General features: G+C 36.4%; 2 protein-coding genes and 3 pseudogenes across 2 annotated transcripts; 3 read left to right on the top strand and 2 right to left on the bottom strand.

Moving 5' to 3' along the window:
* The first annotated feature begins 72,902 nt into the window (after nt 1-72,902).
* LOC125777568 (uncharacterized) lies at nt 72,903-77,980 on the top strand (annotated as a pseudogene).
* A 5,301-nt stretch (nt 77,981-83,281) lies between these two features.
* On the bottom strand, nt 83,282-87,409 carry LOC125777353 (uncharacterized). The gene is made up of 2 exons (XM_049452109.1): nt 85,130-87,409; nt 83,282-85,072 (listed from the first exon to the last, which is right to left on the bottom strand). Exons 1-2 carry the CDS (start codon nt 85,307-85,309, stop codon nt 83,723-83,725), a joined length of 1,530 nt encoding a protein of 509 aa, XP_049308066.1. The 5' UTR covers nt 85,310-87,409; the 3' UTR covers nt 83,282-83,722.
* A 3,890-nt stretch (nt 87,410-91,299) lies between these two features.
* On the top strand, nt 91,300-93,132 carry LOC125777374 (uncharacterized; annotated as a pseudogene).
* A 7,737-nt stretch (nt 93,133-100,869) lies between these two features.
* Nucleotides 100,870-101,539, top strand: LOC125777385 (uncharacterized). The gene is made up of 2 exons (XM_049452150.1): nt 100,870-100,987; nt 101,052-101,539. The coding sequence occupies exons 1-2, from the start codon at nt 100,876-100,878 to the stop codon at nt 101,537-101,539; spliced, it is 600 nt and encodes a 199-aa protein (XP_049308107.1). The 5' UTR covers nt 100,870-100,875.
* Nucleotides 101,540-113,950: 12,411 nt separating this feature from the next.
* LOC125777922 (small nucleolar RNA U3) lies at nt 113,951-114,080 on the bottom strand (annotated as a pseudogene).
* Nucleotides 114,081-144,179: the final 30,099 nt, after the last annotated feature.

The raw sequence follows: 144,179 nt of genomic DNA, 5'->3' as shown, positions 1-144,179 counted from the left end.
AGATTGGTTTTTTGTTTCGGCCGTATAATGATGAATCCAAGTTTCGTCTACAGTTATCAATCGGCGCCAAAAACGGGTTTTATTGCCTCTAAACTGAGCCAACAGAGCGCTGGAAATGTTCATGCGCGCACGTTTGTGGTCTAGCGTAAGCAAACGCGGCACCCAACGCGCGGACAGCTTTCTCATGCCCAAATCTTGGTTTAATATGTGACAAACAGTTTCTTTTGACATCTTCATAATCTCAGCTATTTCCCTAACTTTAATCCGGCGGCCGTCTAGTACCAATTGATGAACTTTAGCGATGTTATCGTTAGTGGTTACAGTTTAAATTCAGCTGCCCAAAATTTTACGGTGGTAAACGATGGTGCAGAGTCACCATACACAGAGTCCAACTCATCTTTGATTTGTGAAGGCGTATTGCCTTTCAAAAATAAAAATTTAATTACAGCTCGATATTCAATTTTTTCCATTTTGGGGAAATCACCGAAATAGACTCACAAAAACGACTGTCAACAGATAATTGCGCAAGATAAATTTCTGAAATTTTGGCGAGTAGCTATTATAATATGCACAATTTGAAGTAGAAACTTTTTTTTCAGATGTGCCGCTAGCTTCACGTTGAGGTCGGTTATTTATCGGACAGCCCTAGTATTATAAAGTGATACGATGCAATGTAATTTGACGCTTTATGCTTTCATATTAAGTGAATTTGTGTATTATTAAAGTGTGAAATGAGGGTGAAGTTATAATATAAAGGGTATAATTGTATTAAATTGATTTAATTGTATTCCATTTAATATGAAATGGTGGTTATTTAAGTGATATGATGAAATGTCACTCGATTAGATGCATTTTAAATATTTTTTTGTTTCCGTGATTGGAAGAAATGTTGCTAAATTACGCTATATGGTTTGATATCATGTAAAGTTGCAATTTGAAGTGATGTGAGTTAAGGTTATATGAAGTTAAATAATATGACGTTTCATAAGACTAAATTAATGTGACGTTAAATTATGATGTTATTGTTATTGAAGTGGCGTGACTTCAAGCTTTTTTTTAGCTATCACTTTGATTTGATATCGGTTATTAATATTTTATTAGATACGACGGTGTGTTATGATATATGAATTATTGGTTATATCTGCATAGTTTCAATTCAAATGATATTATATTATATAAAATAAGTTTATCAGATAAGATGAAATAAGATTACAGAGTACAAGTACTGTACGAATTAATGATGAACGAAACAATTATACCTGATGGCTAAAATGCTGCAGCATCGGTGGACTTGGCCACAATGTATATTGACTCTTATCAAGCATTGGACAACAAGCAGCATCTGTTCAGTCGCAAAGTCCTTATGTTCACAGGTGAATCGCTCTTTTCAAGGTCCACTTTTCAAAAGTTATAGGTGTACTAACTGAACACTGTTCGATCGGGACTCATGCGAAAAGAAGAAACTACTTACCGAGTGCCACCTGCATCAGCTGCTTGCAAGAAGATGAGATAGAATCATTTCAACATTTCCACCTCGAATGACTAAATTTTGCCATAGTAAGACACAAAGAAAGTCTTGGATCTCATACTTTTAGAAAAGCAGGAAAAATAACGGAATTATAAATAAAGCATATTAGCATTTGTGAAATTTTCAGGTGTTTTGCCGATAGCTGATATCCAAATACAGGATTTTTCCGTCTGGCTTCACAAAGTCTGTACCTAACAGTCTAAGTGTGATCCCCTTGCCATCCTGGAGAATAAGAAAATTTTTGGGAGAAAATTTAAGTTATTTTTGAGATCATTTCGATAAATGACAAAAGAAGAAAAAAGATATGGAATGATTGTTTTTTCCCATTTAATCCAGTCATTCACTCTCAAACCAAAAGAAGTCGCCAAGTAATAAAGTCACAAAATATTTCTACTGCAAGCCGCATTCTTCCCAACTCACCGAAAGTTGATTCCTAACATTTCTTTCATACCATGTTTTTTTTTTGGGCTTGTCTCTGCGCAACTTTTCAATTTCAATTTTTTTCCTGGACATGGTAAAGCGAAGTAAAAAAAAATCACTCAGCGCTTGTATATTTTGAAGGGCACGCGACCTTATGCTTTTGGAAATATATCGGCAAAAGAGGAGGGAAGAAAAGGAATGAATGCTAGAGGTCGTTATATGTAAGCCTGGCCCGGCTGCTTTCTATGCTGTCAACATTTGCGGTATTTCTTTGTACCATTCAAAACCAACTAAAGCGGTTGAGTGCTATACGCTGGAGTTTCAATATAAGGATTGCAGAGGAGTTGTGAAATACAGCAAACGGGTTTTTCTACGCCTCGCGCGGTTTTCGCAAAAACTCACACAAAAGACCGGAACGTGAATTACAAATTCAGCACATTGTTCTTTGTTCATTTGTAAAATCGCAAAATAAATTAAGGACAATGATGAAGAACATCAGCGGCGATAAAAGGAGCATACAACAACAACCAAAATATTGGTACGGTACACGTGTCCCGTTGAGTGCCTGTAACGGCGCTGAATTGCAAAAAAATTGCCTGGAAAAAATTGAAATTAATTTCTCATACTTTTCATTATTTTTATACACCAACTCACTATTCAAAAAAAAATTATGATGAGTTAGCTGCAAACACCACGATGAATAGGGCACAATCAACTTTAGTGGAAATAAAAATGAAAAAAAATAAAAATAAGAAGAGATTGGAAAACGCTCGCCGCTTCATAGAGCTTAAGTAATAATCTGACAAGCTGAACTGGACAGTTGGACAACAGCAATTTGCGCGCCACACAACATGCTCCACCGCTCGTTTAATAATGAAAATGACAATCAAGAAAAGCGGTCAAAAGTATGCAGCAATCTTTGAAAGATTTTTGATAGTGTTGGGAGACAAGTGGGTTAGATTTTAATAACGAAAAGTTTTTCTTGGGCTAAGATGTTCGCAATTTTTAGAGAGTCTTATCGTAATTTTTTTATTCCTGCTTCGAACTTTTTAAGATTACAATTTTGAATAACACATCCACTGAAATTGACATTCGAAGCCTCATTGAAAAGGATGGTGTTCATAATTCGATGTAGAGTTCAAACTTTTAGACTGTCACATGCAACCGTTTGGCACATTTTATACCGAGATCTTAAATTGAAAATACAGCTTATGCAGAAACTGAAACCGTTTGACCATCCCAAGCGACAACGTTTTGCTTTACGGACTCTTGAAAAGTTCCAAGAAGATCCGACGTTTTCGAGCCAAATTTCATCCAGAGAAGAGTCTCATTTCTAATTTAATGGGTATGTACATAAACAACCAAAATTGGAACGAAAAGTAACCGAAAGAGATTGAAGAGCTGCCATTTCCTCAAGAAAAAACAACGATTTGGTCTGGTTTGTGGGCCGATGGAATTACACCGTTAGAATTGTCCTGTGGGGATATGTAAAGTTTAAAGTCCGCTCCGATGCACTCTTTGGAGCAAAACATCACGCGTGTCATTTGACAGTTACCATTCGAAATGCTCTAAAATTGGACTCAACAGATGGTCCAAATGAGACGTAGCCATGGCTAACATTTGAAGGAGATAATCTTAAAAAATTTAATGCCAAATAATGTTATTTCGAATGATAATAAGTATTCCAAATTAAATTTGAAGCTTCTATGTTTTTTCTTTAAAAAAGTAGGGAACCTAGAATTGGATAACCCTATATATATGTATAAAACCGTTGGTTATGAAATGTAATTTTAGTAAATTCCTTTCATTTGGAAAAAAATACTTTCCTTTTGCAAGTAAAAACATACAAATAATATTATACTTTGGATATTTAATCTAGGGCACTTACTTTACAAAGCTATAATATTAGGGAAAATTTTTTTGCGGCACACAATCACACTTAATATAAGGAACTAATAACCTCAAATAGCTTTGATATGCGTGGTTATGAACGTAATAAATTTCCATTTTAAGTAAATTATCATATAAATGTAAAAGATATTGATGGTTTTCTAGATTAGTGAAAGGGACTTAAAAATATTATGAACCAAATTTTACTGCTTTTTTGGGTTGCAGTGAAGAAAATGTAGACCTAAATAATTTCAAAAAAATATATATTTTTACGAGCATCCTTAGTCGAGTGTATGTACGTACACTATTTCTTTGCATTTCAGATATACATTGCTAAACATACTGCAAGGATTTTACCATTTTTGGAAAAAATAGCTATTGGTGAGTCATAATCTGATACGCAAACGATGAAAAATTCTACGTGTAACCTAGAGGTGCTGTCCAGCCTCTTAAAAGTAAATTATTCCGGAAAACATTGATTCCAGGTACGACCAGACTTACTTTTGAAATTTCGAAACAGAGTTTCTAGGATATCCTTGTAGGAGAGCTTAAAAACACCAATTAAGCACAGAAGCTTTATAAATATTATATTTGCTTTAATTTAAATAAAGCAGCGACAGACGTAGTTCTTCGTCTCGAGACAGCATAAAGTTTTCCCTAAATATGTGTATGAATTTATCAAAACACATATTTCTTCTGGTGTCTCTAGGGAACTAAGTTTAGAATATACTCAATTACATATACAGTTTTAACTACAGTAAGCCCTTAGGTGCTAACAACATTTCTAGTGTGTCTAGAGGTGTGCCAACCTCACGTTAATTTCCCACTTTTCTTTATATATGAGTGCATACACATTTACTTTTGTTAACATACTTTCTGGCACTCAAATGTATTTAGTAGTGCAATTCAACGGTAGACATCTTCGAGGATGTCAGTTCGCCGGAGTTGAGAAGCCTAAATGTAGGCCGGCCGTTAATCTGCTGGTATTGCTTCCGTACGCTGAAAGGTTTTTGTTGCGGCTGCGTTTTAAAAAATTTAAAGTTGGCACACCACTGAATGCAACATACTTCAAGGGCGGCTATATACAGGTGAGTGTGGCGTGTGGCGAAAGAAGGCTGGAAAATTGAAAAATACATGTATGTATATATAGTATAAAGGGTAGTGGGAGTGTAAAAGCCGTAGTTAGACACGGTGGCGAACACTCAACGCCTTTTATGGCATACTTTCGCGTGTCGAGCAAATATTAAAAGTGCCGTTAGCAAACATTTTTGCGCAAGTAAACAAATTGTTGTGGATTTTTTCGAAAAAAATGTTTTTGCAAATATAATAACAACAGCAAAAACCTATATTTTTGCTCTAATAAAGTAATATTTTATGCATGTGCCACTTTTTGAACACAACTAGCACCACTCGGAGAATATCTGATTTGTGGACGCGGGCAAGCGCATTGGACGCTATGTCCGGTTAGAAAAAATACAGCAACAGCAAAACCAGCAAACGCATTCTGTAATTTATGAGTACGCAACTCTGTGTGAGCGACCAGCAGTGAAAAGCACTTGAAGCGCATATGGGTGATGCACTTCTATTCTTCCATAGACGCCTGTTGGTAGACTAAAGTGTGTTTTCTATTTTTGTGGCTTTACTTTGTCACTATGTAGTACTTTGGGTTGAGTATTTGGTAGTGAGAAGAGGAATATATCTTTTCTTGGGTTTTCCTTAATTTCTTTTTACTAGGGACCGGCTACTTAAATTATGACATATGAGACTGCTGGGACAATAACAGAGTGTGAAAAAAATACTTAAATATAGTTGCGTATGCAAGTCTACTATTTGCTCTATACCAGTACCTCAATCTAGAACCTACTACTCAAAAGAAAACAACAGCAGCCAGTGAAAGCAATACTTATAGGTTTTCCACAACATGCACCCACTAGCAAGCAGTGCAATAAAAAGTAGAATTAAATGAAATTGCTGAAAATCGCATATGCCGAATTGAGGAAAATAAACATTCTCGAAATTTATGCATGTCCTTAAAACTATTGCGTTTCTTACAGGGCAGGGTTGACTTCACTTTTTACTATAGTGTTTTTTGTATCTAATTCCATATTTATATCCATGCATGTACTTGAATATTTATGTATTTCTCTTCGCAACAGATTGCGGATGGCAATGCAAAGACGGATGTCTTCAATCGCTGTGAGGCCGGCATGTATTTTGGCGATATAGCGAATAGCGGATATAAAAAAATTTATACCAAGCATTTACATAATTAAGATTTAAAAAAGTAATTGTATTAGATTTAACATTTTTTGCCATTTGATTACTATTTTTAGCCAGAGCTTTTACAGAGCCATCATCGTCACTATTCTAGAGCACTAATCGATAATTTACACCTTAAAATACTTAAAAATAAAATGTTAAATTTTTATCTCAAATAATTTGTTGATCAATTTTTTTTGTTTTGTTTTTCAATAATTTAAATCTTTCAAATTTGGCGTTTGCTTCAAAAATTTTTGAAAATTATTCCGTGAATATGTTATGTGTTTTTCACACAAAGTGATCAATTACAGCTTGAAATTTGTCACGACGCCATGAAGAGGTCGCGCTTATGTATATCGGTCGGCGTTCTTTTTGGCATCAACATACATTAGCAGCCCAAGTCACATGAACGAGTACTCCCAGGATGCGATGATATACGTGCGGTATTATGGGTTGCGGTCAATCAGAAAGCGATCGTCACGATGTCATAGCATGACTTTTCAACAGCTTTTCATTATCTTGAAGCAACGCATATACTCGTATGGTGCTGTTAGATGCTAGATGTACTCTGTTGAGTGGCAAAAGAGAGGTTTGCCGCACGCACACATTCTTCTTTGGATGGTGGAAGGTGGTTAAAACGGAGACCTTTTGTTGTTGTTGTTGTAGCGGCAGATTCTGCCGATTTGACAGTGTTTGGCCGAATACAAGTCCGGGACCCGTCCAGTTACGTACACCCGACTGTCGTGGGAACGACTGAACCTTTTGTCGTTATTGGCGGTAAATTCTCTTTTGGTTCCTGTAATTCGAGTCAAGTTTTTACGCCTTTCTTTTCACTACATTTTCGCAAATGTTGGAGCGGTTCGGCTACCTGAAACTTAGAGCTTATTGCATAGTTCATTTGTATGTTGGTATGATCCGCTTTTAATATTTTCAAAGAAAAACTATAAACTCCATAATCCATCAGAATGTTTTGAATACCCGCTAATAATATTTTCAAGACCAAATTAATAACGGGAGTTTCCTAATCTTTGGGAAAATATTAAAAACCCGTAATTTTTTTATTCCATATTTTGTCTGAAATTAATTAGTTACAATTCTTGTTTTCAACACAAAAAGCTTTCAAATTTGGTTTTAACAATAAGTAAAATTAAAAATTTTATTAAAACAAATTAAAATATTCCATTTTGATTATATTTCATCTACCACTTCAAACATCACACTTCACTTCTTTTCCTTGATACATTTCCTGCCATTATTAAAAATTATAAGAACGTTACACTCAAAACTTCAAACCGCTATGACGCCAAATAGCATATACGATATATACAATACCCTGAAGAAAGTTGTTACTTTTCTGCTATTTGCTATTGTGATCGTAATTCACAGGTTCGAACTGCTATCGTAAATCACAGGTTCGAACTGCGATCACAGTTTCGAACTGCGATCGCAATCACTGGTTCGAACTGCGATCACAGTTTCGAACTGCGATCGCAATCACTGGTTCGAACTGCGATCACAGTTTCGAACTGCGATCGCAATTCACTGGTTCGAACTGCGATCACAGTTTCGAACTGCGATCGGAATCGCAGTTCATAGAAGCGAACTACTATTTATACAGTGAAAAAATCACCGGTAGTGAAATATCACTCATCACTAGTATCCACGTACTTTTCTTTCGGAAACCCAAACAATAAATTATGGATATCCACTCTATCGGCGTTGCTCACCAGACGACAATGGCAGAACATTTAGCATTCAATTTAGAGGCGTGAGTATCGAAGTTGACAACACATGGATCGTACCATATTTGCCACTGTTGTCTAATTCACATTCAAAATTCATGTCAATGTTGAGTATTGCAGTTTGGTGTAATCGATAAAATACGTTTGTAAGTACGTCACCAAAGGAAGCAACATGGCGATTATTGGTCTTGAACGATACGGTTGATACGTGAACTGCAATAAAGCGCTTTGTAGGATATTTAGTTTTGCAATTCATGAACGTTTTCCGATTGTTGTGAATCTCGCAGTTAATTTGGAGAATGGCCAAAGAGTGTATTTCATCCCAGAGAATACAGTATAGCCAGTGGAAACAGCGCCAGCAACAAAATTAACATTGACGAGTGTTTTCTTAACTTCCGTCCGTGATGTGTTTGTGAGAACATTGCTCTATTCGAAAATACCTTGATATTGTACATGTAATGCATCGTCGAATAGTTACGCAGAAAGCAAGGCAAACCAGTAGATTGACATCCAGGTGTCTTATCAACTAATGCGTTAGGACGAATTTACACAATCCACCCCGAAAAACGAAGATTGTTTCTACCTTCGCTTACTATTGATTAATGTACGCGGTTCAACTTTATTTGAGTCATTGCTTACTGTGAATGGTATATGGAAATATGTGCAAGTTTTGAAGAAGTAAGCCAGCAATTATAAATGCTGGAACACGCTAATCACTGGAATGAAAATGAAGTTCGCATACTTTTCCATCTTCCCTTTATTAATTCACGAATGATGAACTCATCACAAATGTTCGAACATTAGCCAAATTATCATAACTACGATTCCTTAAGTGCACGCATAATGTTAGCTGCCAAAAATACCGATGTTGTTGACTTCAACTGGAAGATTCGAAGTCAAGTTCCGGGAGACTTGCGCTCATACAAATCGATCGATCGTCTTGACTATGAAGACGACGCCGTGAATTATCCAGTGGTATTCCTAAATTCTTTGGACAGGGTTGGTATGCCACCGCATCATTTGCGTCTCAAAGTAGGATCTGTCGTTATTATGTTTCCCAATCTTCATGCGCCGAAACTGTGTGATGGAACCCGACTGATTGTGACGCACCTATCGAGTACAAAGGGACAGAATGCTTGATCCTACGAATTCCTTTGAGTTCTAACGATTTGCCATTTCTCTTCAAACGTATTCCGTTTCCAGTGAAAATTGAATTTGAGATGACAGTCAACAGGACTTAAAGACAGTCGTATAGTGTGAGGCATAATTTTGGAAATGCTATGTTTTTCATATGGCCGTAGCGTGCTCACGAGTTGGAAAACCATCTTTTCTGCACACCGGAACAGAAACCGAAAAATGTTGTTTATAAAGCTGCGTTACATTGAAAAAAAAAATGAAATGATAAATTTAACTTTCTTTTCATTTCAAACTACATAATTTCACGCAGGACAACAGCTGCGGGGTCAGCTAGTGGTATAATAAAATATGTGAGTTCACTTACTGAAATTTAGAGAAAATCTCTTTCTAACACCAGTATATCCAAACATCATATCTATAATATAATGACGCAGAAGAAGTGAAGTCCATACGGGTTATAACAAATACCATGGAACCGACACTAAATGTGGTAATGAAATGATAAGTCTTGTTTTACAAGAAATATTGCAGCTATGGAATTAACTTAAGGCTATTCGGAAGAAAATTATACTTCGTGATTATATTAATGGTCTTCCGTTAAGCCTAAACGTTATATTAAAATAGTCACTGGTATTATCCCGTAGAAAATAGTCTGTTCAGAAAATATGTACACAATAATGAAAACGTTCAAGTCCAACGGCATTATTCTCACAGCTAGTTAGCCAAATGGTCAATCATTCAGAAATTAATTAATGAATTTCATTAAAAATCAGTAATAAATTACATTTAAATATTTAATTAAATTTAACACCTGCACAATGATTAAACAATTACGCACGCGAGCACGTAAATTCATTCTGCTATATCTACATATGGTGCATTTAAGAGTAAATATCACCTCAATATACTAGTATGTATAAGTTATGAAAATTTGTCGACATATGAGCAATAAATATCATAAAAGGCCCTATTTATATTTTTTAATGTAGTGCGCCAAAACTGTTAAATAAAAAATGACTAGTACAGAAACCATCACATTCAAGTATTTATAATCATATGCCACATCCATATCAAATATAGTACATACCCACGTAAAAAACAGTTTATATGAAAAAAAACAATTTAATTAAAATGTGCCAAAACGCAACATTTAGCATAAAAAACATATCGAGATTTAGCTATTTTTTTATTTAAAGATTATTATTATTTCAGGTTGCATTAAAGTACATAAGCTGATTTTTTAGTTAATCGGAAGCCATGGTTGGTTGAGATTAACTAATGAAATACCAGTGAGTGCTTCTTTAGAATACCCTCAAAAGACAAAGTAAAAGTTTGTTCATTTAAGACACTTAAAATCTGAAAAATTATCATACGGTGTCTGAACTCTTAACACTTTCCTAAAGGCGATGTAATAACCGAAGAAATACTTAATACATATACGTAATTTTTTTTTGCCTGACCAGACTTTTCCGAAATTTAGTTACTCTCCTGATACGATGTTCGACTATACTTCGCACGTAGTGGTATGAAGCTATAAATCTATGTTCTTATGAAGAAAATGTAATAAACATTACAAAATATTGGTCTATTTCAAATGGTTTTAAAATAGACCTATGTATGTTAAATTGTGAACAAGCAAAAGAAAAAAACACAGAAAAAATACCAAATCGACTTTTTTGTGTAAATAGTTTAACAAACTCTATACGAAAGAGCGTAAAGTTGAGTACAGTGAATCGCTTGTATCAGATCACATCAGATGTTAACGGTTGGAATTTGTTTGTGAGGCATCGGCAATGTCATTTAATGTTTGCTGCACGGCTGCCTATGGTTATGACCAAAAGTCCGTCTGTCCGATAGCTGGCGCGCTGTTGCGCTGTCTGGCTGATTAGTTGCTTGCCATAGAGCGGCGGCCATTTCGTGGTTCGCGGTTGCAGGTGAAAATAAAGAAAATATTGTATTACGACCACAATGAGTGGCTGCACACACTCACACATCCTCATACATATATGAATGCTGTGCACACACAGGAAGTAAATGAATATAATATATGTGTAAGTGTGTATTTAAACATATAATTATATATTGAAACAAAGTTGCACCTTTGCCAACAATCAGCGAGCAGTGGTGCAACCGCGCTCCGACAGCAAGCCACGTGTTCCACCACCGCAATTGCACGAACGCGAGCACTGTCGCACATCTGTGTGTCAGAGTCAATCTAATTATGCAAGAGAGGATGTATGTATGTGTGCGTGTGTGGACGTGGCAACCGAATATTCAAAAATCAATAAATCGGAATGAAATCCGCAAATAAATGCTATAAAATAGTGCACACGTCGACTAACGGTAAACCGTGCGAAAGCGCGCCTCACATCACATCAGGACTTTGACTCTGTCACAGCGAGTTGATGATGACTTAACGCGGATGAATGGCTGGTTGGTTGTATAAGCGCAACTAAGGTTGTTGCTGTTGTTATTGCTCGCTGTTCCGCTTCCTGATAGTCACTCCAGCCAGTCGGTTGTTGGGTGTTGATTCTTAATTTATTTGATCACTTTCGACTGGAAATTAACAACGTAATGCCATGCAGCAAAACTGTAAGCAGTGATGATGATGACATAAAACGATTCAACACACACGAGCATACTTATATATACTTAAATATAAATGTGTACGTTTGTTGCAGGTAAGTTGCAAGCTGCACGAGTAGGCTGAAATGTAACAAATTTGTGGGGCGTGTGCAGCATGGCTGATGGCTTTATTGTTGGCTTTCCGCACACTTCGCTGAAAATCAGGTGAGCTGCCGTAACGAGCACACTGTTGCCGACGTCCCCTATATTTTTTCGCTCTGGAGATATTAATGTAGTAATGACGTGATATGAGGTGGCCTGCGCTGGTGTTTTGAGAGCTTGAGTCTGCTAGGTGAAAGAATGAAAATCATCAAGACCCGGGGACTTGAGAGTTTAAATGAATTCGGTGAAAGGAAGCACAGTCTTCCCTCTCAGAGCTTCCCCCAGTAATGAAGTAAGATTTTGCGCAGAAGTGCCCTCTAGAGCCAGTTCTACGGGCTTTGTTGAAGAGACTTCTCCTCGAAGATTTCTCAGTTAGCTTTGATGTCCTTTTCATTTACTTATCTGAATATTTAAGGACAGGAGCTTTCAAACTAAGTGCAACTCACAGCAGTGAAAACTTCGACGAGCTCATCAATCGCTCCCGCAAATAGGATCAATTCCATCGTAAAGGTATTCGACCTTTGCCAGAAAGATGGGAAAATGTAGTGACTAGCGATGGATAATGTTACGAAAAATTCACTTAAAATTGCATTTTTTTAGTATGTGCCATTTTTCTTACATGATAAGTTCATATTCTGAAAATGGACAACATTCCTATATAGCACAATTTTAAATTCCACTTGATTCGTTCAATTTCCAGTACACAAACCAAGAAGCAATTAATATAACGGGATACAACTTTGCACGAATAATGTCTTCAGTGTATGTCACTTTATAACTAAAATTTTTTTAAATCCAATAAAAACTGTTAAAGCCCCTAGGAACCGAATATTTACAACCCGGTAGCTATGTTGATTTTTGATCGAAAATGTCGGTCAATGTGTGAATTATAAAACTGAAATTAAGGGATAATCATTTTCTGATAATGGTACGCCTGTTTGTCAAAAATTGGTTAAATCAGACCAATACTTCCGTTAGTCTCCATATACTAATTATAATATAAAGATTTTCGAACTACCAGATGACTTCATACTGGATATATCGACTAATATGTGAGTTGTCCCAATGAAAATAAGAGAGCGTGTTTTACTCATAGCAGTGCATCTTTGTGCTTAAAATAGAAAAATTTCAAGGGAAACTTGGGCAAGTCCCTATATAACTAATACCAAGTTTTTCGAACATCCGCCTGACTTTTTTCTATATGATTGGTTTTACACCTTTAAGTATTTCCCTGGCTTTGGTTCTTGGAAGTTGTACTTTTTAGTATATATTTTCCTCAGTCATCGATTCAGTGTCTTTTTAACTACTATCCGCACCTAGACCCCGCGATTTTGGAGAAATTTCCGTCCCCACCGCCACATCGTTAAGCGCAAAATGCCATTTACGCAATCGATTTACTAAATATTGACGCGGTGACCATAAATACACGAGTTTGAAACAGATTCACCGTGAAGGTTATTAACAAACAAAGTCCGAAAAAAATGTAAATGTCCCTGACAGCTTATAATACATATAAATATATATGTATATATCTCTTGTCATGCCATTATATATTTGTAGATATATAAAATGATGTGTAAACTTTTGCTGAATTTTTTTTATTTTCTTTACTTGTTGCTTTTTTAGAGAATTTCAATGAATCCTTCTAATTACAACCCTGTCCATAACATCACGTCTCTTGCGGAATAAGTCTTTGCTCACATTCCAATGTTATACTCGTATAAAATAAGATACTTCAATTTCATTCTGGTGAATTATTTTGCTTACTGCGTTGAATCAAGAGATTTGTAGTTTCAATAGGATCTACTTGTAAGAGAATTTAGACAAGCACCAAATAGAATCAGTTCTTAAGGCTTTAAAGATATCTAAAATCTGTTGAGCTTAAAAATATTTTCTTACTTCAAAAAGCTAAAAACATTAAAAATCTGCGACGAACAAAACTCCAACGATTTATATGTAGCTAAATAGTAATTACTAATGTTATTATGTAATGAATTATACTTGTCTTTAACATTAAGTTTCTGCATTCTTTTTGATGTAAATATAATTTGTATCTTTCTTCAGCAATTTTCTACCTCTGCATGCAAATATTGTAACTCAGTTGCACATAAAGTACTACTGTTCCATTAAGTATCATTCCGCATGTAAGTAACTAGATCAGCGTGATTCGCGCGAATTAAGAATAGTTTTTAATTACTCTTTAAAAATATATTTTCCTTCGATTCCTCGAAGGTTCCTTTTATTTAATTATTATTACACAAAATGTTATAACTAATTAAGTCTGAATTTCTATTCAAACTGAGGACAAGAGTTGTATGCGACTCACTCTTTTATAGCAGTGCAGTCAACTCGTGTCGTCTTCCTATTGGCTAATTCCGGTAGCGTGGCATCTTGGATAATGCCATGCTTTTTGTTGTTGGTCACGTGGTGGCTGTACCTTCTTGTAAGATAATGCCCCATGTGTCTGTATGTTGATCTTGTGGCTTGTTGTTGTTGGTCACGTGGTGGCTGTACTCTTGTAAGATGATGCCTCTCCATGTGTTTGTGTTTTGATCACGTTGCACATGCGTCATGTGGTATTGGCTTGTTGTTGTTGGTCACGTGGTGGCTGTACATTCTTGTAAGATGATGCCTCTCCATGTGTTTCTGTTTTGATCTTGCTATTGTTGTATATAACGGGTGATTTTTTTGAGGTTAGGATTTTCATGCATTAGTATTTGACAGATCACGTGGGATTTCAGACATGGTGTCAAAGAGAAAGATGCTCAGTATGCTTTGACATTTCATCATGAATAGACTTACTAACGAGCAACGCTTGCAAATCATTGAATTTTATTACCAAAATCAGTGTTCGGTTTTTTTTTTTTTTCGGACAAATTTTGTTCAGCGATGAGGCTCATTTCTGGTTGAATGGCTACGTAAATAAGCAAAATTGCCGCATTTGGGGTGAAGAGCAACCAGAAGCCGTTCAAGAACTGCCCATGCATCCCGAAAAATGCACTGTTTGGTGTGGTTTGTACGCTGGTGGAATCATTGGACCGTATTTTTTCAAAGATGCTGTTGGACGCAACGTTACGGTGAATGGCGATCGCTATCGTTCGATGCTAACAAACTTTTTGTTGCCAAAAATGGAAGAACTGAACTTGGTTGACATGTGGTTTCAACAAGATGGCGCTACATGCCACACAGCTCGCGATTCTATGGCCATTTTGAGGGAAAACTTCGGACAACAATTCATCTCAAGAAATGGACCCGTAAGTTGGCCACCAAGATCATGCGATTTAACGCCTTTAGACTATTTTTTGTGGGGCTACGTCAAGTCTAAAGTCTACAGAAATAAGCCAGCAACTATTCCAGCTTTGGAAGACAACATTTCCGAAGAAATTCGGGCTATTCCGGCCGAAATGCTCGAAAAAGTTGCCCAAAATTGGACTTTCCGAATGGACCACCTAAGACGCAGCCGCGGTCAACATTTAAATGAAATTATCTTCAAAAAGTAAATGTCATGAACCAATCTAACGTTTCAAATAAAGAACCGATGAGATTTTGCAAATTTTATGCGTTTTTTTTTAAAAAAAAGTTATCAAGCTCTTAAAAAATCACCCTTTACATACATATGTGTAGTGGTAGGTAATATGAGTCATACGTGTATGGCTGGGTGTTAACTCCCCCCTCCTCCGGTGAAAAGATCTCCTGATCTTTTTATACGCTAGTTGTGGCGTCCTTTTTGATGAGATGTTCCATACCTTGTTGTTTTAATATTTTTTCGTATTGTTTCTGCTGTCTTTCTTGTAGTTTGAGTGTTTTGCATTTCATAATTGCATAATATAACTTAAATCTAACATATAATAGCGACAAAATATTTTTACATTTATTAGAACATTTGGATATTTTATTGTCTAAAACTAATTTTCCATGTTTATATGATATAAGTAGGTGTTACATCGAATATCTCGCAATTTTCTTTTATAATTGGGTATTTATATACTACAATAAATGTGTCATTAATTCTACATACATGTATATCAGAATATTCCATAATGTTGATTACCGGAATTTCTGTATTTTCTGATTTAATTATATTTCAACATTAATATTTATTGATGGTGAATAAAAGTTTTTATTTTTTGCGAAATTAATTGTTAGAGCTAAGTCTTCTAATTTTTCGTGCATTTCCTGCAACATTGTGTGTTGGGTAATTATTTTATAGTGGAATGTTTCTAACAGTTTCTCAAAATGGGTGTTGATCAATCTTTGTTTGTTATTATTTTCTATAATGTCGCAAATATTTTTTATTTTCCACATTGGTCACCTGTAGCGCTGTTGCTTCCTTTAGGAGGATCATTATTACAATCGTACGATACATTTCTAATGTTGTCTTTGTGTATTATTTTATTTTTCGTTGTAAGCACCGTATTTTCTTTATTTTCTTTTACTATGTGTTTAATATATCTTTTGTTATATTTTTGTCTTCTACTACTTTTCTCATAAATTATTTGTCCTGGTTTAAAATCTTTTTGGCTTCTTTTTTTATTATGGTATTCTAACATACGTTCTTGGTTTTTTTCTATATTATTTTTCACTTTTTCGTTAATTTCCTTTTGATTAAAAAATAAGTCTACTGGTTTTTCCTTTATCACCGAATGAATAGTCCTGTTATATTCCTTGACTGCTGAGAATATTTCTTCTTCCGTAGTTGTAGTTCTGTCGTTAGCTAAAGTCCTCGCGATTTCTAATATCGTTGAATGTAACCTTTCTACTTGTGCGTTGGAAGTTGAATGATTATTTGCTGTCTTTTCGTGTTTAATTTGTAATTTATTTAATAATGCGGTTGTGCCTATGCCGACGAATATGCTTTCATTATCGGTCATGAGTTCGGTACAGTTCGGAAAAATTTGTGATAACACTTCTTCTATTATTTCATGAAAATGTAGTTTACTTCCTAATTTACGAAAATATGCGTATTTAGTAAATCTATCTATAGAAGAGAGATAACTTTTGCCATTTATATAAAATATGTCCATTTGTACTGATGTGCCCGGAGTATTTGGTACTGGGCTTTTTCCTAATAATTGTTTTACTGGATGTCTTTCGTACTTATTCTCTTTACAGTTAATGCAATTCTGTACTACGTTTTCTGTATCTTTCTTGAGTGTTGGCCAATAGCATGTTTCTAATATCTCTTTATAGTTATTGAGCGCGTTTCTATGTGCCCTTTTGTGCGTAAAGTCTAAAATGTTTTCTCTATCTATTTGTTCAGTGATGTCATGCAGTTTAGTTTGAGTGAATACTTTGAAATATGTAGAAAATATATTTGTTATCCTCTCTTTCAACTTATGCCATGTTTCCAAGTCTGTGTGAAGAGCTGTTACAATTTTTGGTTTCATTACTTGCTTCAGCGTTTCTATTAAGTATTCTTCGGTATTAAATTTTACTTGAAACCGTTCGTGTCGTGGGAATATAGTTGATGCAGTTTTTTCATTCGTTTCTGACGGTATTAATTCAACTTGAGTACGGAAGAAATTTAAGGGTTTTGCAATCATTTTAATGCATCTGAGTGCTGAAGACTCTGCGGAGTGGATTGATGTGTCTGACAGTGTATTTACTTGTCTAGATAGTGCGTCTGCGACCACGTTCTCGTGTCCAGGTTTGTATTTTAATTTAGCACCATATTCCTCTATTAGGTTTTTCCATCTTTTGAGTTTAGTGTTTGGATTTTTTTCTGATATCGAAAATATAAGTGACTGGTGATCTGTGTAAATTGTCAGGTCGGCTATTCCGTACAGGTAATTTCTTAGTTTCTGTAGTGCCCAAATTATGGCTAACATTTCCTTTTCATTTGTGGAATAGTTTTGTTCTGTGGTTGTCAATGTTCTTGATATAAAGGAAATTGGGTTTCTACCCTGACTCAGTACTGCTCCTATTGCGTGGTTACTGGCGTCTGTGGTTAGATCGAATCCCTTTTCAAAGTCCGGCTGATATAGCTCTACCTTTTCTTTTAGTTTTTCTTTTATTTCTTCAAGGGCCTTGAGTGCCTGTTCGTCTAATTTAATTTTCACATTTTTGCTTTTATTTTTTGATATACTACCGTTTTCTCCCTTTAAGTAAATCGTTAATGGCTTGCATATATGTGCGAAGTTCTTCACGAATTTCCTGTAGTAGGAAGCTAATCCTAAAAATGAGCGTAATTCTTTTAGTGTCTCCGGTGTTTTATACCTATCTATAGCATCTATTTTCCCTGGGTCTACTGTAATCCTTCCGTTATTTATTATGTGTCCCAGGAATTCGGTTTTAGTTTGAAAAAAATTTGACTTTTCCTCGGAGATCTTCATATTAGCGGTATGGAGCGTCTGTACAATTTTTGTGATATCCTTAATGTGTTGCTCTGGGTCAGCAGAGTAAATTAAGACATCATCGATATAGACATATGCGCATTTTCCAATGTATGGTCTCAGAATGTCATCTACACATCTTTGAAATGTGGCTGGAGCGTTCTTTAGGCCGAACGGTAGGCGAAGGAACTCATATTTTGCCCCATTGACTGAAAATGCAGTCTTTTCCCTATCTTCTGGTTTAATCATTATTTGGTGAAATCCAGACTCTAGATCTAATGTTGTAAAGTATCTTGCCTTACCTAAATTCTGCAATGTCATTGTTATATCCGGTATGGGATATCTATCTGGTATTGTCTGCTTGTTTAATTTTTGAAAGTCTATAACCATTCTTTTCTTTGGTTTTCCTTCCTCATCTATACCCTTTTTTGACACTGTCCATATTGGTGAATTATATGGGCTTTTACTTTCCCTAATTATTTCATTCTTTAAAAGTTTTTGTATTTCCTTTTCGACAAACTCCTGATCTGCATATGGATATGGGTATTGTCGCACCCAAACAGGTTCTTTGGATTCAGTCCTAATCTCTGCTTGTATTGTGGTGGTGAAAGGTAACAGTTCATTATTGTAATTATTCTGCATTAGTTCCTTGATTTCTTTCTCATATTTTTTATCTCCTATAGAGTAATTTATTTGCTCCCTACTTTCTTCAGTAGTTTTTTCAAATGTTACTGAGTATTCAAATAAATCTATTTTTGCTTTCATTTTTCTTAACGCGTCCTCTCCTAGTATTATATCAAACTCTTTTAGTTCTTCTGCTTCAAAAAAATCTAAGTCAAATCCTACTAGATTGATTTCTCTCTTGTGAGTAACTGTTGAACTCCCGTGTAATGTATTGAATTTAATAGGTTTGTCTAATTTAATTCTTTCTGCAAATGGATAATTTTTACTCACATAGCTACTAGTTGCACCTGAATCTATCAGTATATGCACGAATCTTCCATTAGGTGCAGTGCGTCTTAACGTCGGAAGACCGTGGTATCTTATTATAAAATGTTTCTGTCTATTATTATTTCTATAACTTACACTAGGTGCTTCATTGTAAAGTGACTCCTGGTCGTCTTCTTTTGTGTCTCCCACTTGGTTAAGGCGTTGTGTTTTCCTCTGCTGCGAGTTTGACGTGTCTTCTCTGTCGAACTTGAATTGGTTGCCGACTCTTTGGATGACTTGTCTAAACGCATTCTGTGTTTGCCTTGCTCCCTGATGAGTGTTCATTGGCGGTTGTGGATTGTATAGTTGTCGTCTAAATCTTGTTGAAGAGGGGTCTACCTCCATTGGTTCCGTTGTTTCTTGTTGCATTTGAGGTTGTTGGTGAGAAAAATTCTGTTGGAATTGCTGTTGTGTTTGTGGTGTTTGCCATTGTCGATGGCTTCGCTGTTGTACCCTCGGTACGCTTTCCAGTTTGTGATAATGCGAGTCATGCTGCATCGTTCTAGCTATCCCATGTGCTTCCAGCAGATTGGTGCATGATCTTGAGTATAATGCATTCTTTGTTGCTGAACTCATCAATCCTGCGATAAATGTTCTTACTGCTTTTAGTTGCACTTCTTTTGATAGAGCACTGATCACATATTCGTTTTTATGTGTCATCTCTATTTTGGACAAAACTACATTAAGTGCCTGATTTAGCTGGTCGTAGTATATGTGTAGAGGTTTCTCTGCTTGCCTGATTCTCATCATATCTTCCTCGAGGACATAGAGTGGACGTTGGTCGGCATAAGAATCATCCAAACGATCTATGATCTCCTCAAAATTTAGTTTGGTATTATTGTTGATGAGGATTTGTGCAGCTCGTCCCGTAACCTTTCCTCTAAGCAAGATTAGGGCTTCTGTATAGATATTCTGGCCGCGGAATATCTTCACATTGTTCATTAATGTCACTGCTAGCTTTCTCCAGTTCCTATATTCGTGATAATCTCCGCTAAAGTTCGTTAGGGCTGACTTAAAGAGCCCTAAGTCGACTTCCCTGGGATCTGTGTACGTACAGACTTCGTCCTGTGCTTCTTCCACTGGTGCAGCGGTTATTTGAGCTTCGGCGAATCTTCTCTGCAAGTCCATAACCATGGCTTGAAGTGCCTGGATTTCCGCTTGTGCCTGTGCCATTTTTAAAAAATTTTTATGTTGGACCACTTTCGATACACTTGAATTTTATTTTGAATTCGTCGTTATTGAAGTCGCGAAGGATTTTATCCACTGAATCCTTTTGTTGACCGGTCCCTGCTCGGGCGCCAATTAAGAATAGTTTTTAATTACTCTTTAAAAATATATTTTTCTTCGATTCCTCGAAGGTCCCTTTTATTTAATTATTATTACACAAAATGTTATAACTAATTAAGTCTGAATTTCTATTCAAACTGAGGACAAGAGTTGTATGCGACTCACTCTTTTATAGCAGTGCAGTCAACTCGTGTCGTCTTCCTATTGGCTAATTCCGGTAGCGTGGCATCTTGGATAATGCCATGCTTTTTGTTGTTGGTCACGTGGTGGCTGTACCTTCTTGTAAGATAATGCCCCATGTGTCTGTATGTTGATCTTGTGGCTTGTTGTTGTTGGTCACGTGGTGGCTGTACTCTTGTAAGATGATGCCTCTCCATGTGTTTGTGTTTTGATCACGTTGCACATGCGTCATGTGGTATTGGCTTGTTGTTGTTGGTCACGTGGTGGCTGTACATTCTTGTAAGATGATGCCTCTCCATGTGTTTCTGTTTTGATCTTGCTATTGTTGTATATACATACATATGTGTAGTGGTAGGTAATATGAGTCATACGTGTATGTCTGGGTGTTAACTCGCGCCTGCATAAAGCGGCAACAGTCATTAATTTGTGCTGTCAAAGAATAAATCCCCCCGACGTGTAGTTGCATATACACTCCGACAAGGCATTCGAAGCAAAAATATAGGAAGTGAAAGCAGAAAAAGATGTAAAAGCACAGGTAACCATTATATAACAGTTAATATATATTTTGCCATATTTATTCTTGCTGCTTTTTCACGCAGGCCAAAACGTGTTGTGTAACCGTCAAAAGTGGATAACCTCTGCCAGCTTTATCTTTGTATACTTTACCGCTACTTTCGCTTTAACTGTGCTCCTCACACACCCACCAATGGATATATGCATCACTTACATCCTCAAGCACAAAGTTGATTGGCGGCTATAATCGCTTGCATTACGTTTTTGCCGTGCAGCGACCAGTCGAGTGACGCGAACGTAAAGACCACTCTGTTGCAGACACTATTTGTCAATGATGATCCAGCGAGAGGACTGCTGCTGTTATATTGTGCTGCCGGTAGCAGCTCCTACCACAAGTTTTCCGTTTTCATTTTATTATTTTAACGAGTTATGATACACCTGAATATGATGGTGCCCATCAATGACGCTGTAGGATGTTTTGAATGTCCTGTTGGTTTAATAAATAACTAATTTAAGGTAAATGAGCTTATAGCTTTTCATTGCTTATAAAGGCATACTTCTGAAAGCTCAATTATTGAACATTAAGTAAAGGCAACGGAAGCTGTTGGTGAAGCTGATTACGTTAATGGGTACATAGCATTTTTATTATAAATAAATTTTAGCAAATATTCTTTCTAACCCTATTTTAATTCTATAGTCTTCTACTTATCTAGGCTTTTTATGTATACATATATGTATTAGAAAAAGCTGGAAAATGCAGATATATATTTGTATCTAAAAGCTTGACAATTTTTCAAAAAAAAAAAAAAAAATAATGATTTTGAACTTTCTATCATGTGAAATAACTGACGCGCTATTGTTAACTAGTAAAGAAGAAGAAATTATATTTGTAGTCGCCTATAATATTATGATTTGGTTTAAAATAACAAAACGATATATGAAAGCTCAATTAATAAAAGTTAGTTCGTCAATATATACAATATATTAACTTATGGTTGGTACCTCAGACACTTAATCACGGTAGCCAATTCCGTCTAGACTCGACTAGATTTAGTAAAATTTCGCCGTATAAAAATTACACTTTTTTATCTCGTCACAGAAGAGATTTGCAGCAAATCTACCCGAAATTTCTCTGCTCGGCTCTGACTTAGCGCCATCTGTTTGCCAGTAAGCAAATCTATTATTTTATCACAGCTGGTTTATACAAAGAGAAAAAATGTAAACAAACGAATGAATTAAAAACAATACAGCTGAATTCCCTTGTTAATCGACTTACTAAATCAAAATATATGTCCATTATTTCTAATAACTAGAAAATATTTAAAAGAAGATGACTTTTATAAGAAAATACGACAACAATGTTTCTTTTAAGACCGACAGGAAATTGCACATCGTTCCGGTGAATATATTCAAAATTACACGTAAATTTGAAGTACAAGGCAAACTTTTAACGCGTTTTTCTCAAAATGGTGTTTTCCAAGTCGGTAACTAACATCACACGAAAACGGCTCAATCGATTAATCTCAAATTTTAGCACGAACTTCCTAAATATATTTTTTAGTAATTAATGGAAAAATTTTAGTCACCAATAAAGATTTTTTTATAAACGAAATTTTGGTCAAAATTCGATTTAGCGGTCAACGAGACGACTTTCTTGACGTCTTCTTAATAAAATTTTTTAAAATCTCACAAATAGAGTTCCATGCTGAGATGAAAGCTTTTCAGCTTATTAGTTTAAAAACATATCATAGAAGTAAGAGATAGCCCATCTCAATATCATAAAAAAGTTAAAGTTTCAAGACTGGTACTGGACTGTAGCGTCTATCTAACTTATAATCAGAAACAGTTAAGGTGGAAATAATTAGATAATATAAAGCAACTTAATAAAATGAAAGTTTCAACATTTTTCTTTATTTTTTAACTCAAAAAATGTACAAAGAAGCTCAATGATTTGAGAGCTCAGAGGAACTTTACTTCGAGGTGAAAAGGGTTAAAAGCAATTTAAGTGAGAAGCAAACAAAATAGTTATGGAAAAAAAATATTCATATTGCCAGTTTTTGCAATTAGATTTAAAGCTTTAGAATTTTTAAATAATTAAATTAATTAAAGACTATTATTCACTTTGCATATGCGTATACTGAAATGCAAGTCGCCGGCAACACAAATACGTATATACATACATATTTATATGCGCATTTAAGGGAGGGGGTAAGGTCAAATCATACGAAAAAAGCCATGCTTTTGAGATTTTTATTTATGCAACCAATGATACATTGAAGTATGACATTCGAGAAATGTCTTATTAATTTTTTAGAAAGATTTTTTACAAAGAAATACGGCAATGACAGCAATTGTCCGGACGGGTCTCGAAAAAAAGCTGAAAAAAAAGTTGAATTGCTCATAACTCGTTGCTGGATCATCTGATACCGAAAAATGAAAGTTCATTCGTTAGATAATAGTTTTCACCAGGTAACGCAGTGAGAGTTTTTTTTGAAATTCCAATTTTTGAATTTTTTCGAAGACTTTGAAGTGAAAAACACAATTTTTTGGAGAAAAATCGGCTAATTTGTTATTGCGAAATCAAAATACCTTACTCCCCACTTAAGTTGCTTGGATCATAATACTCACAGTCATCGACTATCGCTCGTGCCGTAAAGACGTCTTTTGTTTTTTCGCTTACGCAGTGTTTTTCTTAATTTCATCGACTACCTAATTCCCTTTTCACCGCTCGGGAGTGCTCTATTCCTTTCATTATTCGTGTTTACATTGCTCACTAGCATTCCAACCTCAAAAACATAAACTTTTACACGTGTACGATGGCTCCAATGCCATCAAATATCAGGGAGAATCGCTTCTCTATACTTGACACGGGACCTAAAAGAAAAAAACGCAAACCTCCAATAACTGTTCAATTAGAAGATTTCCCATGTCTTCCGAAAATAAAGCAGACGACCAAAAATTTATTGTGATTGAAGCTACTGATCCGTCCAGACCTGTTGCATCTTACTCATGTTTCGCAATACATCATGCCATCAAGCAAATTAGCAGTGAAGTGCATAACATATCCACTCTTCGTGATGGAAAGCTGTTGCTTCTGGTAAAGAATAACAAAATATCCGACAAATTTCTAGGGGCGAAACAATTGGTAGGAGTGTGTCCCATATTAGCCACGCTACACGCATCACTCAACCAAGTGAAAGGTACCGTATACGCTCCTTTTCTCAACAATGTGGCAGAGGAGGAAATTATTCAAGAATTATCCCCCCAAGGAGTGGTCGAAGTTTATAAATTTAAAAAATATATCGATGGAAAATTATTACCATCTGGAGTGGTTTTGCTCACTTTTAATCTTTATAATTTACCCAATAAAATCGATATAGCCTGGTGCAAAGTATTTGTTTGCCAATATATACCCCTCCCTATGCGTTGCAAATCTTGTCAGATTCTTGGGCATACAAAGAATAAATGACAACGCTCTCATCTTTGTGAAAACTGTTCACTCCCTCCTCATTCTCCTTCCGACTGTGAACGCACGTTTTGCGCTAATTGTTTCCAAACACACCCCTCCTCTTCCAAGGAATGTCCAAAATTTGTACAAGCTAAAGAAATTTTAAAAATCAAAACTACGAACAAGTGCTCAATGCGGGAAGCTACAAAAATATACAAACAACAAGCAAACGTAACAAACTCTTCCAATAGCTCATATGCCGACATTGCATCCACTGCAAACGCGAGCAAAACCAGTAGAAACTATAGCACAGTCACAACAAACAATACAATCAACTCCACCAACACAACAATTTACGAAAACAACAATAATGCCAATAAAAAAAACTTAAATAAAACACAAACCAATATTGACAACTTAGACCTTTCCCACATATCCAGTACTCCTAGCAAACAAGCCAACATACCAGACTCCCCAAAAGTAGAATCTTTTACAGCAATAAAAACAAATAATAACATTGCATCAACTATCAACATAAACAAACAAAATAACTCTTCCAACTCTCCGGTTTTGGAAATCTCACATCCAATTACAGATCAAAACGAAATAGAAACAAACTATAATATAAATCCACCTCTTCAATCAAACTCACCATACTCTTTCTCTCAATCATATTATCAACCTCTTCCAACTCTCTCTCAAGTTCTCGCTACTCAAGAACAAAACACATCTGAAAACGAAATGCTAGATTAACGAAACATTTCATATACGACTATTCACATGAATACATATTCTCACGTTCTGCTTTGCTCTCATTTTTATCAATGCCATTAAAAATGATCCAATGGAACATGAATGGATATTGGAACAATTACCATGAGCTGCAATGCTTGGAACCCACTTTGGGGCTCTCTCAAATCAAATCCAAGGGGCTTAATAATTAAAAACTTTTTAACAAACCACCAATTATCATTACTTAATAATGGCGCTTCCACCCACTTGTCAACTCATTCAACGTTCAGCAATGTAGACCTCTCCTTTTCTTCTCCCGAACTGTCTCCGAGAATCGAGTGGAGTGTTTTTTCCAAACTTAAAGGTAGTGACCACTTCCCTATTTCAATCAATATTGCTACTGTCCTACATCCTACAAAATACACTTACCTCCCTCGATTTAAGACAGACTTAGCTAAGTGGGACAAAATTCAAGCAGAAATATTAAATAGTATGAAAGGCTCGCCTACAGGCAATATAAACCAAGAAACCTCTTTTATTACAAAAACTATACGCTCGGCAACTAACAAATCAATTCCCCAAAGTACAAGAAAAATTTCCATAGACTCCCCCATTTGGTGGAATAAAGAACTTCAAGACCTTCGCACCCAAAAAATTGAATGCTGGAAAACTCTAAGAAACTCCATAACGGATGCAAATATAATGAACTTCAAAAAATCGAATGCTTATTTCAAAAGGGCGGCCAAGGGAGCCAAGAAAAAGAATTTTGAAACTTTTACCTTACATATTTCTCCTTCATCAACCTCCAAAAAAATTTGGCATGACATCAAACTTCTAACCAGTATCCCACACCCCCATATAGCAGTTATTCAATCCGAGGGAACAGTTCTATGCGACTCCATAGTTATTGGAACAGCTTTTGCACAACATTGGTCTCAATTTTCAGTTGACGGCAACTTTTCTGAAGAATGCATCCAGGAAAAACATCGTTGGCTTTCCATGCACTACGCTCCTATAAATCTTTCCTTACCGGCAATTCACTTAGACAGTATGATAACATACTGTGAACTGGAATCCGCACTCGTACATGCCAAAGGCAAAACACCTGGCATCGATCGTATATCTTATCCGATGCTATCAAATCTACCTCTAATTGCCAAACAAAGATTACTATCCCTCTACAACAATATCTTTGCGAAAGGCTACTATCCTCATGCTTGGAAAACTGCCGCAGTCATTCCAATAATCAAACCACATAAGCCGTCCAACTTGGTTTCCTCTTATAGACCTATTTCTTTGCTTTCATGCCTCAGCAAAGCGTTTGAAAAAATTATTGCGAAGCGACTAATTTGGTTCATTACTAAAAATAATCGTATCAAACATAATCAAACTGCTTTTAGAAGCAGACAAAGTACAACCGACTCACTTTTGCAACTGCAACATTTTGTATCCGACTCGATTGCCACAAAAAACCACGCCACAATCTTGGCTACCGACTTCGAGAAAGCCTTTGATCGCGTTGGCGTTCACGCAGTACTGAGCCAACTTGCAGACTAGAAGGTTGGTTCAAAAGCTTTTATGATAATAAAAGCGTTTATGATCCACCGACAGTTCCGAGTTCGTGTTAATAATACTTTTTCCGAGGTAAACCCTCTTAACAACGGTATACCCCAAGGCTCCTCCCTATCCGTAGTACTATTCATTATAGCGTTTGATAAACTCACCGATATCTGCCTAAATATAAAAAATATTAAAATAACTATGTATGCCGATGATGCTTTTATTTACACTAATTTGAAAGATCCGCATGCAACTAATGATGTTTTCAATGAAGTACTTACGAAATTCAAAAAATGGGGCTCACTTTCCGGAGCATCTATCTCAACTTTTAAATCTAAATTATTACATATTTGTAAAAAAAGAGATGTTTATACCCAGATTTAATTTTTGACAATACTTTAATATCATGTGTAAATAACTTAAAAATATTAGGAATATATTTTGACAATAAGTTTACATTTAAGTATCACTGTATTAACCTTAGAAAATCGCTTTCCAGGAGACTAAACATAATTAAGTATTTATCTAGCAAACGGTCATTTATACATACAAATACACTTATTAATATTACAAGAGCCATAATACTCTCTAAAATTGACTATGGCCTACCGATTTACGGTTGGTGCTCGAACACAAACATTAAGCAGTTGGAGGCTCCATACCACGCCGCGATTCGTCGTAGCTTAAACGCATTTCCTATATCATCAACTAAATGTATCTTAGGAGAAAGTGGCTTACCGTCAATAAAGGAAAGAGTTTACGAAAAAACGATACAAATTCTTCCAAAAATACTTAATTCTCCAAACACTGGCATTCAGAAATGTATAACGCTTGCAGCAAAACACAAAAGGAATTTTCAACTTAAATCTACCCTCCGCCGATGTCTTCAGTTTGCAAAAACTTTAAACATTCATATCCCATCTTAATTTTATACAACCAACACTCAACCCGAATGGCTGATTAGTGATGTTTCAATAGATACATCTCTACATAATTTCAAAAAATCCACCACCAGTAACACAGTCAACAAAACTTCTTAGAACTAACCAACGTCTATAAGAATAAAAAGTTTAAAGAAATCTTCACAGATGCGTCCAAATTAACAAACACTGCCTACGCTGTTACCACAGCTTACGGGACCACTATTACTGGCGGAATTCTTCCATCATATTCGTCCGTATTTACCGCCGAGGCAATTGGAATATATATGGCATTAAAATATGCTATCTTACAAAAAGGCAAATTCCTTATTTGCTCCGACAGCTTTTCCTGCTTGAACGCCATACGCAACATACGAAATAATTCCATAGTAATATCTAAAATTAGAGATATTTGCATTAAACATAAACGAAACATAGCGCTTCTGTGGGTGCCAGGTCACGTTGGTATTCCTGGGAACGAATATGCGGACAACGCGGCAAGATTTTTCGAATCTGCCCCCACTTTTCTCAACGAGGTGCAAGACCAAAATGACCTCAGTAAAATGTTAAGCAGACACATACATATATGAAAAGAAAGTTGCTGACTGGAAGAAATTTAAACACAAATACGTAATTCTAAATAAACTACGCGAAAAGGTACGCTACCCCAACAACATCTCAAGACAGCAAGCAACAATTTTTACTCGATTAAGGATCGGACACACGCAAATCACTCACCAACATCTTCTTGGCGGCAATCCTATACCATCCTACCCTTTCTGCCCCAGCACATTATCCATGGAACATGGTGATTTTTTAAGAGCTTGATAACTTTTTAAAAAAAAAAACGCATAAAATTTGCAAAATCTCATCGGTTCTTTATTTGAAACGTTAGATTGGTTCATGACATTTACTTTTTGAAGATAATTTCATTTAAATGTTGACCGCGGCTGCGTCTTAGGTGGTCCATTCGGAAAGTCCAATTTTGGGCAACTTTTTCGAGCATTTCGGCCGGAATAGCCCGAATTTCTTCGGAAATGTTGTCTTCCAAAGCTGGAATAGTTGCTGGCTTATTTCTGTAGACTTTAGACTTGACGTAGCCCCACAAAAAATAGTCTAAAGGCGTTAAATCGCATGATCTTGGTGGCCAACTTACGGGTCCATTTCTTGAGATGAATTGTTGTCCGAAGTTTTCCCTCAAAATGGCCATAGAATCGCGAGCTGTGTGGCATGTAGCGCCATCTTGTTGAAACCACATGTCAACCAAGTTCAGTTCTTCCATTTTTGGCAACAAAAAGTTTGTTAGCATCGAACGATAGCGATCGCCATTCACCGTAACGTTGCGTCCAACAGCATCTTTGAAAAAATACGGTCCAATGATTCCACCAGCGTACAAACCACACCAAACAGTGCATTTTTCGGGATGCATGGGCAGTTCTTGAACGGCTTCTGGTTGCTCTTCACCCCAAATGCGGCAATTTTGCTTATTTACGTAGCCATTCAACCAGAAATGAGCCTCATCGCTGAACAAAATTTGTCGATAAAAAAGCGGATTTTCACATTTCGAACCGAACACTGATTTTGGTAATAAAATTCAATGATTTGCAAGCGTTGCTCGTTAGTAAGTCTATTCATGATGAAATGTCAAAGCATACTGAGCATCTTTCTCTTTGACACCATGTCTGAAATCCCACGTGATCTGTCAAATACTAATGCATGAAAATCCTAACCTCAAAAAAATCACCCGTTATATTCAATATCTGTCCAGCACTAGAGAGTATTAGGCAAAAACACTTTAATTCTAGTAAATACCAAACATTGTTAAATACTCCATCTTTCGCAAACATTGTTAATATATGCAATTTTCTAAAAGAATGTAATTTTTATAATAAAATATGAACTTTGTAACTTTATACAATTATATCGGAGGCGATGGCCACAGTAGCTTGTACTCCTTTCTTACTATTAGGTTTAATATTTTGTATATTTTTCCTAATAAAATAATAATAATAATAATAATACTCACCTGGCAAGTTCAATGACTAGACGCCTGTAGCTTCCTTCCGGCTTTGCTGCATGGTCTATCTCTCTCTTTCTACCAGCTTCCTTTTACTATATGCTTGGCGAACAATACGCTTAAAATTTTCTACACACACATATCGACTAAAGTTTTAATGTGTGGAAGTAAAAAAATAAATAAAAGGAGAAAAAATATTAAAAACAAAGCTGAGTAAAAAGCTAAATACAAAACCAATGCCATGTCAGGCATCAGCACATAAATAAAAACCAAACATGTACACATAGTATTTGTGAACTTCTCAGCGCGCATCAATTTCCTTATAATCACCCTTCTAGGAAAAAAGCTTTCTAATACTATATACATACATACATACACGTACAGAAGTTGTACAGAGTCAGTCACCTGAACGTTTATAGATTTTAAAGTAAGCAAATGGAAGTGTGGTAGAGACGGCTAAGCAGAAGTCTAAAATACTTCAGAGTAAGATTGGTAACAAAAGTATAATCTTAATAGCTTTCAGGTATATATGTTGGCAAAAAGATATACATACTATGTTTATTAGGGTGTCTGTTATTTCCCATGTTGATTGTTGTATTTTTTTGTTTTTTGGCAACGGCCGCCGAAGTTTCCTTTTTTGCCTTCGAAATAATGATAGAACATTAACACACTATTTATTTTCTACTAAAATCTTGTGCCAGATACATATATAACATAGCCCTTTTTGATATTCTACATTAAGCAAGTAAATGTAACACTTCGGTAAACGATATTGTTACAAAAAACTTTGTACGGAAAATTTCTTATTAAGATATAAGTTTTTAAAAGTTGTAGACTTATTTGCTTTGGAGATAAAAAAAATGATGGCAAAAGAACGAATAACCCCATATAAAAAATAGTAAAATGAATTACACAAGTCGCATATGCGTTTGAAAAACCAATAAAATTGTAGGTGAAGCTGATTCTACCACGCAGATCGGTCTGACTTTAAGTCGTTTCTCCTAGTATTATCTTCCTTATTTAAAGTCTCTATTGTTCGTGGAACTTAACATTTGGTATTTCTGCTGAAAGCTGTACACACTCAAATATTCAGAGTAGGGCTTGGGTTCGGGCTGAGTTTGTTCGAGAGGTTATTCTTTATCCGACGCTATTGTATTTTATAATAATGATATCACGTTACGGTTTAGTCCATAAATCGACCGAATATCATTACGATAACTAAGGCCTATTAGAGAAACCATCTTGTGGCTTTTTGAGCATCTTCTTTCATGTTTTTAAAGTAAATCGTCCTTATTTTCATACTTGCTCAATGTTTCTGGAACCCTCCTAGACTGGCATCATCCACTACATTAAATAAGTTTCCTATAAACTGCTATTTTGTCAAAAAGTATGAACACAATCAACACCGCTTATTAAAATAGCATGATTCATGAGTATAATCGAATGCTTCATCGTCAAATGGATACCTCTACAGAGTTCCTGAATCTGTTGGTTCTGTAACAAAAGCGTAAAGCAAAGTTTCTCGGTGAATTTAATTCACCTGAAATCAGTTCTGAAATATTGAAGACTCGTATTGATTTCTATCCGTTTTATTTGCCCAACTTATCGGTTCTAACCGCTTTTCCCGCAAGTTAACCCACAAGTGGATGCACTTTTCTCTAAAGATTGGATTCTTAGAATACTCTTCCCAAAATTAAACATAAAAGTTGATTTTCAAAGTAAACAGGTGTCCAGTGAGAATTTCATGACAATTTCATTGATTGAAAGCGAAGTTATTGCGTTTTAAGTGTCAGTATATTTGTATTATGGGTGCGAAAATGAGCTTCGAACAAAGAGCTGACATTAAATCTTGTTTTAAAATTGGTAAAACTTTTACTGAAACGTTTCAATTGATGAAACAAGTTTGAATGAAATCGTGATTAAATTCATCAAAAATCAGCCAAAATCGTCATCGAAATTTATAAAAATGGAATTGAACATCTGTAAAACATCGATTTATCACATTTTGACTGATGAGCAAAAATTGCTCAGAATCCAACATTCGAAGGACACCATTAAAGAGGTCAAAAAGCACAAAATCACATCGTCCTGATATGGCATCGTGCGACTTCTCCCTTTTCAGAAAAGGAAAGCGTTATGCAGACGTAGAGGTCATTTAAAAGGCTTGTACCGGCATACCGGCGGCCATACACAGCCAACGAAATAAAGCACTCGTTATGCAGCGTTTGAACGGTGCAAAAAGCTGTGTTGAAGCAGAAGAAGACTATTTTGAATAAAATAAATTGATTTTGTCGAAAAACCCATTTGTTCTTTTTTTTTTTAAGTCCTGTTTACTTTGGAACGCCCATAGCTGAGCAAGTATTTGTATAAGCCATTTGCGCAAACTTTATAACAACAACAAACTAGTTTTTATAGGTATTGGCATTATTCTCAATATTCTAGTTAGTATGAATTATAAAATGCATACGCAAGTATGTCCGTAAGCTAATCTTATATATTATAATCCTAAAATCCTACAAATAGCATTACTTCATCCATCCATATATTTCATACACATCTTACTCATTGTACCAGCTCAACACCAGGTGATGGTGTAAAGTACATATGCGTTAGAGAATATGCAATAGCGGTGCCGTCATCTGTGGGCGTCACATTACGTAAATATGTTACACGTACAACACTTAGCTTTTCATGTACGGAGCAATTACACGTTGCACGTTTACGAAGAAATGGAGAGATGAAAATGTGAAAACAAGTTTTCATAAATATTTACGACTCTATTAAGGCGCAAAAGACGGAGCAATATAAGAACCGCAGATTTAAGAAAACAAAACAAAACGATAGATTTAACAAAACACCATTGCGTGCAGCCCCGGTAACACCAACTGTACTCTAGTGTCGTGTGGCGCACTTCCGTTTGTAAAATTAAAAAGAGCATAGCAACTATGGAGAGTAGTTCGTGCAGATCCAGCACCGCACGCCAAAACACAGTGGCACAAAATGACTGACAGTTCTCCGGAACTATTGATGCCACTGGCGCAAGTGCAGCTTGCTAACTGATTGTGTTTTTTGTCCCTGGAGCTGAAGAAAGACTTTGACAAAAGTACTTAAAGTTTAGTAGACCTCTGAGGCATAATGATATTTTTTATCTATCTATTTATAAAACTGAGCATGCCAGATTTTTAGAACAAATAAATGTCTGCTACTCATATATTTTCTATTTTTTTACTTTTTTTAATTAAAAAAATAATGTGGGTTTTATATCTAAATTATTTATATAATCGTTTTGGAAACCTCAGAAAACTGGGTCTTCAAAATTACTTTTGAAATTTTGTCACTAAACAGCGGTTTTGTCAAAGCTTTCATATTTTTCCAATCCAAAAATTTCCGTGTTTTTATATATATCTCCCCTTTGACTGACCTGAAAAACAATGAAAGAGGGAAAGTTTTCGCATATGTTATAAGATAATAACATTAGGAAAAACTGTAGTTCCTCCAAACCTTTAAACTTTTTGACTTGGTGCGTTCTAAAAGTGTAGCAATTTGAGCATTAGTGCTCGCATTATATGGGACCAATGGGCCGAGTTAAACGCGTTTCTCACATCAAATGTGACGACCGCACAATATTCTTTTTTCCTTTCTTTTTTCTTTCATCCACCTGTCTCCTTCAATAGCCTTTTCTGCTATACCTGTAAATTTCTTGATTGTATCAAAATTTGAACGCTTTCTACGAAAGCCATATTGATTATCAGAGAAACCACCATCTCCTTCCAGATGATTTTCTAGATGGGTACATATTATCCGCTCCAGGATTTTGTCCATCGTATCGATCATACAGAGCGGCAAATACAAACAAAAAAAATTGCACTACCTCTTAAATTTGTATTTTTGCTGCCTCATTCTAGCGCATTAAAGTCACCTGCAATTATCTTAGGTGTAGTTGTCATCGCATCTTTTGCCAAGTCGTCAAGTATTTTTCATATTCGGCATGCGGTATACTTGGTTTGTCTTGCATCATCTTATCTCCACTAACCCATATTGCAACCTTTTTTGTGGTGTCGATAATCCACAGATTAAAGTAACGTCTATCTTATTTTCATATATGTTTTGCGTCAAGAGATCCTGCGCCACTTCGCAGTGGTTCAGGTTTATTTGTAGGATGTTCACGTTATAGGTTTTTTGAGTGCTGCTGTATAAATGGGGCATTTTCGGCTTCCTATTTGATGGCCTATGTTTGTTCTTCCACTGTGTTTACACGCCTTGCAGGAAGGATTGTTAGCACATTCTTTGGCGAAATGGCCCTCCTCTCCGCATTTAATACAGCACTTGCTCCTGTCTTCTGGGTTGCTGCATGCTTTCGCCACATGTCCATATTCGCCATTTTTTCAGTTGCGTTTTTTCCCGAAGTTTGCAAATTATCCAGTCGATTTTACTCTATGTGCTGACAGTAGGTGCTTTGCTTTCTGTGCATGAAGGCTTATGATTGCTTTTTGAGTGTCTGCATATGCTGGTCTGATGCTTTTAATACACTCTTCACTAAATGGACGAAGCTCTTCGATATCTGTAGTTTCTTGTGTTAGTGATCTTATTTGTGCCTGACCTCCTAGTATCTTCACTATCTCCTCTCTATATCCTTTAGTACTTCATGTCTGTACTTTATTTAGCTCTAACAGTATCTTTCCCTTAGCTGTCTTTTTAATTCTTGAGACATTTTTGCCAAGCACTTCCAGATTTTCATTCTGGTCGAAGGTTATGTGCGGTATTTTCCTTTTTCCTGTTTTTTTTTTTTGAACTTTACTTGGTATCTGATCCAAGTATCTTCCCTTGTCGAGTCCTTCTCTCCTCCCCCGCTATTTGTGCTTTCTCTTGCAGAGAAACCTTCACTGGCGACCTAGCCAAACGCGAAGCTCATTTAAACGGATCTACTTCTGAAATCGTACATTGACTGGTGACATCGCTAAATTTGTTGCTGCTATTGTTGTTGTTGTGTGTTTTTTCATTAATTGTCAATATGTATCAGTTTTACCAGCGCATCGTGTGCAGGGGGAAAAAGACAGGAACGGTAAACTCGGACGAACCGGCGCTCGCCCGGAGCTCCGCAGTCTACTAGTTCTACGCCCAATGTATACTCCCTGACCAGGGCCCGAAGGGGCTGGTTACTGATTCACATCGTGGCTGACACTTCGGCAGAGCTGACTCACATCACCCTCTCCACACCACCAGTGAAAACAGCTGGTGATGCTTCAAGGGACTTCCAGTGCGCTCCGGTATGGACCGGTCTTATTTATAGCCGCACCTAATATGGTGAGCAAGCGCTGACCAGGAAGCCGCTCACTTTAAGTTCGGATTTCGGATTGGTTATATTAGAGAGGCGGTAACTACTCGCCTCTGTCGCAGGAGTTTCATCGGCTTGGCTGGCTTTTATACCGCATCCTCCACTCCTGCCGCTCATCGTCGTGGATTGCTTATTCGTTGTAACTTATTTCGCAACTAACCTGCTACTACAGCCCGTCCGGCTATCCGTGACCTGCCGACCCCCTGGTAGCTTAGAGCTCAGCTGGGATGCCTGATCCCATAGGATCCAAGACCAACGGTTGAAGCATGTGTGTACTTGCGCGTGTGTAAATTGCACTCACTTGCTAGGTAACATTGTGTGTTCCAGAAAGCTCACTTCTTCTTCTCTTCATCACATTTACATAAAGGGCACGGGAAGTTGTTGTTGCGTAATATGCAGCGTTAAAAGCTGGATAATTAGTAATGTGACTGACAATGTTTCCGTTGGAGCACAGTGTAAGCATAAGGAGTATGTGAAGCCAGGTTAATTTTTAAATTTAGTTATACAAATGACTGCTAAATCAAATGTACCGATAAAGGGTGTTTTAACTTCTGTGCAGCCAAAGACAACGTTTCTCACTGTACACAATTTACTGAGGGCTTATCTTTTTGGCATTCTCACCCACTTTGTGAAAAAAGGGGAATTCGGATTCTAATCCCAACCACTATAAATATTGTTATGACCAAAAAAGTAGATTTTAATCAAAAAGGCGTTACCTATTAACTTCAAAAGATTTATTTTAGCTTCAATTAAACTTTTCCAATAGCTCTCAGCACTTTTCAAAGAGAAAATTTTTCGTAGAAAAACTTACTTTATGCCTTGAATATTGTCAACCCTTCTCACTTTCGGCTAAAAACATTCTTTGTAGATTTAGTTAGATCAATTTTGTTGAAATAAAGTTTAAAATCGGTAGGAATCCCACTATAGAAATACTTTCATATGATGGCTTTCGTAAAGCTTTTCACTTTGTGATGAACATTTGTACAAACACACACATTCGTTTTATATAGTTGTTGGTAAATACTTACCACACTGGTACCTACTTACAGCATCCCACCGAAACTTTAATGGTATCATCATTTCTTAAGAAAGAGTGCAAAAAGGTGAACGGATAATTATGCTTTAGTAGTCTATTTTCGTTAGCAGTATTACTCACACTCTCATACATTCACACATATATGTATGTGTAAGGTGGAGGTTAAAATTATGTATTTTTCACTTAACACTTGAACTAGTTATCACAACAATTCAATTCTGAGAAACATCACACCGAGTCACGGGAAAAGTTCATCTTTAATTTATTTATTGTTATAGTATTAAGTAGAGAGAATGAAATAGCATACAATTACGGTAATTAAAATGCACTTTTCTGCAAAGAACTCAATTAGTTTTGTGTTCGTTCCCATTAATTTTTATTTATTGACACAATAAATGGGAAAATTTGTATATCTATCATAACTATATGTATGACCTGATTAAAATTACACTTCTAGATTTAAATTAAGAGGCACTTCCAATGGCTTAAAAACTAAAAATTTAAAACTTGTCTCTGATGTAGGTGGGTGTGTAGAGTGCATGTCTAGTCCTTTAGGGGGCCCTGAGGAAGATCACCAGTACACAAAGTTTTATTTATTCGTGCTTTTACCTGCCTACTAGAGTTCTTTTGTCATTCCTTTTAAATTTTAATAGTCGGCATATGCGGTCGATATTCCATTTATGTCACACTTGCCAACAAGGTAGATATTGGATTCAGCGAGAGTCAGCTATATCTATAACATGTTTGTCGATTGAACATCTACATGTAGCCAGAGGCATATAAACCCCCTCTTTTTTGGGCTCCAGTTGCGGGTTGGTGCCTGCTATGCGTCGCAGTTAAAAGAAATATCAGTATGCCCTGAAACCCATTGTAGGTTTATCGTGAATAGCGATATTAGATCTACCAAGAGATTACAACATTCTTTCACTATCTCTGATTAAATCCTAAGAGATTTAGTAATTTCACAGCTACTTAGTTATCTGTATATATGGATATATTTCTTCGATTTATTTAATGAACAGTAAAAATTTCTATGAGAAAGGGTATCATTACATTTTGTTTATATTTGTTCATATCGAAATTATTTATAAAAGATATCTGGATAAATTAGCTCCACATAGAACGCACTTTATTGACTGTAATAATTGTTTATTTCCATCACTTCTAGTTCGCCCACTGTTATCACTGGAACTACTTTATTTCTACATAACCATATATGAGTATTGGCGGACGCTGTTTAGCGGTTTCCCTAATCTGCTTGAAGTATTTTTTATAAGCAAGTAACAACTTACACATATGTATGTAAAACCCCCATACAATGAACAGAAATGTTTCTACATAAGTGCTGCATTATGGGACTAATAAAAAACTTTAAATTTACGTTTTATTAACATAAGTACAAAGTCACTGAAGCACGGTTATACAAACACCACAGTATTATATGTAAACAAATGCAAATGCAGACTGTAGTTGAATAGCGAAAATTCAACAAATAAGAATAAAATAAAAAATAAAGCATACATAAGTGTACATAAGCGCTTCCAAATATAAAATATATATTTTATTAACATGAGTCCTTTACAAAGCATCTGTGTTCGATAAACAAACCCAATTGCAAATAGTTTCACAACTACACAAACAAATGTATATAATAAAATATCTTTCTATGTTATTTCATTTATCTGCCCTTCTTCCATTCCTTTTTGCAGACATATTTCACATTTAATTCGCATGCTGAACAACAAACGGAAGTCCGGAGCTGTATCCCAATCGTCGCGGCGAAGTGGTGAAAGGGTAAGTTCCAGCAACCACACACATATTCACATATGAACAAACGATATCTGTGAAAATTATATTTGCATTATATTATTATTTCGTACTCATACAGACACCTAAGTCGCCATTTAGTTAAGTATTGCGCTTCACCATTAAATGTTCCGTATACGCCACGGGTGTGCTGCCTTTCACCGCACAATAAGCTGTTAATGACTGGCAATGCTTCACTGTGTGGCGTAGCGCTGACACAACAAACAACAGTGTATGCTCACTGCTGGAGTCTTCGCATTAGAAAGTGCTTCAGTTACTTGCCGATCGTTGATCTGTTTGCGTGCTGTGACCTTTTTGCAGCATCCCTCAATGGCTTCTATCACTCGGCTGTGCCGCTGCTGCTGTGAGGCAATAATTTCATATTATTATTATTATTATGCGTAATTTAAGTGCTTTCCGCTGCCGTAATTATATCTTCCTAAGCGCGACGATGCGCTGCCAAGCGTGGTGGTGAATCTGGCATAGTCGATGAAGCAGATAAATAACGGAGCGATGAAATGAGTGAAATAAAAATAATGGAAGAAAATTCACCTACGTAGGCTGTGACATATTTTCTAGTACGAATCAAACAGAGGAGAGAATTTTATAGTTAAAAAATCAAAAAGCATAATTGAAAAAATTATGTTTGGTTAAAGACAATAGAATTTAAAAGTGAGTGACTAAGGCTAAAAAAGCACCGAAAATCCCCTATTCCCTTGAACAATTAAGCGGACGGTTTGGAGCAAAATAAGATTAACGTTTCAACGACTAACTTAGAGCATTTAAAGTATATTTTACAATTTTTGGTTTTAGACCAGATTTTCGATAGTATCGTCTCGAAAACCATAGTAAGATATCAACGGCTGACTTAGCGCCATGTCCCACCACCACTTGGATAAGTTATTGCTATATAACACAGTACAACAGCTAATCTGGGGGGTGAGAAATTCCAAGTCAGGGTGACGGTACTAGGTTAGTATAGTAAAACCCTCAAAGGGTTTGGCGTTCGTACTATGTGTCAATTTTTTTTATGACCTTTTAAATTTTTTCCTTATCTTGATGTTTTTTCGCTTAGTTGTAACATTTTGGCAAAAACGTAGTCAAACAGAACTCGCGAACCACTTGTCCGATTTTGATGAAACAAATTTAGAAAAGTTAAGAATTACAGTTTCTGGGTTTTTGGGTTGTCAAAAAAGTCTTGTGGTATTTTCGCTAGTTGGCGCTGAAAGCGCGTAGTTCTAGTTTTATTCGTCGCATCGGGACCTATCTCACCCCCAAACAATAATCCCAAAAATGTTCCACAGTGTAATGAGAATGGTTGCTTGTGAACAGGAAATGTCAAGCTTCGAGGTATAAATTCGTAAAAAATTAAAAGTCTTAATTTTCTTCTTTGGAGTAGCTTAAAATGTATTTATATGGGTTTCGTAAAAAATGTATCAATAAATTGCTCATACTAATCAATCAGAAAGCTTTATAAGTGTTAGTTGTTATTTGTCTTAAGAGAGCTTTGGTTTCCATTTCCTTTCCTAATCTCAAACACGAATGTAGTATAGAGTGATTAGTTTTAGGTTCCCACATCTATATACCTTTTACCCCGAAAAATCTGCTACAGTCTTCTTTAGCAGATGTCAATAAGTTCCAGGAGGTCGATGACGAAGACTTTTCTTGTTTTAACATCCTTTGCGATTAAGATTACCAGAAATAATACTATTGCTGGACAGCATTACTTATCAGCTTGCTAGACAGGGTTCCTTGGAGCTGCAGTATTTTGCACGCCAGGTTGGCAAACTTTTTTTTCTGATTGAAAGCTAGTTTCGCAAGCATAACCATTTAGCCTAGGTTTGGTGTCGAATTTGTCTTGCAGGTCAATGCTGGATAGGTAAAACATGGATTTAGATTTACTCCTAATCGCATGGCAGCTATACAAGGTGCGTTCCAAAGTAAACAGGACTTTTTGAATCTAGCGCCCCCTGGTGGCGCAATCTCTATGTGAACTGAAGCGTGACAATATGCAATTTTTATCGATTGTCCAGTGAGAATTTCATGACATTTCATAAATTGGAGGTGAAGTTATGGCGTTTTAAGTGTCAGTATGTTTGTGTTATCGGGGCGAAAATGAGCTTCAAACAAAGAGCCAACATTAATTTTTGTTTTAAAATTGGAAAAACTTTTAACTAAACGTTTCAATTGATGGAATAAGTTTATGGTGATGATTTCCCATTCCGAAGTAGAGTGCACTGGTGGTGTCAGCATTTTCAAAGTGGTCGTGAGGACATAAATGACGATCAACATGTGGGCCAATCAAAATCCGTGGTCACCGGAAATTCCATCAAAAGTGTGCGTGAACTCATCAAAAAACAGTCGAAATTATCATGGAAATTCATGAAAATAGAATTGAACATCTCCAAAACATCGATTTATCGCATTTTGACCGTTTGTTTGTTCCGCACAAATTAACTGACGACCAAAAATTGCTTAGAACCCAACATTCGATTCGACGCTTGTGACCGATTATTTCACCAAAAACTACATTTTAACCATTAAACACTTCCCCTATTCACCTGATATGGCACCGTGCGACTTCTTTCTTTTCGGAAAAATACAATACATGTTCCCATGAAAGGAAGAGGCCACTTAAAAGGCTTGCACCGGCATACTAGCGGCCATACAGGCCAACGAGCTAAAACACTCGTTTGACATATTTTTGGACCGTTATTAGAAATAAAAAGACAAAACCTTTACCATTTTTGGATTCGTCTCCAAGCAGCTCATAACGGCATAATAGAATCTGACGATTCAGATCTGCCACATAATTTTAAATCATCGGCTTACGATATTTATGAAAATTTCTTACGAATTGCAATACGATGTCACAAAAGCTATGAACTCTGATCAATTAAAGCCAATAAAAGCAATTGCACCTCCTCCACATCCGAGAGTAGGCAAATAGACAGTCAAAAGGCAGGTATCAAAAACTCAAAAAAGCGCAAAAATTGTATCACCTAAGATACAAAACCAAAGGTCGAGCAGGCGAAATAGTCCAACAGTTCGCATTAGCATTGACGATAACTTCAACTTGGGACGCTTTGATAGCAAGATATGAAAACGAAAGAATACTGGTTGATAAACAAGTAACGATACTAATGAACTTACCAAAAATTGTGTAAAATAGGGTATATACTTATATCTTGCGAGAGGTTTAAGAAAAGTTAAAAAACGAAATGTCAAAAGACTTTGCAAAAATTGTCTGTCACATGCGCATACATATACAAATTGCAAAAGCAAATTTAAATGCTTATAAGTATTGTCATAAAAGACACCATGCAATGCTTCATTATAGTACATATCCCCTCTCACAAAAAGCGCTCATACAAAAAAAACGCGCGTTTAATTGCAAAATCAAATCTCGAACCCCAAAATTGTAAAAATTGCCTAGAGACACCTTGTTGCTCAATGGCACAAAAATCGCAAACCCTATACATCGAAACACAAAGTGGGCCAGTTACAGAACTACAGGGTAGGCCATTTAAAGTTGACCCATTTGTTTCTAAAAAAAAAGAACAAAAGAAAACAATGTTTTTTGTTCATTTCAAAAATAATTTATTTTGGTCCAAGGGGATTTGTTTCAGCTAATATTTAAAAATTAGATCGCGTAAATGGGCACCTTTAGCTTTGACAGCTAAATGCACTCTTTTTTCGACATTTTCCATGACTTTGGCCAATGTTTCGGATGATATGGCGGCTGTTTCACGTCGAATGTTGGCTTTCAGTTGAGCTAAGGTCTTTGGCTTATTAGCGTATACCTTGGATTTCAAATAACCCCACAAATAAAAGTCTGGTGGCGTCAAATCTGGTGATCTCGGTGGCCAGTCAACATCACCATTTTTCGATATCAATCGCCCGGGGAAAAATGGTCGCAATAAATTGATTGTTGGTCGAGCTGTATGGCATGTAGCCCCGTCCTGTTGAAACCAGAAGTTATCCATGTCATTTTCGCGAATAATGGGTATCACAAAATCCGTTATCATGGCTCGATAACGCTCACCATTGACTGTTGTCGTGGCTCCAGCATCGTCTTCGAAAAATTACGGTCCGATGATCATCTTCGCGCAAACACCGCACCAAACTGTTACTTTTTGGTCGTAAAGAGGCTGTTCTTCAATTAATTGAGGATTTTCGGTGGCATAAAATCGACAATTTTGCTTGTTTACGCCTCCATTCAACGAGAAATGTGCCTCGTCTGACATGATGAGTTTTCGCCAAAAGTCAAGTTCGTTTTCAGCCATTTCGATGGCCCATTTGCCAAAATTAAGGCGTCGCGGATAATCAGCTGGGTTTAGTTTTTGTGCCATTTGAATTTTATATGGAAACATCTTCAAATCGTTATGAATTATGCGTCGGAGAGTGGTGCGAGAGATGTCTAATTCCTGAGAGCGGCGATAACTCGATGTCGATGGAGTCTCCTCAATACTGGCTCGTACAGCTTCGATATTTTCATCAGAACGTCTTGTGCGTTGTCTGGATGCATGACTGGCATTACTGAGATTACCGGTGTTCACAAATTTTGCGTATAAAGACTTAATTGTGTTCTTAACTGGAGCACTTTTCACTTTATTTTTTTTGCGAAACGCACGTTGAGTTAACACAATTGAAAAGTTATTTTGAATATAAAGCTGAACAATTTCAGCGCGTTCTTTTGGAGTGTACTGTTCCATGGTATAAATTGTCTTCGAATGACGCTTCTAACGCGGTATGACATTAGCCGATTTGTCAGCGCTGTTAAAAGTTACAGCGTTGCCAGATGGGTCAACTTTAAATGGCCTACCCTGTAGTTACCACCATACCAACTCAAGTTGAGTATAATACAAACAAATACCATTATTCACAATTAAGGAAATTTCAAAAGATAAAGAAACTTCTCCTTTATCAAACAAAACTCTAGAAGATTGGTATTGTGAAGACTTCTCTAAAGCCACAACTGCTCGATCAAATAATGGCCAGTGCATCGTACGACAACCATCGTTTCCAACACTCTATGAATTGACATCAAAAACAAAGTCAAATTCCCTTTGGCAACCTCATATAAAAACACAGATATATACAACTTTTCGACCCCGCAGGTTGGCTTTTGCCAACAATGATCCAAAAATCCTGCTTAACAAATATGAAGTTATGTGGCGCGCTACTAAATGTCAAATTAGTGCATATCGTCACCTGAAATGCAAAATAACGTAACAACATTTTCAGAAATTTACAGTGGCATGAATGAAAGACGGAATAAAATGGAACATGAGTGAAACAAAATATTAATATTGGTTAAGACTGGTTTATAAAGGGTGATTTTTTAAGAGCTTGATAACTTTTTTAAAAAAAAAACGCATAAAATTTGCAAAATCTCATCGGTTCTTTATTTGAAACGTTAGATTGGTTCATGACATTTACTTTTTGAAGATAATTTCATTTAAATGTTGACCGCGGCTGCGTCTTAGGTGGTCCATTCGGAAAGTCCAATTTTGGGCAACTTTTTCGAGCATTTCGGCCGGAATAGCCCGAATTTCTTCGGAAATGTTGTCTTCCAAAGCTGGAATAGTTGCTGGCTTATTTCTGTAGACTTTAGACTTGACGTAGCCCCACAAAAAATAGTCTAAAGGCGTTAAATCGCATGATCTTGGTGGCCAACTTACGGGTCCATTTCTTGAGATGAATTGTTGTCCGAAGTTTTCCCTCAAAATGGCCATAGAATCGCGAGCTGTGTGGCATGTAGCGCCATCTTGTTGAAACCACATGTCAACCAAGTTCAGTTCTTCCATTTTTGGCAACAAAAAGTTTGTTAGCATCGAACGATAGCGATCGCCATTCACCGTAACGTTGCGTCCAACAGCATCTTTGAAAAAATACGGTCCAATGATTCCACCAGCGTACAAACCACACCAAACAGTGCATTTTTCGGGATGCATGGGCAGTTCTTGAACGGCTTCTGGTTGCTCTTCACCCCAAATGCGGCAATTTTGCTTATTTACGTAGCCATTCAACCAGAAATGAGCCTCATCGCTGAACAAAATTTGTCCGAAAAAAAAAAAAAACCGAACACTGATTTTGGTAATAAAATTCAATGATTTGCAAGCGTTGCTCGTTAGTAAGTCTATTCATGATGAAATGTCAAAGCATACTGAGCATCTTTCTCTTTGACACCATGTCTGAAATCCCACGTGATCTGTCAAATACTAATGCATGAAAATCCTAACCTCAAAAAAATCACCCGTTATATGACCGCAGAACCAGAAAATGTTGAACATCTGTAATATTATGTATATAATTTGAAGTAGTGAAGCGTAATCAATAAGACACTCAATTTCGAATTTTTTGATGATACGTTATTTTGCATTTCAGGTGACGATATGCACTTAAACATAAAATATAACAAAATTGTCTCCAAAAGTCGAAAATTTTTATACAATATGGCCTCATAGATGTTTTAATTTTCAAAAATAAATAAAATCAAAAAGTTAAGGGATCACAATACTCCCAATGCGATACATTGATGCACCTATACTCAAGAAGCTATGGTTTTTTTATCGCATCTTTCCTAGCGCCCTTCATATGGTTGGGTTATGGGAATCAGCTGTGCAAAGCTTTAATTATGAAGAATTCTTTTTTTCATGAGGTGAGCCGTTCTCTATTCTCTCGCGCAAGATCCCTCTATTGTCACAGTCCTATCTCTAGGGCTAAGGAGTACCCATTCTGGCCATATCTGAGCCAGGCATGGAGCAACAATCCTTTATAAGACGAGAATAAATTAAATGCAAACAATTGTCGGCAACTTATAAACAATAAGTATGCCAAACCGATAAAATAAGAAATTCTAAAAAACCGCTTATAAAATTAATAAAATCAAACAACTTTTTTGCTATAATAATAATGGGTGATTTTTTAAGAGCTTGATAACTTTTTTTTTAAAAAAAACGCATAAAATTTGCAAAATCTCATCGGTTCTTTATTTGAAACGTTAGATTGGTTCATGACATTTACTTTTTGAAGATAATTTCATTTAAATGTTGACCGCGGCTGCGTCTTAGGTGGTCCATTCGGAAAGTCCAATTTTGGGCAACTTTTTCGAGCATTTCGGCCGGAATAGCCCGAATTTCTTCGGAAATGTTGTCTTCCAAAGCTGGAATAGTTGCTGGCTTATTTCTGTAGACTTTAGACTTGACGTAGCCCCACAAAAAATAGTCTAAAGGCGTTAAATCGCATGATCTTGGTGGCCAACTTACGGGTCCATTTCTTGAGATGAATTGTTGTCCGAAGTTTTCCCTCAAAATGGCCATAGAATCGCGAGCTGTGTGGCATATAGCGCCATCTTGTTGAAACCACATGTCAACCAAGTTCAGTTCTTCCATTTTTGGCAACAAAAAGTTTGTTAGCATCGAACGATAGCGATCGCCATTCACCGTAACGTTGCGTCCAACAGCATCTTTGAAAAAATACGGTCCAATGATTCCACCAGCGTACAAACCACACCAAACAGTGCATTTTTCGGGATGCATGGGCAGTTCTTGAACGGCTTCTGGTTGCTCTTCACCCCAAATGCGGCAATTTTGCTTATTTACGTAGCCATTCAACCAGAAATGAGCCTCATCGCTGAACAAAATTTGTCGATAAACACATTTCGAACCGAACACTGATTTTGGTAATAAAATTCAATGATTTGCAAGCGTTGCTCGTTAGTAAGTCTATTCATGATGAAATGTCAAAGCATACTGAGCATCTTTCTCTTTGACACCATGTCTGAAATCCCACGTGATCTGTCAAATACTAATGAAAATCCTAACCTCAAAAAAATCACCCGTTACAATAAGTCGTCAAAACACGCAAAAACAATTACTATCTCAAGCGCTAATAACTACACAAAATACAATTTTCTATTAAAATCAAAATCGCTTCTTACAGCTAATATTCTGCGCCCTCGGCTAATCCACCAACAGTAAGCCAAATTACACGTTTCATGTTAAATGTACAAAACTAGGCAAAATATTCGCCTAGGGGGCCCAGGATGTTTAAAAGAGTTAAGGATCCACCCCCTCTACTCGGCAAAACTGGCACATCCTAATAAAACATCTCAATTCACCATATCTGATGACACTACGAGTACAACCCAACTCACCACATCTGTACACCAACTCTCTCAACCGAAAGCATAGACAACAGGATAGCAGGCATAATTCGTTTTAAGCAATTCGACACAGCAATCGCTGATACACATCCGCTCATACGCTACGTCGCTAATTCATTTCGCTACGGTCAACACTGATCCTGTGCGCTACGGAAATACTTTGTTTCGTCAGCGGGCCCCAGCGTCACATCACCATAATTGTTGATACTTTTTCTGATCAACCCCTTCTACGTACAGCTTTGGATCAGCTGCGATCCTGATCTATTTATATATCACCTAGTTCAACAGTGATCCCGTACGTATTCATTTGACCATTTAATTAAGTCTTTCATTAAGTGTAAATAAAATTTGTGTCAAAAATAAATTATCACTTACCTATTTCATATTAGTTAAAAGGAACGCTTTTTCACTATTTAAGTTTAAGTGACTCATAGGACCTTATATACAGTGGTGTGCTTCCCACTTAGCTGGGCACCCAAGTGAACACTATCTTTCACATTCCTTTTACCCCGTTCTTCAAGTTCCAGTTCTGCTTGTTTCCAGTGCCTAACTAAATTATTGTCATCCGTGTTCATTATACAATTCTGCCCAACTTAGCAACTTCCTTGTAAAAATAGGGACACACATATACTTACATACTATATATACGCACATATCTCAACTTTCCTTGACTGCACTTCACCACATTCAAACTAATCAAACTTTGCTTTCATGTACGTATATATATAGTTATTTCTCTCCGGTAATTCGAATAAACTTCAATTACCATTCGAGTTGATAAGCATCAATGAATTTACCTTCCATAAGACTATATTTATCTTAATATTACATTAATATCTATTTTCTACATCAGTACAACGGGAACTCATCTCAGTCATTTCCAATGATTGGTTTGAGCAAAGAAAGAAATCATTTCCAAGTAAGCCAGACAACGACTGGCAGCTTAAATGCTATATACACAGACACAGTTGGTGTTGTTGTATTTGTTTCCTGACAACGGCTTCATAAAGGATATTAAATGGGTGTCTGCACTTTTCTGCAGGCGTACATACATTTTATATTCGAAAACTAATCACTAATTTTCCGACAATTTCTGAAAAAAAAAGAAAACTAACAGAAGTCGTAAAAAATAGGGGAATAAAGGATATGATACACGCATATGTGTGTTTATGTAAAGGACTTTATTCATGTTTTTTTCGAGCGGTTGACAATAATTGATTTATTACTATATTTTTGGTTTTGTACAGTGTTTACTTTTGTTTTACCATAAAACCATAAAACTCCTTTGTTAGAGGATTAATTAAATTTAATTCAGTATATAGTCCTATAGAAAATCTTAAACACTGAATGGATAAAAGTTGAGTCCAATTTTCGATGACTCGATTGAGCATTTCGACTGGTAACTGCTCCAAGTCGTTCATCGAAGCGGGCTTGTCTACATAGATTTTAGACTTTACATACCTCCATAGAAAAATATCTAACGATGTGATATCACACGATCTTGGTGGCCAGTCGACCGGCCCAAAACGTGAAAATCTCTCTTGCTGAAACTAAATATACCTATGATTCCATCAACCCACAAACCACACCAAAGCATTGGTTTTTTTAGATCAAATGGCAGCTATTGAATCTCTTCATGTTGCCCTTCGCCACAAATGCAGTAAATTTGCTGATTTACATACCCAGTGAGTCAGAAACGGCCTCATCGCTAAACAAAATTTGGCTCGAAAACATTGGATCTTCTAGGAACTTTTAAAGCGCGGAGCGATGTGGCTTAGGAAGGTCGAGGGGCTTTAGATGTATCTTGTACGCTTTCAATTTAAGATCTCGGCAACAAATGCTTCAAGTTGTTCCATACGTCAATCCGAGTTGCTGCGAACTGCACCGAATCCACAATATTAAACTAAAATAACATGACAGCTCGACACGACTCTCACATGATCTGTCAAAAAAAGCTTTTGAAAAAAGTAAGTAGTAAGGGGTATAAAAAGACAGTTTTCTTGGTTTTTGTAAAACACAGCTATATGATGAACTCGTCAGATCTGAACAATATGTTTGGAGGTTGTAGATGCCTTTAATAATAATCTGTGAAAAATACCGTTTCCTTCCATGGAGTTGAGTTGAAAATACAACAAGAAAAAACGTCAGCTACCGGTGCAACCGAAGCTAAATACCCTTCACAGGTGCACTTCTGTTAATTACTATGTGTTCAGTTTGTATGGAAGCTATATGCTATAGTAATTCGTTCTGAACAATTTTTTTGGAGATTATATTCTTACCTTAAACAGTAATCCATGCCAAATATCGTGAATATATCTTGTCAAATGTGAAAGTTTTCCATACAAGAACTTTATTCCGATCATTCAGTTTGTATGGCATATATATGCATGGCAATCGGGTTTCCTATTCAAATTAAAATACACACTATCCAAACAATATTGCTAAATAATTGCTTCCTACTTAAAAGATACACACAGGATATTTTTATTTTATTTATTTATTTTAATTTATTTAATCACCAGGCTACATACATATGTGTTATGCATACTTACACTTCTTCTTCTTCTTAATTGGCGTAGACACCGCTTATGCGATTATAGCCGAGTCAACAACAGCGCGCCAGTCGTTTCTTCTTTTCGCTACGTGGCGCCAATTGGATATTCCAAGCGAGGCCAGGTCCTTCTCCACTTGGTCCTTCCAACGGAGTGGAGGTCTTCCTCTTCCTCTGCTTCCCGCGGCGGGTACTGCGTCGAATACTTTCAGAGCTGGAGTGTTTTCGTCCATCCGGACAACATGACCTAGCCAGCGTAGCCGCTGTCTTTTGATTCGCTGAACTATGTCAATGTCGTCGTATATCTCGTACAGCTCATCGTTCCATCGAATGCGATATTCGCCGTGGCCAACGCGCAGAGGACCATAAATATTTCGCAGAACTTTTCTCTCGAAAACTCGCAACGTCGACTCATCTGTTGTTGACATCGTCCAGGCCTCTGCACCATATAGCAGGACGGGAATTATGAGTAACTTATAGAGTTTGGTTTTTGTTTGTCGAGAGAAGACTTTGCTTCTCAATTGCCTACTTAGTCCGAAGTAGCACCTGTTGGAAAGAGTTATCCTGCGTTGGATTTCTAGGCTGACATTGTTGGTGGTGTTAACGCTGGTTCCAAGATAGACGAAATTATCTACAACTTCAAAGTTATGACTGTCAACAGTGACGTGAGTGCCAAGTCGCGAGTGCGACGACTGTTTGTTTGATGACAGGAGATATTTCGTCTTGCCCTCGTTCACTGCCAGACCCATTTCTTTTGCTTCCTTGTCCAGTCTGGAGAAAGCAGAACTAACGGCGCGGGTGTTGAGGCCGATGTCATCGGCATACGCCAGCAGTTGTACACTCTTATAGAAGATGGTACCTTCTCTGTTGAGTTCTGCAGCTCGAACTATTTTCTCCAGAAGCAGGTTGAAAAAGTCGCACGATAGCGAATCACCTTGTCTGAAACCTCGTTTGGTATCGAACGGCTCGGAGAGGTCCTTCCCGATCCTGACGGAGCTTTTCGTGTTGCTCAACGTCAGTTTACTCAGCCGTATTAGTTTTGCGGGGATACCAAATTCAGACATCGCGGCATAAAGGCAGCTCCTTTTCGTGCTGTCGAAAGCAGCTTTGAAATCGACGAATAGGTGGTGAGTGTCGATTCTCCTTTCATGGGTCTTTTCCAAGATTTGGCGCATGGTGAATATCTGGTCGGTTGTTGATTTACCAGGTCTGAAGCCACACTGATAAGGTCCAATCAGTTTGTTGACGGTGGGCTTTAATCTTTCACACAATACGCTCGACAGAACCTTATATGCGATGTTGAGGAGGCTTATCCCACGGTAGTTGGCGCAGATTGTGGGTCTCCTTTTTTATGGATTGGGCAGAGCACACTTAGATTCCAATCGTTGGGCATGCTTTCGTCCGACCATATTTTACAAAGAAGTTGATGCATGCTCCTTATCAGTTCTTCGCCGCCGTGTTTGAATAGCTCGGCCGGCAATCCATCGGCCCCTGCCGCTTTGATGTTTTTCAGGCGGGCAATTGCTATTCGAACTTCTTCATGATCGTGCAATGGAACGTCTGCTCCATCATCATCGTTTAGGGAATCGGGTTCGCCTTCTCCCGGTGTTGTGCTATCACTGCCATTCAGCAGGTTGGAGAAGTGTTCCCTCCATAATTTAAGTATGCTTGGGGGGTTCTACAGGAGTATGCTCCGGTCTTGAAACCTTCTGTAAGCCGCCGCATATTTTCGTAGAATTTTCGAGCATTACCCCTGTCGGCCAGCTTATCGAGCTGTTCGTACTCACGCATTTCGGCTTCTTTCTTCTTCTGTCTGCAAATGCGTCTCGCTTCCCTCTTCAACTCTCGGTATCTATCCCATCCCGCACGTGTTGTGGTCGATCGTAACGTTGCGAGGTAGGCAGGCTGTTTTCTCTCCGCTGCGACACGGCACTCCTCGTCGTACCAGCTGTTCTTTTGCACTTTCCGAAAACCAATTGTTTCGGTTGCAGCTGTACGTAAAGAGTTTGAAATGCCGTCCCACAGTTCCCTTATACCGAGTTGTTGACGAGTGCTCTCAGAGAGCAGGAGTGCAAGCCAAGTAGAGAATCGTTCGGCTGTATGTTGTGATTGCAGCTTTTCGACGTCGAACCTTCCTTGTATTTGTTGACGTGCGTTTTTTGCTGCACAGAGGCGGGTGCGAATCTTAGCTGCAACAAGATAGTGGTCCGAGTCGATGTTAGGACCTCGGAGCGCACGCACATCTAAAACACTGGAGACGTGTCTTACGTCTGTCACAACATGATCGATCTGGTTGGTAGTTTTTCGATCCGGAGACAGCCAGGTAGCTTGATGGATCTTCTTATGCTGGAATCTAGTACTACAGAGAACCATATTTCGGGCCCCGGCGAAGTCGATCAGCCTCAACCCACGATTTTTACATCGTGACGGGGGCGTCTCACATAAGTGCGCTCCAAGCACTCATAAAAGGCATCTTTGGTCACATTGTCCTTCTCTTCCGTCGGGGCGTGGGCGCAAATCAGCGATATGTTGAAGAACCTCGCTTTGATGCGGATTGTGGCTAGACGTTCATTCACCGCAGTGAATGATAGTACTCGGCGACGGAGTCTCTCTCCCACCACGCATCCCACACCAAACCTGCGCTCCTTTATATGACCACTGTAGTAAATGTCACAAGGACCTACTCGTCTCTGTCCTTGTCCCGTCCATCGCATTTCTTGGACGGCGGTGATGTCAGCCTTTGTTTTCACGAGGACATCAACCAGCTGGGCAGTGGCACCTTCCCAGTTAAGGGACCGGACATTCCAGGTGCATGCCCTCACTTCGTAGTCCTTATTTCGTTTGCCATGGTCGTCATCAAAAGGGAGGTCTCTCATCCGAGGCTGGTTATGACTATTCACTGGGGGTGTTTTTTTACGTGGCGGGTCCCAAACCCAGCGCACAACCCTATGCAGGGGATGTTTCGCCTTCTCACGTTAGCTCGCCTTCAAACGGATGTTCTTAGGCTACCCAGAGGATACTTGGTCAAAGACCGGAAGTCGTGAGCTGCTTGAGTCACATGTAAATGAATCGTTTCTGGCCACTCCCAAGTGAATGGCAATCAGAGGACTTTCCTCACTTGCGTGAACTTCTACACATGACTCCATCCTCCATACTTAAACTTGCAATCGATAAAAGCGACGCTCCCCCAGGGAAGCGTGTTGGGGCTAATACTTTATTTGCTTTTTAACAGTTACCTCCCATTTGACACAAGTTATATGACAGCGACATTTTCGAATGTATAATTGCGTGTTCGTATACAGCGCGTGCACGAGTTGTTCGTTCAACGGAACTCTTCTACTGCGCAATATGCATGAATTATGTACCGGCAGCGCTGACCGCCCGTCTTAAACAATTTTTTTTGCTTAATCTAATTGCGATCAGTCAAATTTTTTCGCGGATTTCGTTACTTCAATATTTATTGCAAAATACTGAAAAAAAAAATTTATTTTTTTAGGGAGAAGTCATTAAAATGTTCATTTGTTAACTTAAAAGTTAATAAAATATGAAAAAATAAAAATATTTAAAATTCGTGCATATTTTCTGAAAGTACAAGTATTGAACTATAACTCCTGAAAATTTTATCAAAAAAATCACCAATAGTTTTTTAATTATTAATTTAAAAAAAAGTAGAAAAATTTTCAATTAAAAAAAAAGGTTGTTAAAATTAAAATTTAAAGAAACTGGGAGGGGGATTATTTGTTCATGGTGACTACTTTATGAAAAAATACTCACATTCAAATTCGATGACCAAGTGGAAAATGGGGGGTCCACTTGACGTGTTTTTACTCCAATATATGTAGTACTCATTATTTGAAGCAAAGCGAATCACTATTTTTAGAAATTATATTATAATCGCCACCACATTAACAACAACAAATTTGAAACAGAAACAACATATTATAAACTGCAACTGCTGGTTGAATACCCGAAAAATGTGTGCGTGTTAGTGTGCTGTGAGTTTGCCCTTTTGAATGCCCAGCATAGCCTATGTTTAGGCCTTAGCCTGTCACCTGCACCCCATCAATGCTGCAAGCACTACCATCCTGCCGCATCTAATACCAGTGAATGCGGGCTAATGGCGTAAAGGATTCGCGAATGAAATGTAACAATGCCAGCTGTCTTGGCGTATGAGCGACATTTCAGTGCATTTGCCAAAGTATGCGGCAGTCATCCTGCATTGATATACGCCAAAATTAGCGCAAAGTTAACACTCGGTAATTTGTCATTTTCGCACGTTTTTGACTGAGCAAATACAATGGGCAGACCGCAGCACAAAAGCGGCAGCCGGCAGCGACTACTGAAGAAAATAAGTTGCACAGACAAGGAGAGAGTAAGTGTGTATGTTTGATATACACACATATTGGGTTTCGAAGAGCACTATACATTAACTATTTGCATAAACTTACAGTTTTATGTATATTGTTAAGAACTGCTTGCTTCGTATTAGGAAAGCCAATTTGACAGCTGCATAATTATTTTACATCTAATCATTTAAGCAAGCAAATGTGTGTATATAACGGGGTTTTCAACAGGAACGCTACAGAAGTAAACCAGTAGGGACATAGAAAGATAAACGATCCAACAACGAGTCAAAATTCTTAAAATTAACTACCGAAATTCAGTGGCCTAAACTTCAAGAGTGCTACGTCCAATATATGGTCATCATAATTGTCCTGCGAGATCAATAATTTAACGTCCAGTGGAAAATTTTTAATTCACAGGCACAGTACAACATGTTCGCATGCCAGTGAGACAAAAAAGTGCACGGAGTCTTGAGAATATTTCTGCCGCTAGCGCGTCAATTTCGTCTCTCACACGTCGTTTTCAAGCGTTGGGGATATCTGCGACGTCGTTGTGACGAATTTGGCAAAAAGATCTCGGTCTACAGCCTTACAAGACCAAATCAACGCAAGAACTGAAGCCGATTGATCACCAGCAAGAACTTGAAAATGATCCGGATTTTCATCGAAAAATCATCTGCACGCGATGAAGCTCATTTTTGGCTGAATGGCTTCGTCAATAATCAAAATATGCGTTATTGGTCAGCTATCAATTCACACGTACTTCATGAGTCACCAATTCATCCCGAAAAATTACGGTTTGGTACGCTTTGTGGGCCAACGGCGTCAGTGAGCTGTACTTTTTCCATAATGATCAAGACCGGTGCGTTACTGTGACTGGGAATCGCTACCGCTCAATGATAACAGAAAATTTTTTGCCCGAATTGGATCAAATAGACTTGGACAATAGGTGGTTCCAAAAGGACGGCGCCATAAGCCACATAGCGAATGTCACAATCGACTTATTGAAAAATAAGTTTGGTGAACGTGTTATCTCACAAAATGCCCATTCAATTGGCCGCCTCGATCGTGCGATTTGGTCTCTGCCAACAAGCCAGCGACGATTGATGAACTTCGTACGAATATCGAAAGTGGAATTGCAGCAGTATCGCCCGATTTATGTATGTTGAAACTATAATTTCTACATACAACAGTTCGTATTGGCTTTATTACATAGATAGTGGAACCTGAGCTCAAATAAGTTTTTTCTAAAAAATATCTTTCAAGAGACCCATCAATGCTTTACCAACATTAAAATTGCCCATAATTCTTAACAAGTATAGCGAAATATATTTGTTTTATATATTGTATATAAAGTTTTTTCTGTCTGTTTTATATTCTTATGTTCCATAAAACAAAAACCTTAAACATGTTGGTTTTATATTTCTAAACTTAGTTGATACGTTACACTGTTTTAATTAATTTTTATTTACATAAATGAATACTACATTTTTGTAAACTAAGAAATTTGAGTTACTCAATACTTTTCTTTTTAATCTGATTTTTATATTTTCGACGACCAAAAATTGCGGCGAGTGGAATTGTGCTAAGAAAATTCAAACATATCTGAAAGAGAAAGAGGCAATCTTCCGGGTGACAGCGAAACCTTCAATGCTTGGAAACCGCGCTGGCAGCGCTGCATCGATTGCACTGTGGTCGGTCTTGTATGGAATCAGCGGCCAAAAATATTTTCACTGCCTATATAAAAGAAAAAATTTTGCCAAAGCTTTTTAAAATGTCCCCCTCCCGTTTCCCACTCCGCCACCCGATGGTAACGAATTTTAATTAATTTTATTAAATTGGTAAACGAAAAAGGGAATTTTTGAATATTATTTAACTAAATCAAAAATTGATTTTAATAAAATTGATTATTAAATTCTGCATGATAGTTTTCTTTGACTGGTGATGAAAGGATCTAAACCCAAAAGTAATCGGTTTAGCAAGTCCTGATTTGTAGCGACCCGTTAGTTCTTATGTGTATGATGAAGTCGATTCAATTGTCCTTATTGCTTGACTCAGCAGATTCTTATGAGAGCTCTCCAATTGGAACTGGTGCATATTGAATAACATCGGGAGAGTGAATTAAAATTTTACGGACTGACGAAGGAAGATAATACTAGGAATATTTTGAAGTTAATTCCTTTGCACGATCTAGAGCAAATCTAGTGCATTTAGGGTTTATTAAACTGATTCCTTTTGAAATTGAATTCGATGAGGACAGCAATAGCGGGTGGATGAAGGTCTGCAGGTTTTCCAAATTTGTTTGTGCTCTTCATCATTTCGCGATTTTATTATCAGTTAACGAAGCTTCTAATAAGTATGTACTGATGCTTGGTTAAATTTGCTACGGTGATAAGGGATATTATTTCATACATTTTTTAAACACCAAAATTCAAAAATATAATCTATATCTATATCTATATCTATATGTATATCTATATCTATATCTATATATATAAAATTAAGTGGCAAAACTTCCTGTTCGCATACTCCTCCTAGACCGCTTGCCCGATTTCAATGACATTTTCAGGGGTGATTGGGGTCTGTTTGGAGGGTGCACATAAGAAATTCAATGTGTGTATCATTGCACGTTTTGCAAAAAAAAAAAAAATTATGCATCCCGCCTATACAAATTCTCATGAAGTAATGTTTTGCCGCAAGATTGACAGTCCTGTCAAATGCCTTTTACTAATAAAATGGAACAACTGGCGGATGTTTACAATTAATAAAAAAAAAAACATTGACATCGCACGTTGATCGTTTTTGCCTGTCATTCGTTCTTTCTATGGATGACTGTCAAGCTAACAAGACATACAGAACGTAAGTGTTCCGAATACACTGAGTGTATAAAAAAAATGTTTCAACATTATGTGTATTTTTCTCAGATTTCAACGTGATTAACATTATGCGTACAACACAAAGCAAGTGAGTATTGTTATTGTTTCGTAAGTGTTTCCATGCGGTTTGCAAATACACTGTTTGTGGGTCTTATTGCATATACGTGTGTGGGTAAAATACATAGTTTAAGATGTAGTTTTAGGTTAATTTTTCCATTTTTATTTATGTACTTCAAATATGCATACTCTAGAAAATGCCTCGACTACGCCAACGTAATACGGTTGGCAGGCATACGAGTGATTCACGTCGAATGTCAATATCAAGAAGAAATCAAAGCGAAGAGCGACGCGCTCAAATAAATGCCCGAGGTAGAGCGGTGTACAGAGAGCGGCGTGCACAGATTAGAGCTGAATTCGCTGACAATCAACGGCCAAGTTACCGTTTATTTCACTGCAGACAATGTACCACAGAGCGCAGCACGACCACCGGGGACAACACTAACTACCTTTTTCGAGTTGTGTTCCGAAATACCACAATATTTCACTTGGAATCCATCATCGAAAACATTTCAACGACGAAAGCAAGGGGAGCGTGTTGACGGTTATCCAAATGTCCGTAAAACCGATGCCATAGGACGCATTTACACCATCCATCGGAACAACGCCGAATGTTTCTATTTGCGTCTGCTATTAGTCAACGTGCGCGGACCAAGATCATTTGATGATTTGAAAACTGTTGACGGTCAGTTGTGTGCGAGGTATCGTGAAGTATGTCAGCGATTGCATTTGTTAGAAGATGATATACATTGGGACACCGCACTTCATGACGCATCACTCACATCTCTTCCAAAACAAATACGCGTACTATTCGCCATAATAATATCTACATGCCTTCCGTCAAATCCGCAAGAACTGTGGAATAAGTACAAAGACTGCATGACCGAGGACTTATTAATTTTGGCGCATAATCGAGCATCGGACGCAGACTTGCTATATACATTACAAATGTATAATGATGCTTTGATATTGGTTGAAGATCTGTGCCTTACAATTGCGAATAAGGCATTAACGCAACTTGGCATAGCTGTGCCCAATCGTTCAGCGATTGATATGCTTGACCATGAGCTTCAACGTGAACAACAATACGATTGCAATGAATTGCGTGCTTTCATACAAGCTAACATTACCAAATTGAATATTCAGCAGAAAAATGCTTATGATAAGATTATACGGTTTATGCGGTTTACAATAACGCCGGTGGATTCTACTTTCTGGATGCGTCCGGTGGTACAGGGAAAACGTTTCTGATCTCTTTGATTCTTGCTACTATGCGGTCACAGCAGAAAATTGCGCTGGCAATTGCTTCGTCAGGCATCGCTGCTACTCTACATAATGGCGGCCGAACAGCACATTCTGCGTTGAAATTACCGTTGAACATCCAAGTCGTTGAAACACCAACGTGCAACATATCGAGGAATTCAGCAATGGTAAAAGTTTTGCGAGGAGCTGGAATAGTTCTATGGGATGAGTGCCCAATGGCTAACAAAAAGTAATTAGAAGCATTCAATAGAACAATGCAAGATTTACGCCAAAAGCAACAACTTTTATCCGGCGATTTTCGGCAAACTTTGCCAGTCATTCAACTCCTGCCGACGAAATAAACGCATGTTTAAAATCGTCAGTTTTGTGGAGACATGTTCAAAGGCTGACTCTTACCATCAACATGCGAGTCCAATTGCAAAATGATCGATCCGCAGCGGCGTTTTCGAAGCAGTTGTTGGACATTGGCGAAGGCAAAATACCAATCGATGATACCGGTTTGATCACATTGCCGAACAACTTTTGTAGACTTTTACAATCGAAAGAAGAATTGATTGAAAGTGTATTTCCGAATATTGTTCAACACTATCAACGCAACGATTATTTAAGTGAACGCGCAAATATTGGCACCGAAAAATGTACACGTCAACGAAATCAATTTTGCCATTCAAGAAAAACTGCCAGGAGAAGCTACAACATAAACATCGATTGATAGCGTTTTGAATCAAGATGAAGTAGTCAATTATCCAACTGAATTCTTAAATTCTTTGGATCCCCTCGGTCTGCTACGGTATTGTTTGGTCCTGAAAGTCGGTTCACCCATTATACTTCTACAAAATCTGAAGCCACCGACTTTGTGTAATGGCACAAGACTTTCAGTCAAAAAAATTGTGGCCAAATTTGATTGAAGCAAAAATACTAAATGGCAAGGCAGCAGGTGAAGTTGTACTCTTACCAAAACTTCCTGTTCGCATACTCCTCTTAGACCGCTTGCCCGATTTCAATGACATTTTCAGGGGTGATTGGGGTCTGTTTGGAGAGTGCACATAAGAAATTCAATGTGTGTATCATTGCACGTTTTGCAAAAAAAAAAAAAAATTATGCATCCCGCCTATACAAATTCTCATGAAGTAATGTTTTGCCGCAAGATTGACAGTCCTGTCAAATGCCTTTTACTAATAAAATGGAACAACTGGCGGATGTTTACAATTAATAAAAAAAAAAACATTGACATCGCACGTTGATCGTTTTTGCCTGTCATTCGTTCTTTCTATGGATGACTGTCAAGCTAACAAGACATACAGAACGTAAGTGTTCCGAATGCACTGAGTGTATAAAAAAAATGTTTCAACATTATGTGTATTTTTCTCAGATTTCAACGTGATTAACATTATGCGTACAACACAAAGCAAGTGAGTATTGTTATTGTTTCGTAAGTGTTTCCATGCGGTTTGCAAATACACTGTTTGTGGGTCTTATTGCATATACGTGTGTGGGTAAAATACATAGTTTAAGATGTAGTTTTAGGTTAATTTTTCCATTTTTATTTATGTACTTCAAATATGCATACTCTAGAAAATGCCTCGACTACGCCAACGTAATACGGTTGGCAGGCATACGAGTGATTCACGTCGAATGTCAATATCAAGAAGAAATCAAAGCGAAGAGCGACGCGCTCAAATAAATGCCCGAGGTAGAGCGGTGTACAGAGAGCGGCGTGCACAGATTAGAGCTGAATTCGCCGACAATCAACGGCCAAGTTACCGTTTATTTCACTGCAGACAATGTACCACAGAGCGCAGCACGACCACCGGGGACAACACTAACTACCTTTTTCGAGTTGTGTTCCGAAATACCACAATATTTCACTTGGAATCCATCATCGAAAACATTTCAACGACGAAAGCAAGGGGAGCGTGTTGACGGTTATCCAAATGTCCGTAAAAACCGATGCCATAGGACGCATTTACACCATCCATCGGAACAACGCCGAATGTTTCTATTTGCGTCTGCTATTAGTCAACGTGCGCGGACCAAGATCATTTGATGATTTGAAAACTGTTGACGGTCAGTTGTGTGCGAGGTATCGTGAAGCATGTCAGCGATTGCATTTGTTAGAAGATGATATACATTGGGACACCGCACTTCATGACGCATCACTCACATCTCTTCCAAAACAAATACGCGTACTATTCGCCATAATAATATCTACATGCCTTCCGTCAAATCCGCAAGAACTGTGGAATAAGTACAAAGACTGCATGACCGAGGACTTATTAATTTTGGCGCATAATCGAGCATCGGACGCAGACTTGCTATATACATTACAAATGTATAATGATGCTTTGATATTGGTTGAAGATCTGTGCCTTACAATTGCGAATAAGGCATTAACGCAACTTGGCATAGCTGTGCCCAATCGTTCAGCGATTGATATGCTTGACCATGAGCTTCAACGTGAACAACAATACGATTGCAATGAATTGCGTGCTTTCATACAAGCTAACATTACCAAATTGAATATTCAGCAGAAAAATGCTTATGATAAGATTATACGGTTTATGCGGTTTACAATAACGCCGGTGGATTCTACTTTCTGGATGCGTCCGGTGGTACAGGGAAAACGTTTCTGACCTCTTTGATTCTTGCTACTATGCGGTCACAGCAGAAAATTGCGCTGGCAATTGCTTCGTCAGGCATCGCTGCTACTCTACATAATGGCGGCCGAACAGCACATTCTGCGTTGAAATTACCGTTGAACATCCAAGTCGTTGAAACACCAACGTGCAACATATCGAGGAATTCAGCAATGGTAAAAGTTTTGCGAGGAGCTGGAATAGTTCTATGGGATGAGTGCCCAATGGCTAACAAAAAGTAATTAGAAGCATTCAATAGAACAATGCAAGATTTACGCCAAAAGCAACAACTTTTATCCGGCGATTTTCGGCAAACTTTGCCAGTCATTCAACTCCTGCCGACGAAATAAACGCATGTTTAAAATCGTCAGTTTTGTGGAGACATGTTCAAAGGCTGACTCTTACCATCAACATGCGAGTCCAATGATCGATCCGCAGCGGCGTTTTCGAAGCAGTTGTTGGACATTGGCGAAGGCAAAATACTAATCGATGATACCGGTTTGATCACATTGCCGAACAACTTTTGTAGACTTTTACAATCGAAAGAAGAATTGATTGAAAGTGTATTTCCGAATATTGTTCAACACTACACACAAAAAAGTAAAGTGTGAATTCTACACCTTTGGGAGCAATATTAACACCAATTTATGGTGTCATTCTCATTTGTAACACCAAAACAGTGCAACGTGAGAAAATGTGGAGTCATTTTACTAATTTGCTCGCTGATCTGCACTTTAAAGTGTAAGCTTTACACTATTTGGTAGTCAGCATTGCTGTTCATTACAAATGGCGTTACCATAAGTTAGAAAAAAATTGACTACAATACCAATCCACCACTTGCAATTTTATGTATGCCATAAATGCGAATTCCTTTTCTTGCAAAGTATCACAATTATATATATAAAAATTTATATCCTTCTTTTGTCGACTAATTTGGTTTTAACTTCAAAAATTATTGACAAATTGCTGATTACGTCTATACCCATCTCATACCAATGCGAAAATTCCCTAGAGTAAACTTATGGTTTATTAATTACCCAATCTGGCAATAAATTCTCGCGATGTTCAAAATCGCCCTTAACCGCTCTCTGTCTCCCATCTCATGTATGAACGGCAGTATACACTAACTCGCACATGGATAGAGACAATGTTTGAATGATGGATCATGATGTTTTACAGACACGATTTACCGACGATTTTTTAATTTGTTTGTATTTCTCTAGAGACAGAAGCGCCTACTTAAGTATATTTCAAAATTAATGGTAAGGCAGGAAGTTATTCTTTGTATGTACTCGTCAATTCTTCTATACGAAAAATAAAAATTGTTCATTTTTCGAAAGGTCTAAGACAAAAAAGCGTTTAATCACAATGGTAAAATGTTGAGGCCTATCACTCAGCCGCGGACAATTGTATTTCATTTTAAACGAGAAAAAATATGTTGAAAAATGGAAAAATCCAATTATGCCGACATCAGTTTTTGTTCCTATTCAAGTGCTCGCAAGTGTACGTACATCTGTATGTATATAACAAGCGAAATTAACAGTTATTCGTGGACGCAAAGAAAGGGTTGCCATCAAATAATGCAATATATACCTTAAGTATGAAATATTTTCATTGACTTATGGTATATTTACATTCCCATACGTGGGAGCAAATGTACATACATATGTTACTTGTGCATTTATGAGTAGATATTTGTTTAGTTTTATAATAAAAGATTTAGCATAAAAAATAAAGAATATATTCAGCAACCACAGATTAATAGTACCTATGCTGTTATGTGCATCTGTATGTATTAAAAAATTGTTGAATAATATATAAATGTTCATCTGTAAAAAGGTGCAAAATTTAATCCCACACGATAGTATAGTTTAAGAAGAATTTATTTTTCAATTTAAATATTAACAAATACACACCAATAATAATTGGAAGTGATGTGGTTTTCTTAATCTGCGGCTATGCGCAATATATGCATTTATCTAAATACAATTAAAATCCCGCATAAATTATTTGCTTTTTGAAACTACTACACATGGAAAAATGCATGGCAATCATGGTGCCATCTCATTTCGCTCATCATGGCTTGCTTTGTCTTCATCTGAAATCAGTCGGGAAATTTCGTGCTTCAACAGACAAAATAACTAAAATTGTTAAATAAATAAGGAATTGATTAATAAAAACGTAAATGTTGGTAAAAGTGAAAAGTGGGAATGTGATAAAACTCATTGATATAAACACAGATACCAGAGCGAAAGATGTGCTTGATTTCAGTAAGTTTTTTCTTGTTTGTGGGTTAGTTAAAGTTTGTGAACCTTTATTGCATTATCTATTCAACAGTTTGTTCAAAATTCGGCATTGCGTACAATATCACAATAAAATTTCTGGACCGGGATAAAGGTCCAATAGAGGAAGACCAAATAGTATCTACAATTAAGCAGTTTGGAAGTTGCTCCTGTTTTTTGCTAGAAATTTTAGACAAAGGTAAGCTAAGACAAAATCCCAATTATTTGTGCTAATATGAATTACAATGTACAATCTTAAGCAGAAAATAATTTCAATGACAAGGCAACAAGCTCTAGTTTTGAAGCTATCGGAAATGAAGTGAGTATAAAAAATGGGCGTATGTGCAGAATATGAACTATCTACATACATAGCAGTGATCTGCAGTGAATACTTGGCTTATGAATACACTCTCATATTCATGAATCACCCCCAATATTCACTCACACTTGCTCTCACTAAAAATATTATCTTCTCACAATCACATGGCTTGCTTGTGTAATAATGAGTGTGAATATGTCTCACAATCACTTATCGCTCACACTTGGCTTGGCTTGCTTCTCTGTATACAATTGTTTGAGCTATTCGTTGCTTACCATTAGATGAGTTGAAAGGCTCATGAATACATTCACTAATAAGTGGCTCATTATTTATTCATGAATACATTCACAAATTCCTTGCCTATTCAAAATATATTTTATACCTACGCGGAGGGGTTTTAAAAGGAACGAAACGCGCGATTGTAGTGACTACAAAACTGAAACTTCTTTGTTTATTATCCTTTTAGTCAATTATTTTCTTAAGCTTTATCTTACATTCTAGAAATTGGAGAGCTTAGGTAGATGAGTCCCTGAAGTTTATACCTACGCGGAGGGGTTTTAAAAGGAACGAAACGCGTGATTGTAGTGACTACTAAACTGAAACTTCTTTGTTTATTATCCTTTTATTCAATTATTTCTTAAACCCTTGCATCTTTATCTTACATTCTAGAAAGTGAAGAGCTTAGGTAGATGAGTCCCTGAAGTTTATACCTACACGGAGGGGTTTTAAAAGGAACGAGTGAGTCTAGTGACTTCGTAGAAACTACAAAACTGAAACTTCTTTGTTTCTTATTCTTTTATTCAGTTTTCTTTTAAAATAGAACAATAAATCACATTAAAACATAGTAAAATTACTAAGAGATACTATACATATATACAAGAAATGTGGGTGGGTTTTGTGTCAATATGTTTTGTACTTCCTTCAATTTTTCGATTAAAAACGATATGCGGAGCAGTTCATACAGACATTCCAACAATAGTCAGCTTTAAACGTAACATATCAACATATATCGACAGTATATGGCTTGCTAATTTAAGCATTTACCACAAAGTAGCACTATTTTCATATCCTCCCGCAAAAGCTATGGGAGATGTCGATATTGAAGCTGTGAAGCATTTCTGCATTGAGGAGATATCAGGCAATATTGAGTTTTACACTTCCGAACACAATGAGACCCCACAAATTCCATATTCACCAATTACTTCAACATCAAATGCGTCTTCACCTGCAAATGACCTGAACTTCTTTTTTACAAATATTTCAAACATGAGCGCGCAGGAACGTATCGAAGATGAGATAGATAGATATTTTACAGAAAGAATACAATTTGATAATGACTTTGACGCAATTCAATGGTGGAAGCAACATAAAGCTAACTTTCCACGCATATCAAAATTTGCACTTAAAATATTAACTATACCTGCAAGTAGTGCGGCGTCTGAACGTGTATTTTCCTTGGCAGGCAATTTAATAACTGATAAAAGAAATCGACTTGCACCCAAAACCGTAGATAATATAATATTCCTGAATTCTATATTTAAGACTAACTAATATGGCAATAAGACCTTAGAAACTTAAAAAACAAAAATATACAATGATATTGAAAAGTAATTTTGTGCAATACCTCAATCTTAATATATATTTAGAAGCTATACTTATAATATATACTTGTATCTTTGGAGTTGAATCTTATGTATGTACATAAATCTTGAAATAAATTTTATGCTTATTAACTTTTATTTTTTACCGAAATTAACTGAAGTTTGCTATTTAGTTTTTTGATAATAATTCATGTAATTTTTATACCATTAAACTGACGTGATTTTTATTTTTAATTTTAATTCCATTGAAAGGAACTAAATTATCATTTTATAAAATAAAATGTAATATTATAAGTGATAACATATTAATGTATGTAAGTATGTATATGTGATTTTTTAATAATAGAGAAAATTAACACAAAATATGAAAATCCAGTTTTTTATTTCATTATATCTAGTCATTATTTGAACCAGTTACAAAATCCTTGTTGTTATATAACGGGTGATTTTTTTGAGGTTAGGATTTTCATGCATTAGTATTTGACAGATCACGTGGGATTTCAGACATGGTGTCAAAGAGAAAGATGCTCAGTATGCTTTGACATTTCATCATGAATAGACTTACTAACGAGCAACGCTTGCAAATCATTGAATTTTATTACCAAAATCAGTGTTCGGTTCGAAATGTGTTTATCGACAAATTTTGTTCAGCGATGAGGCTCATTTCTGGTTGAATGGCTACGTAAATAAGCAAAATTGCCGCATTTGGGTGAAGAGCAACCAGAAGCCGTTCAAGAACTGCCCATGCATCCCGAAAAATGCACTGTTTGGTGTGGTTTGTACGCTGGTGGAATCATTGGACCGTATTTTTTCAAAGATGCTGTTGGACGCAACGTTACGGTGAATGGCGATCGCTATCGTTCGATGCTAACAAACTTTTTGTTGCCAAAAATGGAAGAACTGAACTTGGTTGACATGTGGTTTCAACAAGATGGCGCTACATGCCACACAGCTCGCGATTCTATGGCCATTTTGAGGGAAAACTTCGGACAACAATTCATCTCAAGAAATGGACCCGTAAGTTGGCCACCAAGATCATGCGATTTAACGCCTTTAGACTATTTTTTGTGGGGCTACGTCAAGTCTAAAGTCTACAGAAATAAGCCAGCAACTATTCCAGCTTTGGAAGACAACATTTCCGAAGAAATTCGGGCTATTCCGGCCGAAATGCTCGAAAAAGTTGCCCAAAATTGGACTTTCCGAATGGACCACCTAAGACGCAGCCGCGGTCAACATTTAAATGAAATTATCTTCAAAAAGTAAATGTCATGAACCCATCTAACGTTTAATAATAGAGAAAATTAACACAAAATATGAAAATCCAGTTTTTTATTTCATTATATCTAGTCATTATTTGAACCAGTTACAAAATCCTTGTTGTTATACAATAATATAATAGTAACTCTTACTAATTTCATAATGGATTTCTTAGCCTTTGGTTCATAGCGTTACGGCTCAAGTGGCTCAAGTGGCTTGCGCACAATTGAGCTTCTTCGTATATTCACAAGTGTTTTGTATTCATGAATGTCAGAGAGTCCTAAGCAAAGATTCATAAGTATTGTGAGCTCATAAGCAAACACTTGTGAATATATGCTTCATACAAGCTAAGGAGCTCACAAGCCAAAACTCTCTCTCTCATAATTGTAAGTGAGTAGTATTCACACTTATATTCATTCCGTGAATAATTTGCTTGCTTCATACTCAATTTTTCGCAAGTGGCTCAAAGTTGTGCTTAACTCATTCACTGCAGATCACTGATACATAGCATTGCATTTGCACGCAAATTAGTCGCATTGTTCATTTGCATTCAATAAATGTTCATATTCTGCTCAGCGAGTATAAAAGATTTGAAAGTTTACAAATATTGAGTTGTTGTATTTACATAGGCATTATTGGACTTTCTTAAGGAAGGTGATGGTGCTCATATACTGGAGGAATACAACCAAATAAAAACATTTAGTGATGCCTCACGCCGAATATTGGTGCGTGAAGCTGTAAACTTTCTGCGCAAAGTTTGTGGTAATTATCCATCTCGGCAACAAAAAATAGCTCTTGCAAAAGCCATTATTGCCAATTTTCCAGTTTACAAATGCAGCGCAAGCGAGATAGGAGGAATTGTAAGTGAGTTTTTTTAATTAAAGGGCGGTAGTAACTATAAATACGGACGGCGATTATAATCTTTTTTTTCACAGGATCTCTTTTACAATCTCGCGGAAAATTCAGGATACCTGGTTTCAAAGCTAAAAAATTTGAATAGAAAAAGGCGCACGAATCTTAGCCAGAGTTCAAGTGAATCAAATACAGATAGACGTAAAAGCACAGCAGAGGAATTTGATGTAGGTTTCTTCAGAAATTGTGTCGTTGGAGGGAACTCTGAAGATATAAAGCAAAAATTGAAAACAACGCTGAATGAGAGAATTCGATATTGTACCCTACATCTTGATGTTTTGAAAACTTTTCCGATTTTTCAATACGATCCTGGTATATAAGACAACATTTGTAAAATAATCTTTATTACTAGTAAATAGTTTTCAGATTTCATTCGGTTTTGAACTGCGCTACAATCGTTTAATAGCCAACAGCCTAATTACTTCTTGGCGAAGTTATTTAAAATTCACAGGTGACGTTTTGAAATATACTATTGGAAGCTGTTTAATACCAGGTGAGCATCTTCACTTAGGAAATACATATGTATGTATTAAAAATTTTGATTTAAAGTTTTAGAGTGGTTTATTGAAATCAAACCGTTTTTACATCTGCTACGACTACTACCTTCATTTACACTACGCTCAAAGGAAAATAAACAACAACGAGTAAATTCCGAATCAACCATCAATAAATTTATAAATTTTCAGAATGTAAGTATGTATGGAGTAACGTTTGCGATAAAACTATAACTGTTGTCCTGCTTTTATTCAAATATAAATTAAAAAGTAGCAATAATTTGTCCTATAAGAAAACCAATAATTTAACTATCTTAATAATTTTAGATAAATACACACATAGACGACTTCGAATTAAACAAGAAAAGGAAAAAGTAAGGAGGAAATTGTTCAGTATTTTATTTTAATTGACGGTAAAGCTTTACATGTGCCTATAACATATACTTTCATTGAGGTATTTGATTTATATTTTAAGTCATTTTATGTATTCCATATAGAATTCGATCCAGCATTGTCAAACTTTTTAAAATTTTTTTCTAAGTTCATTTACAAAGTTGAACCGAATGTAAAGTGTTCTAATCGAGTTCTTGAGATCTATATGAAGTTCAAAAGCAAAATTGATGCTGAACGATCAGTAATTTGAAAAATGGGATATCAGTAGGGAAAAAAAGTTTTATAAATAGTACTAATCTAAATGAAAATGTAAAATTTTGTCTATCAAGGGTTTTACCAGAATAAGAAACATTTATACTTTCATTGATATTCTTAATATTTACGAGGTGTCTCCTTCGAAAAATAAGGAGAAAACCTGAAATTTAAAAAGCCTTATGATTACTATCATATTAATTCTAATATATATATAATAATAACGGATGTAATTTTTATCTAAATCATATATGTAAATAGTTTTTGAACTGAATAAAAAATGAATTAAAAACGAGTTCCGTTTCATTCCAGCCTTTATATGGGGGCAAATTTTGGGCAATAGTTAAGAGTTAAAATTACACCTTTTAGTGTAAATTTTTTTAGCACTTTATTGGAGCTAAAACTGCACTCAAAATTTAAGACTTAATAGAGTTAAAATTACACCTTCTAGTGTAATTCTTATTAACACTTTATTGGAGTTAAAATCACACTTTAAGGTGCTGTTTACAAATACTCCGCATTAGTGTCCAACTTGCTCCTTTTAGTGTTATTTATTTTGACTCCTTTTGGTGTTAAGTTTACACTTTTTTTAGTTTATATATATAACGGGTGATTTTTTTGAGGTTAGGATTTTCGCATTAGTATTTGACAGATCCTGGTTGAATGGCTACGTAAATAAGCAAAATTGCCGCATTTGGGGTGAAGAGCAACCAGAAGCCGTTCAAGAACTGCCCATGCATCCCGAAAAATGCACTGTTTGGTGTGGTTTGTACGCTGGTGGAATCATTGGACCGTATTTTTTCAAAGATGCTGTTGGACGCAACGTTACGGTGAATGGCGATCGCTATCGTTCGATGCTAACAAACTTTTTGTTGCCAAAAATGGAAGAACTGAACTTGGTTGACATGTGGTTTCAACAAGATGGCGCTACATGCCACACAGCTCGCGATTCTATGGCCACCAAGATCATGCGATTTAACGCCTTTAGACTATTTTTTGTGGGGCTACGTCAAGTCTAAAGTCTACAGAAATAAGCCAGCAACTATTCCAGCTTTGGAAGACAACATTTCCGAAGAAATTCGGGCTATTCCGGCCGAAATGCTCGAAAAAGTTGCCCAAAATTGGACTTTCCGAATGGACCACCTAAGACGCAGCCGCGGTCAACATTTAAATGAAATTATCTTCAAAAAGTAAATGTCATGAACCAATCTAACGTTTCAAATAAAGAACCGATGAGATTTTGCAAATTTTATGCGTTTTTTTTAAAAAAAAAGTTATCAAGCTCTTAAAAAATCACCCTATAGTTTACAAATACAGAATTTGTGGATCCGGAAGGGGAAGATTGTCAAATTCTATGTATTCGAGCAAATGGTCATAGGGTATGTTTGCAGTGAAGGGCGGCTCCGACAAAATGCTATTGTTATCTAAGTTTATCATCTCAACATAATCAGTGCAGTCAAAATTTATAGTTGGTTTTTTGTAAGCTCTTAATTTTGCTCTAAAATGTCTACCAAATTTAGTCGAAATCGATAAAGAAGTTCCAGAGATTTACATATGCACTCAAAAGTGGGCGGTGACATGCCAAAATTTTCATATTGTCGAATTTCTGGCTGCAATACAACACCGAATACCAAACTCAAGATGTTTCCCTTCAACAGTTATTAAAATTTCCGATCTTTAGTGTTTTCAAAAATTACCGTTACATGGCAGGTGGGCGTGGTTATTATCCGATTTCGATCATTTTCCAGATATCTCTTAAGTAGGCATTGTGTAATATGTGTACCAAATTTGAACGAAATCGGTGAGGTGGTTCCAGAGATATGCATATGAACTCATAAGTGGGCAGTGCCACGCCCCCTATAAAAAATTTCTGTACTGTCGAATTTTCTGCTTAAATACAACATCACATACCAAATTTGAGCAAATTAGCTTCGATAGCTACAAAACAAGCAAACAATCGACAGTGGAATAGGAATTGGATTTTTTTTTTACAAAATACAATATACGAAATTTTCTCGCTAAAAACCGGAGGCTCGATTTTCATTTTAGACCCATGGTTTCTTGGGCAAATTTTCTTAGAATTCGTCGTAGTTTACGATTTTGATAACCGCTTTGTCAAGAAAAAAGTTGACCCACTCTAATGTATATACCTACACGTAAATACAAAACATTATACAGGTATCCCTCGAATAGCACGGTACTTGAGTTGCACGAAATCTCGAATAGCACGGTTAAAAATTGCGACAACCCTCGAATAACACGGGGTTCGAATTACACGAAGCCGCGAAAATTCCTTTTAAAAATTGAAATTTAAGGATCCTCTACCTCTTCAAGGAAAAACAAATCAATCTTTGGAGAGTGACAGTGGTTGAACATATGTAATTTAAAAATTATTGCGTTTATAAAGTTTTACCTTTTAAATTTCAAATAACACGATTTCGAATAACACGGAACCAATTAACCGTGTTATTCGAGGGATACCTGTAAAAAATAACACACAATAAATCGCATGCCTGGTAGAATAAAATGAAGAACAAAGAAAGTCGCAAAAAGTTGCAGCTGAAAACATAAGCTTAGATTTAGAAAACATTAGCTAATATAAACAAACTTGATTTGAGGACGAGAAAGGTATCACAACTTTTTGTATACCTTAATTCGATGTATAAAGAAAAACATACCACTCAAAAAGGCACTTATAAAACAATTGTTTTAAAATAATAAAACAACATATTGTTACATAAAAACCACTTTGTTATATAGGGTGATTTTTTAAGAGCTTAATAACTTTTTTTTAAAAAAAACGCATAAAATTTGCAAAATCTCATCGGTTCTTTATTTGAAACGTTAGATTGGTTCATGACATTTACTTTTTGAAGATAATTTCATTTAAATGTTGACCGCGGCTGCGTCTTAGGTGGTCCATTCGGAAAGTCCAATTTTGGGCAACTTTTTCGAGCATTTCGGCCGGAATAGCCCGAATTTCTTCGGAAATGTTGTCTTCCAAAACTGGAATAGTTGCTGGCTTATTTCTGTAGACTTTAGACTTGACGTAGCCCCACAAAAAATAGTCTAAATGCGTTAAATCGCATGATCTTGGTGGCCAACTTACGGGTCCATTTCTTGAGATGAATTGTTGTCCGAAGTTTTCCCTCAAAATGGCCATAGAATCGCGAGCTGTGTGGCATGTAGCGCCATCTTGTTGAAACCACATGTCAACCAAGTTCAGTTCTTCCATTTTTGGCAACGAAAAGTTTGTTAGCATCGAACGATAGCGATCGCCATTCACCGTAACGTTGCGTCCAACAGCATCTTTGAAAAAATACGGTCCACTGATTCCACCAGCGTACAAACCACACCAAACAGTGCATTTTTCGGGATGCATGGGCAGTTCTTGAACGGCTTCTGGTTGCTCTTCACCCCAAATGCGGCAATTTTGCTTATTTACGTAGCCATTCAACCAGAAATGAGCCTCATCGCTGAACAAAATGTGTCGATAAACACATTTCGAACCGAACACTGATTTTGGTAATAAAATTCAATGATTTGCAAGCGTTGCTCGTTAGTAAGTCTATTCATGATGAAATGTCAAAGCATACTGAGCATCTTTCTCTTTGACACCATGTCTGAAATCCCACGTGATCTGTCAAATACTAATGCATGAAAATCCTAACCTCAAAAAAAATCACCCGTTATAATATATACCTCTATTATCAATACCCATTTCGATTTATGGGGATTGAGCACCATTTTATATTGCAATTTATATTATGAGAGATAATTTTTAAGCTATTTTCACTGCACAGTCCCCGTGTTTCTGTTGTCTCACTTTTCTCGCTTTTGGTAGCCCCTACGAATGGGATAGAGCAAAAATGTATATACCATTGGTTTTATTGGTGTTTTAAGAAACAGCTTTGATACAAACCATGGTAAATTTCAAACTTTTATTTTTTTATTTTTGGCCTATGAAATCGGCCAGTGTGGATTAGTTCAATAATTTTTTTTAAATCGATTCAGTCCTCCGCGCAAACGCTGTAAAATATAATTGATATAAAATGTTCGGTCTGCCGATTGCGTTGATACTACCTCAGGCATTATGGAGTCAATGCTTTCGATATATAGAGCTAAATATTTGCGATTACCATCAAGAGGCAGAACAAATTTAACGTTTTGCATAAAAAGTTTTCTTTTTGGCTGTTTTCCGCCATGTTTGGTTTTGCTACCTAGTTAATATTTAATGTACTCAAACACTTATTAAAATTTTCTGACTCTTCATTTAAGTTCATTTATTTTGTTCTTTCTTTAGTCAGCAGTTTAAAGTTTTTAACTTTGCACTGCATCAAATGTAATAATAATACAACGCATTGCTTTGAGCACAACACACTCTCGTTTCTTTATTGCGTCCCTTGCGTTGTTTTTGTTTTCGCATCGATTTCTTTCACTTCATAATAATTTTAATTCCACTTTTGTTGTTTTTTTTATTTATGCCGAGAGAGAGTTTCGTTCTCAGTCGTACTACTTTTTATTGTAGTAAATCCTTTTCTCTTTGCGACCAAGATCATTTGAAAGTCAATGAGACTCCAAGAAAAGTCAAATAGACTAATGTGGATTAGAATGAAGCCTTTTTTCTGTTATTATTATTTTATTATGATTATTTTTGTTTTCGGTTTGATTCTCAATATGTTTAATTTAAATTTTCTTTAATATTTTAGCTGAAAGCTTCTGTTTCTTAATAATGTATACACAAAAATATTTAAAGTTCTTAGTTTTTATTTGTTTTTTTTTTTTTAGCACGAGTTTTTAATGTTAGGTATGATTTGAGCCCTATTTAATTTAAACACTCTATATTCCACCATCTTAAGGTAAATAGAAACAGAAAGTAAACAGGAGAATGCATGATTTTTTGTATTCCCAGTTCTCTTGTCGATTTCAAAGGCTTTTCGTAGAAACAACATATTAGCCGCGCATATGTAGATCAACTTTTCATTAGTTTGAGCGTTTTTATATTCAATCGTTCCATTCGCGCATTACTGCGAGGCATAATTTTCACAATTGCACGCATACATACACACACAAATGACGATGGCATCCGTATGTCATTGATTTCGCTAATAATTCGATAATAATTCACGCGAAATCGGTGCCAACAAGCAACAAAACTACAACTTATGTGTGCACGATAATTGCATTTGTTGCAGGCGAAGAGCGAGTTATAGACAGTTATACGTACACATGTATTTGGTCATATGTATATTACAGATACATCGTTTACAACCTAAGTGCAGCTAAGACAACATAAATATTTATGTATAGTTATAAGTACTAGTTGTAGATAGTCACACCTGTGTACAAATACTTTTCATTATCAGCAAAAATAAGAACAATAAGAATGTAAATACAAATGGTCCCAAAACCATTAATATTTCCATTCCTTTGTTAGAAGTAAATACAAATAGTCCCAAAGGACAATCGGCAAGAAAAAAAAGTGAACAACTCCACAACGGGACATGAAGCTGTACTTAATGTAAGCATAACTAGTATCTAAGAGAATTGAAATTGTACGCTAGGAATAAGATCCAATTTTGCCAAATTTTGTGAAAATAAACAACATTTGTGACAAGCGAAAAAAATAGGTGTAAAATGTCGTTAACCGCAACCATTACCGATTTGGTTACTCAAATCACTACAGCTGTAGCGAATCAGCTGGAACAGCGCGTATCTGAACAGATTAGGCAGGTTCAAGCTAATGTTGACGCGTTGAATTTAAATGTTGCTCCACCAAAAGTTTTGAGGTACGAGGACATAGAGATAGATACAAATATCCAATGCGATATTGGACTCGATGTTGTGAAGACTGTACACGAGTTTTCCGGTGAGTCGGTTCGATATCCATCATGGCGACAGTCTGCAAAAGCAGCTATGAAGCCTTATGAAAAATACTTAGGCTCAAATAGGTATTATCAAATAGGTATTATCAACCGTAATGTGAACAAAATTATAATACTCTCCTTAGCAACTTTGTTGCGAGAGTATAAAAATATGTAAATGACGGATAATGAAATCTCGATTATCACTTTATCATGCGAGAGTATAAAATGTTCGGTGACACCCGAACTTAGCCCTTTCTTACTTGTTTCTATTCACGTTGTTTTATATATTAGTGTATACGAGAGTTGACTTTTATATTTCAGGATTAGAGAACAACAAGTAAGGAAGGGCTAAGTTCGGGTGTCACCGAACATTTTATACTCTCGCATGATAAAGTGATAATCGTGATTTCATTATCCGTCATTTACATATTTTTTTATTTTGCTGTAAAATTAATTAGAATTAAATTCTGAGAGATTTACCGATAATTTCGGTGAAAAATTAGGTTAGGTTAGGTTAGGCACTGAGTTCTTCGTTTTCGATATCAGGGACCTTGAAAAGTTATAGTCCGATCATGACAATTTTTCGGCAAGGGATACCTCAGCTCAAATACCGTATTTGTGTAAAGTTTTATTCCGCTATCATCATTGGTTCCTAATGTATATATGTATTATACAGAGAAGGCATCAGATGGAATTCAAAATAGCGTTATATTGGAAGAAAGCGTAGTTGTGAACCGATTTCACCCATATTTCGTACATGTCATCAGGGTGTTAAGAAAATATTATATACCGAATTTCAGTGAAATCGATCGAGTAGTTCCTGAGATATAGTTTTTGGTCCATAAGTGGGCGACGTCACGCCCATTTTCAATTTTTTAAAAAATTTCTGGGTGCAGCTTCCTTTTGCCATTTCTTCCGTAAAATTTAGTGTTTCTGACGTTTTTTATTAGTCGGTTAACGCACTTTTAGTGATTTTCAACATAACTTTTGTATGGGAGGTGGGCGTGGTTATTATCCGATTTCTTCCATTTTCGAACTGTATATGGAAATGCCTGAAGGAAACGACTCTATAGAGTTTGGTTGACATAGCTATGGTGGTTTCCGAGATATGTACAAAAAACTTAGTAGGGGCGGGGCCACGCCCACTTTTCCAAAAAAAATTACGTCCAAATATGCCCCTTTTTAATTCGAAGCTTTGTGCCAAATTTCTCTTTAATATCTTTATTTATGGCTTAGTTATGACACTTTATAGGTTTTCGGTTTCCGCCATTTTGTGGGCGTGGCAGTGGGCCGATTTTGCTCATCTTCGAACTTAACCTTCTTATGGAGCCAAGAAATACGTGTACCAAGCTTAATGATGATATCTCAATTTTTACTCAAGTTACAGCTTGCACGGACGGACGGACGGACAGACAGACATCCGGATTTCAACTCTACTCGTCACCCTGATCACTTTGGTATGTATAACCCTATATCTGACGCTTTTAGTTTTAGGACTTACAAACAACCGTTACTCTCCTTAGCAACTTTGTTGCGAGAGTATAAAAACAAATATTAATGGTCGAAAGTTGTTTAATTATTTTTCAAAATATACCACTTTTGCATCCGTTTGAACCAATTTTCGAAACAATTTTCCGACTCTGACTGAGGTATCTTCGCACAAAAAGAAGTCACTAGGTGCCAAGTCAGGACTATAGTGCTCAAAAATGCAGTTGTTTCGGTCGATGTGTGAGAGTTCGCATTGTTGTGGAGAAGAAAGATCCGTCTTCGTCGGTTGGTTTTCCTAATTTTCTTAAAGATGTCTGCAAAAAAATAGTTGCGTACAATTCAGAATTTAATGGTATTCGTTGTTCTATGGGTATGGTTGCGAAATGGTCAGTTTTCCCAAAAAACAAGCACTCATGGCTCGTCTTGAAACACCCATACAGTCGGCCGCTGTTCACTTTCGGGCTCACACGCGTAAACCCACGATTAATCAACATCATGATGTCATAGACGGATTTCGAAGCATCTCTGCCGTATTGTTTTAATATTTCTCTCGACCGTGCTAACCCCGTTTAGATCGGTAAGTATTAGTTTAAGTTTGTCGGCACTGGAGCAACGCCATGCAGCAAGGTTGCTCCGTATCCTCGTGCTGGCTTTGATTCCAACCCGGGCCTGGAGGAATTTTTCAGTTGCGCCTGCGCTAAAAGGCTTCATCCAAACTTCACCTCAGTTAGGTGTAATGCATGCAATGGATGGAGCCATCTTAAGACTCAATCATTGAAAATAGTATTAGCAAACAAAATTGAAACAAAATAAAATTGAAGGTGAACAGTTCAGTTCAATGACATTCATTTCGGGCTAATTGGGAGAGAACTATAATTCATTATGCCCAACTAAAAATACTCTGATTTTCGAATTTCATAATTATGCAAATAATTTTCGGAGCAAAAACTAATATATTAGAATCTAAATATATTTTTACATGCCTGTTCATGGATCAAATCCTTATTTCAATAAAAAATATTCAAACCATAAAAGTTAAATATTGTAAGTGCATATTTTCATACGAAAAAATAATTATTCTTTATTTTTGCACTTATTTCCCTTTATGTTTCCTTTTTGCCTCTCCGCTCTACCTTCTTACTTCACTTTTTCATTCCAGTAATCATTGTGATTGGCCTCTGCAGTGTCGCCAGTAGCGCGTGACTTGAGTCTGCCTTTGAATTTACCACCGTCTCTTCTTATTTTGCCTTCTTTTATAAAGTCATAATTTAGTGAATCAGAAAACAAAAACCTGGGCGTCGCGTAATTTTCTTGTAAAATATGAATGATACAAAATGGGAATTGACTTAAGGTCAGCTATATTGCAGAACTTCAAAGCACTATTTGAGATTTTTTCAGGGACCGGAAATAAGAGTTATTTTACAATTTTTAATAAAAAAAATCATAAATAAAGGAACATCGTAGAAAATTTTTGATTACACCATCATGATGTTTAGGTGAACTATATGCGAAATATTGTAAGATTTTTAAATTTTGATTTTTATATATTTAGATCAAAAATTAAAGTTATTTTTGATTTTTATTTTTTTAGATCAAAAATAAAAGTTATTTTTGATTTTTATTTTTTTAGATCAAAAAATAAGAATTATTCTTGATTTTTATATTTTTAAATCAATAATAAAAATCAATTCAAAATTTGTGACATAATTTGCTTCTTAATCTCTGTTAAGCTTTTAAGTAAAACTAAGGTGTACGGTTATAATAACAACAAAATGTTATGCCCCTGAACTTAAAATAACGCTATTACTTGTTCTTTCATTTTTGTTCTTGTTATTATAAGCGTACACCTTTTATTATTAGCGTAATCTTATTGTTGTTTTCAATTTGCTAGTTTCAATGCATATTGCATATTACATGATAGCATTCAATCGCGAGGGAGAAGTTGTGATGAGCACTTAAAAAAGTAAAAGTTTGATATAAGTTCATAATGGGAAGAAAACGAAATGTATTCATACGTGATTTTTATATTATTGAAGGCTCCAATGGAAAATGTAAACTTTGTAAAAAAAAAAAATAGTGCACTCTGTTTAACTAATATGAAAAGACATTTACAAACGGACCAATGTGATATATATGATGACAAAGGGCATAGAAACCAGTGAAGCATGCAAAAACGATAAAAAAAATTAAATTTACCGTTGAAATGTCCGTGAATGAAGTTGTTAATTCTTGCATCACTTTGTTAACTAAACAATCAGTGCCCTTGTCACATTTTGATAGTGAGCCATTTCATACATTAACAAACCCAATACGAGTATTTGATGGTCTACATATTCCAAAAATAAACTCAAGAAATGTTTAACACCATTTGAAAGATCAGTGTGATAACTTCAAAAATGATATAAGAAATTTAACAAGAAATAAAATACTTTGCTTAAAAATGGATACAGCTACTCGCCACGATCGGGCTATTTTGGTTGTAAATGTGCAAATAATCACATCCAATAAACTTGAAATATTCACACTAGCCATGCTTGAATTGAAGCAGAAACATACTGCGCAATATTTAACCAATAAAATTTAAAATGTTTTGAAAAGTTTCAATATAGATAAGGCGCAAGTTTATGCAGTAACCACTGATAACGGCAGGAATATGGTGAAAGCGGTGCAGCTGTTATCATTGCATAGTGATGACGAAGAAAGTGATAGTGAAATAGAAGACAACTACGAAAGTATTGTGTGCAAAGTAAGATTCGAAAATTTTATTTCTGTTAAATGTGCTGCCCACACATTGCAGTTAGCTGTTAAAGACTTTTTAGATAACTTAAACACAAATGTCAGTCTCCGACTGTCACTCCAAAAATAAACTCAAGAAATGTTTTACACCATTTGAAAGATCAGTGTGATAACTTAAAAAATAATATAAGAAATTTAACAAAAAATAAAATACTTTGCTTAAAAATGGATACAGCTACTCGCCACGATCGGGCTATTTTGGGTGTAAATGTGCAAATAATCACATCCAATAAACTTGAAATATTCACACTAGCCATGCTTGAATTGAAGCAGAAACATACTGCGCAATATTTAACCAATAAAATTTAAAATGTTTTGAAAAGTTTCAATATAGATAAGGCGCAAGTTTATGCAGTAACCACTGATAACGGCAGGAATATGGTGAAAGCGGTGGAGCTGTTATCATTGCATAGTGATGACGAAGAAAGTGATAGTGAAATAGAAGACAACTACGAAAGTATTGTGTGCAAAGTAAGATTCGAAAATTTTATTTCTGTTAAATGTGCTGCCCACACATTGCAGTTAGCTGTTAAAGACTTTTTAGATAACTTAAATACTGGCTAAATGAGTAGCGACGTCGCATCACATCTGCATCAATTTATCACATCGAATCGACTATTCACCTCATCACGCGAGAGAACACCACACATTAACACACATACACGCACATGCACCCAAACGCGATGACTCACTGCAATCTAATTAGAACAAAAGTAATAGAGAAAGCAGCTCGCGCACCTTTCGTTGATACGACGTCGATCACGCAGCATCGCTTTTCGCAGCATCCCGGTTCCCGTTCGCTACCCACCTATATACATACATTTAAAGTATTTCGCTTTATATTAACTAATTTTTATTATAACGTTCATTATTGGATGTATATATATAATATATATATATTTTACGTTTTTTAAACCGGCGGTTTTCTACTTATCATTACCTTGGAGCATTTTTTTATGTAATACATACATTTAAAGTTTTGAACTATTGTTTTCAAACTAATTTCATTATAATAATTGTGACGTGAATTTCGCAGAAAATAATTTTGTAACGATGTTGAAATTGGTGTATTTTCCTTTCACTTAAAGTGTGAGTGGCCTATAAGGTGAGCCATAAAGAAAGGCACTCTGGCTAAAGAAAGTCAGAAAAAAAAAATTAAGATTTCGAAAAAAAAAGTTACTAAAAATCTTAACGTGCGTGAAAGTGCGGTAATAAAAACCGAAAAGGTAACAATAAGTGACAAAACTAAATAAAAAAAGCAAACAACAAAGCAAACATATGTGCCAAAAACCGGTTTTGGATACAGCAAGACAGTGAAAATAAAATATAGTTCATACATATACACATGTACAAGTACTGTGGTACAAAAAGTGCATATATATGAAAAAACAAAAAAAAAAAGATAAATATATAAATAAAGTGCTGTGCAAAAAACATACGTATACATATATAATTACAAAATAATTAAAAAATAAAAATTTACAAAAATAAATTGCTGCGTCTAGGCCACCACAAAACAAATATAACTAGCTGTTACCCTATGCGCTTCGCTACACCTAAATCGATTAAAACTCTTGAGGGGTTTTACTTAGTGTTTTATTTCTTGTTGTAAAACTGTTACTTATTTATAAACCATTTATAAAACATATTGGTATACAACATTTTTGGTTTTTCCACCTGGCGCGTAAATGAATAAGCACCTTGGTGTTCCCACTCTCGAGCATTCGACAAACAATTGGCCGTGGGAGAAGCACGGTTCTTCCAAACTGACGCCGCACACTTGAAACGTTTGCCCTTGCGATTTGTAGATGGTCATCGCAAAGGCAAGACGTACTGGGAACTGCAAGCGCTTAAATTCAAACGGCATGTCCGTACATTTTTCGGTGCCAATTTTTGCGCGTTCACTTAAATAATCGTTGCGTTGATAGTGTTGAACAATATTCGGAAATACACTTTCAATCAATTCTTCTTTCGATTGTAAAAGTCTACAAAAGTTGTTCGGCAATGTGATCAAACCGGTATCATCGATTGGTATTTTGCCTTCGCCAATGTCCAACAACTGCTTCGAAAACGCCGCTGCGGATCGATCATTGGACTCGCATGTTGATGGTAAGAGTCAGCCTTTGAACATGTCTCCACAAAACTGACGATTTTAAACATGCGTTTATTTCGTCGGCAGGAGTTGAATGACTGGCAAAGTTTGCCGAAAATCGCCGGATAAAAGTTGTTGCTTTTGGCGTAAATCTTGCATTGTTCTATTGAATGCTTCTAATTACTTTTTGTTAGCCATTGGGCACTCATCCCATAGAACTATTCCAGCTCCTCGCAAAACTTTTACCATTGCTGAATTCCTCGATATGTTGCACGTCAACGCATAATGTGCTGTTCGGCCGCCATTATGTAGAGTAGCAGCGATGCCTGACGAAGCAATTGCCAGCGCAATTTTCTGCTGTGACCGCATAGTAGCAAGAATCAAAGAGGTCAGAAACGTTTTCCCTGTACCACCGGACGCATCCAGAAAGTAGAATCCACCGGCGTTATTGTAAACCGCATAAACCGTATAATCTTATCATAAGCATTTTTCTGCTGAATATTCAATTTGGTAATGTTAGCTTGTATGAAAGCACGCAATTCATTGCAATCGTGTTGTTCACGTTGAAGCTCATGGTCAAGCATATCAATCGCTGAACGATTGGGCGCAGCTATGCCAAGTTGCGTTAATGCCTTATTCGCAATTGTAAGGCACAGATCTTCAACCAATATCAAAGCATCATTATACATTTGTAATGTATATAGCAAGTCTGCGTCCGATGCTCGATTATGCGCCAAAATTAATAAGTCCTCGGTCATGCAGTCTTTGTACTTATTCCACAGTTCTTGCGGATTTGACGGAAGGCATGTAGATATTATTATGGCGAATAGTACGCGTATTTGTTTTGGAAGAGATGTGAGTGATGCGTCATGAAGTGCGGTGTCCCAATGTATATCATCTTCTAACAAATGCAATCGCTGACATACTTCACGATACCTCGCACACAACTGACCGTCAACAGTTTTCAAATCATCAAATGATCTTGGTCCGCGCACGTTGACTAATAGCAGACGCAAATAGAAACATTCGGCGTTGTTCCGATGGATGGTGTAAATGCGTCCTATGGCATCGGTTTTACGGACATTTGGATAACCGTCAACACGCTCCCCTTGCTTTCGTCGTTGAAATGTTTTCGATGATGGATTCCAAGTGAAATATTGTGGTATTTCGGAACACAACTCGAAAAAGGTAGTTAGTGTTGTCCCCGGTGGTCGTGCTGCGCTCTGTGGTACATTGTCTGCAGTGAAATAAACGGTAACTTGGCCGTTGATTGTCAGCGAATTCAGCTCTAATCTGTGCACGCCGCTCTCTGTACACCGCTCTACCTCGGGCATTTATTTGAGCGCGTCGCTCTTCGCTTTGATTTCTTCTTGATATTGACATTCGACGTGAATCACTCGTATGCCTGCCAACCGTATTACGTTGGCGTAGTCGAGGCATTTTCTAGAGTATGCATATTTGAAGTACATAAATAAAAATGGAAAAATTAACCTAAAACTACATCTTAAACTATGTATTTTACCCACACACGTATATGCAATAAGACCCACAAACAGTGTATTTGCAAACCGCATGGAAACACTTACGAAACAATAACAATACTCACTTGCTTTGTGTTGTACGCAAAATGTTAATCACGTTGAAATCTGAGAAAAATACACATAATGTTGAAACATTTTTTTTATACACTCAGTGCATTCGGAACACTTACGTTCTGTATGTCTTGTTAGCTTGACAGTCATCCATAGAAAGAACGAATGACAGGCAAAAACGATCAACGTGCGATGTCAATGTTTTTTTTTTATTAATTGTAAACATCCGCCAGTTGTTCCATTTTATTAGTAAAAGGCATTTGACAGGACTGTCAATCTTGCGGCAAAACATTACTTCATGAGAATTTGTATAGGCGGGATGCATAATTTTTTTTTTTTTTTTGCAAAACGTGCAATGATACACACATTGAATTTCTTATGTGCACCCTCCAAACAGACCCCAATCACCCCTGAAAATGTCATTGAAATCGGGCAAGCGGTCTAAGAGGAGAACGCCAACAGGAAGTTTTGCCACTTAGTTTTATATATATAGATAAAAATTGAATATTAGTAAGTTTTTGAAAAACCATAAATAAATAAAATAAAGAAACAAAATTTTACAAAATTTATAAGAGTTATACAGTGGGAATAGTGCACACATATAAAACAACAACAAAAAAATAATAATAATAAATAAACTAACATTTTAAGAATACGGTGCTGAGAAAAAAAAATTTTATTAATAATAAATATAAATATTAAAAATTCATAAAACCATAAATCGGGCGCGCTCTAACTATAAAAATACTAATAATTATAAAACAAATCGGGCGCGGTCTAACAAAAAAAAAAAAGCAAAATTATAACTTAAATCAGGCGCAATCTAATAAGAAAACAAAAACCAACATAACAACGAACGCATACCTACATGCATTCATACTCTACAAAGGAGGAAACGGGAGCAAGAGGACACTAAACAAAGGAGAAAATTAGGAAAGGAACATCAAACACAGGAGGAAATAGGACTAAACACAGGAGAAAACTGAAACGAAAGCGGATAATATTCCCAAAATTATATAAATACATACATATATGTACTATATTCTCCCCAAAACTCCCTTGAGGCGAGACAAAGTAAGTCGTTTCCATTTTTTATGCACATATGTAAATATGTATGATATCATACGGTTTTATCAAATATAAAACCTATGTATATAATCCGTTTGAACAATTTCTAAACGGAAACAAAATACAGTTGAAAAAATATATCATCCATATATTTTTATAAATACCAAAGGAAATCATTTACTGCCTTCTAATCTTACCCTTGTGTATACAAACACACCCACTACAACAGAAAACAAACAAATTATATTCAAGTATTTACTTGCAAATCTTCCCAGCAATACCCCTTCTGTTTCTTCAAACAGTAAGCAGGATTGCATAAAATAGGTAAGCGAAAGGCATAAAAAGCACAATTTCCACGAGCGAGAATAAAAACAAACATACATATTTACATATGCTCTTATCCATATCATACATAAAATACATAAATGCAACAAACATAAATTAGTACTTACTAACAAATACAAACAAACATTCAAATTAATATTAATATATTGAAGCATATACCTGGTAATCCGCAAGTGCAGAGGTTAATGACCTGCACATTGTTCATTTTCTTTTCGCGCTAAATTCTGATCGCGCAAATATAAGTACATATGTATATACTTATATGATATACGTACTGTATACATATATTCGGCATCCTTTTTGCATACGCTACATACCCTAATTTAGGGGGTATATCCGAAACATAAAAACTATAACAAATCTTAAATTATTAAAAGCTGCGATAACACCTTAATTACAAATAATAAGCGGTGCGGAATTAAAAAAAAAAACAAAAAAATTAAAAAATAATAAAATCTTATTAACGACAAATATATTAGTACATACTTATATAGTACGTACTCTAAGCCCATATAGGCAAATATTATTTAACAATATCTCCTTGTTCTTTGTATTACAAAAACTAGCGGGATTAAATATTTATTGAAATTTAGCACATCATATGTACAAAGGTTATTGACCTCGTATACCGTCTGTACGAGTACTTATATACAAGGACACGCGGATAAATCCGTAATATAAAATATATAAAAATAAATATAAAATCGCAACTATTTAAATACAATAGTGCGGTTATTGCGTATTTTAGTAAATTTACGGGAATAACAACTCTTATTTACTTAAAAGAGTTTTCGGTTTTCGGTATTTATCAAAAAACAAAGCAAAAGAGATCAAAAGATCATATAATATCGAAATTTATCACTGAAAGTGATATGTAGCTTTATAAGATATTGCACACGGTTTCAAGCTTCCCCTATTACTGACATTACGGAATCAGTTTTAAATATAAAATTAGAAAGTGTTAACAACCTATGGGCACTAGACCTGGCGTTATTTTTTTTTTTTGGAATTTTGAGAACGGGGATTGGTCAAATATGCGATTCGATGTAATAATTCATGTGGTAAATTTTTAACTCAATCAGAGTGTGCCAACCTGTGCCATAATGAAGTCAAAGTTCAAAATATAGAAAAACTCTTGGTTTTTTTACTGTTATTTGTTTATTTATTAAAGAAAAAATAAAATGACGCAATTTTTCCACAATTTGCATTTCAATCATTAATATATGTCTCAAGAATATTACAAAAGCGAAGTTTTAGTATATGAAGGAACTTTTGCCTGTAGTTCTCGACAATATGAAGCAAGTATTGTTTATCTTCTTCGCTATGAGTTAAAGACCGGTTAAAATCTGTTATTAGTTTTACTTTCCTCTCAGCAGAATCATTAACAGCAGTGACGTTTTTGAGGATTTGAACACCTTTTAAATATTCTGCATTTTCGCACCAGTTTGAAGGATCTAAGTTGAAAAATTTTACGTCTATTTCCAATCGTGAAAAGATATTTCTAGTTCTTTGCGTTACAAAACAACTTAAATCTTTACTTATGAATGCTTTCATTTCTTCAATGCTGGCATTTACATTTTTACGCAGATAAACGCCATTGTCGTCATTGCTTTCAAACTCTTTTTCTAATGCTAGTGCTTCAACCATCTTTCTTTTCACATTTAAGTCCACATTAGAATCGAAAAAGGCGAGACCAACGGCTTCCTCGGACAGATACCATAAGTGGTTTTTCATTTTATCTAATAAGGCTAGAGATATTTTTGGGTCGTAATAACCGGCAATGTTTTTTATCAGCTGCAAATCCAAATTTGGTGCTTCGACTGCATTAGTAGATCGAAACCAATACGAAATATAAAGATGCACCAGGAAAATACACACATTGCGGAATCCATTCAAATGGCTGGAAGACATTTTAAATTGTTTTTGCAAAGCAAACATTTTTAAGGCATATATCGCTTTTGACATAAACCTGGCATGTGACGTCGCGCCAGGTGCACGAAAGGAAAAGTTCGGAATGCTGCCACCTAAGAAAATAAACATGAGTTGCAATAGCTCTTTGTAATCACATTCCTCTGCATTTATAGCACGTCGCACTTCTTCATCCATGATACCAATTGAAAAATCTTTTAAATTGAAAGTGTTCCATTCCCGCGAAAAACGTTCAAATATGGCAGCTTCCGGGCCACAAGATTTTCCAAAATATATTTCAAATACAGCTCGTAGTATGATTTCTGCAATATGATGCCTGCATGGCAACCACAACAAGCTACGTTTCAATTTTTGTTCCAGCAACATTCCAGCCCCGTTACGTTTACCAGTGTTTGTAGCTGTCGTGTCAAAGCATACCATTTCCACCGAATTTATCATATTCATTTTTTCTAAGTAATTATATATGGACTGGGCGATTGCTTCACCAGTTCCACATCCAATAATTGGGATGGAAATTAATTTTTCTATATTATCTGCCGTTAAAACAATAGCTAGGCGTTCTACTTTTTCCTTTCCAGTCATTGCAGGAAGTAGTTTACCGTCCCAGTGTAACACAAATGTATCAGGGATCTGAAAAATTTTCGCTCTGAGAAGTATTCATAACAAATCCAAAACTAACTTTTATACCTTGAAATTCTCAATAATTTCTGTACCATGACGCCGACGATATTCCTTGCGCTGTTTTCTCAAACTTGTACAATTAATAACCCGATCTTCAATATTGTGACCCAAAGCTTTAGCTGTTGCAATAATAAAATGAATTGCGAGTGGGGTTGACATATTGCCAGCATCCATGCAAGCATGCATTCTATCATCTATGAAGCTTTTTTTACCACGTTTTTTTTCAGCTCGTTGGTGTTTGATACGATCCTCAACTGTTCTACAGATTTTTCAGACTCACATTTACTTTCGTCACTTACATCATAGTCTAAACTCAACTCTAAAAAAAAAGAAGTTGAAAGAGAAACTTACATATTATTTGTTTCAGCAGAATTAAATAAATACCTTGAGTGCTTTCCAATCTTTGATACTTTGCTTTGCGTCGATTTTCTTCTTCTAACCTTTGCGCCTTCCGTTTTTCTTTATTTGCGAGACATTGATCTATAGAAATCATGCTCTCAACACGACCTGGCTCTCTTTGTTTAATTAAAAAGTCTCGGTCCTTAGGAATAGCTATCATTTCTAAAGCATCAGCATGTGCAATATCGAATAAATTGTTCAAATTATCATTGAAATCATTTTCCTTTTTACGAGAACTAGGAAACGAAGATGTACAAAATTTCTGTACTGTTCTCCACTCATCATATAATTTCACCAATTTATCGTCACAAGTTCTTTTGTTTAACGTTGGAATACGTGCTCTTTCCCAAAAAGGCAATATTTCCTTCGAAGCCAATTTAGCACTTTTCTTAATTGTTTTCTTTTCACACCGCACATAGTAAAAAAAACATTTAAGCACTTGTAGTTTTGACGATAACTTGCTTCCAAGTATATTTTTTTCACATTTTCCTATCAAATATACGTTTGCGTCAGCAGATCTAAGTGTAACAAAATTATTTACAGCCATCACCATATTGCAGTATAACTTTTACTATTTTTAATTATTTTAATAAAGACCCTTTCTTAACCACAGTCAATTTTGCAATGACAAAATATTAAAAGCTCTATTTGCACGTCTCAGTCTGTCTAATTATCAACATTGGCGTATGTGAACCGTAATGTATGAATTTACCGTTAGGCGGGCCACTGACTACATTACATTCGAGTAATTTGTTGTTGTGAACTCAGTGAACGCAATTCCACTCAATTCCAACAACAGTATTGTGCAGATAATTTGTGTAGGCAGTGGCCCGCCTCAGTTCAATGGAATTTTTACTAATTTACTCTTTTCTAATATTTATAAATTTTCTTATCATTGGACATATAGAAAAAATTATTGTGCAAAATATTGAGAAAAAATGAGGTCATTACATTCTATATATAATAAATAAACAGATAACAGTAAAAAAACCAAGTGTTTTTCTATATTTTGACCTTTGACCTCATTATGGCACAGGTTGGCACACTCTGATCGAGTTAAAAATTTACCACATGAATTATTACATCGAATCGCATATTTGACCAATCCCGGTACTTAAAATTCCAAAAAAAAAAAATCTCATATAAGCTGCGCCAGGTCTAATGGGCACGGCTTCTGGCAGCGTACGATACAGCACTAGATACTGACGACGCAGAACTCTCAGAAAACACAAAAGCTTCGGCGACAGCCAAGTGTGATAACTGCTGAGATCAGTACGAGTTGACAAAGGGAATGATAACTGAACAAATAAGTTTAGTAAGGCCAAGTAGAGCCACTACTCCCCCTCCCAGAGTAGTTACAACACAAAAAGAAGACCTAGATAAAGGCATGTACCTAAAGGTACCAGCTTGTGATACTGAAGTTTTCAATAGATGTTATGACCAGTGGCCGTCCTTCCGGGACATGTTCACTGCTGTTTATATAAACCATCCTAAACTTTCACAAGCACAAAAGCTATACCATCTCAGGTATAAAACAAAAGGGGAAGCAGGCAGTATCGTCAAGCAATTTGCTTTAAATGACGAACATTTTAAACTGGCTTGGAAAGCACTTGTTGAAAGGTACGAAAATGAAAGGGTTATGATAGAAAACCCAATAAAAACTTTATTGCATTTGCCAAAAATACAACAAGAAACTAGCCAGGAATTTCAAAACTTACACTCCACAGTGACAAATTGTCTATCAGTGTTAAAAACACAAAATGTATCCACAGAATCGTGGGACCCTATTATAGTAACCATTTGCGCAGAAACACTGCCTGATGCTGCGTTACTACGATGGGAACAATCACTAGTGGAATGGAAAATAATGCCCACCTGGCAACAGATGAAAACATTCCTCACTGCTCAATACTGAGCGAATAGACAAAAAAAACTATAAAGCCAAAAAGTCATCAAAATTAGTCAAGTAAAAAGTCAAGTTCAAACTCCAAGCCAGTAATAACATACAATATAATAGACACGTCAATAAAAGTCTCACATTCGTGTCAAATCAAAGTAGTCAATGGCAATCATTGTGTGAACTCTGTAAGGGAGGTCATAAATTAAGATCTTGCGAGAGATTCAAAAAATTATCCGTTTCAGATAGAAACAATCTAGTCCGTCAACACAAACTTTGCGTAAACTGTCTGTCGAATTCTCATATGACAAAAGACTGTGAAAGCAAATTCAATTGTGTATACTGTCAACGAAGACATCACTCATTGCTTCATGTTACCAATTTTCAAAATATGAAGCAAAATCCATTTCAAAAAACCACGGGGTTAGTCGCTACAACTACATCAAGTAATCACGAAACCTCAAATCCCGAAAAAAGGAAGGAACAAACATGTTGCTCTAAAGCAGCAAAAATTCAAGCGCTTCATTCAGAAAATGAAAGCAAAATTCTTTAACCCACTGCGGTCATCACCATTGAACATGAAGGTGATTTATTCAAACTAAGAGCGTTAATAGATCAAGGCTCTCAACGATCCTTCATATCATCAAAGGTTCAAAATCGGCTAAAATTTCCAATAAAACATTCCAATTTTCTAATTTCGGGAATGGGCGGAAGAATTATTCAAAATTCTAATAAAATATGCCCAATCACCATAGTTTCTCCAACTGCGGATATACGAATAGATGCACAAGCCATCGTTCTACAGCAACTTACAAATTTGCTTCCAAGCTATGAAGTAAATAAAATACACTGGGAAAAATGCTCACATCTCAAGTTAGCAGATCCCAACTGTCATACCCCATCACAAATCGACATATTATTAGGCAGTGACTTAATACCTCAAATAATTCTTCAAGGTATAGAGAAAATCTCCAATAAATTGTTAGCCCAAAATATAATATTTGGGTGGATTATAAGTGGCCAAGTCACTGAAAAAATAAATTCTTTCACAACACAAGTGGAAGATATAACAAACGAATACTTAAATAATGAACTTAAAAAAATCTGGGAAGTGGAAGAAATACCCCAGATTACCAAACTTTCAGAAGAAGACCAGGCATGCGAAGCCTATTACCAGTCCACAACAACAAAAAACGAAAGGGTCGTTATGTTGTGCGACTGCCATTCAAATCCACCTTTCCAGAAACTATAGCTCTAGGCCACTCTAGAATCTCAGCAGTCCAGCAATTCCTAAGCATGGAAAAAAGCCTGGCGAAGAAAAATGAGCTAAAATCAGCATATTATAATGTGATGAAGGAATATCTTGACCTCAATCATATGGAAGAAACTGTACCATATGAAAAGATATCCAAAGGCAGATATTTATCTTTTTACCTTCCACATCATGGGGTAATAAGACCAGAAAAAATCACAACAAAAGTACGAGTGGTGTTCAATGCTTCAAAGTGTACGAGCTCAGGCAAATCACTCAATGATGTATTATACACAGGGCCAACATTACAACCTGATCTCATGTTGCTAATACTAAATTGGCGCATGTTTAAATACGTTTATAACGGGGATGTTGAGAAAATGTATAGGCAAATTCTGGTGCATGAAGATGACCAGGATTTCCAGCGCATAGTCTTCCGCAATTCAATTAATAGTCCAATAAGCAACTACAAACTTAAAACAGTTACCTTTGGCATCAACTGCGCACCCTATTTAGCCATTAGGACGTTACATGAAGTTGCAAAAACTTGTGAAACAAATTTACCTTTAGCAACTTCTGTGTTGCAAACACAAACATATGTGGATGACATTTTATCAGGTAGCCACAGTATACCAATAGCGTGCGAATCATTATCTCAAGTGATCAAAGCACTATATTCAGCAGGATTTCCCCTAAAGAAAATAACCTCAAATCATCCCGAAATAATCAAAGACATAAGAAAGGAAGACTTATTAGATACTGACTTCCTTAAATTCGAAAAAGCTAGTACAACAAAAACACTAGGGATTCAATGGAATGCGATAACAGATCAATTCTCATATACAATTGAGTCAATATCTGCAATGTCCGCCATTACAAAACGACAAACCATTCCTCGGTGGCAAAACTGTTCGACCCCGAAGGATGGCTTTCGCCAATAATGATTCAAGCTAAAATTCTTATTCAAGAATTGTGGCAAGATGGCACTGAATGGGATGAACAGGTAAAACCTGTACGATTAACAAAATGGGTTCAATTTGCTAACAACCTACATAATATATCAGAAATTCGAATCCCTCGATGGGTAAATTTCACCCCTAACATTAACGCAGAATTACACGGTTTCTATGACGCCTCTGAAAAGGCTTATTGTGCAACAGTCTACATACGCACTCAGTATGATAGCAAAATAACTTCACATCTTTTGGTAGCCAAAGCCAAAGTTGCACCTTTGAAGACATTAAGCCTGCCACGGCTTGAACTAAATGGTGCTCTTCTGTTAGCAAAATTAATTTCGATAGTTCAAACCCATCTAAAATTAAACGATCACAAAATGTATCTCTGGTCAGACTCAGAAATAGTTCTAGCATGGTTGGAAAAACCACCCTATACTTGGAAGACATACATATGTATCGAATCGCATGTCACAAATCTTAGACTTAGTTGGCTCAGCAAAATGGCAACATGTTGCAAGTGCAGATAACCCAGCGGATCTGGGGACAAGAGGTTGCAAACCACTTCACCTCACCAGCTCTACACTCTGGTGGAACGGTCCCATGGCTAACAGAATCACAAGAATTCTGGCCAAAGTCTCCTGCTCGGAATATCATAACTCCGGAAAGTCGGAAAATAGATAATTTTCATATCACTCCAGAAGAGGATGATATTCTCCAAAGATTTTCCTCATTTCCTCGAGCACTAAGGGTAGTCGCTTATATGCACAAATTCATCCATAAACTTAAACAAAAGGTGAAAAGGATATCAAACGATCCTGACATACAACTAACATATTCCGACTTGCAACATGCCAAGGTCAGTCTAATCTTGTATACACAAACTCGCTTTTTCAGCAAAGAGAAATCAAAGTTGCTTGAAAAGCGACCTCTCGAAAAGGGAAGCTCACTTCTCGTGTTCAACCTGGACGCTAAGGGATTATTACGGGCAAATGGAAGACTAGCCAACTCCAGCCTTAGTTACAATGAACGACATCCCATCATTATCCCAGAGAAATCCCGTTTTGCCTACTTATTTCTAATATATCTCCACCAGCTTACACTGCATGGTGAGCATCGCTTGATGCAACAAATGGTCCCACAAGAGTTCTATATGCCGCGACTAAAGCCACAAATTAAAAGAACCATTTTCATGTGTAAACAGAGTACTATGTACAAACACAAGATGCGTACGCACATCATTGCAGCTCAACCACCAGAACGCTGCAGCTATGCTCTACCCTTTACCAACACTGGGGTTAATTTTGCTGGATCTTTCCACATAAAGGTCTCCATGTTAAGGTCTTCTTCATTTAGAAAAGGGTATGTGGCTGCCTTTTTATGTTTCACAACACAGGCAGTACACCTCGAGCTTTCTTCGGATCTGACTACTGCGGCTTTTCTTGCAGCATTTGCACGCTTTGTCGGACGACGCGGATTTCCTTTAAAAATTATGAGCGACAATGGAAAAAACTTTGTCGGAGCTCAAAGAGCCACGGAAAAGGAGTTTTTACAATTCATGAAAGAAGTATCACCCGAAATTGTCAGAAAATATGCAACCCAAGGGATCGATTGGCAATTCATACTCCCCTGTTCTCCACACATGGGCGGACTCTGGGAATCAGCAGTAAAGAGCTTTAAGTCCCATTTAAAGAAAACGGCTGGTAACCATAAATTCAATTATGAGGAGTTTACTACATAACTCACTCGTATCGAAGCCGTACTAAACTCTAGACCTATCTCACCACTCTCGCAAGATCCCTCCGACTTCACAGCCTTAACCCCAGGGCATTTTCTAAAAGGAGCACCCATTCTGGCCATACTTGAGCCAGGCGTGGAGTCGCTATCCTTATTGAACAGATGGGAGCGAATTAAAATCCTCCATCATGATTTCAGCCGCCGATGGAAGGAAGACTACATAAAGGACATTCACAAGAGATACCGGTGGAAAACTCAAGAAAAGGCACCAAAGCTTGGAGACTGCGTCCTTATACAAGATGATTGTCTCCCTCCTACGGAATGGCGACTCGCATAAAACAACTTCATTACGGTTCCGACGGTCATGTTCGAGTAGTTGATCTCCGCACTCAAACCGGAACGCTAACCAGACCGCTCGTCAAATTATGCTTTCTACCAACCGCCGAAGATAAAGAAACGTAAAACCGAAACCGCAATGTTAATAAATCAATAAATCGATAAAACATATAAACCGCTTACCAAATCGAAACCTCGAATAACATAAATGACACAAAAACTTAACATAAATGTCTGATAAAAAAATTACATCCTATTCATGCCACATATCGTGGCACAAAAGTCCATATTATTGTAAATTTCACAATACATTTCTAATATCATCATTTCTCTCACAGAGTAATATGGACGTGGATATGGCATCATCATCAACGCCAACCATGCGTTCGGCAGTTTCCGCCCCTCGGTCTGAAGCTGGCCCAATAGCAGCACCCTGGACCAACACTGCACCGGCAGCGCCTCGAACTACGACAGGCTCCACCGCGACAACGGCTCCGGGTCAAAGCACGCCAGTAGTACCAGCGGATCTGCAACCAATTCGTTGTCCACTATGCCGCCGCCCTCATCGGCTATCGCACTGCGGTATATTCAAAGGCATGCCGCCGATGCAACGCCAGCAGGTGGCACAGTAGCACGGGTATTGCCTGAATTGTCTGGCAACTTCCCACGCAACTCAGGAGTGCCCATCACATAATCGTTGCCAAATCTGTGTGCGGGCTCATCATACGCTGCTGCACCGCACTACCAGACGCGACTCCGGGCGCCCACCGGCTCCTCGCACCAGTGGTAACGTCAGGCGTTCTCAAAGGACTCCTGTGACGGCATACCGCCGCCGCGGACCCTCTGCAGCAGAATCCCGTCCTTGGCGCCAAAACCGGGCAACATCAACACGACGCCATCAGCTTAGGCCGCAATCCCGCCGGTCAACAGGTCTCAGCAGCGTTGTAGCAACGCTCCAGCAGCTACAGCGGCTTCTAGGCTAAATACTCGCCTAGGGGGGCCGGGATGGCTAAATGAGTAGCGACGTCGCATCACATCTGCCTCAATTTATCACACCGAATCGATTATTCACCTCATCACGCGAGAGAACACCACACATTAATACACATACACGCACATGCACCCAAACGCGATGACTTACTGCAATCTAATTAGAACAAAAGGAATAGAGAAAGCAGGTCGCGCACCTTTCGTTGATACGACGTCGTCCAAGCAGCATCGCTCTTCGCTTATCGCAGCATCCCGGTTCCCTTCCGCTACCCGCATTTAAATATTTAAAGTTTTCACCTTATATTAAACTAATTTTATAACAACGTTCATTATTGGATATATATATATAATATATATATATTTCACGTTTTTATACCGACTGTTTTCTACTCATCATTAACTTGGAGCTTCTTTATATAATATATACATTTAAAGTTTTGAACTATTGTTTTCCAACTAATTTCATTATAATAATTGTGAAGTGAAATTCGCAGAAAATAAATTTTATAACGATCTTGAAATTGGTGCGTTTCCTTTTAATTAAAAGTGTGAGTGGCCTATAAGGTGAGTTTTTGTACAAATACAAATGTCAGTCTCCGACTGTCACTCGACGCATACGGTTGTGGTATCAGTAATTTCGTTGTGTTAATCAATTTCGCTAGTGCAAGCTACATTTTCGCATTTTCAATAAGCCTGCTCTTATTTACTGACTCCTATTAATTAAATCAAATTGTGAAAACATGTCCCCTTGGGGGACCGCTCTAGAAAATAATAGATTCGCCCTATTATCTTCTAGCCCTCAACCAAAAAGAAAAAAAAAGCCAACCCTATATCGAATGAAGAATTATTTCCTACTCTACCAACAACAATTAAAGACAGTCCTAAATATATGGTGGTAAGTTCAAGTGATGCAAATAAGCCGTTGAATAAATTTTCCTGCTTCGCCGTTCACAAAGCCCTGAAACATATTAGCTCTGAAATAGTAAAAATCAGTCAACTAAGGGACGGTAATATGCTACTCCTAGTTAAAAATAGCAGTAGCACAAGAAAATTCACTAAAACAAAGCAACTCGTTGGGATTTTCAGTGTAAAAATTGAGCTCCACAAAAATCTAAACTCATGCAAAGGTAATATTTACGTTCCGTGCCTAAACGATATTCCAGAGAATGAAATAATCGAAAACTTGAAAGAACAGTGTCATATCAATTCATAAATTTCCGAAATACATAAATAGCCAACCAACTCCAAGTGGTGTAGTCCTCCTAACTTTCGATCGCTACTCCCTACCGGAAAAAATTGATGTTTCATGGTATACAACAAAGGTAAGACCATACTCTCCAAATCCTATGAGATGCAAAAACTGCCAATTATTTGGTCACACAAAAAAACGCTGCAATAAGGTCGTTATTTGCGATACATGTGCATTACCAACCCACAATCCCTTACCCTGTACTCGCACTCTCTGTGCAAACTGTTCTGCTGATCACCCAGCCTCAAGTAAACTGTGTCCAAAGTTCACTCAAATAAAGAATATAATAACAATTCAAACAGACAATAAATGCTCTTTCCGCGAAGCAGTAAATATCCATAAAGCACAAATACCACCTGTTTTCAATTCTTCATCTCCTTCATTCGCTAACGTTATTAACAACCCGACAAACATAACTCCCACAAACAATCAACAAAACACTCAAACAAAAGAGCAACTCTCACTCTCCTTTAATACTTTACCTACAACTTCCAACTCTAAAACAATCAGCACAAACAACGAAGAAAATGTAACAACCACTATAAATCAAATAAATTCAACTCATTCGTTTCCAACAACAAGTGCAGTCGAAGACTCAACTGTAACACCGTTTGACTACAACGCAACAACCTCACTCATTTCAAACTTCATCACCCAACTCAGTAACACTCCCGCCGCCCCATTACCCACACAACCCCCATCACAAAATAGACTATGAGAATTCTCCAGTGGAATTTGAAAGGTCGATTTAACAATTATCCAGATTTAAATATACTCATAAATGAATTCTCACCATACGTAATTGTATTACAAAAAACTCACCTCCCAGCAAATAAAATGGCATATACTCCTCACAAATACATTGGTTATTTCCATAATCTACCACAAAACAAATCAGCTAAACAAGGCATTGCCCTGTTTATCAAAAAATATATAAAACACAAACGTATCCCAGTCTTTTCCAACATTTCCGCCATTGCAATAGAAATTAACATCGGTTTCAAATTCTCCATAGTCACATGTAGCACATCCCTCCGAATCAAAAGTTTACTGCAGGAGAATTTATAGGTGTCATTAACGCTGTTCCTGCACCCACAATAATCATTGGAGATTTTAATGCTTGGAGCCCCCTATGGGGATATACCTTCTCAAATGGGAGAGGCAAAATAATGGAAGATGTTATTCTCTCAAAAAAGTTATTTGTTCTTAATGATAGATCACCAACTCACTTTTCCTCCCACAAAACTTTCACTCATATAGACATCGCTTTTTGTTCAGCTTCCATAGCCCATAAACTCTGTTCTTATACTCTAGAAGACCTTCACAATAGCGACCACTTTCCTATCATAACTACCCACATCACACCGATGCAATACATCATTAAGCTGAGATCAAAATTTCTTACAGATAAAGCTGATTGGTTAAAATATTGCTCCCTGCTCAACACATCAACAAGTGCTGAAATAATATTAGAAAGCATAAACGCAGAAGCATCAAAAATAAAAAGGATTATTCGATCCGCTGCACATATCTCCCCAAACTAGCACAAAAAAATTTTCCGCCAAACTACCGTATTGGTCCAATCTATTAACTGCCTTGAGAAATACAAAACAAGCTCTTTGGTCTAAATTCAAACAGAACGTAACAACTGATTTTAGATACAAAAAAGCAAACTCTAACTTCAGAAGAGAACTAAGGTCTGCTAAACGCATAGCCCTTGCAAAACTAACAGCTAAAATAAGACCCACTTCAAGCTCTAAAAAAATATTGAATGACATCAAATCTCTTTCAGGAGGACATAAACAAAATAAAATTGATTTTATTCAATCTCCCGTAGGTCCCATTTACGATCCGCAGCATATTGCAGAAAACTTTGCACAAACATGGTCAAACAACTCCAAAAATTTCAACTTTTATCCCAATTTTATTACACTTTCTAATCAAATCATTTCCCAAACATACCACAACCCATCCCCGAAGCTACATTCATAGAATTTCCCATTTCATTAGAAGAGTTCGATTCTACTATCAGCAAAATGTCCGGAAAAACCCCTGGATCATAGAAAATTTCCTACCCCCTCCTAAAAAATCTTCCATATCCTTTAAAAATCAGACTTATAACCCTATACAATAACATATTAAAGCAGGGTATTGTACCTCAAGAATGGAAAAAAGCTACAATTATTCCCATCCCTAAACCCAACAAATCGAGTGCCTCAATTTCAGACTTCAAACCTATTTCTTTGATACCCTGCATTGCCAAAGTTTTGGAAAAAATTATATCAAAGAGACTCATGTGGTATTTAAAACAAAAAGGACTGATAAGCCCCAACCAGTTTGGTTTTCAAAGTGGTCTTGGCGTCCCACTTCTTTACTTTGAACACCACGCTACAACCACAATATCTACCAAAAATCACTTATCCGTCCTCAGTCTAGATTTTGAGAAAGCATTCGATAGAATTGGAGCTCATACGGTATTACAAGAATTAAAAAAAGGGACATTGGAGATAAAATGTATAATTTCATAAAGTCATTCCTTTCAAATCGTAAGATTACAATAAATAGTTAGTAACCACAACTCCAACATATTCCCCCTACATAATGGCATACCCCAAGGATCTCTCCTTTCAACAACACTATTTATTATTTTACCTTTAACCAATTAAGCAACTTAATAACCTCATACCGATGTGTAGACCATATTATCTACGCAGATGATGTTGTAATTTTTTCGGCTTTAAAAAACTTAAACCAAGTAAAAATAATTTTTAGCAACATCCTAACCGAAATAGCAGAATGGTCTAAAACGTCAGGAACAAAAGTTTCTGCAAGTAAAAGCGCAACATTTCACGTTTGCAGAAAAAGAAAATGCACCTTCCTTAACCTATCCTTCGAAAACACACAAATTCCTCACACTACAACTTTAAGAATACTTGGCTTAATTTTTGATAAAAAACTAACATTTAAGGATCATTTTAAATATGTTAGATTAAGTTTACTTAATAGACTAAACATTATAAAGTTTCTCTCTTCAAAACACTGTCATATCCATATCTCAACTCTCGTAAATATTGTAAAAGCATTGATGTTGTCAAAAATAGACTTTGGACTCGCAATCTATGGACACTGTGCTAAATCCCATCTCGCACTCATTGAAACCCCTTATCACATAGCGGTAAAAAGAAGCATTCGCGCATTCCCTACTTCTCCAACCAAAGTGGTCTTAACTGAAGCAGGTCTACCCAGCATCCATCTCCGAACAAAGCAAAATACAATGATGCTCATACCAAAGCTCCTCCAGTGCCAAAACTTCATTTTGTTTAATGCGATGAAAACATATCGTACCACCAAAAAACTATCCACAATCGTACAATGTATAAACATTATAAAAAAACTTGACATAATATCAAAACCACAACTAATAAAGGAGAACACTAATCCTCACTGGCTGACGTTAAAATCATTCATAATAAGTACGTTATTCAAGTATCAAAAATCAACCACCAACGCAGAACAATATAACCAGCTATTTAACGACGCAGTAAACACTTATAAACCAAAGTGGAAAATTATCTACACCGATGGATCAAAATCGGACACCCACACTTCGTTTGCAGGTGTCATTATAACCGTCGGTATTTTACCACCGTACTGCTCTATACTTACCGCTGAAGCGGCTGCGATATACGAAGCGGTGCTATTTATTGCACAATCTAAAGAAAAACATATCATATGCAGTGTTAGCAAATCGACAATTACCGCGCTGTTGAATGATACAAATAACTCAGTACTGATCAAGAATATAAAAGATATTTTATACAAACACAAAAACATAATCAAGATCATGTGGATCCCTGGACACGCTGGTATTAGAGGCAACCAACTTGCAGACGATCGCGCCAAAAAGGCGAGTAGAGAACCAGTTTTCTCGTACGCACACGGCACATCAAAAGGTATTCGCAACCTAGTAAAAAAAAAAGGTGCGTGGAGTCCCTACGCGCGGATGAAGTTATACTTCTTAGTGATATTCAGAAATGCATATCATTTTGTATGAAAGAAAACTAGAAAACTTAAATTCACATTTTATAAATTTATTATGCACATAAAATGAAGAATAAAGCAAAGTCTAAATGAATGAATTTTGACTCAGAAAGTAGTTCCGTCTCTTCGTTGCGGAAAAGAATATGCAGCGTAATCATCTCTCTTTTGTTCTTCGCCAATTTGGCTGCCGGATTGACTTGTGAAGATCAATTTTTTGTTGGTGACATATTCATATGTGTACGCATATGTATGTTAGTATGCTTGTGATTTATTTGTTCGGCAATGTATGCAAATATATGTACATATAAGTATATATGGATGTATGAACATGCACGTCAATGCGCGCACATGCGTATACATACACTCATATGAGCATGTGCAGATACACAAGATAGGATAGAAGATGTATGCCTTTTAACATCGTATACTATACAAATAAATATTTTTCTTACTAATAGAAATTAAAATAAAGAAAAATATTTATTTTTATAGTATACGATGTTAAAAGCAAAAAATTAAAAATTTATTCTGTCGGGATTCGAACCTGGGACCTGTGTTAGCATCTTGACCTTCCAAGCGCTTACCACCAACACCACCCTTGACAATTAGGTTGCGCTGACCTAAGTATGATGTGGCTATGAATGCAAGAAACATACGATGGTTCTAATAATTTTGTTTAAGTATAGAAATATACATACTTTGTAGAACATTTGCTTTCGCAATAAATTTATCACAGCAATCCATATGCATAATATGTATATACATATACCAGAGAACGTATATTTACAGAGAAGGTCCACCGCGTTGCCAAATTGGGGGATATTTCAAATTTGGGACATTTACTGTTTTGGATGAGCGTGTTTCACCACAGAAAATTATTAGCGTGTTTCACCACTTTTCATTGCCCCTGATGTCAATAACAGAACTGAGAGTTGTTAGAGCCAATGAGAAAAATATGTTAATATATATAAAAGAGAGCCAATGTACGTTAAAGCTAATATAAACATATACATATATTTATATGCAGGTGTTTTCTGGTTGGTGGAAAAGTTCTTGTATTCTATGTATGTATGTACATATATATATGCAAGTATTTGGTTTTCTTCTAATCCTAATATACATATTTGGGTGGGGAAATTGCGCCAAAAATGAAAATTGAAAAAGAAATCGTCAACGGAATTTTAGTTCTGATAGAATTTTGTTGAGAGAAGTTTAGCTCGGTCGACGAATCGTTTTTTAAGTGTTTTAAATAGTTTTTATATAATTTTCATTAAAATGGCTAATGTAAGGAAGTGTCCCGTTCGCGAGTGTGAGACAGAATCTTCCGGAAGATTCTTCTCATTCCCTAAAATAGAGGAGGAGTTCCTGAAGTGGATGGAAAATTTACGAATCCCACCAACGCAGGATTTACCCACCCGCAATGCATTTCTATGCATTAAGCACTTTGAACAAAGTGCTGTGGGTGTGAAAAAGTTGAGGGCACATGCTGTGCCCACCCTAAATCTTGGTAAGTGATGTTTTTTTAAATTTAAAAAGTGCATGAGTTTTAATTTGTAGATACATATATACATATGTATAAGTATGCACATATCGCTCATTTATATGAAAAGTGTCATACATAAGTTGTTTTCAAGAATATGGAAAACAGCATAAATTTATTGAATAAACTAGTGAAGTGTAGTAAAATATTTTATTTGGCATAAACGTTGTTTGTGAAAAATATAAAGAAATTTTGATGCCATGAAATATCTCGTGTTCGATATAAAAATCCTGTGTAAATGAGCGATATATGTATGTATGTACGTACATGCATATTAACATACATACATACATAAGTGTACATAATAATAGAAGTGTTTTAAATTCATTAGTTATGATGCAACTAAAATTTATAAATTGTTTAAATTATACACATTTTCTTTAGATTACACGCCATGTTTTAGTTAAAAAGAACTTATTGGTTTTTTTTCATAACAATTTTATTTAAAACGATAAATTGATATTTTAGTCACGAAATATTTGACAAAGTCATTAAACTAAATATCGGCGAGACTCCAATGACGAAGATGGTTTGTGGGGGTTTGCAATCGCGTTGAACGGGATCGTATATGGGGCTTAACTCATTTAAAATTAAATAAAAATAAATATTTTTCTAGACATACATATAAAGAATATGCTAATATTATTAAATTTATGTGCATGTGTGCAGGGGCCCGTGGATCCGCACCTGCATGTGTGTATGTATGTTACCTATTATTTTAACATACATACATATGTTGTGTGACCTTGGGTTTGTTTTCATATGCGTACATTTACATACATTAGGGGTATTCAGACCAGCCTTGTTAATTCGTTAGTCGTTAGTTCGGTAGTTTTTACATGTATTTTGTTTTTGTAAAATTAACAGACTATCGTTTTACCGAGTAACGAACTATCCAGCTGGCAAGCTTGATAATTGTTTCGTTACTCGGTAATATCACTTCAGCTGTTTGTTTGTTGTTCGTTGCTTTATTCATTTTCAACGGAAAAATAAGTCTGGCGTCCGTTGCTTATTTTTAAAGGGAAAAATTAATTTGGTGCACACTCGTGAGTTTGAAAAAATTTTACAAAAGAAAGTATATCTTTAACAAATAGTTGCTTTTTATTTCATTAAATACTTATTTTCAGTGGAACCTCAAAAGAAGATACGTAAGAGGGCAAAGCCTCAAAAAAAATGGAGTGAGGAGGAAAACGATTTAATTCTAGAATATTTACTAGAAAATGTGGAAATTGAGGTAGTTCTTTATATTATACAATTAGCTTTAACTAAACACTTTAATACATTTTTTATAGAAACCAAATGCCCAGTTGTACTATAAAAAATTAGTTGAAATAACAAATATTGATGCGACTACGGACATGTTGCGCTGCAAGGTCCGGTACTGGAAGCAGATGTATAACAAAGCTGAGGAGTGGCGCAAATCGACTGGTGCTGGAATAGACGTTGGCGATGATGTTTCCTCAATAAAAGGTAAATGCGGCTTTAATGTTAAGTGAAACTTTTTTGGTTTTTTAATAATTCTCCGTTCTTTCAGCAAAACTTTCACAAATGTGTCCGAATTATGAACGGTTTTCGGTTCTATTTGGGAGTAAATCCGAAGCCAATTGTGTTGTAGAGACGTACAACCCTGAAGTGTCACAATACTGCAGCGATTTTGCAGACTTTGTAGAGGTAGTGGAAATTCCAGCATCATCACAATCATCTGCGGAACCATCGGGTTCACTTAACGACAATGCAGAACAGACAACAGTAGGAGCAGAGGTAGCAACAGATCTTCCTACCACTCCGTCGTTCCTCGAAAAAGTGAAAAAACGTGCTCCAAAAAATATTCTTAGTGAACTTAAAGATATACAAAAGAAAAGAGAACAGTTTTTTGAGCAACGAATAGAAATTGAAAAAGAAAAGTTAAAGCTAGAATTGGACAGAGAAAAGATAAATAAAGATTTTGAAATAAAAAAATTGGAGTTAGAGCAAAAAGAAAGACTGGCGATGATTGAACTAAAGTGTAAATATAATATGTAACGATTTTATATGTATGTTTTGTAAAATAATTCTTAAGAATGTACAAATATATCTAAATGTGATAACTTGAAGTACAACTTTTTATATGCAACAACTTTTTATATGTAAAAATGAAAAATGAATTTTTGATGTGATCATAATTTTTAATTTAATAAAACAGCATTTGGAAACATAAGATGATATAACGATTGTCTTTTTAATTCAAAGCTACTTGAGGTCGTTTCTTCCACTTCTTCTTCATAAATGTCTTCATTTGTACTCTCATTGAAATTCTTATTTTCACTGTTATCAAGTAGTATATTGTGAAGAATGCAGCATACTAGTATCCATTCGTTACAGTATTTTTGACTACTTTTATTTCGAATTCGAATCCTGAGCTCTTTTAAACTGCAAAATCGCTCTTTTAATAAGCCGAAACAGTGTTCAATTCTTACACGGTATTTGCTATGCTGTTTGTTGAATTTTTTTCTTTTAAGTAGTTCAAATTGTTGAGAGTTGCTTCTGTAGGGCGTTATAATAATGTTACTGAGGGGGTAAGCAGAGTCTCCAGCAATCCAATCCTGTCCTGAAAAAAATTTTGGCTGATATTTGTTTAGTGAACAGTTTTTAAATATTTTTGCATCGTGAGTAGAGCCACTGTAGCCAACGACAACATCGCGAATTTTGAGCTTGTAGTCGCAAACCATTTGAGCTTTAATTGCATATATATGATTTCTGGAAAAGAACGCTTCATGATTTTTTATTGGGGATTCGGCGAGTTTTATTTCAGTGCCATCCACGTAACCTACACAAAATGGTAGTTCGTTGAACGTTTCTCGTACTATTAAAGAGCGCTCAGTATTATCTGGCCAATATATATATAAATGGAGTTGTTTTAAAAATGCCTTGAATACTCTGCGAGTAATATTTGTTAACGTTCCTCCGTCACCAATCCCAAAAGTTGACGCAATTTTTCGTATCGATGCACTTTCTCCAGAAGAGCCCAATCTATATAGAACGACAGCTAGCTGTATATCAATCGGGAATTGCTTGCCACTACATTTTTTAAAAACTTCGTCACTTGATATGAGGGTCAATAGGTGAGTAAATTGAGTTCGGTCTACACGCAGCATTTGACGGAACCGATTGTCATCCATTGTGGTTAAAATATCATCGCACCAGTGAATTGACTTTGGAACAATATTTTCTATACCTCTACGACAGTTTAGTGTAATGAGCAAATCCTCATACACCTCGTCAATGGTATCCTCTACCAAATCTTCATCTTCACTAAATATATCTTGAAATAATTTGAAAGTTAGTTCCATGCTCCTCTGTACATCAATTTAAAGTACTTACCAGTAATAAATTTGATCTGATCCACATAATTTTCAATTAAATTATTGAAAATTTTTGATTTTGCACTTTGTTGAGGCATTTTAACTCTTTAATAAAATTGAATCAGCTGTTTCGGAATAAAATTTACCATACTACCAAGGTAGAGCAAAAAGTATGTTCACAGTTAAGCCTTTTAACGAAGTATCAACTAACGAATTACCAAATTAACAGGCTTCGGTCTGAATACCCCTATTGTTTTGTATGACAATGCATTTCATGTTCAATATACAAGTTAAGCTTTCTCTCGTTGAAAAAGCTAAAAAAAATCAAAATTGTTTTCGCGTTTGCGTTTAACAACGGTGCTGCATGGATGGCAGCGCGACCGCGTTACATAGATATTATATATATTTAAACATAAATATTAGTGGACATGCAGTCCACAGTTTTTATATACAATTTCTTATCTTTAAAATTATATTTAAATTTTAATTAATCTATATATATAAAATTAAGTGGCAAAACTTCCTGTTCGCATACTCCTCCTAGACCGCTTGCCCGATTTCAATGACATTTTCAGGGGTGATTGGGGTCCGTTTGGAGGGTGCACATAAGAAATTTAATGGGTGTATCATTGCACGTTTTGCAAAAAAAAAAATGATACATCCCGCCTATACAAATTCTCCTGAAATAATGTTTTGCCGATAGATTGACAGTCCTGTCAAATGCCTTTTACTAATAAACAGAAACAACTGGCAGATGTTTACAATTAATAAAAAAAAAACACTGACATCGCATGTTGATCGTTTTTTCCTGAATTGATTCGATTGTTCAAAATCGCATTGGACCGCATGCCGTCTGATAACCATCGAATCGTCATCAGAGCAGACAAAATGCCGATGGGGCAGCATGCCAGACGATTCAACGCACCAACAATCGATGAGTTGGTAATCGTCATTGTTGGTGAACAGTTTGAATCGCGAGATATTGTACTGCACCGTAGAAACGAACAACTTCAGCGTGTTTCCGAGCTACACCGTAGTTATAATGCATTACAGTATCCGATATTATTCTGGAGAGGTGATGACGGCTATCACATCAATATGCGATTGATAAATCGAAGAAATGTTACTACCGATTCAATATTTTGTGTATTGTTCATTTATAGCCAAAGAAACACCAAAAAAACTCAGTGCAAGAAGACAACTACATCCTGAAATGTCGCAAGCTTTTCCATCAGTATTTAGTTGATATGTATGCGAAGATCGAGACCGAACGTGTCCACTTTATTCGATTCAACCAAGCGAAATTGCGTTCTGAAGAGTACATCCATTTGAGAGATGCCGTGATGAATGATGCAAATGTGAATAGCATTGGACGTCTGACAATATTGCCAGCCACATACATTGGCAGTCCGCGCCATATGCACGAGTATACGCAAGATCCGATGTCGTATGTGCGCCATTACGGCAGTCCGGATCTGTTCATAACGTTCACGTGCAATCCCAAGTGGAATGACATCAAATGCCATTTGTTCCCCGGTCAATCAACAACTGATCGTCACGACTTAACAGCACGTGTATTCAGGAAAAAGCAAAAAGCAATGATGGATATAATTGTGAAACTTCGTGTTTTTGGAGAAGTTCGATGCTGGATGTACTCGATCAAATGGCAGAAAAGAGGATTACCGCATGCACACATCTTGATTTGGTTAGTTCGAAAAAATACGACCAGATCAGATTGATAAAGTCATCTCAGCGGAAATTCCAGATGAAGCAATCGACCCACAATTGTTCAACGTTGTAACAAAAAACATGATCCACGGCCCTTGCGGGGCTATTAATCCAACGTCACCATGCATGATTGACAATAAGTGTTCAAAGCGCTATCCTAGAGCTTTAGTTGATGATACAATCACTGGAAATGACGGATATCCATTATATCGGCGTCGATCCGCTGAAGATGGCGGTAATTCAACGGTCATAAAAGTTCGGAATCAAGACGTTGATGCACATCAATGTAGAATATTGCAACTCTGTCAAATCGATCAAATACATCTGCAAATACGTAAATAAAGGCAGTGATATAGCAGTTTTCGGAGTGGTTATCAGAGAATAGATGAAATTCAGCAATACCAAATGGGCCGTTATATAAGCAGCAATGAAGCGGTATGGCGCATTTTATCGTTCCCAATACATGACCGGCATCCCGTTGTTCTTCATTTGGCAGTTCATCTCGAAAATGGTCAACGCGTTTACTTCACTGTAGACAATGTACAACAGAGCGCAGCACGACCACCGCGGACAACACTAACTACCTTTTTCGAGTTGTGTGAAAACGATGAATTTGCAAGAACATCGCTATATTCCGAAATACCGCAATATTTCACTTGGAATCCATCATCGAAAACATTTCAACGACGAAAGCAAGGGGAGCGTGTTGACGGTTATCCAAATGTCCGTAAAACCGATGCCATAGGACGCATTTACACCATCCATCCGAACAACGCCGAATGTTTATATTTGCGTCTACTATTAGTCAACGTGCGCGGACCAAGATCATTTGATGATTTGAAAACTGTTAACGGTCAGTTGTGTGCGACGTATCGTGAAGCATGTCAGCGATCGCATTTGTTAGAAGATGATATGCATTGGGACACCGCACTTCATGACGCATCACTCACATCTCTTCCAAAACAAATACGCGTACTATTCGCCATAATAATATCTACATGCCTTCGGTCAAATCCGCAAGAACTGTGGAATAAGTACAAAGACTGCATGACCGAGGACTTATTACTTTTGGCGCGTAATCGAGCATCGGACGCAGACTTGCTATATACATTACAAATGTATAATGATGCTTTGATATTGGTTGAAGATCTGTGCCTTACAATTGCGAATAAGGCATTAGCGCAACTTGGCATAACTGCGCCCAATCGTTCAGTGATGGATATGCTTGACCATGAGCTTCAACGTGAACAACAATACGATTGCAATGAATTGCGTGCTTTCATACAAGCTATCATTACCAAATTGAATATTCAGCAGAAAAATGCTTATGATAAGATTACACGAGCGGTTGACAATAACGCCGGTGGATTCTACTTTCCGGATGCGCCCGGTGGTACAGGGAAAACGTTTGTGATCTCTTTGATTCTTGCAACTATACGGTCACAGCAGAAAATTGCGCTGGCAATTGCTTCGTCAGGCATCGCTGCTACTCTACTTGATGGCGGCCGAACAGCACATTCTGCATTGAAATTACCGTTAAACATCCAAGTCGTTGAAACACCAACGTGCAACATATCGAGGAATTCAGCAATGGCAAAAGTTTTGCGAGGAGCTGGAATAGTTCTATGGGATGAGTGCCCAATGGCTAACAAAAAGTCATTACAAGCATTCAATAGAACAATGCAAGATTTACGACAAAAGCAACAACTTTTTGGTGGAGCATTAGTCTTATTATCCGGCGATTTTCGGCAAACTTTGCCAGTCATTCCTCGATCAACTCCTGCCGACGAAATAAACGCATGTTTAAAATCGTCAGTTTTGTGGAGACATGTTCAAAGGCTGACCCTTGCCATCAACATGCGAGTCCAATTGCAAAATGATCGATCCGTAGCGGCGTTTTCGAAGCAGTTGTTGGACATTGGCGAAGGCAAAATACCAATCGATGATACCAGTTTGATCACATTGCCGAACAACTTAGGTACACTTTTACAATCGAAAGAAGAATTGATTGAAAGTGTATTTCCGAATATTGTTGTACACGTCAACGAAATCAATTTTGCCATTCAAGAAAAACTGCCAGGAGAAGCTACAACATATACATCGATTGAATAGCGTTTTGAATCAAGATGAAGTAGTCAATTATCCAACTGAATTCTTTGGATCCCCCCGGTCTGCCACCGCATCGTTTGGTCCTGAAAGTCGGTTCACCCATTATACTTCTACGAAATCTGAAGCCACCGACTTTGTGTAATGGCACAAGACTTTCAGTCAAAAAATTGTGGCAAATTTGGTTGAAGCAACAATACTAAATGGCAAGGAGCAGGTGAAGTTGTACTCTTACCACGCATTCCCATGATTCCAACGGACATGCCGTTTGAATTTAGCGCTTGCAGTTCCCAGTACGTCTTGCCTTTGCGATGAGTATCAACAAATCGCAAGGGCAAACGTTTCAAGTGTGCGACGTCAATTTGGAAGAACCGTGCTGCTCCCACGGCCAATTGTTCGTCACATGCTCGAGAGTAGGAACACCAAGGTGCTTATTCATTTACGCGCCAGGTGGACAAACCAAAAATGTTGTATACCAATATGTTTTATAAATGTTTTATAAATAAGTAACAGTTTTACAACAATAAATAAAACACAAAGTAAAAACCCTTAAGAGTTTTAATCGATTTAGGTGTAGCGAAGTGCACAGGGTAACAGCTAGTTTTATATATATACGTACATTTTGCAATTTATTAAATTTTTTTTTATGTACATAAATAGGATATGACGAACCCCCTAAGCATTTGTGGACGGCTCCATTGCCGATTCGAAGATGCTGCATTTCTAATTGCGTTAACAAGCAGAAAACGCTGTACAAATTTCCGAAAGAGAAAGATGTTCGGGAAAGTTGGGCAAAGGCTTGCAACTTAGTTGTGTCACCTTCCGATAGTCTTTTTATTTGTCGAAGCCATTTCGATTCGCAGTACGTTACCAAATTCAAACTATTGCCTGGGGCTTTTCCCTGTTTCAGATTAGGTTCAGCACTAAGTCGTAGCTCATCTAGTGCTGACTCTAGTTGGGTGTGCCCGCCCGTTTCTAATACTTATGGTCGTCATAAGGTAGCTGTAGGCAGTAAAGAAGAGAAGGACGACATAACTTTGAGGGAATTCGAAGAATATTCAATTTTAGAAGAAAGGAGATTAGAATTAGAACCCCAAAATAACGACGTAGACTATGCATTAGATAGTCGTGAACGATTTGCTCGATCGGCACGTTACTATCAAAGTCATGCGCTTAAATTGAATAATAAAATCAAAAAGTTAGAGGGTATAATTAAAGACTTGGAAAAAAGGTATCAAGACCTTAGTAAATGTGCAATAGTTGCGGATGTAAATTCAAGCAAAGATGCTGTAACATTCGCTAGGATGATCGTCACGAAGCGCACTACTGTCAGTGACGAAGAAAGGGCATTGGCACAAAATATTAATTACATGTCCAATAAATCCTATAATTTTATGCGTGACGATTTAGGTTTCGCTTTACCAAGCAAGAGCTCTCTTTTGCGATGGCGCCCCATAAAGTATGTTGTCCCTGGGTTCGATGCCAATGTCTTGGGAAATTTAGAAAAAATTACAAAAAAAATGTCCGTTTTAGAACGAAATTGCGTTCTATTATTTGATGAAATATCAATTAAGACCGACCTAACATACAATAGAGTTAGAGATGTTATTGACGGGTTTGTGGATTATGGGGAAGGCCATCGTGAAATGAAATTAGGTAGTAAGTGTTGTTTTTTCATGATAAAAGGGTTGAGTTCCAATTGGAAATATGTGTTTTCATATTATATTTCCAAAAATGGACTTCCTACATTCAAATTAAAAGAAATTTTGAATAAGAACATCACAGCACTAAAGTCAATTGGTCTAAACGTAAAAGCTTTAGTCTGTGATCAAGGGCCTTCTAATATTGCAGTTATGAATTCTTTAGCTATTTCTGAAGAAAACCCTTTTTATTTGCACGAAGATTCCAAGATATATTGTTTATATGACTATTGCCATCTTATTAAGTCCGTCCGAAACACATTTATGAAACATGATATTTCAACCCCAGATGGAATAGCCAGCTTTAAAGTTATAACAAAACTTTACTCGATCGATCAGGACAATACATGTTTCAAGATATGTCCAAAACTCACAGAGGCCCACGTATATCCTAGTTGTTTCGAAAAAATGTCCGTAAAACGTGCAACCCAAGTCCTGAGCAATTCGGTTGCGGCTGGCATAGAAATGGCCGATAGCCAAAATTTATTCGGCTCCGACGAATATATATTAAAATGTGCAAAGCCTACGCAGCTATTTGTTAAAAAAATGAATGATCTATTCGATGATCTAGACTGCAAGAATTTTGTTTCAAAAAATCCCTTAAAATGTCCGCTATTGAAAAACGACTCCGGGAAGGTCCAACGCCTCTTTGATTACATTAAGTATTTGAAATCATTAAAACTTCCGAACATGGCTTACAGTAAGTGTATAGGTGGGTTCTGTTCCACAATTGTTGGAATGATTCAGTTGAGCCAAGAATTATTCAGGGAACAGAAGGAATTAAGTTTTATATTGCTTGGGAAACTGAATCAAGACGCGTTGGAAAATTTTTTTTATAGGGTCCGGGCTAGCCAGGGTATCAATACCCATCCGTCTGCCAATGAGATACAGTATATAGTAGCTCGTTTAATTTCGATGAAAATTTTGAGGCAAAATTTTCAAGATAAGGGGGCTAATTGTGAGGATGATGACGATATAAATTTAGACTGGAACTTAGGCCCCGAAGATCGTCATCTCGAAGTAGAGGGAGTCGAACATGAATCTGAGCAACTCGACCTGGAATCGTTTATTATTCCAGACGAAAACTTTGTTGAAGAGGACTACACAGCTGACGTCCAGATCAAGCGGTATTACACAGGCTATGGTATTTACCAGAAAATTTTGTGTAAAATTCATTGCAAAAAATGCGCTATGGCAATGACGAAGACACAAAGTGATTTATCGCTTTATTCGGAGGCCCTAATCAAAGCGAAAAATTATAAGGATGACGCGGATTTAAGGCTAGTCAATCCAAGTGATAGGGTCTTCGAAGTGTGTCGACTGCAGATGATGTGGTACGTCAACCTTTTCAACAAATATGCTTATTGTTCAAATGTTCGTAGTCTGATGTTGTCCGCAATTAAAGAAAAAACGGAAAATGTTTTTCCTGAGTGGTTTGACCCAACCGATGAGTGTTTTACTCATAAAATTAAGTTGTTAGAATACTTGGTAACGGTACTGTTATTCAAAAACTCGAAATGGTTAGTAAAAGAAGAAATTAGTAATAAACGACATCGGAAGCGCGATGCTAAACTAAAAAAACTTAAGTAAGTTGCAAGTCAAGACCGTTTGATTTAAGAATATCTTACTTTTGGGTGAGTAATGAATTCATTGAAAATACATATTTACTTTTTTTAATATTTAGCAATTTATTCTATTTACAGGTTTTTTTATTTTCAGCTTTTTCTTCTATTTTCAGGTTTATCTTGTTGTATTTTCAGGTACTTTTTTCTTCTTATTTTTCTCCTTTTTCAGCTTTGCAACTGAGCTTAGCTTTTTTAAACACAAATGTTGTTTTCATCTTGTTTAAGTGCAACATTTGTTTTTAAAAAAGCAAGTGAAATTCAATGACTTTTTTTATATATTAAGTCGTGTGAGAAATTTCCATTTCAAATGGATAATTTCGTAATTCTGCATTATAATTTTTTTAACATTTTAAATTTGCTTATACATTTTATAAAAAATCTTTAAACTGTTAATTTTAAATAACAATGAATCAATAAAATTTGCATATAAGTATATTCTGAAAACAATAACCTTGACTTTGATACATAGATTTACATACATTACATACATAGATACATGCAGATATCGCATATGGGCAAGTGCGAATCAACCCTTATTCATATACAACGTGGCATGCGTAAATGGAAAAAAGCCAACAGATCATATACTTATGAAAGTGCACATGCGTGTACAAAAACATATCTCCGTTGTCACGAAAATCAATGGCCGAAGCTCACGTTTTGTCGAAGAGTCAATGTGTCGAACAACTGACGCGACGAATAGGCGTCACAACATTGTGTTATTGTCCAAGCTGTGCCAAAAAAACAAATGAGCGAACGCCAACCGTCGCCGCTTCCCTTGCCCCTACAACAGCTTCGCCAACAAACTTGCGTAAATATGTATGAAGATGTATGAGCTTGCATACATATCGACGCAGATTTTTGCGAGCCACGGAAAAATATTTTAGATTTGCCAAATATTTTAAATCGACGAGAACTTTGTAGCCACTTTTTGTCACTCCTTTCTGTGTTTCGCGAGTTTGCGGGGTTGTCAGTTTTCCATCAGTACAAATATCAGAAATTGTTCAATTTATGATTTTTAGCTTTTGCCATCGTCGCGAAAGGTATACCAAAGGTCACGAGGTACACCTGTATACACCACTCTCCAAAAACATTTTAAGGAGAAAAGAAAAACTGCTAAAGCAAGCAATTAAAAAAAGCAACAGGAATGCTTCCTTAAACTGTGCGACGATGTCGAAAACAACGCTTGGGGACTCGGTTACAAAATGGTAATGGGGAAACTCCGCACTTGGCGGGCAAATGCCAACCTCCCCCTCAACAATTGAGAGAATTGTCTCGGTCCTCTTCCCTATCCAACCCCCCACTCCATCAGGAGATCGTGAGAGTACCACAAACCCAGGTTATCCCGGCTGTTTCGAATGAAGAAGTCCGAGAAGCATGCAAACGGTTAAATCCATCTAAAGCCCCGGGACCAGATGGAATTCCGAATATAGTGCTAAAAACAGCGATTGATAGAAACGTAGACCCCTTTCGAACTATGTATAATACATGCATCCAGGAAGGCCGCTTTCCCACCATATGGAAAAGGCAAAACCTGATACTATTACCCAAACCTAACAAACCTATGACCGAACCGTCCCACTTCCGGCCCCTTTGCATGTTAGACTCCGCTGGAAAGATCCTGGAGCGGATCATACACCAACGGCTAAATAAGGCAATTGACGATGCCGGTGGGCTATCACCCAACCAATTCGGATTCAGGAAGGCAAGATCCACAATTGCAGCTGTAAATTTAGCAAAGACCCTGGCTGAACGGGCTATAAGCGGGAAAAGATGGAAAGGAGGTACAATACAGTACTGTATGGTTGTAACCCTGGATGTAAAGAATGCCTTTAACTCGGCATCCTGGCACAGTATATTGAGCGCACTAAAAAGCTTCTCCGTGCCTCTATACCTTTATAACATAATAGCAAGCTATTTCGAGGATAGAACTTTGAGCTACATCACAAGTGAAGGCTCTAAAAAATATAAAGTCTCTGGTGAGTACCCCAAGGATCTGTTCTTGGCCGCTACTATGGAACGTCATGTGCGATGGAGTACTGCGACTAAAGTACCCAAAAAACGTGCATATTATTGGGTTCGCAGACGATATCGCTGTTGTGGTTATAGCAAAACATGTACAAGATATAGCGATTTCGATAAACGGCTGAACAGAACAACCTGGCAGAAAAGTCCGTGAAGTTGCCACGTTTCAATATAAAGGGTGTAAGCATTACGAAAAAACCGGCAATTAAATACTTGGAATCATGCTTGATGCAAGGATGTCCTTTAAGGAACACTTAGCGTACACAGGGAAAAAGCTACCAAAAGTGTGCAGAGCCTTGACCCGGTTAATGCTCAATACCCGTGGGCCCAAAGCAAAATAGAAGACGACTATTAGCTGGTGTACTAAAATCAGTAGCGCTGTACGGCGTCCAGTATGGGGAAAAGCGCTAGAAGTAAAATCATATCGCCGTGGCCTTTTTTTCGATATATGCCACTTGCGCGCTAAGAGTATGTTTCTGCGTTCCGCACAGTATCGGAAGATGCTGCTCTAGTTATTGCAGGCTTACACCCTTTAGACCTCCTGGCCAAGGAGATTCAATGCTGTACAAATGACAGGTTACCGCACATACATTAAAAGAAATAGCAAGAGCAGAGACAGTAGAACAATGGCAAAAACGCTGGTGAGGAAGGCGGAAACGGGCGGTGGACATTTCCGACTGATCCCCAATGTCGAAACCAATGGCTAAATAGACCACACGGTGAAGGTAGATTTCCACCTAACTCAAATTCTCACAGGACACGGCTGCTTCAAAGCATACCTAAAACGATTCGGACATGAAGATAACGACACATGCGATCATTGCGGAGGCGATACCGTCGAAAAACGTAGAACACTCATTTTTCTATTGCCCGAAATATAGTCATGAGAGGCAGCACTTAAAAAATGCGTTCGGGTGTGGAGCCAACTCTGATAACTTGGTAAACCAAATGGTCGAATCAGCAGAGAATAGAAGGCGGCTAGCGAAGTGGCAGCAAGGGTTATGAAATCCCAACGTGCTAGCGAACAGCGGCGGAGAAGAGAGGACCACGACCCAAAACACACTAACATTGACGTGACGGGAAGGGTGGGCGACGAACACTGTACAAGGGGGGTTATTAGACCAACAGAGGTGGGGCCAAGTAAATGCAACTTGTAACTGACTGCATTTTGACCATCACGTACGCATGAGTGTCACTCAACCATCCTCCCGACGTAATACTTGACGGTGGTACCGGGGGGAACGGTACAGGACAGTAGGAGGTTTAGTTTGGATTAAAGTTCCACACTGACTTGGGGTCCAGGCTTTCGATGCTTCCTCCTCGTAAAAAAAAAAAAAAAAAAAAAAAAAAAAAAAATATTTACTATATCAAGCATAGGATATAATTAAAAAGTAATCAATTTGTGAAAAATAATTTTCAAATCAATTCATATATTTACATACTTAATTGCACATAAACGCATAAAAATATAATAGTTATAAGCCGGCCGGCCGGCATGCCGCTGTAAAATCGAAGTAAGTCTCTGAGTATATTTTTCATTCAATGCGTTCTCTGGCTCAACTTTGTTCTCTGGGCACGGTTAAAATTTCTCCTTCTAGCTAGCTGTGGTCATCGCATTTTGTTAGCTTTTGACAGTTCACACGCTGGTCCGTTGTTGGACCTTCTCTGTAAATATACGTTCTCTGCATATACATAACATTGCTGTGATGCCCTGAGAAGTATAGTCTTAATAAATTTATTTTTAATTTTTTGCTTACTAATAGAAATTAAATTTATCACAGCAATATTATGTATATGTTTATGTATATTGCTGTGATAAATTTATTTTCTATTAGTAAGAAAAAAATATTTATTAGTATAGATTTCCAAAAGCACAGAAATGATTCTGTGAATTTATTCATTAAAATCGCCACTCAGAAATCATTTTATCCCTTGTAAGCGAGCGATTTTCTTAAATCTCACGCTCCCAGATAAAACCATATACCTCGTCCTCGTGGGTCAGTTTCAAAAACCACAGAAATGATTCTGTGTGATTCTGAAAGGCCAACGCAGAGTATTTCAACCGAAACATATGTAAAATAGTTGAGAATTCGCAGAAAGGCAAACGAAAGAAAAAGAACTATAACTTCAATAATGCACAAGCATACAAACATACATATGCGCACACATGTGAATATGTCACCAACCAAAAATTGAAACATTGTTCTACAAAAACAACAACAGCATAAGCATGGAACATTGTGTTGTGTTATTGTGTCGGCCGAGCTGTGCCGAAAGAAACGAACAAACGATCGCCGATTGTCACCGCTTCGCTTGCTGCTCGCACATCTTCGCAGACGAGGTTGCGTTACATTCATATGGATGGAGCGAGGTTGCGCAACTTTGCGTTACTTTTATATGGAAGATTGCGCAACCAGAATCTATCGCAACCTTTTCCGGCGTCGTATAAGAAATATAACTTCAAAAAGAGCTTTGCGAGTCAAACTCTAGAGACTGGATAAATCCGACTGTTCCTGCCAATACATAAAAATATTTGTGCGCCTTAGATTAGGTCACACTTTAAGAACACACAATTATCTGTTGAACAAAACGGAAAACATAGCTGCACACTTTGCAATCATCCAAACGACTCAGTTAACCACATCCTAAACGACTGCACTGCACTAGCACAAAAAAGGAAAACCATCTTTGGAAACAGGGAACCCTCCTGTCTACTGAAAACACCAAATATTGACAACATCAATGCTATCAACAATTTGCTTAAGATATGTAAAATAAATAACATTTAAATATTATAAGCAAATAAAAACTAAGTATTAATTTTACACTTAATTTTAATTAGACATAACTATTGTAATAGATAGCCGAAGGCCCTAGTAGCCAGTGCTTAATCTCTCTGCATTAATTATTAATAATTAGTCCTCATTTAAATAAATAAAATAAATAAATACAAATGTAGTGAATAAGTCACGGAATTGTGTAAAATATTTGAGAACACCTGCATATCGGTAGTTATTTCCTTAAACTTCGCATGCACAAAATGTGTTCTTGTTAAATTTTTCATTCTATTCCAGACATAGTATAAAAGGTAGCCAAACCCTCAAACCAATATTGGACGTACCAACACGTTGGAGCTCCACTTATAATATGTTGAAGCGACTTCTACACTTAAAAGAATTTTGCTGTGAAAATTTGCCATTATCCGAGCAACTCCAAAGACATGAGTGGGCGGAACTAGAAAAAACTATGCAGGCTCTACAACCAGTAAATACTCTGACGCGAAAACCACAAAAATCTAATTTATTGTTTGGAGATTTTTATAAAAATTGGCTAGAGCTTATTTTTACTCTAAAAGACTTCAATACTGACATGACCAGACAACTTCTGGATCACATCGAAAAAAGGCAAACAAAGTTGCTTGAACGTGACACTATGTATGCAGCCCTAGTTTTAGACCCCAGATTTAAGCGTGTGTTGTCAAATGAGAAAATAAATTCGGCCAAAAATCATTAAAGGGAGAGTGCTCCAGCTAGTAAACGTGGTGAGCTAAGACAATAAATTTAAAATAATTTGTAATAATTTATAATATATTTTTAATGTTTTGTTTGTTATTTGTTTAATGTTTTTTTATTTGTATTGTATTTAAGCAAAACACTGAAACTCAGCGATTTTCCTGCTGGACACCACCTGTTGCAGAAAACTTATTTCTAATAGATGAAAGCTCCGTTGCAAGCTCTCGATCTTTATTAGCTGACGGCTTAAAGTCCATGGAGATGAATTATTCGTCTTCGGATGAAGATGACATTCCTTCGTCAATAAATGACAGCCTCCGAAAAGCGTATTTTGAAATAGATAATTATAAAGAAAAACGTTTGGATACTTCTGCTAATTTATTGGAATATTGGGAGAGCAAAAAAATTGCGTATCCATGGCTTCGAAAATTAGCTTTAATTGTTCATTCTGTACCTGCCACTCAAGTCAGTGTAGAAAGGTCATTTTCGGCACTCAGATTGATATTGGGAGATTTGAAATATAATTTATCTGAGGAACATTTAGAATCGATTATGATGGTAAAATTGAACACCTGAAAAAACTTAACACTGACTTGAATGGCAGCCAAAACTTATAAGCCTCTCGCAGTAGTAACCATTACTTTTTAAGTTTTACGTAAGCTAAGAATTTTAGAATTTTTTTATTTCGCTCTATTCACGTTTTATAGCTGATACATTATCTATGATATTTTCATAATTTTCTATATTTTAATTGTCAGTTTCTTCTTTATCACTACGCCTAAATTGGCTTCTTCTGAATACTGTTTTAATTAAAGCATTGCTACCGTGAATATATCTACGTAAGGGTTTATTGGACGTTTGATAATGGATAAGTCGTATATATTCATATATAAAAATTGGAATGATGCAGCATATTGTAATACATATATGTAATACATATATATTTTGAATTGATTTTTATTATTGATAAAACAAAATAAAAATCAAAAATAACTCTTATTTTTTGATATAAAAAAAAAATCAAAAATACCTTTTATTTTACGAGTTACGGTTCTTGGTTATTTTCTGTGTCTTTCTTTGCATGCCTGAAATATTCGAAATTAAAAGAAATGGCCAACCAAGCAAAGAATCCATAAAACACGAATATATTTATATATACATATGTAGGTATATGAAGAGTAAAAGGTTTTTGTGCAGGCATGCAAAGGTTGCCATCTGCATACAAAAACGAAATTATTTGACGCTTTTTCTGCTGTATTTACCTTGCAGATTCTTGTATTCTTCGCGTAACATTTTATTTCTACTTTTGTCTCCTACTTAGGTACATAAACACTCTTAATAGAGTGGGTCAAAAAGACAAATATTTTTTACACTTGATACTCTGGAAAACTTTATCCTTACCTTTTAGACACCTCTAAGAAAGTCTCTCCAAATTAACGGTTGAAGTTTGATTATTTTAAGGGGCCAGTAGCGTAATCTTTTAATTTTTTTTTTTGTATTTTCTGTTCCCTTATACCCTTGGAATTAATATAGAAATCCCCTTTACCATTGGAAAGTTTCGTAAAAGGCCCAGAAATAAGAATACCGCTCGACGTTCGCAGCGCTCGTAGTGCACACCTCAAACTTTAGACACGTTTTTCTCAAAACACACTATTTAAAAATTCCTAATTTTTTAATTTTCTCAAAACACCTAGCTATCGTCCCTACTAGATTCATATTTTTTTTATAATTTTTTGACAATGTTATGACAAAAAAAACATGGAAAAAGTTAAAAAAAAAGCATTAATTACCTTTTTCTTTATCTACAGTTTTTCATGATTCTAGTAGGTAGATAACCATTCACGTATATTTTAAGAATAAATTGGGTTTTTGTGTTTCAGTTAATCCAAACATGAGAAATCGTGTCCGCCAGTGAAAAAACGCATGTCATTCACCCAGCTATTTCTCCGACAGATGTCATCAAAAAATTCCGAAAAAAAATTTTCGTACACTCCACGATATACCTCAAGATATGTGAAAAAAGTTTTATTGTAGAATAACAATTTCTACGGAAAAAAAGTTCAAAAACAACCCAGATTACCCTACTAACCCCTTAAGATAATATTCAACCATTAAGACCTCATACATGAAGACACTTTCTTATAGACATCTAATAACCTATTTTTTAGAGTACCAAGTAAAAATAATAATCGCAGGTTTTCACCCACCCTAACGCATACGTAGATAGATATAGCTCCTGAATGTCTTTGTACGAAGTTTGTATTAAATTTCTCAGTCTGTCTGCCACTTATTTCTCCCTGCCGCTTCCTCTGTCCACGCTCCACTGTCTGTATGTCTTCCATGTCTTGTCCGGTCTGGCTTTTGTGCTATTCTCCTTCCCTTACGGCGTGTAGTCACTGCAACGTAGCTATAATTTCCATTTTGCTCTTCACCTTCTTATTGTTCACTTGCTGTGTCGTCTTTTGCAAGTCAACCTTTGCACGTCTATACATCTTTCTTAAATGTTTAAATGCTCAACTATTAGTCGCTACTTTTACATGCAGCGGCTTTGAAGTTTCATTCGTGCAACAATTTCTGATTCATTTTCTTCCATGCAATATTTAATTTTCGCTGCTGAGCAAAAATTCATTCGAAACTTGTATACCAGCAGCCGATGATGCCAGTTTAGAATTTTATTAAACTGTTCCAAAATTTTTTTGAAAGGTATATACATTAAATGCTATACAAGTATAATTCATAATTATAGTTCGAACAGAGTATATTAAGTGTCACGAAGTATGTAACATACTTCGCCGGAAGGAAACGTTAGAAACCGTATAAAATAGTTGAGTTTATTAATCCGTCTGCCTGTCCGTCTGTATATAAATGTATTAGTCCCACAGTTTTGTACTTAAGAGTTGTTAGAAGTATGAACTCCAAATATGAACTCCAAATCAGATGCTTCTTACTTGGTTCTCTGAAGATATATGTAAATGCAATTCAGAGCTCATTTGAGCATATCTTATAATGTTGCTGATTATTTCTAGGCACCATTTCCTTATTGGAGATTGATCCGATGTTAAATTTTTATCGATGAAGCTCTAACGAGGGTTTTTATTGATGGTGTAATAAATTCAGTCGAGGTCGTAAATCACTTTAAGATGGATTTCGTGAAAGTCGTCCAAAATCAGTTGTTTTTCTGGATACTATTGATGCTATGCACTGCTTAAACTAGTACTAACTTGAGGCTCAAAGGAATACACAATCTATTTCATTTTTTATCATATGCACAAAACATGTCAGGATGGGTTCATTGTAACCACATTAAGAACATTGATTAAAAGACCCTTGTGAATCGTTATTTAACACCAACACATTTCAGGTATACTCTGCTTACTTATCCTTCAATATGTGAGCTCTTATAATTATCTAGAAGATTACCAAAAATGTGTGTTATTCTTATTTTGTAACTAGCTGTTACCCTATGCGCTTCGCTACACCTAAATCGATTAAAACTCTTGAGGGGTTTTACTTAGTGTTTTATTTCTTGTTGTAAAACTGTTACTTATTTATAAAACATTTATAAAACATATTGGTATACAACATTTTTGGTTTTTCCACCTGGCGCGTAAATGAATAAGCACCTTGGTGTTCCCACTCTCGAGCATTCGACGAACAATTGGCCGTGGGAGAAGCACGGTTCTTCCAAACTGACGCCGCACACTTGAAACGTTTGCCCTTGCGATTTGTAGATGGTCATCGCAAAGGCAAGACGTACTGGGAACTGCAAGCGCTTAAATTCAAACGGCATGTCCGTTGGAATTATGGGAATGCGTGGTAAGAGTACAACTTCACCTGCTGCCTTGCCATTTAGTATTTTTGCTTCAATCAAATTTGGCCACAATTTTTTGACTGAAAGTCTTGTGCCATTACACAAAGTCGGTGGCTTCAGATTTTGTAGAAGTATAATGGGTGAACCGACTTTCAGGACCAAACAATGCGGTAGCAGACCGAGGGGATCCAAAGAATTTAAGAATTCAGTTGGATAATTGACTACTTCATCTTGATTCAAAACGCTATCAATCGATGTTTATGTTGTAGCTTCTCCTGGCAGTTTTTCTTGAATGGCAAAATTGATTTCGTTGACGTGTACATTTTTCGGTGCCAATATTTGCGCGTTCACTTAAATAATCGTTGCGTTGATAGTGTTGAACAATATTCGGAAATACACTTTCAATCAATTCTTCTTTCGATTGTAAAAGTCTACAAAAGTTGTTCGGCAATGTGATCAAACCGGTATCATCGATTGGTATTTTGCCTTCGCCAATGTCCAACAACTGCTTCGAAAACGCCGCTGCGGATCGATCATTGGACTCGCATGTTGATGGTAAGAGTCAGCCTTTGAACATGTCTCCACAAAACTGACGATTTTAAACATGCGTTTATTTCGTCGGCAGGAGTTGAATGACTGGCAAAGTTTGCCGAAAATCGCCGGATAAAAGTTGTTGCTTTTGGCGTAAATCTTGCATTGTTCTATTGAATGCTTCTAATTACTTTTTGTTAGCCATTGGGCACTCATCCCATAGAACTATTCCAGCTCCTCGCAAAACTTTTACCATTGCTGAATTCCTCGATATGTTGCACGTTGGTGTTTCAACGACTTGGATGTTCAACGGTAATTTCAACGCAGAATGTGCTGTTCGGCCGCCATTATGTAGAGTAGCAGCGATGCCTGACGAAGCAATTGCCAGCGCAATTTTCTGCTGTGACCGCATAGTAGCAAGAATCAAAGAGGTCAGAAACGTTTTCCCTGTACCACCGGACGCATCTAGAAAGTAGAATCCTCCGGCGTTATTGTAAACCGCATAAACCGTATAATCTTATCATAAGCATTTTTCTGCTGAATATTCAATTTGGTAATGTTAGCTTGTATGAAAGCACGCAATTCATTGCAATCGTGTTGTTCACGTTGAAGCTCATGGTCAAGCATATCAATCGCTGAACGATTGGGCGCAGCTATGCCAAGTTGCGTTAATGCCTTATTCGCAATTGTAAGGCACAGATCTTCAACCAATATCAAAGCATCATTATACATTTGTAATGTATATAGCAAGTCTGCGTCCGATGCTCGATTATGCGCCAAAATTAATAAGTCCTCGGTCATGCAGTCTTTGTACTTATTCCACAGTTCTTGCGGATTTGACGGAAGGCATGTAGATATTATTATGGCGAATAGTACGCGTATTTGTTTTGGAAGAGATGTGAGTGATGCGTCATGAAGTGCGGTGTCCCAATGTATATCATCTTCTAACAAATGCAATCGCTGACATGCTTCACGATACCTCGCACACAACTGACCGTCAACAGTTTTCAAATCATCAAATGATCTTGGTCCGCGCACGTTGACTAATAGCAGACGCAAATAGAAACATTCGGCGTTGTTCCGATGGATGGTGTAAATGCGTCCTATGGCATCGGTTTTACGGACATTTGGATAACCGTCAACACGCTCCCCTTGCTTTCGTCGTTGAAATGTTTTCGATGATGGATTCCAAGTGAAATATTGTGGTATTTCGGAACACAACTCGAAAAAGGTAGTTAGTGTTGTCACCGGTGGTCGTGCTGCGCTCTGTGGTACATTGTCTGCAGTGAAATAAACGGTAACTTGGCCGTTGATTGTCGGCGAATTCAGCTCTAATCTGTGCACGCCGCTCTCTGTACACCGCTCTACCTCGGGCATTTATTTGAGCGCGTCGCTCTTCGCTTTGATTTCTTCTTGATATTGACATTCGACGTGAATCACTCGTATGCCTGCCAACCGTATTACGTTGGCGTAGTCGAGGCATTTTCTAGAGTATGCATATTTGAAGTACATAAATAAAAATGGAAAAATTAACCTAAAACTACATCTTAAACTATGTATTTTACCCACACACGTATATGCAATAAGACCCACAAACAGTGTATTTGCAAACCGCATGGAAACACTTACGAAACAATAACAATACTCACTTGCTTTGTGTTGTACGCATAATGTTAATCACGTTGAAATCTGAGAAAAATACACATAATGTTGAAACATTTTTTTTATACACTCAGTGTATTCGGAACACTTACGTTCTGTATGTCTTGTTAGCTTGACAGTCATCCATAGAAAGAACGAATGACAGGCAAAAACGATCAACGTGCGATGTCAATGTTTTTTTTTTTTATTAATTGTAAACATCCGCCAGTTGTTCCATTTTATTAGTAAAAGGCATTTGACAGGACTGTCAATCTTGCGGCAAAACATTACTTCATGAGAATTTGTATAGGCGGGATGCATAATTTTTTTTTTTTTTGCCAAACGTGCAATGATACACACATTGAATTTCTTATGTGCACCCTCCAAACAGACCCCAATCACCCCTGAAAATGTCATTGAAATCGGGCAAGCGGTCTAGGAGGAGTATGCGAACAGGATGTCGATGCATCAAATTAATGTCAAGGTTCTGGAAAGGACATATTGCTACTCTGCAGCTGCTGTTAGTGCAAACAAAGAAATTTAAACTCAAATTTGAAATATTTTCACCTATTTTAGTAAATCATTAAACATTTTGTTATTGGTTAAGTCGGTAGGTCATACGAGTACAATTCTTTTTTCATTAGTTAAATTCAATTGAAATAACAAACATCTTCCTGTTTAGTTGTTAAAACTTCCTGTATATGTATGTATTTAGACAAAATTTCTCCTCATTGAGCTGCCTAACTTCCGGTTGCTTCAAAATTTCCTTCTCCTTTAATTTTTCTCGATTACCCACACATCCTCACCCACCTGCTAGGACCTTAATGTGCGTTCGTCTGCACCTCCATTTTCCTAACATGCTCTTTCCCGAATTCATGGCTTTTAATTAACTTTTTATCTTATCCATTTTACGTTGCATAAATTCCTCCTGTTTAACCTGAGAGGCAATCTGTTTTCAGCCATTCTATCATTGGAATTTCATACTTAGATATATAAATATGTATTATGTATGCGGTATTTCATTTTTTGTGTGCTCTGTAATACTCCATGTCCAAGTCCATGCTTGAAATACTTTTGCGTTCTTTAACTTCTGTTTTTTGTGTAAATTTTTGTTTTTCCATTAATTTTGTTTTTCCATAAAAAGCTTTGCTAAGTGTCCAATGGTATCTTTACTGATCGTTCGTTGAATGACTGTAACAATACATGCATTTAAATGAAACAGCACCCACCACCACTTGTGGCCTTTGCTCCTTATGGCAATATTCAGTTAAGTTACTCCTTCAGGAGGATTGTGTATTGAGTGTTGCCTACACAGTTTCAAATTTCTGTAATTTATCTCCATTGCCACGACATTTTATTACACTCAGAGGGAAACTTCGGAGCCCATATAAAATAAATTGGGTCGTTCACTAAGAAATTTCTGTTTTAGTGCAATTAAGAACGGTTTTTTCACATCTATAAAACATTTTATAAATTCTAAATTTTTCATTTTCTTTTGCCAGTTTTCAGTAAGCTTCAGCAAGTCAAACAACTGATCCAACGTCCCGATTTGTGGTGACTGTTTTCTCACATAAAAAATTTTGCGGATAATGGTCCGAAGGGGCCAAAGTTTGGAGAATACGGAGGGTATAGGAAACCAGCCCATACGGACTGTAAAAGATTTTGGCGAGTCATCAAACTGTTACACCTTTTCTATTGATCAATTCCGACCTCTTCTGTTTGAGTGAATTACTAAATATGTCTAGCTGATCACAATTAACTTTAAAAATAATCGTGGTATAGTCGGACAAAGGCTCAAAATAAACAATTTCTTTGAAATCCTATCAAACACGCATTATAAACCTTCATTGGTGTTTATCGGCATTGGAAGTGGTTTGAGCTGGATCATCATTTTTAAATCATGATCTCTTGCACATTGCATTCTTGTAAAAGTCCCATGTTTTGCCGTCAGCAGCAATGCTCTTCAAAACTGGATCACCTTTTTAACGTTTGATAAGCAAAGTACAAATCACGCAAACTCCATAAGTAAGAACATGAGGAACTCATATGTCAAGCCGAAATTAATTTAACGGTCGCGTAGACAAATTAAATTTTTCAACAATCTTTCGAATTACTACATACATGCATGTCGGTTTCAAGTGACCATCCAGGTACACCCTCAAGATCAAAATTACCGGAATGAAAATTTGCCATCCAATTTTGGCTTTGCTTTTCGGGTAATACATTTTCTCGGTACATGTCACACCATTTCCGTTTAGCTGGAATTAGTAAAACAGCAAATTATGTCGAAAATGCTGCTTTCAATTTCTAGCTTTACTCTTACTACGATATGATGATACGATATATGTATGTCTATGGCCTGTTCAAATAAAGCAAGGCGGTTAATTCAATAACATCAGCTGTTGCCATCAAACGAAATTACTTAGTGAACGACCCAATATACTTACATTACATACATTAGTAAAATGATCAGCGTGATGAGCTGAGTTGATTTTGGAATACCTGTCTATCCGTTTGTAACTAGTCCTTCAGTTTCGAGACATCGATTCGTCTTTACCTTATCAGACCACTATGGAATATAATTGCTGCACTTACTATCAAAGTTTGTTATAGATTTTGTCTATTGCAACGCTACATTAATTTTTCTAGATTGCAATTTGAAGTTGCGGTAAATATTAACCACCCTGTTGCGATAAAGTAATTTCATTTACTAACCTCTCAACAACTTAAAGGAAATCTACATAAGCAAAAGAAGAGCTAGATAGTACTAAACACCACAATCGACAATACGAGAGTTACCATAAAAAAGTGAATGGGCACAACTCCCCAAATAATTCTTTCAGTAACAAGCATTTTTTAATAAGAGCTCTTACATATTTGCAGTTGCTTCTGTTATAGCTGCGCTTAATTAGAGCTGTACTTAAATTTTACCAAATAAACGAAGATAAGTGATTATGCTTTGCTAAAATTATTTGAATGATTTCTACCACTATTTAAAACGGTTAACATTACTGAAATATTTTTTAGTTTATAGGAAATTTTTTTTAAGTTTGGGAACAAAAAAATGTATGGGCCTAGTTCGGAAGAAACTAGAGATAGGGCAATAGTTTGTAGTTTAATTTCAATAATTTGGCAGTGAGGACGACGGAGATGTGAACTGATAAATATGGAAGAATTTAACGTCAAGTTAACCCAATAATTGGGAATAATAGTGCTTTGTGACCGTTTGGGACATATCTAGGTGGTAGATGTAGAATAACCGTCTAACAGAATGTAGAGGCTAAGTGACTGTTCTCTTAACTGAGTGGCAAATACAAACAATTCAGTAATTACTTAGTTATCCAAAATTATTTCATAGAATTCAAAAATAATCTTGCCACTTTCTGTCATTCACGATGAAATTGCTTTCATCATATATTGTTACATTGGCATTAGAATTATTCCAATTATTATTGATAGTATGCAACCACAATTCCCATTAAGGAAGGGTTCAGTGTTTCAAAGAACAAAAGGCTTTCTTTGCGAATTTATTTTTTAAATATGGATTGAGTAATTTTATTCGGACCTTTTTTTTGTAATTTTTTTAGTTTATAAACTTTACACGCGTTTTTCTCAAAACTCGAAGACATTCTGGGGGAAGCTCTGTTACCGGGTTATGCTTCAATATTTTTGCATGCATACTCTCCCTAACCTCCCTCTCTTAGTTAAGTTGTTTTCTTTTTGATCTACATAGTTAAATAAAGGAATGGTGAGAGACTGTTAGCTCTCTCTTCAAAATTTTTTGTGTGCTTTAGCAGACCCGAGAGCTATCCACAATATTTTTCCTAATTCAACCAATCACTTCTCGGAAAGTGATTAAATCATATAATAATATTAATAATAACGCAAGCTACGCTTAATTGCTTTGTTCTTATCAATGACAGTGAGCTGCCAACAGTTACAAAGTTTAGAAAAAAATATTTTTTTATGTTTTATATTCATTTATACACCCCCTGACCTCACTACAGGAAAGCATAATAATTGGGAAAGAATTGTGAGGATTGCGTGCACTAAAATTCCGAAAAATTCTCTAAAATATACATATCTCTGTGCTACTATGACAGCAAGAGTAAAGTTGGGTCACTCTTTGATTCATTCAGTTTTTTATTGTGTTCTCTGCTTCTTTCGTAGCAAATTGTTGAACATGCGCCAATTAAAATAAACCAAACGCGTGGCCGGTATGCAAATATCTTCGTAGCGTCGCTATATACAATTATTTTGGGAGATGCTTCAGGTATTTTTTTGCTTCCTTCGTTGTTTTTGTGTCTGCATGTATATTTTTATACTCTCGCAACAAAGTTGCTAAAGAGAGTATTATAGTTTTGTTCACATAACGGTTGTTTGTAAGTCCTAAAACTAAAAGAGTTAGATATAGGGTTATATATACCAAAGTGATCAGGGTGACGAGTAGAGTTGAAATCCGGATGTCTGTCCGTCCGTCCGTCTGTCCGTCCGTCCGTCTGTCCGTCCGTCCGTCCGTGCAAGCTGTAACTTGAGTAAAAATTGAGCTATCATGATGAAACTTGGTACATGTATTTCTTGGCTCCATAAGAAGGTTAAGTTCGAAGATGGGCAAAATCGGCCCACTGCCACGCCCACAAAATGGCGGAAACCGGAAACCTATAAAGTGTCATAACTAAGCCATAAATAAAGATATTAAAGTGAAATTTGGCACAAAGGATCGCATTAGGGAGGGGCATATTTGGTCGTAGTTTTTTTGGAAAAGTGGGCGTGGCCCCGCCCCCTACTAAGTTTTTTGTACATATCTCGGAAAGTACTATAGCTATGTCAACCAAACTCCATAGAGCCCTTTCCTTTAGGCATTTCCATATACAGTTCAAAAATGGAAGAAATCGGATAATAACCAGGCCCACCTCCCATACAAAGGTTATGTTGAAAATCACTAAGAGTGCGTTAACCGACTAACAAAAAACGTCAGAAACACAAAATTTTACGGAAGAAATGGCAGAAGGAAGCTGCACCGAGCCTATTTTTAAAAATTGAAAATGGGCGTGGCGTCGCCCACTTATGGACCAAAAACCATATCTCAGGAACTACTCGACCGATTTCAATGAAATTCAGTATATAATATTTCCTTAACACCCTGATGATATATACTAAATATGGGGAATATCGGTTCACAACCACGCCTTCTTCCAATATAACGCTATTTTAAATTCCATCTGATGCCTTCTCTGTATAATATATACATTAGGAACCAATGATGATAGCGGAATAAAACTTTACACGAATACGGTATTTGAGCTGAGGTATCCCTTGTGGAAAATTGTCGTGATCGGAATATAACTTTTCAAGGTCCCTGATATCGAACACGAAGAACTCAGTGCCTAACCTAACCTAACCTAATTTTCCACCGAAAATATCGGTAAATCTCTCAGAATTTAATTCTAATTAATTTTACAGCAAAATAAAAAAATATGTAAATGACGGATAATGAAATCTCGATTATCACTTTATCATGCGAGAGTATAAAATGTTCGGTGACACCCGAACTTAGCCCTTCCTTACTTGTTTTAAATAAATTACTTTTTTCATCACTTTTTAAACCTGGCTTTTATTGTTATACTCTCGCAACAAAGTTGCTAAAGAGAGTATTATAGTTTTGTTCACATAACGGTTGTTTGTAAGTCCTAAAACTAAAAGAGTCAGATATAGGGTTATATATACCAAAGTGATCAGGGTGACGAGTAGAGTTGAAATCCGGATGTCTGTCTGTCCGTCCGTCCGTCTGTCCGTCCGTCTGTGCAAGCTGTAACTTGAGTAAAAATTGAGATATCATGATGAAACTTGGTACACGTATTTCTTGGCTCCATAAGAAGGTCAAGTTCGAAGATGGGCAAAATCGGTCCACTGCCACGCCCACAAAATGGCGGAAACCGAAAACCTATAAAGTGTCATAACTAAGCCATAAATGAAGATATTAAAGTGAAATTTGGCACAAAGGATCGCATTAGGGAGGAGCATATTTGGAAGTATTTTTTTTGGAAAAGTGGGCGTGGCCCCGCCCCCTACTAAGTTTTTTGTACATATCTCGGAAACTACTATAGCTATGTCAACCAAACTCTATAGAGCCGTTTCCTTCAGGCATTTCCATATACAGTTCAAAAATGGAAGAAATCGGATAATAACCACGCCCACCTCCCATACAAAGGTTATGTTGAAAATCACTAAAAGTGCATTAACCGACTAACAAAAAACGTCAGAAACACAAAATTTTACGGAAAGAATGGCAGAAGGAAGCTGCATCCAGACTTTTTTTAAAAATTGAAAATGGGCGTGGCGTCGCCCACTTATGGACCAAAAACCATAACTCAGGAACTACTCGACCGATTTCAATGAAATTCGGTATATAATATTTTTTTAACACCCTGATGACATATACTAAATATGGGCGAAATCGGTTCTCAACCACGCCTTCTTCCAATATAACGCTATTTTGAATTCCATCTGATGCCTTCTCTGTATAATATATACATTAGAAACCAATGATCATAGCGGAATAAAACTTTACTCAAATATGGTATGTGAGCTGAGGTATCCCTTGTGGAAAAATTGTTGTGATCGGACTATAACTTTTCAAGGTCCCTGATATCGAACACGAAGAACTCAGTGCCCAACCTAACCTAACCTAATTTTTCACCGAAAATATCGGTAAATCTCTCAGAATTTAATTCTAATTAATTTTACAGCAAAATAAAAAAATATGTAAATGACGGATAATGAAATCTCGATTATCACTTTATCGTGCGAGAGTATAAAATGTTCGGTGACACCCGAACTTAGCCCTTCCTTACTTGTTTTTACTGCATTTATTACCACAAGCATTCTCAAAATGCTCGTATTTTACTACATTTTATGGAAATTTTACTAATTTAATTTTATGTCCCACTGAAAATAAAATAAATATTTTTTGAAGAATTTAGGTATTTTTTTCAAAGAAAACATTGCGTTTTTTGTTGTGTCTGCACAATTTTCAATACAAATCTTAAATTAAAATTTCAGATGGCAGTATTTTCAAACGGAATATTTTTAAGGCTTCCGGCCTTGATAACATAATATATTTTTTCAGTTACTTTAAGTAGAACATTGAGGTCAGTTGTCTAAGACAGTTTTAACGGCCAAATCACGTTAGTTGTTATCATAACCCGCTTTGAACGCTACTTATTTTGAGTTTTATAAAAATACCAAACTAATTTAAAAAACAACGGTGTAATTTCAAATTTTTTTCTTGCACTGGCATGGACCGCAGATTATTTAGGTGTTCTTAAAGCAATAATTATAAAACACGGAGTCCAGCAGCACAGAAAAGAGATTCAAACAGAAGTCAATTAACTTTTAGCTCTTTATTGAAAAAAATAACACATTTTAAGCTCAGAGTTCTTAAAGCTCTCAATGAGGAAATTTGACGTTCGTCATATTAAAATCGAGTTTCCTACGCAACTTCAAATATTCTTCTGTTAGTTTTTGTCATTTTTATTTGTCAGCTTTATGCTGGCTTTTAGAGCCCACAAGAGATACAAAATTCATATTGGCGCAATTCGTTTCAAGGTATGTGTAAAGCTTACATAGTAGTCTTTCACGCTATTTATGGTAAGCAAAGTCTGAATAAAGTTTTGGATCATTTGGTGAACATCCACTAAAGCTAAGCTACTAAGAAAAAAGAAGCGTTCAAAGGAGTTCACTTCACTTTAAGAAATTGCTTTGAAAAAGGCGAAGGCTCTGTTTCCGGTCAGAAGCAATGTTAGAAACCCTCTCTATAACTCCGAAGGTGCAATCTACATGAATATTGTTAAAAGGAAAAAAAGGACGCAGTATAACTTTGTTCCGAGACGAGATAAAGAAATTTGAGCATTGCTGGGTCAAATGTATGCAAGTAAAAGCAGGCGTGCATACTCCAGTTTTTTTGTATGTTATATGTTAAAGTAAATAAAGTAGTAAGGCTTAAAAATATCCTTTTTCCTCTTCGTATGGTATCTTAGGGCCTCAACAAGATTTGTCCATCTCAAACTTACCGTATATTTGCCTCCGTGTAATATTTAGTAGGTCATTTCGCATATTACTGAAATTTAAAATACAAAATTTTTTACATCATGCTTCTTTTAACACAAAAACACCAATAAATTATTTCCATGAATTAACCGAAAATGCGCCGCAAATTAATTTCACAATAACACAAAATTCGGTATAATTAACGCCCCTAAATAATTTTATTTTTCATGATGAATTTGCATTAGACCAAAGCAAGAAAGGAAAGTCGCGAGAAACAAAAAAATAAATTATATAAAAAAATATTCGGCGTGAAACTAATTTGTGCTCGTTTATTTCCTCAACGGTTTTCGCGCTGTCCGATCAATACCCTATGGTAAGTTCTCTCCAACTTTTTGGAAAGCGTAATTGATGAGAGCGCTTTGGCATACAGCAGACCTAAGTATTTACGTACATTCACAATAATAGAGTTGCCACTTGTCCTTATTAAAACGACAGAGAGATCTGATCTAAAAAGAAAATCCTACAAAATATTTCTCAGTGTTACTACCTGATTAGTTCTTTGAAAACATAAGGCAGTCTGGGTTTAAATTTAAGTTTGGCAAAGGAAATGTAACCCAAAATAATAAAATATTACAAAAACAATTACAGTTAACATATTAGTGCTTATCGAAAATGATGGTTCAATATATGACTTTAAGGCACTGCCATGTGGGTTCTAAAATGTTTCTATAATATTGTAATTGTAATTGTGTAACCTTTCTAAAGAAATAAACCTAAATTTGGTAACGAACAAAACTGTAAAATTTGTCGACTTTCAGTACAAGTTGGAAGGATTGGACACCTTATTTACATTTGTATCACACATACATACTTGTATGTATAGTGCGAAAACTCAGCACGGATACCAAAGTAGCGCTCATACAGTATACATAAAATTTTCCCAAATAATAGCATGTGTTTTACATTATATATACTTATTAAATGATGAAATTTTAGGTTAACCTAATTCAGGAAAATTCTAGTGTATAATATTATGTATATATAATATTAAAGACTGTCTGAAAATTTTTCCAAGAGTAGTATCGGAAATAATACTTCATCCAATTTGCTCAACAGACATTCTTTACAAAATTTCAGTTTCAATCGAAAACCTTTGTGCCTCAATAGACGCTCATCGTATCAATGGATAAATTAGAAAAAACATATCAATATCAATAGAAAGATAGTGACTCTTGAGTCAAATTCTGAGTTCTTCCATATTTTAGGAAAAAATATAGCAAATGTTGAATAAATTATTTTCGTTTTTCTGAATATATGGTTACAAAGTGTCAATATATTTATAACATCGATCGCAATGTCTTTCATTCGAAACGTGTTTTTTATACTTTTTTTTAACAAAAAATATTGCGCATACTCTACATTGCGTGCTCACTATATCGATAATTTTACTTTATTTCTTATTCTGTTGTTTCCAACTAGCAACAAATTAGCATTTCTCATCATTCATCACAGCATACTTAATACATACTCTTTATTAAGAGTGATCAATTTCGAGGTTCCCTAATTAAAAAAAAAAAAAACACGGACAAAAATTTAATGGAGAAGTCTAACGGTACAATATCACACGATCTTGGTGGTCACTCGACCGGCCAAAGCCTTAAATTATCTGCTCACCGAAGTGTTCTCTCAATAAATCCATTAAATGATGCGATTTGTAAACGTTGTTGGGACGTTAAATTTTCCACGATGAAATGCCGAACAATACTGAACAAACACAACAAGAAAAAATCTAAAATTATCTTTTACCTGTTGTTAATATCAACGAATATAGCTAATAAAATACCGTTGTTCTGATGACCAATGCGGATGAGGAAATGACAATGACTGGCATGGCAGTAGGAAAATCATAAATGACTTGTATATACTCGTATATGTATGTGTACTTATTGGGTATACGTTTATGATTATTTATCCTATCTTTTGACTCTTTTATCCATATGGAGTATTGTAAGGATTTTAATCAGCGATGACATAACTTTTTGAACTCTTCGCTCACAAAATATTTACGACTTATATGCTTATTTTTATTGCTGATTTTTTATAACGTTAAAAATTAAAGATTTTAGTAAACATATAGCCTACTGACTTAAAAGAAATGATATTTCGTATCAGAATTTTTTATTGAATATTAGAATTTTTATGCTATTACTTATATGATTAATTTTTATGATTCAACACTTGGTAATTAGATGGGAAAATTTTTAAGTTATCATATGTAATATTTTCACATAGAATTCTGAACAAAAAGATGACAAGTATCGCATTGCAGATTATATTACTCAGGGTCTGCTTATACAGGGATTGTCGGCTCTTAAGAAAGCCCAAGCTTCCTTCTGCTTTTCTAATATTAATGTTCAATTACTACACTTTAACTCTATGATCAGAATTCAATATTTATCAATATAGTAGCCCTTAAGCATACTTTATCCTTATTGTACCCAAAACAACTATTTTACGCCAATTGCCCAAACTGTTGCGAACGTAACTGCCGCACTCTCTTCGTCAATAGTAAAGGCATATTTTATGTGCCAGTAACCCACCCACCTTGGTTGGTATGTAACGGGTGATTTTTTTGAGGTTAGGATTTTCATGCATTAGTATTTGACAGATCACGTGGGATTTCAGACATGGTGTCAAAGAGAAAGATGCTCAGTATGCTTTGACATTTCATCATGAATAGACTTACTAACGAGCAACGCTTGCAAATCATTGAATTTTATTACCAAAATCAGTGTTCGGTTCGAAATGTGTTTATCGACAAATTTTGTTCAGCGATGAGGCTCATTTCTGGTTGAATGGCTACGTAAATAAGCAAAATTGCCGCATTTGGGGTGAAGAGCAACCAGAAGCCGTTCAAGAACTGCCCATGCATCCCGAAAAATGCACTGTTTGGTGTGGTTTGTACGCTGGTGGAATCATTGGACCGTATTTTTTCAAAGATGCTGTTGGACGCAACGTTACGGTGAATGGCGATCGCTATCGTTCGATGCTAACAAACTTTTTGTTGCCAAAAATGGAAGAACTGAACTTGGTTGACATGTGGTTTCAACAAGATGGCGCTACATGCCACACAGCTCGCGATTCTATGGCCATTTTGAGGGAAAACTTCGGACAACAATTCATCTCAAGAAATGGACCCGTAAGTTGGCCACCAAGATCATGCGATTTAACGCCTTTAGACTATTTTTTGTGGGGCTACGTCAAGTCTAAAGTCTACAGAAATAAGCCAGCAACTATTCCAGCTTTGGAAGACAACATTTCCGAAGAAATTCGGGCTATTCCGGCCGAAATGCTCGAAAAAGTTGCCCAAAATTGGACTTTCCGAATGGACCACCTAAGACGCAGCCGCGGTCAACATTTAAATGAAATTATCTTCAAAAAGTAAATGTCATGAGCCAATCTAACGTTTCAAATAAAGAACCGATGAGATTTTGCAAATTTTATGCGTTTTTTTTTAAAAAAAAGTTATCAAGCTCTTAAAAAATCACCCTATACTATACTTATGGATCCAAATTTTTTTCCAACTTCACTTCTAAGCTTACTTTTACTCTTTTTCTTATCGCTTCATCTTTTCTATTTTTCTTTTGCTTTGCAGGTGTGAGAACGTCATGACTTGTCCCATACGACCAATTGTTTCCGGCAGCGAGCACTGCCCCTATGATTGGCTTGCCGCTAACGATGGTCGCGATGCGCATTAGCCACTTATTGGCAAATTTTGTGGGCAAGGCAAATTTTCGATTAGAATTATTGGTAAGTATTAACTTCTTTAGCTATGGAACAAGATTACATTTGTGTTTTGTATATCAAAAGGCTCTAAACAACCAAATCTGATAAGTTTTATTTGATGAAAGGGAACATATTAAATAAAATTAAAAGACTTAGAAAAGATTATATTGATTGTTACCAACAGAAGTGATATTTATGATCTTATAATTTGATAGTTTCCGTATAACTATGCTGGCAAAGTGGTCTTATGGTCACGCATTGGAAGGGCTCATAAAACGCGCTTGATTTTTTGTCCTTTCCTTAAGGTATTATGATAAAATAGATAAGTGATTTCCCTCTGGGTTAAAAAGAATTTCAAGCTCTTCAACAATTTTTCGAATCCTCAAGTCATAAATTTTATGTTATAAATAACAGCGATACGAGTTTTTGCGAAGTTTAGCTAAGCTTATTGCAAAATCTGATGACTGTTATCATCCCCTTATTTATATTTATATTCGACAAATGAACGTTAATTCCATAAAATTATTGTGGTTGTAACAATATGAAATATACTTCAAAATGTTTGAGGTATCGAGTTAAGAGTCCGTTTTGGATAAAAATTGGGATCCGGGTTACGAAAACGGGCTATCGTTGAAAGAGTCCATCGTCATCGTTTCGGTATTTGAGATAACACTAGCATTGTTTTGTTTTAGATTTGTGCGGTAAATACGACTAGTTGTTGAGCAATATTTTTTTAGAGTATTATATTTTTTTAGAGTACTACGTTTTCAAGAACGTAATGTTGTCTACGCTGGCAAGGGATTGGAAAGGAAAAGAAAACGGATATCCCTAAGGTATCTAATTTGGAATAAAGAAGTCTAGATTAAAATCTGTGCATGAATGAAATCTGAAGTTTTGAAATTAAATAAAGAAGCTATCTTGAAAACTCGAAACTATCTACTAATTACCAACCAACAGTAACGGTGGAGCCAAGTGGCGAATGTTATGATTGTTTGTTTGATGACAGATATTTCGTCTTGCCCCCATTCACCACCAAACCCATTTACTTCGCTTTCTTAAGCAGAGAAGAACTAACAGAATTTCCTTAAATAAAGTTTTTAGGTGATTACAAAAATAAAAATGTATTATTTTTTAATCAAAACTATGAACGAATTCATATATGAAAACTTCTGTGTGTTCGAATTAAATGTCTAATTTAGATGAATGGTGGAAAACACACTTTTAATACATTAAGCAATCAATTATATACTTTACATAGAAATCTCTGCAAAAGTCGCATCATTTTCATACAACTTGTTCACTTTTGTTAAATGCATACTCGTATTTATGTATATACTAGAGGACCCGCCCAAGTTTTACTGTGGCTGTTCCATAGGTAGTACTACTAATACCATCTATATGATTTCTATTAGTTAGATTATAAATATTATTTAAGGAATAATCGCATTTTTGGTGAAGCAACTTGTGTTAGTTTACAAAAAAATGAATCATAAAGAATTTCGTGCGTTAAGAAAGAATTGGTTTTTGGGGTAAAAATATTATTGAATTTGGGCTGTGCATCAGTGAAATCAATCGAGTCCAATCGATTGTCAGCCTAGTGGACTGCATATTAAGAAATGGTTCTGAAGCGTGAAAAGACAAAAAATCGGCTGGCAAGGTTATGGCATCAGTCTTTTGGGATGCCCGTGGTATATTATTCATCGAATGATAAATGAGCCAGTTTTAATTCATTGCATTGCGTATTTGATTGCAATTCTATTCTACCATTCCTAATATTTAGCAATTTTAATATTTTTCAGGAAGGATCAGTTTGAAATTGTACGCATATATGTATTCATCGTTCCCGCTTAAATATTGCATTGCTCAAATTTTAATAGACCTTTTTATCAGCACTTCAGTTATGCCACTATTTTTTATGCCAGACCTTTTGCAATTGTAAATTGCCTGTCAAGATTTTATAGCTACCCATAGATGTATTGAATGACCCAATTTATTACTTAAGAACGAACAACTCTGTCCACAATATGAAAACTTGATCTAGAGATGTCGCCTTTTACTTTGGCATCGTTTTGTTTAATGCACGTTTACGCCAATTTAAGGTTTGAATATTGCATACTGCGATGGTAGCGCCATCCATCGGTCAAACATTTAAAATTAGCAATTAGTTACAAATGAAAAAATAATTTAAAAAACATTTTCCAGTGGACCAAATTGTAAATCTAAACCATTCTCGAATCTCCTTGAACATACACACAAAATTTCATCAAAATCGGCCCATCCGTTTAGGAGCAGTTCGAATGCAAACACACGGTCAGAAGATTTATATATATAAAGATGTACATTTATTTTTGTATCATTACTGTTGTGCATATCCACATATTAGCAACAATAATTGCTATAACAACGCCGTTGTCACATAAAGTCATCTAACATCATCTGACTGAAAAAATTTACGTATACGCCGTGGAATTGCCACAATTGGTGTACGTTGATGAGAATGAATATGGCGTTCGCATTCACTGCGACAGCTGCAACCATTGGTTATGCTTGTATACAAACTGCATAATAAATTACTTTGTGCTGCACATATTGCTATTTTTGTTGATCCTATAGTCGAGATTTCGCTTATTATTGTTTGTTCTGACTTTGGCAAGTGTTGGTTAGCTTTTGTTTCACTTTATTTTTTTGTTTTTGTTTGCTTGTTTAATATTCTACGGCGAAATGGTACCCATCCTGATAAGTGATGTTTATATTAAGAACTAGCTGACCCCGCAGCCGTTGTCCTGCGTGAAATTATGTGTTTTAAAATGAAAAGAAAAAAAATCATATTTTATTGATAATCATTTATGTATTTGCTATTTGTCTACATTTTTCTTCAATGTAACGCAGATTGATAAACAAAATTTTTTTGTTTCTGTTCCGTTTCGTAAATATACAGAGAAGATGGTTTTCCAACTCGTGAGCACGCCACGTATATCTGGCTGTGTGAAAAACATAGCATTTTCAAATTTATGTCATCCACTATGCGGCTATCCTGTTGATCGTCATTTTAAATTCAATTTTCACTGGAAACGGAATACTTTTGAACTGAAATGGCAAATCAGAACTCAAAAAAAAATCCGTAGAATCAAGCATTCTGCCCCTTATATTTGATAGGTGCGTCACAATCAGATTGCAATGATGCGGTGGCATACCAGGCCTCTCCAAAGAATTTAGAAATTGCACTGGTAATTCACGGTGTCGTCTTCATTGTCAAGACGATCGATCGATTTGTATGACCGCAAGTCTCCTGGAATTTGACTTTGAATTTTCCAGTTTAAGTCAACAACATAGGTATTTGTGGCAGCTTACATTGCCCGTACTCTCAAGGAATCGTACTTACAACAATTTGGCCAATGTTCATATAAACATTCGTGATGAGTCCATCTTTCGTGAATTGATAAACGGCATATCGGATTGATATCAGACCACGGGAAGTATCAACCAGTATTGACCCATTTCCAATTCTTAGCGTATGCAATGTAAAATGTCTTCGGCAATGTAATTTCGGTCGTATCCCATAACGCGGATTTGAAGGGTGATCATCGCGAAATGTGTGCGAACTTCAGTGGCATTCGAAGTAGCCATCGCATCGTCTTTCGTTTGATTCCAGTGATCATCATATTCCAGCAATTGTAATTGCTGGCTAGCTTCTCAAAAAGTTGCATACACCTTACCATTCACAGTATGCAATGACTCAAATGAATTTGAACCGCGTACATTTATCAATAGCAACCGAAGGTAGAAGCAATCGTCGTTTTTCGGGTGGATTGTGTAAATTCGTTCTAATGCATTAGTTGAGAACACACCTGGATGTCCATCTACTGGATGACCCTGCTTTCTGCACAACTATTTCTTCGATGATGAATCCCATGTATAATAGCAACGTATTTCGAATAGAGCAATGTTCTCGCAAACGGATCACTGACGGAAGTTGAGAAAAAACTCGCCAATGTTAATTTTGTTGCTGGTGGTGTTTCTGTTGACTGTACTGTATTCTCTGGGTTGAAATAGACTCTTTGGTCATTCTCCAAATTAACTTCGAGACGCACAACAGTCGGAAAACGTTCATGAATTGCAAAAGAAATATCCTATGAAGCGTTTTATTTCAGTTCACGTATCGACCGTATCGTTCAAGACCAACAACCGCCATGTTGCTTCCTATGGTGACGTATTTACAAACGTATTTTATCGATTACACCAAACTACATTACACAACATTCACATGACTTTAGAATGTGAATTAGACAATAGTGGCGAATATGGTACGATCCATGTGTTGTCAACTTTGATGTGTTGCTAACTTCGATATTTACGCCTCTAAATCGAATGCTAAATGTCTGCCATTGTCGTCTGGTGAGCGACGCCGATAGAATGGATATTCATCATTTCCAGTTTGTGTTTCCGAAAAGCACATGGATAATATTTCGTGCATTTATTGTCAGACATACAAAACGAAGTGTGATTGTGGTGTCCGCAAGGTCCATTAACCTTATTGGTTTTCATCACTTCGTATAATACTGGATCTTTCTTTGCATCAGGAATTGCCACATGATTGAATGATTTCATCAATTTGATCTGGTGTGACAACCATCCACCATCCAAAAAAGAATGATGCGTGCGCAAACCTTTCTTTTGCCACTCAACAGAGTACATCTAGCATCTAACAGCACCATATATATGTACGTTGCTTCAAGATAAAGTCCATGAAACATCGTAACTGTTGTTTGAAAAGTCGTGCTGTGACATCGTGACGATCGCTTGCTTGATGACCGCGATCCATAATTCCGCACGTATGTCACCGCATCCTGGGAGTACTTCTTGCCTTGCCTTGTCTTGGGCTGCCATACTTTGATGGACCGATATTAGAGCGACCTCTTGGTGGCTTCGTAACAAATTTCAATCTGCAATTGACCTCTTTGTGTGAAACACACGTAAAGTTTTCACTGAATAATTTTCAATAATTTTTCTTTTGAATAACCGGAATAAAAAAGCAAGCGACCGAAATTGAACTATTCAAATAATTTACAAATCAAAATATTGAAAAACAAAACAAACAAAAATTGAAAAAAAAATGTTTATGGAAAAAAGTTACTTCTTGGAATTATCCAAATTGCCGACTTTTCATGAAAAGTATAAGATATTTTTATTTCTAAACCTTCCTTGATCCACAACGAACAACCTCTTAAAATTTCATGAATATTGGTTCAGCCGTTCTATTAGCGTTACTAACGAACAAACATTCATTCGTTTGTATGAGAAAAAGAAAAGGGCTGTCTTTAGGTCCTTTCGATTGTCATCTCAAATGCAATTTTCACTGGAAACGGAATACGTTTGAACTGAAATGGCAAATCGTTAGAACTCAAAGGATTTCGTAGAATCAAGCATTCTGCCCCTTGTATTCTATAGGTGCGACACAAACAGTCGGGTTCCATTACACAGTTTCGGCGCATTTTGCGCAGATTGCGAAACACAATAACGACAGATCCAACTTTGAGACGCAAATGATGCGATGGCACACAGTGGTGCCACTTCATACAAGCCGCGGCAAAAAACAGAAGGAATCGAGGTAGGGCTTTGAAATTTAGCACACATCTCTCACATTGCCAAATTAGATGAAAAAAAAAATTTGTTAAAATCCGCCCACAACACGCCCACCTCCCATATAACATAACCAATAAGTATTCAAAAATGATCATATATTATTAATTATTTATTCAACCAGTAATTTTTTAACATCATGGTCCAATTCTAAAGTCTTATTTTTGGTATTTGTTCTGAAACCATTAATAAAAGGATCCAATGAAGCTAAAAGCAAGTGCATTACATCTTGATTTGTAGAAATCCTGTCGCATTTTCTAGAATGATTAAGCCTATATTTTTTGTAATCTTTATTGCGAGCTTCTTGAGCCTCCTCTGATAGCATGCCCAATGGAAAAATAGAGGATGAAACAATTTTACTTCCATGCATTAAAACTTTATGTACCGCCATTGGCATATAGTAAAAGTCATAAAGGTTGACATATAACCTCGCAGTTTTCATGCAATAAATTTCAAATTTTTGAGGATCTATTGCTGCTTGACTATTAATTGTATTAAATATTATTTTTCGTCAACGCCAACAATATCGGCAGTTTTAGCAGGATTCTCAAAAAATCTTCGTGAGGTATTGCCATCATTTGTCGTACCCAGTCCCTGCTTCACTACATCAATATTTATTCCTAAGGATGACTTCAAATCTGCTTGAATACGTGCTTTTTAATCTGCCTTAAGTTTTTTGCTACGATCGTCAGTTCTCCATTTGCAAAAATGTTTGTTGTAAGCAATATGCAGAATACACTCCATAAACTTAATTCTTGCATGCAAGGGGGGAATTCCAAATCTTAGGGAACCTTCGTTTACTGTTCTCCTCAATATACCATCTAAATCATTCATTTCCTTTGGTTTTGCTTTACATATGAAACATACACTCATTGCTGAGGTTTCAGTTACGGTATTAACAACTTTACCATCAATCATTGTAAGAGCAAGACAATAACGTATTTCGAAAGTAGATTAAAATGCAAAAAAAAAAACAAAAATGTAGTGGTTGCAGTAGATTAAAATGCTAAATACTCATGAATTGGCAGCTAATTGAAGCTGATTTTTTTTTCTATCGATTAAAGAGATTTAAAATTTATTTTGTGTAAGTGGCTAACCTATTCTGTTGAAGTTGTGAAATATATGATTTTTTTGGACCATGAAAAACATCATATTAAAAAAAATCTTGAAAAAGAAAGTATACATTTGATGATGTAAATCACATCTATAACATTGGTTTTAATAAATAAAAACTTTACAATTGATATTTTATGGTTAACTTTTGAGTTTTAACCTTTGCAATATTCATCACATTTTTCTGAGTAACTTTGCGTTGATACTTTTTTGGGCTTTGAAGCTCTCCCAACAAAAAACCATTGAATATATCAAGCCCAAGTATAAGGATAATGTTATTTGATTAGTTCTTAGCTTAAATTGAAAAGATGGTACAAATTTGGAATGATAAAAAAAATCCTTTTTTTCTGCTCTGGCACCACTGTGTGGCATACCAAGTCTCTCCAAAGAATTTAGAAATTCCACTGGATAATTCACGGCGTCGTCTTCATTGTCAAGACGATCGATGGATTTGTATGAGCGCAAGTCTACCGGAATTTGACATTGAATCTTCCAGTTTAAGTCATCAACATCGGTATTTTTGGCAGCTAACATTTCGCGTGCACTTAAGGAATTATAGTTACGATAATTTGGCCAATGTTCGGATAAACATTCGTCATGAGTTCATCTTTCGTGAATTGATAAGAGGCAGATGGAATTGATAGCAAACTACCGGAAGTATCAACCGGAAATGACCCATTTCTAATTATTAGCGAATACAATGTAAAATGTTTTCGTATCCCATAATAGACGCGGATTTGAAGGCATTTGCATTCCAGTGATTATCATTGTAATTGCTGGCTTGCTTCTCAAAAAGTTGCACGCACCGTATCATTCACAGTACGCAATGACTAAAATGAAGTCGAACCGCGTACATTTATCAATAGCAACCGAAGGTAGAAAGAATCGTCGCCAAAAAGAACGCCAACCGATATTAGCGCGAACTCTTCATGGCATCGTGACAAATTTCAATCTGTAATTGATCACTTTGTGTGAAAAACACATAACATTTTCACTGAATAATTTTCAATAATACCGTATCATTCACAGTACGCAATGACTAAAATGAAGTCGAACCGCGTACATTTCTCAATAGCAACCGAAGGTAGAAAGAATCGTCGCCAAAAAGAACGCCAACCGATATTAGCGCGAACTCTTCATGGCATCGTGGCAAATTTCAATATGTAATTGATCACTTTGTGTGAAAAACACATAACATTTTCACTGAATAATTTTCAAAAATTTTTGAAGCAAACGACAAATTTGAACGATTCAAATAATTGAAAAACAAAACAATAAAAAATTGAAAAAAAAAATTGTATGAAAAAAATTAACTTTTTGGTATTGTCCAATTTTCCGACTTTTCCTCAAGAAAAGCATATAGGTTTTTTTACTTCTAAACCTACCCCAATCCACGCTGAACATTCTCTGCAAATTTCATCAAGATTGGTTCAGTCGTTCCCTTAGCGTTGCTAATAAACAAACATTCATTCGTTTCTATGGGAAAAAGAAAAGAGCCGTTTTTAGGGGTTTTCCGGCAATTTTTCGAGTTTTTTTCTCCGCATAAACCATCCCTGAACCTCAACGAACATTTAAAAAAAAGAATTATCAAATTTGGTTCAGTCGTATGAAAGTGATGAGCGTACATACATTTTGGCGATTCATTTTTATTTATGTAGATTGGTAGAACTTTTGAATTTCTCTTGATCATGAAAAGGATTTGGTTAAGGTATACTCACACATTTCCCGCCATTAAACAATTTCTGGCCATATTTAGACCTCAATCATTTCTACACATTCGCGAAGACCAATCAAAGCATAATCTGTGAAATAGTATACAAATTAATCTCAACACTTCCATTTTGATATTTTTGGTTTCGATTAGGTTAAATTAATTTTTCTTTAGGCCTACGAATTACATCTTCTATGTTTTCTACAGATGTCAATATGGGTTGAAAAAAAAAACATACAGATGGCCAAGAAAAACTAAAGCTTGTAGATTTCCCATAAGAACTCGAACTAAAATATATGCTATACAAGAAAAGATAAACTCGTTAGGTACAATTTAATTTATGTACTTTTTTTGAAACTAGATGCATAGACCTTTAAACGGTCCAATGTCATGTATATTTATCAGGTGGGCCGAAAGTTTCTATCAGATTAAGGCACTAGATTGAATACTCGTACATATATTTTTAAGTTAGTTTTTATAACTCTTAGGAATATATTTTGAAACATTTGAATCTTGGCTCTTCTGGTATACCGGTAGAACATTAAGGTTATTTAAGAAGAAAATGGATTTTTTAGGCGTTTATAGTTATTTCAAATTTTAAGATTTCTTATTAACATAAACCTAATAGAAAAAAATTATAATATTTATATATTATTACATATATATCATCTATATATTTACAGTTTACTTTTTAAAAACACAGAGCAATTTCTTCGAAGGACAAATTATTTTTATGAACAATAACTCATACCAAATTTCCTGAAGACATATAATGAGGAAGTTTCCCATGCAAGCATTTGATTCCGATCATTTAATTTGTATGACAGCTATATGTTATAGTAATCCGATCTGAACAATTTTTTCGGAGTTATTATTATTATTAAGCAGTAATTCATTTCAAATTTCGTCATATGCGAAAGTACGGTTTGTATCGCGGCTGTATGTTATAATGGTCCGTAATTGGCAGTTCCGACAAATGAGCTGCTTCTTGAAGAGAAAATGACCTTTGCAACGATATCTTGAAAACTGGGGAACTAGTTCGTATATATACAGACAGAAGGACAGACGCACAGACAGACAGACGGACATGGCTAAATCGACTAAGCACAACATACTGATCATTTAAATATATACTTTATTGGGTCTCCGACGCTTCCTTCTTGGTGTTACAAACTTCGTGGTAAACTTTCTATACCCTGTTCAAGGTACAAAAAAATGTATAAAAGCTAGATTCCTTAATAAAGAAACAGCTACTAGGTGGTTTAATAAATTTCGTTTAAGCTGTATGACTACCGAACAAAAATATCAAAATATGTACGAAATAATTCTATATGACCATAACTCAGGTTCTTCGTGACTAGATGACAAATATTAAACACATTGACTATCAATATTTTAGTATGGGAGAGCTTTGTAGGAAATGCACAAACTTGAAATTCTGATTATCCAGGTACCCACCGAGTTCCCGAGATATGGTTTCAGTAGGCTTTTTCTTCTCTCAGACTTCAAATGAATTGATGCTTTTCGAAAGGAGACTAGAACTATTTTTGCGTCCTTTAGTCTTCAGTTAACTTAGCCGAATATTATACCATTACTTCGTCCGTAGAATGGATTTCAATTCCCTGAGCTGTGTCGGTTTGTGTTGTTGGTGTTTTACGCAATATAGCCTGTTGTGGCCATTTACTTAAATGACTGACTGTTTATATTGTGCACGCCACCAAAAGTACCAAGGAGAAAAATGACACATCAACATCAATGCAATAAAGGTCGAATATAACAGCGGGAGCTGCAAATAGCTCCAGCCAACACTCGTGCGCAGCCACAAGTTGTACAGTCGTAAATACTGAAATTAACCCTGCAACGTTGCATGGCTTGCCAGAGACCATAACAATGCTCGGTTATAGGCACACATTAATGCAATTAATATTTGTAAGATCATGACTCCGCTGCTTTTTCACTTAGCAGTCACGCATACACATACAAGTCGTTGCTGCGAAATTGCAAAATACAAATATCGGTATTCTGCTTGAGACGATTGTCTCATGTCTCTAATTGTCACAATCTTAATTTAGTGATTCTGTTAGTCAGGAGTCTCATTTTGGTATTCTGGCAGTACAGAGACATGAGACAATCGTCTCAAGCAGAATACCGATATAAATGTATACTAAGCGAAAGAGGGATACTCATCTCAATTTATTTTCATGTTTATGCAATTCTTTACACTTACTTTTTCTCCTTTGGTTCATCATTGCTTTTTCGCTCTCGGTTTCACAGGCACTTCGCCGTACATGTACGTCGAGTTCGTCCCCTCACCGGCGGGTCAGAGGTCATCAAGCATGGCAT

Source organism: Bactrocera dorsalis, chromosome 3 (genome assembly GCF_023373825.1).
Source record: "Bactrocera dorsalis isolate Fly_Bdor chromosome 3, ASM2337382v1, whole genome shotgun sequence".
NCBI classification, from domain to species: Eukaryota; Metazoa; Arthropoda; class Insecta; order Diptera; family Tephritidae; genus Bactrocera; species Bactrocera dorsalis.
This window is presented reverse-complemented; position numbering and strand designations above follow the sequence as displayed.

Bases quoted from the DNA above. Each gene is read 5' to 3' on its own strand.
- LOC125777353 (XM_049452109.1), bottom strand. From the start codon at position 85,309: ATGCATGCTTGCATGGATGCTGGCAATATGTCAACCCCACTCGCAATT. The intron at 85,073-85,129 runs GTATAAAAGTTA...AAAATTTTTCAG, and splicing joins AAATTATTGAGAATTTCAAG to ATCCCTGATACATTTGTGTT.
- LOC125777385 (XM_049452150.1), top strand. From the start codon at position 100,876: ATGTTGCGCTGCAAGGTCCGGTACTGGAAGCAGATGTATAACAAAGCT. The intron at 100,988-101,051 runs GTAAATGCGGCT...CCGTTCTTTCAG, and splicing joins TGATGTTTCCTCAATAAAAG to CAAAACTTTCACAAATGTGT.